The following is a 144,179-nucleotide window of genomic DNA, read 5'->3' as shown; positions in this document are numbered from 1 at the left end:
TGGGGTTGGGCAAAACCTTGGTTATAACCTCTCCAACCTCTTCTGTTTCCTCCTCTACCTCTTTGTTTGAATGATGAGTTGCTAGTGCTAGAACCGTCTGAATCACTGGAAACTCCATCTGAACTGGAGCTTCCATAATTAGATCCTCCTTTCTGTCCATTTCTGGTATTCACAGAAGGTGAAAAGTCATCACTTGTGTAAGGGTAGACTTTGTCCATTGCAAATTTAGCCAGGTCTTTTTTAAACTTTTCCAGTTTGGTGAACAATATTGTGTCCCTGAACTCTTTACTGGATTTGTTGCCATCCTCTTGATGTTTAGAGAATACTTTGCTAGATGAAATAGTGGTCTTGATTTGGCCTTCTAAGACTTGAATCTCCACTAATATTTTGTCTGCTGTCTTTTTTGCCGTTTTTATAATGAGCACCAGCCAATCGCGTGTGCACTTCCACGCTATAAGCAACCAATCATGTAGGAAGTCCTTGTCGTCTAAGAAAAGACGGGGGACATTCCCTACAATGAGGCCACTTGGGGCACAATTGCCTCTCAGGTATTCTGCCATCACAATTCCGTGTACGCAGACCCTTGCTTGTTTTTTTTTAAGAATTAATATTTTGGCCCAACCTTCCTCTGAATTTGTTGGGTTAGTAGATATCATGTCCAGCATGCTAGGATTTTCAGAGAGTAATGCTTGAATCTCATTCTCATCGAATGCAAGGCCAAGATTGGTGGCCATATTGTTATATCTAGTTCTTAACAGCGAATAAAGTCCCTCAACTTTAATAGATCTCCCACTTCGTTAACAGATCAGCTAGAGATGACAGTCCTCGTTATACCCATCTGATTATTCTATATACAAGCGCATATATTCAATGCAATGCCATTTACAATTCTAATAATGCCTGACATTAACCACCATCGGGCTCGCGTTTGTAAACGCTCGGCGATCAGTATAGGCAGTTTTGTTACACATACATACAACTAGTACTTATACTCGATCAGCTAAAAAGCTAGCCTACATATGATTAAGTAGCATGCACTGTGTCTAATACAATAACATTGGGCACATATCTCTTCCTCCAAAATAAAGTTACTAAAAACAGCTCACTAGTTCTTCCTTTATTATTTTTCTTCTGCTGCTCCCCTTATAGAGCGGTGCTCCATTTATACCTGAGCTGCAGCCAGGTGAGGTGGAGAGTATATTCCCCAGAAATTGGGTGAGTGGATTTAATTACATCCGTTGTCCTTGATTTAAATACAATGACAAACACAGGATTGTCTATTGACTAAAAATCTTTTGACCTAAAAACCATTGGCAAATGTAAAATTCTTTCTACACAATTGTTGTTCTTGTGGGCTATGGCCATTAACTGTGTGTCTTTCCTGTTTGTTTGTCTACTGTAAATACTTGACCACCTGCATTATCTACATGGACGCACATCAGGTGATATGATTTTATTTCTCTCACTTTTTGTATACTAAGCAGTAGCATTATGTCAAGGTCCTGATGAAGCAGGAAGAGATCATTAGACTCTATATTAACTGCAGAAATATGTCGACCTACAATCCATCTGAGTAGTTATTTGTTCAACACTACCTTGCTCTGTTTTTAGCCTTGGGTGTGGATAGGATTCTATTAAAATTGCTCCCTTCCATTTCCACAACCCAATCTTACTCACTTACTTTGCACTTTGCACCATTATCATTTAAGTTTTGCACTGCTAATCAGATCACTTCCTGATGCCATACAATCAGCCACTAAATCTTAGTCTCCTTTCACCAGATTAGGCTACAGTCTACCTAATCTACAGTGGATGTTTTCCACTTCCTTCGGGTGAAGGTTCCCAAATGATGTAGGGCGGTACAGGATGGGTATCTGATGGGAAAAACTATTTTTCACCACAAATTACTCCTTGTGGATTTCGTGATTGTACCCTTGATTTGATCACACAGGTTTGAGATAGTTCTATTCTACCTGACCCATTGCTATTCCATTTATCAGGTTAACATTTGCTATTACCAGTCGGATTTTGGTTCATTTGCGCTTTCCAAATGGAAGTCAGTATGGAAGAAAGAAAACATTTTGAAAATTACAGTAAATCATATGCTAGTATGGGTACCTACAAATTCTGAGACGTCAAATGGCCACGGCTTCAAAACTCAATTTTCTGTGCCTATTTCATAAATGCATAGGTTGCCTTGATATTTTTTTTCAATCTTCACCTTTTACCATGTGAATTAGTTTATACTGTGTACACAAGGAAAACGATTGTAGCATGCAACTTAGTTGGCTCCAGGTACCTTGGGTTTTTAGATAACCCACAAACCATATATAAACCTGCAACCAGATGGCCTATTGGGCAAAATGGTATATTGCTTTTGTAAATTAGTCATTGTGACAAAATGTCATAAATGGCTGTTTTTTCCTATTCCTGTTCAATATTTCATTATTTTTACGGTTAATTTCTTTGGGAAACCATTGAGGGATCTACATATATTCCATCTTTCAGAGTTAGGAATCTTTTCTACTTTTCAGAAATCTATAGCTTTTCTTGGATCACCCACGGGTTTCACACTGGTTTCCACAACAAACTGGAAGTAAGTTGAGAACACAAAAATAGGAATAATGGGCAACCTCTTTAAAAAATGACAAAACTGTGGTAAAAAAATAAGTTTTTTTTATTCAGCTCTCCATGTTCCTCGTTGATTCAGAGCACTATTTTTTTCGTATTTTCCCCAAAAACTCAAAATGTAGCTATATTTTACCTATTTTTTCATTCCCCTTTGCAAGAATCCACAAATCCTGGGTGCCTTTAAAATTCACAGGAAGTTGGTAAAAAGGTTTCAAATTTGGCATGAAAAACCTATGTAGAAAGAATGTTATCACACCCTAAGTGCAAACTAACCCAAATAGCCAAAATAAGACTCAGCACTGGGTGGGGCAGCAGTGAAGGCGTTAAGCATATCCTACAAGAAACTAAATTGTCTGACCATGCTGATGACATTTTTATACACTGAGGGCTTCATTGTGATGCTGATTGGAAGAGCATTCTACCCGCATTGTGTTGGAATCGGGACTGCCAGTCAAGAAGTCAGTGGTCCCACTTCCCCAATTAAGATGTGACCGCCTTCGTAGCGTTCAGAATGTGCATAGTTCCTATTGTATCTAGTGTTGCAGGCTGCAGCACAAGCCACAATAGGAAAATGACACTTTTAAACATCCATGCACCGTGTAGCAGGCACCACAGGAGCCCACCAGGCCTTTTAGAAGAGGCCGCTGGAGGATGGGAGCCCTGCTAAGGGCCCCAGAATTCTGTTTCCAACAGCATTTCTATGGCATTTGGACTGCCATAGAAAAGCTGCCAAAAACATGCAACGTAATCCCCACAGCCTTGCCTGAGCAGGCACCACCTCCATTTTGGGATTACGAACCACCCTCTGCCCCCCATGGTCTCATTGAGCCAGTCGGAGCCAGAGCGGATTCCGCCCACAGGTATCAGTCCTAAAACAGCAGTTGAACTGATGCGTCAGATGTTGGGCAGACTGACACTGATGAGCTGTTGGATGGCCTTCGCCCTACATCGTAATAGGTCCCGAAGACTGAGATAGTCTTTGAACTCTTTATCGTATCAGTTTATGTTTGTCAACTCTAACATTGCCTTGTAGCCCCCAAATATCAAATATCTTCCTACTTCGTTTTCTTCAAATAATAAAGAACCGATTAGTCATATTTTGTTTAACTGACATCTGAGGTACAAAAGTAACTTTGATCTCGGTCTGCCTTGTATTTATTCTAGCAGTGTGGTAGACTAGTTACTCTTAAAACTATGATTGTACCATATGTTTCATATTCTATTGCAATGCTACCTTTCAACATTCCTAATTACTTTGCTAAAAAACCTGACTCTATTTGTCTGGAATATTTATAGGCTAACAAGACTTGCTCTTTCCAAGTAAAAAAACTGGAGGTGGTGTTAGCATCCCAGATTTCAAATGGTCTCATTCCTGTTTTCTAGCTAGACAGTTTTGTGCCATGATACATGATGTTCATGATAGTCCTATACCAACATAGATTATGTTTGAAAAATATTGAATTTTAATCATTGTAATAATTGTAATAATTAATTTAATTAATGACATCTCATTTAGAGATGATGTTTTATGCCTAATAGTACTTTTTTGTAATTATCCTATTTTAAACTTCACCGTTTTAAAAATGTTTAAATGGAGTGTTAAGTCCTCAAAAATATTTTATGAATTCTTTGATATGATACAATAAGTTTATACATCTTTGCAATACATTGTTTTTTTAAACATTGGAAAAATAAAGTTATTAATTATATTTAAAAATTTCAGAAAGAAAATAGCATTGCTACTTTTGATTTCTTGTAGTAGAAATATCAATTACCATATTCATTTATAGTTGAATATATTGATACCATGCTCAATGGTGCATAATGATAGTATTTGGAATGGGGCTCTTCCTAAAGCTTTTTATAAATATAAGACTTTATTATCCTCTGTCTTCCTAAAGCTTTTTTTTAAATATAAGACTTTATTATCCTCTGCTTTAACTAAAACTAAAAGCACTAATGCACTCTTGGGGGGAAGAAGATTTGCCTGTCTCAAATTCTGTTCAATTAAGGGACAAGATATGGTTTACATTATGAAAAACCTACACAACAGCACATATCACTCCATTTTATTTCTACTAGGGTTGTTGTTACTCCAGTACACATTGGTAAGTTTTATAATTTTGCCTCATCTCTTTGATGGTCTTCTGCTGAGTGAACTGGTTCATTAATTCACATGTTAAATAATTGTCACAATTTTAAAGCTTTTTGAATTTCAATCTGTTCTAAGTGTTTGAAAATTCGTAACTTGTGGCAGTCCTTTTTCTCCAACATTTTTTTAGGCTAACTGTCAACTGATGTTGATTGTCCCATCAATATTCCCCTTTTGTAAGATCTTTTAATTGCAATTAATTCTAAAGTGATATTATCTTGTTGGAATGATTTCTTCAAATGATCTGTTTCTACTTGGTGAATTTTTTTGCATAATGAGGACTTAGTACATAGTGTTACTTCTCTTAGCATTCATCAACATATTAAATCTGCTATATATTTTGGTTACCTCTTAATAAGTTTTGTTCTTTGAACTCATCTTTCTCTCTTCCTATTAACGTTTTTTAGTATTTTCTCTTCTTTTGAGTTCTTCGTTCCTCCTTTTTCTATCTTAATTCTCTTAGGTTAGGATTTCTATTATTTATTCTTGTCTTTTAAGATTTAAAACTCTTTCAAGGCTTTATTTTGTTTGGAAATGTTCTAGTTCCTATCACTATATTTGAATGTAAACCTTTTTGAAATTTCCTATCTTGGTTTACTAATAAACATTTCCACACTAAAAAGAAATCGTGAGGTATGGTAAAAAAAAGAAAAGAACTTGGAAATGAACTGGAAAAAACCATAGGTTAAAGTAATGGTAAAGTTAGGTGGAAATGTCGGTTGGAACTAAAAAACAGCTCCAGAAATAGTTAACTGAGCTAACTATAACATATCAAACAACATCATTGATGACATTCAAAGGTATCTGGAAAAAGTATTTATTATGTCTATAATTTCTGGAGGGCTGCTTCTCTATGTGCAGCCCTCACAACACTCAGGAATTAAGTTGATCATGCCACTGGCTGACTGGGACAGCAGAGAGCTTAAAAAGGGCACCAGATATTCGTTTATTATTAATTTTTGGGCCATTGCTGTACATTGTTTATAGTTTGGGAGTATCCCTTCTGATCAAGGACACCCGCAGCGTCTTTTTACTATTGTAGGCTGGGGTGAACCCCAAGGCCCTTGCAACCCTCTCAATCCTTTGCACGCAGCCCCTATTATCTAGGGCTGCACAGGAGCCAGATACACTTTTGTTTTTGCTTGTGTGCCCAGTTACCACTCTAGTCAACTCCCCTGTCAGTACCCATCCCGGTCCTACCCAAGGCACCCACACTTTTGCCATTTGTTGAGAGCCATGGAGGGGTCTCTCTGTGGAGGAACAACTACATTCTCCTGAGCAAACTTTTTTTGTTTTTGGTATTCACAAAGGGGAAAGGACAACAAGGGGATGACTTCCATTTTGTAAACAGGTGTCTGCCCAAAACATTCAATGTGTTTTATATGTGGCCCTAACCCCCAATCTCAAATGAATGCCAATACTAGGAGGGCACATTATCACCTTAAGCTGCTCTGTTGTATCGCACAGTTCACAATTGAAAGAAATCTTTAGAATATAGTAAAAATCCATGAGCTTTTTAGTTAGATTTTTGTATTTCACTCCTCAATGGTTTACTAAAAGTTTATTTGTCCTTACTTAGAGCAGTGCTACGTGTAAAGCATGCGCTGAACCAGAAAGAAAAAAATGGCTTTCCCCCCTACCCTTGAATTATGTGATATTGCTGCCCACTGAGCCCAGCCTGTTCTACTTATTCATACCCTCTCACTTATGATTCTGTAAATGTGACATGGCAGATTTGGCTTTGTTGCATGTCTTTACTTCACCTGTTTGTGATTCTCCCCTGCTCTTCAAATTACCACGACGCCCCTCTGTAAATCATCCTCTTATTAGCTACTAATTTAAGCTTTCAATCCCAATAATGCCACACCTCATTCTTCTACCTTATTCTCCTCTACAATTAAATAAGTCCACTTCATCAATTATTACAGTTATTCATGATTATCCTAGTGATTTTAATGTTTTCATTGGTGGATTGTTGGTTGTCCAGCAGATGTTTTATCTGCTCTGTAATGTCTGTTTATGTGTGTTTGTAACATATAATCTTGTAACTTAACTGTTTCAGCATAAGGTGCCTATAATACCCCAACTCAAAACATTATATAACCACAAATAAATAAATAAACAATATTGCTCTAATGGCGTAGAATACATAACAGACAGACTGGTTAATAATGCATATAGAATTTGACATCTGATATTTGATGTACCCACTGTTTATAGTCCTGGGAAAAATTGTGAAATAAGCAAAAATGTTGCATATTTAAACAACACTTCACAAAACGAAAACCACTTGTGTGAACATTGGATTATAGCCTCCTCCATATTGTTCACCGATATATACCATCCCATAACTCATCATAAACCTAAAGGGGGATTCTTAGGAAGGTGAGTTCATCCCAGTTTCTTGCTACACCTACTAATAAGATGTATTTGTATGTTTGTAGAGATCTCCACACACATGGAAGAGATCTCTAGACAGAAAAGATAGGAGGGATGAAGGTGGACGTGCCAACCTATAGGTTTCTGAATGGCATTTTGCATACATGAGTAGGACTTTGTAGTTCTAATAAATAAGCAAACATTTTGCATATTTAAACAAAACTTCACAAAACGAAAACCACTTGTGTGAACATTGGATTATAGCCTCCTCTATATTGTTCACCGATATATACCATCCCATAACTCATCATAAACCTAAAGGGGGATTCTTAGGAAGGTGATTTCATCCCAGTTTCTTGCTACACCTACTAATAAGATGTATTTGTATGTTTGTAGAGATCTCCACACACATGGAAGAGATCTCTAGACAGAAAAGATAGGAGGGATGAAGGTGGACGTGCCAACCTATAGGTTTCTGAATGGCATTTTGCATACATGAGTAGGACTTTGTAGTTCTAATAAATGTCCTAAAAAGTGCAGTTTGTGAATAATGGAAAAACACTCAATCTCTTGGTGATTAGATCAGTGATGTGAACTGTACAACAGAATACAGAATGAAGGCAAAATAATGATGTAAAACGTTATTCTCAATGTTCACCATATTGATAACAAAAAATGTATACTTTTACACCATCAACTGACTCTACATCTCTGACAAGACTGTCCTGACTCATCTCCTCATCTGTGAGAAATAACATTACTTCCCCTACTTCCGAAACCCCGAAAAAGTACCTCCCTTTTAAATGACTAAAACCCATTGAAATCTAACCTATATGCACCCAATGTCTTCCCATTGTGCAAACATCCTTTGACCCCCTGAGTCTGTGCCTGACTCCGGAAATTATATAAGACAAACATTATGATTATGCATGCATAAAGATTCTATAAAATCATGCACCAAAAACCGGAGGAACCGAGTTCCAATAACTGAGCTGTGTCTTGCAAAGGATGCCAGTCGCAGACCCTTGGTCCACCCACACAAGTGTGGTATAATTTTACTAGGGAGACAGAGGGGAACACTGTGTAGTAGGACATTTTCAAAGTGTGATGCTCCCACGCAGAAATGTAAGGAAAATGTGATTCTTTTTAGCTAAATTTGAGATTTGTAGTGGATTCTGGGTAGGAAAACGTTGGGGGATCCATGCAAGCCACATATACCTTTACTTCCCCAAGTGTCTAGTTTTCAGAAATGTCCATGTTTGGTAGGTTTTCCAAGGTGGCCGCCAAACCCGGCACCAAAAACGCATGTGTCCCCCTTGCAAAACCAGATCGTTTTGTAATAGATAATTTTGCTGTCTCTACAATATGTTTTAGGCCCTTGACTGTTACAGGTACCTGCCCCCACCCCACACAATTGAGGTACCATGTTTATTAGGACACCCAGGTGAACGTGCAGTGGTAGGAAGTTTGTGTTAGCCTGGTGATCCCACAACTTTCTCACCTAGAAATGTGTTTAGCTACATTTGAGGTTTGCTGGGGATTCTGAGAAGGAAAATGTTGGGTATTCCACACAGTCACACCTCCCTGGACTAACCCGGGTGTCTAATTTTCAGAAATGTCTGAGATTGGTAGGTTTCCTTAGATGCCCTCAGAGCCCAAGATCAAGAACGCAGTTGATTCCCTCTCAAAACAGGACCTTTTTGTAATCAATATTTTTGAAGTCTCCACAATACATTTTGGGACATTTCCTGTCACAGGCACTAAGCCTACCCACACAAGTGAGGTACCTTTTTTATTGGAAGGCTTGTGGAAATGCTGGGATAGTGAATATGTGTTGCTCCCTTTAAATTCCGGAGCTTTCCATCACGGAAATGTAGGGAAAATGTGTTTTTTAACACCAAAGTTTGAGGTTTTCAAGCGATTATGGGTAGCTGAACCTGGTGAGAGCCACACAAGTCACCCCATCCTGGATCCCCCAGTGTGTCTAGTTTTTAAAAATATACAGTTTTGCTAGGTTTTCCTCGGTGCTGGCTGAGCTAGAGCCCAAAATCCACATCTAGACACATTGCAAAAAAAGGGTCAGTTTGCTGCGGAAAAATGTGATGTGTCCATGTTGCGTTTTGGACCATTTCCTGTCACATGCACTAAGCCAACCCACGCAAATTTTTATCAGGAGGCTTGGGGGAATACTAAATATGGGTAGAAATGTATGGATCTGTGCTGATTCCAGAACTTTCCATCACAGAAATGTGAGGAAAATTATGTTTTTTTTAACAAAGTTTGAGGTTTGTAAAGGATTCTGGCAAACAGGACCTGGTGAGAGCCACAGAAGGCGCCCCATCCTGTATTTCCCTGGATGTCTAGATTTCAAATAAGTATATGGTTGCTAGGTTTGCTTAGGTGCAGGGAAAGCTAAGGTTTGAAATCCACAGCTAGGTATATTGCAGAAAATGGGTCCGTTTTCACTGGAAAAATTTGATGTGCCCACATTGAGTTTTAAGCTGTTACTTGCCGCGGGCACTAGGCCTACCCACACAAGTGAGGTACTTTTTATATGGGGAGAGATTGGGGAATGCTAAATGGATGGAAGTTTGTGCATTCATCAGATTTCAGAACTTCCCATCACAGACAGTTGAGGAAAATTTGTTTTTGTTGGGGGCAATTCCCAAGCGGGGATCCACTAGAGAAGGGTACCGTTGGAAAGGGGAGAATCTCCCGTCTCCATCAATACCCCTGCCATGTGTTTCAGTACTCTGGAGCTGGGATAGCCCCACGAGCACCCAAACACTGAAACTGAAACTAAGTTTCAGTTTCATTGTCAATGTAATGACGTCATTGTGCCATGCACAGGATCGTCATTACATTGAAGAAAAAAGCCGCGGGAGGTTGGTGAAGCTCTTCCCCACCTCCCAAGGCCAAAAAATAGGAAATCCCTCTGCTGTTTGAAGCAGAGGGATTTAGTGTGCCTGTGTACATGACGGAATGGTTCAATTATGAGTGCAGGAGCACCAGTGCTCATGACTGAACCATTCTGTCATGAGCACCAAAGGAGTTAGTAGCATTTCTTGTCAAACAATCTTAAGGATTATAAAGTAAGACGTATTAATCTCATGCACCTTTGTAGTCATACAGTCTCTGTTGAATGGAAACCGTCATAAAAAATGATCAGTTCTGAATCCCTTCTGCACTTTAAATTTTCAGATCACTGTAATTGAATCCGGGTTCCATTTTGATCCAAACAGCTTCATTTTCCTTCTTAATTAAAATTCCTCTTTAGAGCACACAGATTCTTCTCATGCATCCTGGGACAAGCATCCCAAAATGCAAATATGTTTAATATTCACTTATACATCATAAACAAATGATTTCTTTTTGGCCACTTATGTTCGTTAAAGAAGTTAAGTACTCACCATTCAATTAATGTCTGTGAACATTATCCTTTAAGTACTTCTTGCTGCTGATTTCCTCAACAAAACAAAAAAAACTAAGGGTCTGATTTGGATCTGGCAGTATTACTGCCATCCCGCCATGTTGGTGGTCCCAAGTACTCTGTCAAGCTGATTGCGGTCTGCCCTACATTTAGATGTCTGCTGGCATACTCTCTGTCTGCGTCAACGGAGTGTTTACAGCCACATACTACACTCGATGCTGTCAAATCGGCAGTATCCTCAGCTAACAAATTGTACACCATCGGGGCAACTGGATTGCGCTGAGCTGTCTATAGATTCCATATTTGTGCTGGTAGTCTTCTAGCAGCAGCGTGGAGACAGAGTAATGTTGTCGCTGGTCACAGTTAACATTGGACTGTTCCTGTGGTTGTAGGCTGGATGCCAGCATCACACACCTGATGTGTAACCAAACCAGACCTTATCCTTTGCCATTCCATAGCACCACAACATTTGAAATGCGAAATTTGGTGACAAAAGCCAGGTTATTTTTTTTTTCTGTTTCTTGTTGCTTTTTCTTCTTTCATTTACTTCTTTGTGGCTAATGGTAATCACATTTATACGGATAATGCCAAGGTACAAAAATCCTGAGGGATAATTGACTGTCATGGTAGATGAAATCATAAGAATAGAGCCACAATTGTTTGAAGCCCAAATCCAAAATATACCGCTATCTCAGAAAAGGGATATGTGGTCCATTATAGTCGAGAGAGTGAATGCTGTAGCAAACAGTTGTGTACACAGGGAGAAATTAGGAGGAGGTGGAATGACCTGCTGGGAAGCATGTGTTTCCTGGCCTCCAAGCGTCACCTGGAGGCCCAGAGTACTGGTGGTGCTTCTTCCAGGCCTCCCCTACAATTCATAACCTGGGAGGAGAAGATCTTGCAGATCCTACATGTGGAATGCTCGACAGGAATCCCATGTGGAGTGGAGGCTGGTAACTTATACTTTGCGACGTGACACTGAACCTAAGTCTCCTGTTTGCTTTGATGTTAGCTGTTTTGTTTGAATTTATTTAGTTGTATTTATGATAACATGTTTCAATAGACATAACATTTTGCATGATGTTTTGGTGCTTGTAAGTGTTTGTACTTCAAATACCATCTATGTGTTTCAAATAGTAAATGTCTGTTCTCTTTCTACTGCAGATTTACATAAACTATGTTCAAGTCACAATTGTTGGGACTGGTACTTCAACTACCATGATGCCTTATTTCAGTTTTGTGATAATAATATTGCCATTTAATTCTCCCTTTCAACAACTAGCATTTGTTTAATTTGTAGCAGTGTTCTGTCAATTGTTTATTAAATATAACAAACCATACATAAGACAAATACTCTGTGCCATTTTTACATGTCCTGTTTCACATCTTGACACAATGGAAGAAGGGGATATAAAAAAAAGAATACGATTCAATGGGAAAATATTATTAGATTACATCATCAGCTGGAGTCAGATCTTCTGCCTCACAATAGGAATTGCGCAACAAAAACACCAATATTTTTAAATCCAGACAGTACTCAATTGTGTGACCACAGGTTCAGGCTAATATACTGTTCTGGTATCTGGGGGAATGTTAACCAACTTTAGGTGGTCAGTTCTTTCTACATTGGTGAAACAGCAACATGTTCATACACTTAACAAAATATGCATTTGGCCACTGTGAAGCAGGATGACTATGCTTTTGGTTAACTACCACATGTGGTTAGAGAAAATCACGCAGCACATTTTGGTATGGTGGTGTCATTCTACAGAAAGCAAGTCTAGTGCAATCTTAGAAACTTCCATTCAATAACTGTTCAAGTTGTCTCAGTTTCAAATATGTACACTGTGTCTTCTATAGCAACAACCCATGGTCCTGTGGTACTTTTGAACTGCACAATTTAACTACAAATGTCACAAATCTGAAAAATCCAAATAGAATTGACAAGGTGAATATACCTAAAAATATAATAATATAGACACATTACAAAGTCATCTTTGTGAGGGCACATTTTCAAAGACACAATCAGTAATAAGCAATGAAAATGAACACAAAAGTCAATATTTCAAAACTGTGCTCAACAAATACATGTGCTCTGAATTTCTCTGAACTTGCCCTGACATAAGTCAACTCCTTCCTCCTCGCCACTATCATCTTTATTTGGCATTACATGATCCTCTCCTAATAGCTCTTCATGATCTCCATCCTCTACTACATAAGGGATGATCTGTCGCAGGGCTATATTGTGTAGCATGGTGATTTTTTGGGTGAGTGGAGGAGGGCTCCACCATCCTTGTACAGATAGCACAATCTGGCCTTCAGAAACCCAAAAGCCTGCTCCACTGGCATCTGTGTTCTTCTATGAGACCCAGTGAAGTGGACTTTCCCTGTTGTTAGATTCCTTAGCGGTGCCAACAACCATGGTTGGTTAGGATAAGAAGAGTCAACTAAATGGGATAAAAGAAAAGAGTCAAGATATGTACCACCATTCCAGATGATTCACCTTGAAATGATACAAACAATATTTTGTTAGATTCTACTTCCCAGCAATCCAGGCCCTCTCACATCCAAGATGTGACGTTTTCAGCAGTATGCTGCTGTTCCATAGTACAAAGGGATCATGGGCTTATCCAAGGAAATGTGCACAGACACTTGTGATGCACATATTAGCTGAGCAGATAACTTGCACATCAATTAAATAGAAGTGCTACCGATTCAGTTAGACTTTTCCCTGGTGTGTGGTGGCACAAAGGCAATATGTGTATGCCATCAATTGTTCCAACCACACGTGGTAGGCAACACAGACCATAGAAATCGCCCTTCACATTTGCAAAATCCTCATGTCATGGAAGCTGAATGAAGCTGTTGATGAAGCTGTTGATGTGTCATCAATGATGAAAGAACTTCTTGTAGCACAGCACTGAAAGTTGGTTGTGACATTCCACCAGATACTTCCACAGTAAATTGGAATGATCTTGCGGCAACAAAACGAAGTACAAATATTTTACACATACACTTTTTCAATTATTAGCACAAATGTAATGATGTGAAAAAAATATATATGGTTTAACAACATATTTGAAACAAACTTTTGTTTGGTTATTTTTACTTTACAAATGTCAGTTTGTAGCTGTCAATATTTTACATATGTAAGAATGTGTAAATAATACATTTCTAATGAATTATTTACACATTATGTTTTATTTTTCTAGCCTAAATTCCATCAATGGAGGTGTACACAACACAGAGAAAATATTGCATTTAATCCTTGTAAAGCACTAAAATGTTATTTATTAAACATGAGTATGTAAAAAAAAGTAGGCACCATTTTGAGCTGTGTTGATGCACTTAACTGTTACAAATGGCAGGCGTCTGACTTGGTTGCCAGGACATTTGTAATCAGATGTTTGTGGAGGAAGTTGACTGACTAGTGGGTGTTCAACTCCATAACAGAAACAGCCATGGGCTAACGTGTGTGAAAGCTACATATGAATCCCAATGACTTTATCCATCTTCGCTGAAGATTGAGAATGGTATGTACATATATGAAGCAGATCTAAAAAAAGCTCACTTGCCTCCTAACTCAGTAGCCATCATGACTTCCTCCTCTTTTACTGCTGTTTGTGACCTCTGGGAGCAACAATGCCAAGTCGATCAGGTGGGAAGGCCACTGCCTTCTCGCAAGAGGAGCTGGAGTTGCTGGCACAGAAGGTGCTCTCCTATTATGGCCAACTCTATGGCTCACCAGAGAAACAGGTAGATGTATGCAATGTGTGTGTGGTATATGAAACTGTCTAACTGGTTTTGTCCATTAACACAGGCTACAATGCTCCTTTCAGTTTCTCAGTGAGGAGTAGTGATTGATTTGAAGTGCCATATATTTTGTTCCTTACATAAGTCAATGATGTTCGGAATTCGTAAGCACTTCACAATGTTAAAAAAATATGAGTATGTGCTGTGTGTTAAAAGTCCTAGATTTTATTTTGTGTGTATGCACACATATATCTAGATATATGTTTGATGTATATGTGAAATGTAGACATCTCACATCATGTAAATTAGAAAACATATTAAATAGACTTAATACTGTACATAGATATGTTTTCTGTACAAACTGAATAAAATTGATGTTAGCTATTCGTATCATTCCACTAATTACTCAGCCTAGATCAGGGGTTCCAAACAGTTGATATGGTGCTACAAGTAGCTACCAGACCCCTTGAGGGTAGCACACAGCCTAAGGGCCAGTTGTTAGATGGGCACTGGGTCCTTTGTTTCATGCAACGGTTAAGGGAAGCTTGTGTTCATTTTACATCATGACCATTTGGCTGAAAATAACAAGCCCTGACAATGAGCAGTGTTCAGTTAGAATCATGGGTCAGAGTGGGCCTGAATCACAGGGACAAACAACTGAAGCACTGAGGTATATATGAAATAAAACAAATCCTTGTCATCATCCAAATTGGAAGTGTACACTAAAATATGCCCCTGAATGAATTTAAATGGATGAAAATTGAAATGGAGAGTTACCTAACTTTAGGAGCTTACACGTCATTTAATTTTACTCCCATATCAAAGTGTTTCATGTTCAAACTGCAGGCCCTTACTTCCAGTGTCCAGTATTCACTGCAACATAAGTATTAACCCCTTCCATGCTAATGACGGCCCCCGTCCATCATGCATCACGGTGGGCGTGTGCTGATGACGGCTGGGGTCCGTCATGATCCCGCCCATTCTTTAAAACGGCCGCACAGTGCGAAAATTCGCCACGCATGCAAAGGGTTAATACAAGATACAGTCCTTTTTTACATCTGAAAATTTTGAAGTGCAGAAAAATATTCCTTGAAGTGTTTGGTAGAATATTTCTTTTCATTTTTAAATTAAATGTAATGAAAGCAACATGGTTGCTTCCAAGTGGGTAACATTTGGTTAATGATTTTTCTGCCCCTCCTGGGGACAGATCTACCCCTTTATTGGGCCTTTCTGCACTAGGCAGGAGTGGGGGCAGAAAACCCTACTAGGCACCAGGGATTTATTACTTTTGCAAGGGGGCACATTTCTGTCTGCTGTTTTCTGCCCCAGCTGGGGGACAGATTGGCCTGGCAGACAACCTCACCCGATCCCTTCGGCAAGATCACCCCCCATTTTTCACAGCCCTGTTTGAAGGCCCATCTGGCCGATTGACCATTTGAGTAGTGACATAGCATATTATAATGTTAATTGTTTTATTTCTTGTCAATTGCAATTGTAATGCTTTATTTCTCCCTTTTTGTTCTAGTTCAAGGATTTTGCTCTTTAGACTGTTCCAGGTTGCTGTTTCGTTACTGGTGGTTCTGTTGTTTGTGTAGTTGCATGTGTTTGGTAAGACACTTTTTCTTGTACAATGTAAATGAGTTTTATTTCTCTGCATGAATGTGTTTTTTGCAAATGGTGTAATAATAGCAGTATGTTTGGCTTCTGTGTTTTGAGTGTCAAAAACTTTTTGCATTTGTGCTTGATGTGTAGTTTGTTGTTTTGTGAGTAATTGGCTTTGTTTTTTTCTTTCCTGTGGTATATCGTTGGTTTTTGCTGTGTCTCTGCAGAGTAGGTGCTGGTGAGTGTAGCTGTCTCTTGCAAGTTAATCGTATAGTTTTTGAATATATAGATCTTTGTGATAAAGACACATATTTGTTTTACTTACTTATTTTGCACAGTGTTGTTGACTTGTTTGTGCGGTCGCCTTTCTTAGCAAGGATAATAGCTAGCCGCAGGATTACTGCTCAGCAGGTTGTGGGTATGCTTTTTGAGTCTTCCTCTGACCATGGTTCAGAGACTGACTCTGCATCTGAGGCAGAGGAGGGAGGGAAAGATTCAGGAAGTGAGTTTTCTCACCACATGGGATCATCGGATGATGAAGCTACTCTCAGTGTGGATGAAGCTACTCTTAGTGCAAATGAAGTGCCTGGGTTAAAGGAGGACATTAATGTGCCGATAGTGCAGTGAGAGGCATCTGGGCTGCAGCCTGGGGCTGGAAGGCTTCCTGTTGAAAGTACTGACCTCTGGGTTGCCCGAGGCATTGTGCAGCCGGCATTGCCAGACATTACTGGTATTCCAGGGTGTAGAGTGAATACAGAAAACTTTTTGCTGAGAATTTTTCTTCAGTTGTTTATGGACGATGTATTTTTGGCATAGATTGTTGGGCAGAGTAATCTGTATGGCAAACAGTTTTTGAGGGACAACAGTGCCAGCTTTAAGCCCCATTCTAGAGCTATCTGTTGGACTCCCACAAATCTGGAAGAGATGTAGAAGTTCTTGGGTTTAACTTTTTTGATGGGCTTGCTAAGGAAGGCTTCAATGTCTTCATATTGGTCTACTAGTCCCTTGATGGCAACGGCTATTTGCTTCTGCTTCGGAAGCTACATTTTGTCAATAATGGTTTAGCGTTGCCACAAGATTATCCTGAGTGTGACTGTCTTTTTAAGATTCGGTCTACCATTGATCACTTTGTGGATCGAGTTTTTGAGATCTGTGCTCCAGGGAAAGAAATCGCAGTGGATGAGTCTTTGGTCTTGTTTGAGGTCCGCTTGGTTTTAGGCAATACATTCCTACTTAGAGAGCATGCTATGGAATGAAGCTGTATATTCTGTGTGACAGTAGGACTGGATATGTCTCTAATTTCAGGGTGTACACAGGTAAGGAATCCAGGATTAACCTCCCTTGTTGTTGGAATGACTGAGAAAATCGTGTGGCAACTTGGTTGAGGACTTTTTAACAAAGGTCACTATTATAAATGGGATTTCTGGTTAAAACCACCACTCTAGTCAGGGCAAGGGAGTTACACACTGATGATAACCCCTGCTCACCCCCTTGGTAGCTTGGCACGAGCAGTCAGGCTTATCCCAGAAGCAATGTGTAAAGCATTTGTGCAGCACACACACACAGCATCAACACACTAGGCACACTACAAAAGAAACTCCACACAAGGTTATATAAAAAATAGCCTTTGTATTGTCATAAACACATTAGAAGCATAATCACACATTTATACTTCTCCAAATGGCACGGGAAATATTCACAGGCGATTATATACAGGACCAGGCCAATCGGGCCACGGTCAGAAAAATCAGATCAAGTAAGTAAATGCAAAACTCAACCAGTAACTACTGGTACCATAATGACCTAAGCATTATCATATTAGCATAACTTAGTAAAAGTAGGACATCACATGAACGTACAACCAGTAATCACTGGTAACCACTGTACTCAGAATCATCCTGTAACATAAGGCACATTATGCACAGTATCACATTAGGCATGAATTACATTCTGAGTTGACCTCACCAGCATAAACACATTATGCAATCATCTCATACGTCTAAACGCATTAGACCCTAAACTCCTAAGCATAAGGGGAAAAACCTCACAGTAGGAAATAACCTCACCAGCATAATCACATTAGGCACATAATCTCATCAGCAAACGCATTTAGAGGCATGAATCACAATAGAGAATCACCTTTCCTAACATCGATAAATTACAACCCCCTGGCCAACTGGACTACTCTAGGGCTCAAATGGCCTATATCCAAAGTGTCAGGGCATGCTGCCAATGCAGCAGGATCCAAAGTGCACCATCGTGCTGGGGCAAAGGTGAGCATCTCACTCCTATCTCTAAAATCATGCCCCCCAAGAACTGTGGCTTAAACTTGGCAGCTGGCAAAAATGTGGCCATATGGGCATGGGCCACTCAGGGCCCTCTGGACCCCTCTCTGGGGCCTATGAACCAATTCACCAACGTGGCAACTGCCCGCTACAGCAGCGCAGCTGTGACATCACTTGTGAAGGGGGCCCGGCCCCTCAGGACCCCCACAGGCTCTAAAACCAAAGATGTCCCCTTGTTGGAGTTGCCTTCCCTCTTGCCGGATCTCTCAGCACATGAGCAGCACCAACATGGTGCCCCTGGAGCCCCCACTCACCGGACTGGTCTGGGGACCCTCCCCTGCGGCTCACCTCTGCAGGTTCTCCTCATGCTGTGGGACCGACACCACAAGGTGCCACGTCGGACCCACCCTTTGTTCTTCCCCCCTTGCTGGGAAGGCTTAGGCGGAGCTTTCACTTGTGCGGAGGGGCAGGCACCAACAATGTGCCTCGGGCCCCCTTCGCCTCCATCACCACAGCCGTCAGGCTCTTCACTGTGGAGTAGGCTCTGGCCTGCAGCACTTCTCAGGTATCCTTCTCCTTGGGTTGCCAGGGCTCTCCCTCTTTCACAGGAGCCTGTCCAGACTTCCGGTGGCCCACAGGAGGCCCTGCCGACGCCCCAGACAAGATTGCCTGACTTCCGGTTTGGCGATCGGACCTCGGTGGTGATTCTCCTTCTCTTGGTGGCAATGAGGGGTGGGCTCCCTTGCAATTTAAGTTATAGAGTGGGTGGGCACCCACATTAATAATGCACGCATAAGCAGGTTGGACACCCGCATATAAGATTCCAATACACGGGGTGGCCAGCCTCTCCTCCGCAATTCGGGGGAATCCCTGCGCCGGGGATTCCCTCTCCCTCCTCATGCAGCGTTGCGCTGCAAAAACCCACATGCTCCTCCTAATTAGGAATAAAGCACTCATGAGGCGCTAGGGCAACAGACAGTCCTTGAGACAGGTCCTCCTGGGCCACAGCAGCAGCACGCCCCCCACAGGTGTAGGGACAGGTACAGACTGAACACCTATCATGGGGTCACAGCCCCTACATTTATATCCCAAAATCTCTTTGTCTGCACCAATAGAGAGCTTGGGGAACCAGCAGACACTGGTTCAGGGGGGAATTGGAGCACTCTGTTGACAGGGCTCCTCTTCCCCATTGTTAGGTGGGGCTCGTTATTAGACACACCACAGGGGGGCAGAGCCAGCATTCACTAGGGCAGGCAGCATTATATTCAGGGCCCAGTGACTTCTCCGTCCACGACTTAAAATGTAGATGTCCCATTCAGCCTAGTGCTGACTCACCCTGCCCCTCCTGGAGCCACACACACCTCCTAGCCCCTGTCACTCACAAGCCAGACATGCAATTCACATCAGGCAGGTAGGCACAAAGCACACAGAAATTCCAACTTCTAAAAGTGGTATTTCTAAAATAGTTCTAATAAATTTGCGCACACCATTGCGTAGCATTTATTATCACTATTTCAAACATACCAAACTTGACTACGCAGCACCTCTCATATCACGGTTTACCACTGAATCACACTGATTAGGGAATCCCCAATGCAATCCTGTGGGAGGACAGGCCAATATCACCACACGGACACAGAAAGCGCATGCACTTTACACTGGACCACAGTGCTAAAGTGCCCAGAGGCTTAACACCACCAACACCAGGTCACAGACAAGGCAAAAAGTTTAGGGGTGAACCTTCCAAAAAGGGCCACGTCCAACAGTCACCATTTATATGTAGATAACTTCTACACTGGTGTGCGGTTGTTCAGGGAATTGGTCAAAGTGGACACTGTTGCTTGTGGCACAATCCTCTCTAACCGTAAAGGTTTCCCTAAAGAACTAGTTTGTCAAAAACTTGTGCAGGGATAGTACATTGCGTTGCGGTGCGAGGAACTTCTAGCTGTGAAGTTTTCAGACAAGAGAGCTGTCTAAATGCTGAACATCATGATGAAAGCACTTCACCTGTGACTGTTTGGGGTCAGATAGCTGAAGCGCGCAAACCTGTGTGCATTTTAGACTACAATAGGCACATGGATGTTGTTGATAGAGTAGATCAGAGGTTGGAACCTTGCGCTGCTCTACGTGAGGCTTACATTTGGTATAAGAAGTTGGCTACCAACTTTTCCACTTGGCAACCTTCAATGCTTTTAATGTATTCAAGGATTCTTATAGGCAGCCTTGTTTTAGTGGAACAGGCAGGTGTTCCTAGAGTTGGAGTGGGCCAGGATGTGGCTAGATTGTAAGATCGCCACTTTACTGATCACATTCATCCCACACCCTCAAAAGACTTTCCCAGTAGGAGATGTAGAGTATGTTGGCGAAGAGGTACGCAGAAGGAGACTCATGTGTACTGACCCAAGTGTCCTTATGACCCTGGGCTGTGTGTGTAGATGCTTGTTTTAGAATTTACCACACGCATTTTTGGGAGCATCCAGGAGTGGTAAAGTGAACTGCCTGGTCTCTATTATTTTATATTTTTTTGTTCAGTTTCAAAGTTGGCATTTGTGCAATGTATTTAGTTTCAGATTTTGTGTTAGTAGATTTGTGTCTATTTACAATGTGTTTGTGTTTTATTTTTTGTATCAAAAAACCTAAATGTGATGGCGGTGTGTGTAGTCTGGCACTTGGCTGGTGGTGTGTGTGGACTGGTGCTTGCCTGGCAGTGTGATTGGACTGGTGCGTGGCTGGTGGTGTGTGTGGACTGGCACATGGCTGGTGGTGTGTGTGGACTGGTGCTTTGCTGGCAGTGTGTTTGGATGGCGCTTGGCCGGCAGTGTGCGTGGACTGGCGCTTGGCTGGTGCTGTGCGTGGACTGGCACTTGGCTGGTGGTGTGTATGGACTGGTGCTTGGCTGCTGGTGTGATTGGACTGGTGCTTGTCTGGTGGTGTGCGTGGACTGGCGATTGGCTGGTGTGTGCGTGGAATGGTGCTTGGATGTTGGTGTGTGTGGACTTGCGTTTGGCTGGCAGGTGTGCGTGGACTGGTGCTTGGCTGGCGTTGTACATGGACTGGCACTTGGCTGGCGGTGTACGTTGACTGGCGCTTGGCTGGTGGTGTGTGTGGACTGGCGCTTGGCTGGCAGTGTGTGTAGGCTGACAAATGGCAGGTGGTGTGCGTGGACTGGTGCTTTGCTGGCAGTGTGTTTGGATGGCGCTTGGCCGGCAGTGTGCGTGGACTGGCGCTTGGCTGGTGCTGTGCGTGGACTGGCACTTGGCTGGTGGTGTGTATGGACTGGTGCTTGGCTGCTGGTGTGATTGGACTGGTGCTTGTCTGGTGGTGTGCGTGGACTGGCGATTGGCTGGTGTGTGCGTGGACTGGCACTCGGCTGGCAGTGTGGGGAACTGGCGCTTGGCTGGTGGTGCGGATTGACTTGCGCTTGGCTGGCGGTGTGAGTGAACTGGTGCTTGGCTGGCATTGTGCATGGATTGGCGCTTGGTCTGGCGGTGTGGGTGGACTTTCCTTGGCTGGCGGTGTGCGTGGACTGGTGCTTATCTGGCAGTGTGGGTGGACTTGCACTTGGCTGGCAATGTGGGTGGAGTGGCGTTTGCCTGGCGGTGTGTGAGTAGTGACTTGCTGCTGGTCACTCCATACACTGCTAGACAAACGCCACTCCACGTAAACCGTGAGCTGGTGTGGTTGCTGTGTCAGGAATGTGGGCGTGTGAAAGTGATAGGCGCTTGAATGGTGCTGTCTGCTGGTGTGAGGGTTGTAATGTGATGGGCCCACGGCTGACGGTGTGAAGGGTTTTGTATGTGTAACACATATTAAAGGTGTATGAATGGCCTGTGAAGAAGTTGGTGCCTTGTCGTGGCTTTACAGCTCATGAGCTGTGAGTCAATGATTCAGTTTCTCGTCCTTTCTATTATTAACAGTGCATTTAATTTTTGTGAAATTTCTGGTTAATACAACTGTATATACTGAACCAGCACTCACCCTCGTGCCAAATCCAACCAGTATGTATGTGTGCTTGAGGAATAGGTGGTTGTGCAGAACATTTTTTCATTTCTGTTTTTGTCAAGCAGGATGTACCTTGTACCTTTTTGTGAATGTTGTAATGTGTTAGTTTTGTGCCTGGTGGTGTGAATGGTTTTGTGTTTATCATGTATGAAAGGTATGTGAATAGCCTGTAAAGCAGTTGGTGCCTTGACGTGGCTTTACAGCTCACGAGCTGCGAGTCACTGGTTCAGTTTTTTGTTTGTCCTTTCAATGACTGACAGTGCATTTAATGTTTGTGAAATCTCTTGTTAATAACATTTTATATACTGAACCATCACTCACCCTCGTGCCAAATCCAACGAGTATGTGTGTATGCTTGAGGAATAGATGGCTGCGCAGTAAAGTGTATTTTTTGTCTCTCTGTCAAGGTGTAAATTTCATCTAAGAATAACCTACCATAAACTAAACACCCAGGAGAGTACATGGTGATATCTCTCTTGTGGATCCCAACAAGTTATCTTACCCACAATATCCTGCAAACCTCAAAATGTGACTGTGACATTTTCCTTCTATTATTGTGCTCAAATGTTCACGCTGCAGACAGTAACAACACATTTCCAACCCCCCAGCATTTCTCCAAGTATCCCAATAGAAATGGTACCTCACTTGTATGGGTGTACCAAGTACCCGCGTCAGGAAAGGGCCCAAAACCTATTGATGCCACATCAAAATTACCTATCACAAAACAACCTGGTTTTGCAAGGGGGGGTCCCATGAGTTTTTGGCCGGGGCTAGGCGCCCATCCAGGGAAACCTACCAAACCCACACATTTCTAGAAACTAGACACCTGGGGGAATCCAAAGAGGTATGGCTTGTGTGGGTCCCCCAACATTCTCCTACCCAGAATTCCCTGCAAACCTAAAATTTTGCTGAACAAATCAATTTGTTCTCAAATTTCGTGTTGTGGGACAGTTCTGGAATCTGCGTTGATCCACAAATTTCCTCCCACCCAGCATTCCCCCAGATCTCCCAACATAAATGGTACCTCACTTGTGTGGGTAGGCATAGTGGTTGCAACAGAAAAAGGCCCAAATCGTACTGGGCCAAGAGTGTTGGGAGACCCAGGCAAGCCATACCTCGCGGGACTTCCCTGGTAGGTAATTTTGATGTAGCCTCAATAGGTTTTGGACCCTTGCCTGTCGCGGGTCCTTGACCCACCCAAGTGAAGTGAGGTACCATTTTTATTGGAAGACTTTGAGGAATGCGGGGTGGGTGGGCATTTGTGGATCCACGCAGATTTCAGAGCTTTCAACCACAGAAATGTGAGGAAAGTGTGTTTTTTTTGGGTTTGCAAAGGATTCTGGGTAACAGAACCTGGTGAGAGCCAGTCAAGTCACCCCATCTTGGACTTCCCTGGGTGTCTAGTTTTCAGAAATGTACAGGTTTGCTAGGTTTTTCTAGGTGCCAGCAGAGCTAAGGTTAAAAAACTACAGCTAGGCACTTTGCCAAAAAAGGGACATTTTTTACTGTGGAATTGTGGTGTGTACACGTTGCGTTTTGCACCGTTTCGTGTTGCGAGCACCAGGCCTACCCACACAAGTGAGGAACCATTTTTCTTGGAAGACTTTTGGGGACATGGGGCGGGTGGAAATTTGAGGATCCACGCAGATTCCAGAACTTTCCACCACAGAAATGTTAGGAAAATGTGGGATTTTGGACACTTTTTTAGGTTTGCAGGGATTCTGGGTAACACAACCCTGTGAGAGCCAGTCAAGTCACCCCTTCCTGGATCCCCTGGGTGTCTAGTTTTAAAAATGTATAGGTTTTCTAGGTTTCCCTAGGTGCTGGCAGAGCTAGGGTTCAAAAACTACAGCTAGTCACTTTGCAAAAAAAGGGTAATTTTTCATTGTGAAAATGTGGTGTGCTCACGTTGCGTTTTAAGCCATTTCCTGTTGTGGGCACTATGCCTACCCACACAAGTGAGGTACCATTTTTATCGAGAGACAAAGGGTAATTTACATTTGTTATGCAATTGTTGTTATCTATTGACTTTTGATGCATTGCTGCCTTCCAAATGAAAGACAATGTGTAAAAAAGAAGTCATTTTGAAAAATGACCATTCATTCTCATGCTAGTATGAGTATTCCCAATTTCAGAAATGTGCAATTATCTACTGTTTCTATATTTTGCTCCCATTTCAGAAATACATAGGTGTCTTTCATACCAATTTTTCCATGTATATATTTTCCCAGAAAATTTGCTATATACCCGGGGTACATAATAAAAAAAGATTGCAAGTTGCTGCTCTGGGTTCATCAGGTTCTTACTGAACCTACAGTCCTATATATATCCCCACAACCCGTGAGGTCGAGCAGATGTAATGGTAGTTTGCTTTTAAAGAACTGTCATAATTAGAAGAAGTTACGTGTGAAAACGCTGACACAAAAGGCTGTTTTTTCCAACTAATTTTCAATGTTTCCCATATTTAACTGTTAGTTTCTATAAAGAAACCTTGATGGATCTACACAAATGACCCCTTGCTTAATTCAAAATGTTGTCAACTTTTCTAAAATGTATATCTTTTCAGGATCCATTATTTCTTTGCATAATGTCTTACACCTTCACAAATGTGTGTATAGGCCAGTCAGTTTTGGACAAATATTTGTGATAGGCATATAATTTAAGTAGAAACATAGACAGGAATGTGTACACATTGATGACAGAGCCAAACATACCCAAAACCATCTATTAATGTCCTTTGTTATGACCTTATGATATATGAATGATGGAGAATAATGGGATGCTGAAAGGGATTTTGGGAAATGGAATGTTCCATCACATATATTTGGGAGTATCCCATCAGGAAAACTACAATTCAGGCCCAACTCATGACTCATTAGGCAAATGAAGAAATGCATCAGGGTGTAATATTTTGCATATTCTGACATACATTTGAAACTTTGAAGTAAACATTATCTATGAATGTGATGTTGTACCAATGTTTGCCTCAAGGCACAGCCAGCATATTTTATGAAACAATTTCACAATGGTAAAACAAACTTCAAATAACTACAGATGTTTAGGAGTCAAATGTGAAAATGTTTTTGGTCTATACTGAAGTGGAGTAGAAAGGTTTCAGGGCCTATGTATTTACTTATGCAGTAGAAGGACATTTTGTTCTTAATTTCTTCAACTGCATAGGTACCAACATAATACATGATACATTAAAAAGCTACGTCCGTACAGAATCTATTGAATAAAATACATATACTTTAGTTACTTGAAGTAAGTGTTACCATTGTGAAATGTCCAAACAAAGGAAACAGGCTTTAGGTTTATACAAATATTGGTAGATCATTGTAGTATTTGTTGACACACATTGATTCATATTTTACTTTTTGAGAATGAAAATAATGCAGATTTTTTGGGCCTTGTGAACACTGTACAAAGGTATTTTTAGTTTATACCGTTTTTGGTGACAAACAATTACTTTTCACCAGAGGTGTGAAATAATCCTGGAAAGACATACAAATTGATAATGGACAAGATCATAGATGATATCGGAGCTATCATGGGGAATGAGAAAACTGTGACCAAATGGAATCTGAGAATGTTGCTTACATGCTTGAACTTATGTTATTGTAGAACCAAAGTTTGAGAGCCTTGAAGCATGTGAAATATGAAAACTTGGAAATTGTTTTGTGATCTAAGTTCATGATCAGTTCTGTTTATTAACAGACAGATTAAATACAACTATTGTAGGTATCATTTTAGCATCAGCAGGAGCAGAAAGAGGAGACTTTGGCAATGAAGGCAGATAAGCAGCTTGTCACTGTTGTTCTGGTGCTGATACCACAGACACTGAGAGACCCCGTGTCACAGAGGGTGAAAGAAATGCATTGGAGGTCACAGCTCACACAACATTCTTTTTGGATGCCTCCATGAGTGATCACTCTCTAGTGGTGGTGGAAAATTCCAATTGCATCCTTTTCTGCCACCCAGAGTACAATATACACCCTCCCCCTTGCTCCCTCCCAGTTTGCCAAACATGCCGCCCTGAAAGGGGTGGCATCTCCTTCGCTACAAGCACCTTACCTCCTGCCCTCCTGCATTCACTAAGGAGGCTACTGCCCTCCTCTCGAACATCTCTGTATGATAGACTGCACTACTGAATGCATCTCGGGGCTTAGCTGTCATATGCAACAAATGGTAGCATACCTGGAAGGTGGTGACAGTGCTATGTCTGTACTACAGAGGTGTTTTCAAGGTCTAACCTCACACTGACTGCAATCTCCCAACCATTCTAACATTGTGCCCCACCTCACCCAATTCCAATTCCCTATTACCAGACCTGTTCTAAGCACATTCACACCTTTGCATGTACCCAGTCACACAGACACAAACAGCACACCCACATAGACCCACAAGCAGCACACCCACACAGAAACCAAAACACAACAAAAAACACAGGTAGACAGCCAAACATACAGACACCACATCCACCTCCACACCTACATGCACCACCACCAGCACACCCACAGAAATCTCACCCACTACCACACACGCATGTACTACTGCTACTACAGCACACCCACAAGCACTGCAACTACTGCCACACCCTAATGCACCACCACACACCAAGCAACTCATAGCACACCCATCCACACACACACAGACACACACATTATCATCCTCACCCAAATAAATGACATCTAGTAAGCAAGACAGACCCAAATGTGCATTACTAAACCACAGCAACCTGAACCCTCAACAGATACATGCATAACAGTCACAGCCACTGCATCTACCTCTGAAACCCAACTTCCTTCCGAACATCCTACCCATTTGCCTCATGACAGTTTCTTGTTAGCCTTTGCCTTGACGCCTTTCAAAGACCAAGCCACCTCTCCCAAATTCAAACCTACTCCTTTCATACCCTAACCTACCCCTTCTACATCCTAACCAACACCAATGCAAAACCCATCCTAAACCCAAGACCACCTCACCAAAACCCAACCCCCCAAACCCAAGAGCACCCCTCCCAAACCCAAGCCCCCTCCCTTCTAAGATCTATGAGGTGCCTGCTCTGCCCACTTGAAGCCTCTTCCTGAGAAGGTTCCCCTGTGGCTGTGAATTAGGAGACACGTTTGGTGCCATCACACATCAGAGCAGAGGACTCTTTCTGCAATTTATGGACTGCCATTTAACTTTTGCAGTATTTGAGATAGTTCACAAATTTTATAAAGAAATCCATCATTTTAATTTTATCAAGTTAGTTCTGACTTAATATTACCTTTGCTTTTTGTTCTTCACCATACTGGCAGGTAACACAACAGGTTTTATCATGTCCACTTTAGGTGTATACAATGTGTGCGATGGTCATTTGAATGTAGGTGCAGATTTAGAAAATAGCAATGGCCACTAGCACCAACTAATGAATGTTGAATTTGTTTTGGTGATGTGTTACTACAAGTGTGTTTGTTTCACCTTGATTACTGATCAGTATGACACCTATCCATTACACCTTATACAGAATTGTGGCTATTCAAATTGGATACAGTACAGGACTTGCACTAGACAAGGGGAACTATTACATGGATCTATATGTTGATTACTTCAAATTTGGGACTGACATTGATTTGACTGGTTATTTATGAGGTATTGTTAACACCTTTTCTAGTGCTATTTCTACATGTTACATTTCACTTATCCCAATGATGTGTAAATGCATATGTTTGTTACAATTGAAGGCAGCTTGCACCAAATTTATACATACAACGTGATCATGAAGGTGTGTTTCTTTAAAAATATTAAACGTCATCATACAGACATAGTCGTTGCACATTGGTATGCTATTGCATGTAAGAGAGATTTCAAAATGCTTCACTTCAGTGGAAGTTTTTACAGAGAAGTCAAAATGTGACAGGTAAAAGTGGAGCTTACTGTTGATTCAATCTACAATGGTATTGATTTTGTTCGCAATCAAGCTGCAGCGGCATGACTTGGAAGATCAATTCCATGGCAGAAAAGGAAGTTTGAAAGTGGGAAAAGGTGAGTTTCTGCCTTATATGCCTTCCAGGCAACCAACTCAGGTGTGGAAGTTTTTCCATCACAGTCACGTCAGAGGAAAGGCACCTTGTGATTTGCCCGGTGGACAGACTGGGGGTCCTCCCTCTGACACCTGCTTTTGCCTATTGCGACATTGATGCAGGTGAACAGACCTGGTAGAGTCAGCAGCACTCCAATGGTCGAACTGCCAACATCTAAATAAAGTGGGTTGACTGCCTGATAGGCAGGTGGCAAGACTGTTGAAAAAGCGGTGGCATGACCAGGTTCACCAAAATCTAAAACAGGCCCTTAGTCATTCAGTTTAGAGTTAATCCATACTACAACTCTTGCTGGGTTAGCTTCCCACCCTGCAAACCTGTGCAAGAATCCTGAACTCTCTAGGCATCTCAATGGCTCAGCAAAGTTCAACATACTGCAGGTGTCCATGTTCTCTATTGTACCAGAAAGCTGTAGTGTTGACTAGTGGTTAGTATCTGCATGTGGCTTCTATTTATGCAGAGCCTCCACATGAGTTGAGCAATGTATTGTGAGATGTTCTGCTCTTGCGAGTTCCAAAATGGTTACTTTCATATAGGGCAGTAGAGGAACAAATCTCCCTTTCAAAATTGAAAATATGGGAGTCCACAATACGATCTGTCAAAAGGCCTACAGGTACCATCACCTGCCCACGACCGTTGACTGATGCAGCCCCGCCCACCCTTCAGAAGGCCCGCACCGGGGTGGAATGTTCACCACGGTAAACGGGTTAAACTAAGAAACCAATATAATAAGAAGTGGTCCATGGGCAAAATATTGTTATTGGTACAAACATCGTCTGACACAGATATTGTGTACTAAATATTTTTCAAAACTATCATTCCATTGGGTGTGATATTTCTATTACTAACTCCACTACAGAGACATTCAATAAGGACGGAACGCTATTTCTGTTGCACAATATTGTTTGCTCCGTGCATACCAGGTTCCGCTTTTGTCTTAATGAAGTCACTTGCCTAAAATGCACCAACTGAAATGCATCAATCAGGGCAACTAAACTCAGTAGAAGGAAGGAAAGGAGAGCTATCTTTCCAATTGTGTTAAAATGAAATAAACAATTCAATCAACCAAAAAACACATACATGAAGGAGTGTTGGTATAGTTCATAAAAAGAAAAGTAATAGCAGCTGGCCATTTGGACCTATTCTTTAACGCAACAATTAATTTAAGGAAATCATTGCACTTATCTATCTCAGGTGATGGCATTCTAATTCTACATCCACACAAATGACTGTGATTGAACTAAGCTTTCGCTTTTAAATTATTAATCTGCTCTAATTCGCTCTTGGAATCTTTACATTTTTAAGTTGGTCGATTGCTCTGCCAAACTCTCCCTGACCAAACCCCCTGCCAAAAAAGATTGAGAACTTCATCATGAGTGACCCAGGATGGCAAACATCGTTTACAACGATGTTTTCACAACGCGGTACCTTTACACCGCGGCTGTGACAACGCAAGTCGTTACCACGACTTGCGCTGGAGGGCGCTCAAGGTCTAAAAATAGTTAATTTACTATCCTAACACCTTCCCTAGGGTCCACGGGGATTGGTGTTAGAATAGTAAATTAAACTATTCGAAATCCGCGCCCCCCCAACGCAAGTCGTGGTAAAGACTTGCGTTGTCACGGCCGCGTTGTAAAGGTATGCGTTGTGACGGTACGCGTTGTACCGTCATATATCCCCCAGGATATTGGCTAGTATTTCTGCACCTCAGAGTTACCAATGCAAAGACAACCAGTAATCTGAAGGTGGTGAAAACCCAGTTGACAATGAGTTGAAACCAGATGGTCTACTAATAAATGAATAATTACTGAGGGAATTGGAAACTCTTGGTCCACCTCCCATGGCAATTCCTCATTCTGCCCTGAACCATCACCCAGAGACTACAATTACTAAAATGTCCAGGTGAAAGAAAACAGATCTTCAGTGTTCCAATGGACCTCTTCATTCCGATTGGGCTGATATCTAATGTTACTGGGTCCATAGGTATTCAGTGGCTACTTAGGCTTAGTAAATGTGTACATGAATTGTTAAAAGGTATATGTTGCAAATAGAACAATTCTTGAAGATGTTCTCAACATTTGGTTGAAAATAATCTAGATGGGAGAACCAGAAACCAAAGCAGAGGAACACTGTCGAAACCAGAGCCCAAGCAGGGACTTTTCCTCATCCACAGCAATGATACTGTGGATTATTGACAGTCCCTGCTTGGGCTCTGGCTTTACTAAGCACCTGGCTGCACCCTAGGTGTGATTATTATACTGTGCAAGATACTCAAATTCTGCGGAAGATAATCAAATTGTAGGATCCCTGAATTCTTCAGTAGAGCCTTGCCTCCTGCCCTAATCTATGACTCAGTTGGGGCATATTGTCATGACTTTTGGAGTACCCGCATCGGAGCAGGATTTACTGTACTGGTGATGGAGGGGTAAAGACTGGGCAGCACCCATCTGACAGCCACAGTGTTGTGAGGTATGACTCCTGTCATGTGTGCGTTTGTGACATCCTGAGTGGCAATGTCCTGACCAAGGAGTGGAGGAAGTGCTCAGGACTCCCGATGGATGGACTGGGGCAAGCATCTCTGACAAGCCTTGACAATGGTTAGATACTTCTGCTCAGATTGCATAGTACATATTTCTTAGATGTAAATAAAGTATTTTCTAACCCCAATATGTGTCCCTCGAATTTTGTTGGCCTTACCTAAAAGCCTGAAAGGATGAAGTGTTGCTCTAGCACAGAGTTTGAGTCCAGATATTTATGGCCAGCTCAGTGTGCCACATTATGGGTTGGAGCAGCTCCCTGAGAACTGATCTTGGTGTAGAATGTAGAAGGCCATGATACAAGGCAATGAAAGCTTGGGAGGGAGTACCTCAGTTTAGCATCCACATCCAGTACAGTGAGTGATTATACAATGGTTTTGGCTTTTCTCATTCAAACCTTCTAGGCCAGCAGCTCGATACCCTGGACATCACTCTAGCACACGCGTGGCAGGGGTGACTCTGCAAACATGGTAGCACCTGAGTCAGTATGGGTTGTACCTTATGCCAAGGTCACATCATTAAACGCATCTCCATTTTTTCCATCAACGCTATGCAAGGGGCAAGTGAATATCAGGCAGAGTGATCAAGCATAAATGAAATGACTGTGGGCTTTTTGGAGCTTCATGTTACAGTAGCCATATTGCCTTTGTCTACCTTTTTATTTTTTTTCCAATGGGGAAAAAAGCTTTTGCTGTTAAGAGCCCCTTTCTCTGCCAACCCTAGAAATAGTTTGGAAGTTTTCCTCTTCCTTTCATATCCTGGAGCGAATTTACTCCTGCACATATGTTTAAGCAAATCTCTGACTGTTTCTTACTTCAGCCATATATTGAAGCAAATCTCTGACCATTTTTGTGCTGGAAAAATTCACAAGTATGCAGGTTTTCACAAACTCAAAAGGAAAACAATGTATTACTCCACCCAGTCCCTCCTCTTGCACAGGGTTTACTACTTCATAATTATATACAATTGTGACTACAATTACACAATAGTAAATGTATCTTTGTCTGCTAGGAATTCCTTTGTGAATTTTGCAGTAGACCCTTACTGTGATTAATGTCCAGTTATAGTTGATTCTATCCTGTGGTTTGTCTTCTCTTTGGAAGTTTCTCCTTCTCAATCTTTTTTATGAGCTTGATAAACAACACCCTTTTTTATTTTGCTCTCTCTTTTTCAAGGTTCATATTTACTAAGACTAAAGGCGCACTGTTGCATTGTGTAAACTGGAGAGAGATAAACAGTGATGCTCTTCAGCTCTCTATCTGGACCGGCAATCTTGAGTTTGCCTAGCTCAAAGCAGTCACCCATGCTCCATGGTGCGAGGATGCCTGTGTTATGGACAGGATTGTTTTTGTGCACAAAGGTATACCTTACTGCACACAAACCTAAGAGTCAATTTCCTCCATCTATGTGTGAGGCTCAATTCATCAAGCATAGGAAGTGGCAGTAAAGTGGAGAAATAAACCTATTTCACCTTGTTACACCATGGTTGCAGCGGCATACCAATTTTGCACAATCTCAGGTTTAATGATTACAGTAAATCTGGGATTGCCTCAGATTACATTGGTGGATGCCCACGCTCAACCAAAAAAAGCCTACCATTATGAAATGTAATGGAGAGCAGAACAAGCAGCTACATTGCATTACTTTTCTTTACGAAGCCATGCAAGGTGTTGCAAATCACCCTTGCATGGCTTTGTAACTCTCCTTGTGCTTCACAAGGACAATGCAAAGGCTTCATAAATCTGGGCCCCAGTTTCTCCATTTACGCAGGACAGGTTGAATTCCTCAACCGATGGCACTTGTTCATGTAGCATTTTAGGGTTAGCGTTCAGTTTTAGATTCAGACTTGGCTCTTTTTGCACGACTTTTGCCTGACACAATGTTGAGGTGTCACTTATCAGTTTTATACAATTCTGACAGTGAAACAGGCTCACATATATGAAGAATAATAAAGTAATGGTATTGTATATTTTAAATAATTAAAATGTGTCATGACAAATTACTTTTTGATAAACCTGGCAGAAAATCACTACATATAACATTAAACCGATTCAGCCTCACCTACTTAATTTACTGCAGGATCAATTCAATTTTGTAATGTTACCACTTGCCTAAAAGTCCTTCAGTACAATATATCCTTGTCGATGGTTCAGCATGCATACTAATCACTTGGTGAATGATGAGCGTGGAATTTCATTAAGTGTTGATCAATACCAGTTTCAGCCCAGTGCTGCAAACATTAGCATGTTAATATGGGAAAGCCTATGTAACTACAGAGCAAATAAAGTGTTCTGAATCACAGTGTTTAGTATATTATTTACCTGTAAATTAAAGAAAGTTAAGTATCTTTATGAAATATAGGTTTTACAGTATACTGCTTACAATAAAAGCTTGGCAGTAGAGTTGGACAACTGCTGATACATCAAAAATATGCAAGAGAAAAAAAGTCAAAATTATCAAGACAATATTTTGAGTGTTACTTTGAACATTGTTGAAAATGTTTACCCTGTAAGCGTGGAGAGAGCTAATGTATGCATTGAAAATGTGTTTAGTTAACACGTGTCAAAGATTCATTGAATGTTTACTAGTTTGCATTGAATTTAGAGGAGTTTCACATTTTGTCACAACATTGGGGAAAACACTTTCTGGCCCCATTATGAGTTGTTCTTATTCTCTGATAGGTCAATGTGAGAAATTGGGGTGCTTTTTGAGGAGGGTGGAAACCACACTCAGTCACCAACCACAATCAGGGTGAACTACAACAGTCACTAAATTACCATGGAGAAGTGGAGAAGTGTGGCTCAATGGTTGGAGCGGCAGACCCTGATGCAGAGGTCTAGCCCGGGACCAGGGTTCAATTCCCCGCCTCGGTGGGTCTTGGGCTCAAAATTCCACGGACCTGATAATTCTCGCCTCGGTGCCTATTCTAATCATGGGTCCCACTCTGCAACTCTTGACAATAGCATGCTTAATCTCCACAACGGCCCCCACAACGCTAAAGATGCCTGGCCTCCACCTTGGGGGTGCCCAGGAGTGGACGCCTCACAGGGAAAGCCAGGATGGGTTCCACAGCGGTATTCGTACAAGCGCCTTGAGACCCTTGCGGGTGAGTAGTGCGCTATGCAAGTATCAATGTACATTTTACATTTTACCATGTGCCTAACGCTCTGGTAACTTGGCAGAAAGGAGTCAGGCTTAATCTAGAAGCAATGTGTAAAGTATTTATGCAGCACACAAAAAAATAATGAAGTAAAAACACAATACAAGAAAAATGTGAGCCAATTTAGTAAAAAAAATAGTAAATGTTGATAAATAAAACGTTACCAGAATGACAAAAAAACAATCAGTAGGACCGAAGATATTGACACTTTATGTCTGTGATGTGAGGCTTCATATCGCTCTGTCTGTTCCCACAGGAGCTGCTCAGTTCGGCAATGTGAATTTCTGCTCTAGTTGCATCACAATGAATTGATTGTGATTAGGAGCTGCAAGAGCTAAGATGAAAGGTCCTGGATCAAATTAGGAGCTGCAAGAGCTAAGATGAAAGGTCCTGGATTAAATTGTGCTGTGCCATTTCCATTCAGGAGTGCTAGGGCTGCAATATGTGGCCCTGCATTGCACTGCAGAAGATTTAATGGAACCCACAGTTAGGCAGGGCAGTATATACTCTAATATCAGCCAAGGGTCCAGGAACTGCCTGGCACCTTTTGGGGATGAGGACTCACTCCAGTGCAAGGCCAGCAGTGGGGCTCAGACAGGCCCAGTTTCAAGGTCCAGGCAGGTCCAGTGCAGCATATTAGCTGGGGAGTTGCAGGATGGCATCAAAATCTCTTACTGTCCCTGTAACTCACACATGAGCTATGCCAACAGAACCTTGGTGTCACTCTGGTTTGACGAGAATGAAGGCAAGCCAGTCCAATCTTCCTTCCCAGACAGCAAGGCAGTCTTTGAAACAGCAGGACAGTACTCTGGCAGCAGGGCAATCCTTCTGTAACTTGATTAGGTCCAGGAGTGTTCTGAATCGTTGCTCTGGAGGTCCATTGGTTCAATATTGTTCCGGACTTTGTGTGTGGGGGATTACCTGTCATACTCTCAAATCTGGTTCTGAAAAGTTATTTCCCTTTCTTGGTCATGGCTTGGAACTGTCCGGGTGGCAAAAGACAAGGAAGGCCTGGAGTCAGATTCCTTTGTGTGTGCAGAAGGCAATGCCCTTTGAAATGTAAGTTGAGCTGGGTATAACCCCTTCCAGTCATCTTGCTAGAATGGCCAATACTATCCTCACCTAAGCCCCCTTTGTGTTATGTGTGGATGCAATACACAAATCCCACCAGAAGAGCTGTTCACAGTTATGTGGCCCAGGACACTGGTGAACGGCACAAATGGTTAGGGAAAGAAAGTATTAACTTTCTAAATGTTCCTTCTTAAACAAGATTGTACATTGTCTTAAATTATTTGAGGTTATATAATCAAGAAATGTAATTAATGTGACCACAGTAGCTAGTCATAATATATTTTGTACCTTTTTTTTCTTTGCATATGACAATCATAAACATTGGAAAACATCCAGTGAGCTAAATTGAACTACAACTTATTCCTAAATTTTGAAAACATAAATATCAATTATAAATTAATTAAAAAAAGACATAAAGTACAATTCATGGCACATATGTAGTGGTCCATGCCCCAATCTTCTTAACAACAGGAGTTACAGATTTAGCTCAATTGTCCAGATTCCTAAAAACTTATTGACAGGTTGTGACAACTTATTGGTTCGACAAAACAAGGCACCTATTATTTGACAGAAAGTTTGCCTATATATTTAGTGAAATCCCAATAACCCCATAATGTCTTTATTGGTGGTTAGAAATCAGCATTAAAGACATGTGTCCCATAAAGAAATACAATAAAATAGCTAAGGGACCTATTGTAAGTAAGAACCAATGAAGAGATCCATTGGAAAAGGGTGGACAAAGAAGAATGAACTTCTCATAAAGAATAGTTAGGAAAACTCAGCCGAGTGTCCTACAGTTGCAGTACCAACTATATTTACAATAGCGATCTGTGCAGTAGCATCAATCACATTTTAATAAAGGCAAATCACCTCAAGAATATCTAAAAGGAATCAACTCATGAATATAGTTTTCTCACACAAGTATCGACTTTCTGAAGGCGTCTTTACTTGATGTCCAGTCAGAACAGTTTACAAGGTGGTGGCATCAGTCATAAAATGCATTTTCTTCCAATTCCCAGTCTGCACACTTGTCATCAGATTAATACAGTTTGCTAGCGAAATTGTTACATAAAGGAAGATTCCTATGAGAACCTTCATGCCTAAGCTAAAAGATGCACTGTCAGCTCATCGCATGGACAAAGACTACTCAGCAATGTGAAAGCATATATCAAATCAATCAGAAGTAACATTTATAAAGTCTATGTCACCATTTATTCTTTACAGTTTCAAACAGTTTCTTTATTTTTAGTGAAATGATCTAACATGAGGTGAGGAACTAAATGAACATGATATTAGAGTCAGCACATTTGGAAAGATGTAATCAATGTTAGGCAGTTGCACAGAATGCTTTACTATGAGCAAAGGTCGAACAAAAAGAGCTTTGGGCATAGTCACTGCACAGACCAATATATATTTACTTGATCCAAAATTTTGAAAAAACCCACATTTATAAATGAAGCATTTCTAATGACATCTTTCACTTCTGAATTAGTTATAATGTGATATGTTTTCAGTCTACCTATTTATATTCTAGCAAAGTGCATTCACATTTTTATTTGTAAGTTATTAAATGCATTCCAAAATTCAATCCTAACATAGACAAAACAGTGATTTTCTTAATATATGGTCATTGATCCCAAACTCCCTCCATTTCAATGATATACATCATCATAATCATTTTTGGTTTCTCTTTCATACTGAATCTAAAATGCAGTTTTGTCTTCCAATGTATCCAGTCTCTTCCTTTTTATCCCCCCAGAGTGCTGTAGTGTCCTCATGTAGTTGTCATTCATTATTCCCACTAAACCTATGTCTTTTTCCGAACGTTTTTATTTTTTATAAGCATCATGTCCTTTGAATTAAATATATTTACAAGTCAAACATAAGACATATAGGAGTATTAGGCAAGATCTGGTCATTAGTTTGGGCAATAATAAAGTTATTATTATTCCTTTCCCAGCTGTCGAGAAGCAATAGCCAATTGTATTCAAACCCTTCCTGAAATTTTCATACATACTTGCCGTTTCCAATCCTTGTAATTGAGCTTTCAAATTTGATATGTTTCCTGCAAATTCCTTTATTTTTCCTTTTGTTGTCTGGTATGTACGAGCTGCAGTGAGTTAGCTTTAGCATGTGACAGACTTCCCCTTTCTCAGCCATAAAGATATTTAGTTCAAGACGGTCTTATAAAACCATAGAGCGAATAGCAATTAGTTCAGGGTTAATTAATAATAAAGCCCCAGATGTACTAGTTGCCATTTTATCTACTATGGTGTCTAGTTTCCTGATCTATTCATCATTTAATATCATTCTCACTGGTGGTATCACTGCTCCAATTATATCTGCTGCTAATGAGGCTCCCCTTCCTGTATTTCGCTTATGTCTGCAGGGTGGGGTAAGGGTTATTGATTCTATGCTGTTGACATGATACATTTTTGGAATTAATATTCCTAAATAACACATTCCTTCCCAGTCTGCAGAAAATAAAACATAAGCATTTTGACCACAAATGTAGTATACCCCAGGAATGACTTGCTCAGCTCCCGGTAAAATATGCAAGTTTCCCCTAATAATTCAAAGGTGTGGTCACAACTACTAATTCCTACATGCTTGGTTTGTTTTTGAGAAACCTCCCATTTAAGTCAGCTGTCCAATCTAAGTTTTGGATATACCCTTTTCTTCCTAAATTCATTCTCCTCCTTTTTCCATGCATTCCCTCACGCAGCTCCCTTTTGATCAGCAATCTTTGTCATGTTCATGTATTTTTCCTCTAAGGTCATAATGTGAGCCTTCTTTTCTGGATACATTAGACACATCAAATTTCTTTTGTAAGCTACTACAGGTTAGATAGGCAAATGTGGGAAGAAATAATACCAAGTGGTGTCCATTGTTTTTCTTTTTAGGTGTAAATTCTTACTTTCCCTCAGAGGCACTTATGATAGCACTAAATCATAATTGGAGTGAAAATATTCAAAATGTTCTTGACGACTCCAGAACATTTAACAGAAGTTTTGGTTGTAAGCAGAATTTGGTTGGGGCATTTTCATCTGGGTTCAAGACAAGTCTACAGAACTTGCTACTTGAGGACGGCCCAATCTCCAGCACTGAGGTTGTGGCACTGTTTATTATGGTGATCTGGTGTGGCAGCTGACACCTGATGAGAAATAGAATGGACCACATCAGCAAATGCTTTTTAGTAGTGAATAATCATATCATCAGTGATGTTCACCAAGGAATTAGTTGGAACAGCAGGTAACCTCATGGCCCTTCCAGTGAGTATCTTGTGTAGAAATAACCTAGTCTTTCTATCTGGAATAAATCGGACTCTCATCAGAACCAATGGAAATTCATCTGGCCAGTTCAATGATGCCAAAAGCACACAATTTGGCCAATCTTGACTTTATTGTTCCTTTCATTTGCCCAACTATGCCTGACACGTCTGGTCTGTAGGAGCAGTGTAATTTTTGTTCAATCTATAATGCAGCACATAGCATGTTCATTACTTCGTTGTTGAAGTGTGTTCCTCTATCTATCTAACTTAAGAAGGACTGGCATTTCAAACCTAGGGGTGGTTTTCTCGTAATAACTGTTTAGCTACAGGGAGATTGTCATTTCTCCTTGCTGGGTAGGCTTACACCCACCAGGTCAATACACAGATAATCACAAGAATATATCTCAGCCAGTTTTCCACAAGCATCTCAATAAAATCCATCTGTAATCTGTTCAAGGGACCACCAGCTCTCACTAGGTGTGTACTTCTGACTGGTGTCTTTTTCCCTACATTCAGTTGTTGAAATGTGACATATTTTCTTCAATTTGTGTCAGCAAATATTTGAAACCTTGTATTGAACCAACTGTTACAGTTTCGTCAATTCCTCCCAAGTGTCAGTTACTTCCATCATCATTGCAAAAGCACATTCTCCATCATTTTATGTGGAGCCTCCATTGATTTTGCATGCTAGCATGGCACAATACCTAGTACTGAGCCAGTCTATCTATTGACAATGACAATGTATCTACTGCCTTTTTGAGGCCCTAGGCATTTCACAACTGCAATTTCAGGAGAGTCCAACTGACCGAGTATGATGCTTCTGGATGCTTTCAGATACGATTGGGTCAGACTCCCATTGAATTCAATGGGAGCTTATATTCTGACCGAATGCATAGGCTCCCATTGAAGAAAGGGGTGACTGCAGAAAATCAAGCAACCTGTGGTGGGCACCTTTGGTGCCTGCCACACTGTGCATGGCTGGTAAGGGGGGACCCATGGGCCCGAATGAGAAGGCTCTGGTGCAGGGGGATCCGCTACTGGCCCCCAAAGTCTGATTTCGACTGCTGATTTGAGTGGGATGGCATTATTCAGAAAGGCTGTCTGAATTTAGCATCGTAATCGGTCGTATGGAAATGTAGTCCATAGAGAAGTACGATTCTGCTCTGTATGGCTCGGACACTCCAAATGCTGTCGGGTTTGCATTGGAATATTGCTAACACCTAACTCGCATCATAATCGGTTGGTCAGAAACCTTTCTGATTTGGTCGAAAAGACACGTTCCCAGTCCGATTCGGATGGAGCAAATGCCATTCGGGGGCTTTCCTAATCACATCCTAATTGGGTCCTCGGTCAGAAAGACACGTTCCCGGTCCGATTTTGACGACTGCTGTTAGGGGGCCTTCCAAACCGCATCGTACTCTGGCCCTTATTGTCTGTTTTATACCAGGTGATTCAATAAAGTAGTAGTATAATTTTTTCAAGCTTCTCATGTTTCTCAAGCTATCAAAAAATTATCAAAATATTGTACAGGCGCAGAGTCACAGCGGATTTGCAAGGACTCAATATTTTTCTTTAGGCTCTGATTAATAAAAGGGCTCTCAGTATACCCTTGTCTGACACAACACTACATGACTGTAATCTGTTGGAAAACAAATGAAAACAAGAACTGGCTACCTCCGTGCAAGGGCACTGAGAAGAAAGTCTGACACAAATTAATGATTGCAAACCAATCTGCAGTACATGGAATTTGAAAAAGCACAGTAGCAGGATTCAGCACAACGGGAAAAGAAGGTACCACTATCTCATTTATTTTTTGCAAAGCCTGTACAATTCTTTAATTTCTGTTCAGTTTTTTAATTCCATTATAGAAGAATTACATGGACTGCCAATGAATTCTCATGGTTTGCTTTTCTCAAGCATATCTTCAATTACAGGTTGTATCCCAGCGATCATTTCAGTGGACAATGGATAAAGTGTTCTTCTTGGAAAAATTCCATTTGGCTTATTTGGACATGAACTGGTTCAGCACCTTTTATGAGTCCAATGTCTTTTCCTGTAAAATCCCAGACGTCAGCATTTACTGTAGTTGTAAGATCTTCTGGCAATTCGTCAACCGTCAACAGTTAAAAATTCTGCCTCAGTATTTTGTTTAATTAATTTAAAATCGACATCCTCCTCATGTCTGAAATGCAACACCATCCTTCTGCAATAAATTGAACAGTTTAATTAACACAACAAATCCCTTCATAATAAATTATCTGGACTGCAATCACAGGCCTCAAATTGGTCTTTTTCTTTAAAAGTCCATTATCTGACTGAAACTTCTTCTGAAATTGGATTTGACATTTGTTTATTTGTAACTCCAACTACCTGAATTTTACTTCCCGGGAGAGGTAAGTCTGGAACTTCCACTGTTCAAACTGTGGATTAGGTAGCTCTGATATCAATTAAAAATGATAGATACAGACATTAGCACCTACATATGGGTTACTTTGGTCTACCTCTAGAACTGTGCTCAGTACACAATACTCTTCCTCTCTTAGGCACCATCATTGTGAATTTTCAGAACCAAAATCATCCAATTCAAACAAAAGAAATTGTCGCAACATATTCTGATTCAGATTTTGGACATGTGGCATGACATTTTGATTTGGATTAGGGTTTACATTCATTCAGGGATTCCCCATTTGACCTGGTACAGTTCTGACCATGCACTTAATTTTGAAACTGGTGTATCTGCATTCTTTGACCTGCCATTTCTTGTGAATTTTGGGCTTCCCGCGCACATTTTGTAGGATTAAATAGAAATTCTCAATTCCAACTCAACACCCTATTGCAAATGTACCAGGCAGTAACTTTCTTTAAAGCAGCAATGCTGGGCCCAGATCCCACACCTGCAGGAATACCTCTACCTCTTTCCTGAGACACTTGCATTCCATTTGTATTTGCCACTAATCCTGCTTGTGGGACAGCGACTACCTGCATCGTACCCTGATCTCCCGCAAATGATAGAACGAGAAACCATTTCTGAGCCAACTTCGACTGAGCCAAAAGGGATTTCCCGTAATCTTTCTTTGCTTCACGTCCAAATCATCACTGCAATATTTTGCATATCCCAGGATTTCAGCTAGCAATACTGGCTACCAGCAGATGATATTTTGTGTGATTTGTGAACTAAGCTCAGGCTTCAATTCCAACACAAACCGTGACACAAAAATACCTATATCCTTCCCTTCATTGTATATTCCCTTCCACTATGCTGTTCTAAAACCTGCAACATCCTTTCATAGTATTCATGAAAAATTAAGTTCAGTTTTTTTCTACCAGTCAATGTCTTTAGGAGTAATTTTCCTTTTCAGGAAAGTTATTACTGCCTTGCATTTCTCCATCACTGCACAGAATGTTTACACAACACCATACACATTTTAATAAACCTTTCAACCTGATCATACTACTGTACTGACTTATCTCTCATCCTTGTAAAATGGTTTGTAAATGTAGTCAAAATCCTATAATTCCATGGGACATGTATATAGGTATACCCCAAACTTCTTCTCTCAATGGATATTCTGCCTCTTCTTCCACTGCATCCTTTCTTACTTTCACTTCCCACTTTCTCTTTTCATGTTAACTTGCCCACCGAAGTTCTAGCTTCTCCACATTCTTCATTCTGCTGAAGCATTTTATCAATTCCATGATATGAACTCACATCCCTGGAATCCTCAAATTCTCAAAAAGCTTGGTCATCCAATTTAACTCGATGATATCAAGGCAAATTAACATTATCAGTGAGATCCCACCTAAAATTTCTTTGCTATTTCTGCTAAATAACTGTGTGTAGTAGCTGCTCTTTGGGTTATTTCTTTACATAAAAAGGTAAGTATGGGTCTTTTGTATGTATCTAAATGTTTACAATCCAAACATCCCCTAATTAATTCTTCTAAATTCGTTTATAATTTTAGGATTTCTTGAGTTTTATCCTTTTAACTTTCTGCACCCTTCAGAGGCTCTGTAGCTTCTGCCGTTCTTTCCCTAGTCAGTTCTGCAAGTCATCTCCACTTCAGGTAACGCACTAAGTAAAGACCAAAGTTCCTCCTCGGTCTTGCAAGGCTTGTGGATTTTGTTGAGGTCTCCATAACACTAGCTGTGTATTCAGTAAGCTGGAGTACCCTCAGGTGGCTTCTCCTCTCCTTTCCGAACAGGAATAGCAACATCTGCCTTCACATATTTCTTAGGAACCTTTAAACATTTCATTTTAGCAATTCAATAGACCAAATCATTTTTGAGAAACCGAAGGTTTTAATTTTGTTCCATATACATTAAATATTGAATAACCAATCAAATAACAGTTTTACATTTTACTACTCCTTTATTTAATCTGTGATCCAAACTCATTATGCCAATGTCCAATGTCCAAGAGGTAGTGTGCAACAAAGTGACAACTGACCAATACCAGCGCAAAACACACCAACCAGCCAATCTCTGCGTGAACACAATGAGGTCAACTTCTCACTCCTCGGAGCATCCATCCTCCTTGCCAATTTTCTTTCTAAGTTCAGACTAACCCTGGGCGTAGTTTGTGTAGTCCCGCTATGCAAAGCTACGCGAAGATGTTATTGCACTACGCGAGCTACACGGAGATTCGCGAGCGTGCGTAGTTGCTTGTCGCGCAAGTTCGTGATGCATTTTTCTTGTTCAGGAGCATGTTTTGCGTGTTCGGGGCACCGTTTGCGTGCTCGGGGATAGTATCTTGGGAACTTACCCATGCTGTCACCTATGAGCGCGGCCATCTTGTTTTTTAATTGTCCCGCTCGCTCGTGATGCCTTATTTCCTGTTCCAGGTCACGTATAGCATGTTCGCGATGTGCATGTCATGTTTGGGAACGCGATTTACTTGTTTTCGATGATTAGTGCATGCTCGGGGCAAATATCGCACAAACTTACCCACGCAGTCGCGACGGGCGCGACCATCTTGTTTTTCACTGTATGCTATGGATCTAGGCCTAGTTTTCTATCCTCCCTCAATCCTTGCAATCCTTAGTTTTTTACACTGTTTTTCTGGCTTTTTTTTATTTATCATTTATCTCTCTTTGTCCTTAAGTTTGTATTTTGCATTTTATTTCTACTTTTACTGTGTTTTTTTAACTTTTCTACTGTTTTATATTACTTCTTCCCCCAACTATATTTTTTTCTTCTAACTTTTCTTTTCTGCCTCCTACACACTTCAGAACCATGGCGAAGGGTAGCAGCAGCACTAGCGGCGGCTCCAAGGGCAAGGCGCCTGCGCCCAAGAGCCACCTGCCATGTGGAAGAATGCGCCCTGCAAGGGTGCAAGCCCGGCAACTTTTTGGCAAGGCGGAGGTGGCCGCCCTTGTTTTTTTTATCCAGCCCCACTTCTCCTTGACCTTGGCAGCAGGCAGCAGGCCAGGCTCCGGGTACTCTACCCAGGAGGATCACCGTTGGTGGGTGAAGGTGCGCCGGGCAGTGTTTCTGGCGCACCCATAACCAGCTGGCCCACCGGTGGTCTTACATCCTGGACAGGGAGCAGGACCTGTTGGACCTGCTAGGTGTTGAGGTTGTGGGGCTTGGTGAGTAGTTAATACATATTAGTATAAGTATTGTGTATACTTTTTTGACGAATAACAATATTACTGCTGCTTACATTTACATTGCAGGTAAATTACATTTCAAAATCTTCTGTGATTGAGGGACACAGGTGCTCTGGGCGCTACTCTTACTTGTTTGCAACTTTGCACTAGCTTGGGCTGATTAATGTAAAAATTTACTTTAGAGAACTGAAGTTAGGTAATGCTATTGCTAGAGAGACTCTAGTCCTTCCATTGTCCTCCTGTGAAATAGTGGTGGATGGATACTAGGTTTAGCTATTATTAGTTCATACTTTTTTTACGGTCTGCGTGAAGCCTCCTCTGTCACTGAGTGCTGCTTACCCCAGTCCTCCATTGAACCTTTTGTACTTTAGAGTAGAGTGGTGTGGCTCACTGGTAGAGTAGTGTGGCTCACTGGTTAGAGGCGGCAGGCCCGAGAGCAGAAGTCGGCCCGGGACCAGGGTTCAATTCCCGAAGCGGCAGGGTTGTGGACCTTGGTCAGCAGACTCGATAATTCTCGCTTCGGTGCTTACTCTAATCAGGGGTTCCACTCGGCAACTCTGGGCATTAGCTTGCCTAATCTCCACAACGGCCCCACCAATTCCGGGGATGCCTGGCTCCACCTTGGGGACTCCCAGCAAGGGACCATCCCACAGGGAAAGCCAGGACGGGTTCCCCAGAGTTATACAGCGCCAGGAGACCTATGGACGGGTAGCAGTGCGCTTTACAAGCTCAAAAACATTTACAACATTCACATTTACTTTGTAAAGTGAGTGGTAGGCTTAGCAGTGTCAGTCAGTTGCAGAACAACATCAGACACAACCAACCAACAATTTGGTGTATGCACACATTTATGCATGTGTCTTCCATCTCATCTATGCATTCTTGAAGGCAAAAAAAATAGAAATGCAGACTTACTGAACAATTGGCCCGTCTGGAATAGGTGGTCTAGGTCAGGTGGTACTTAGGCTTTGTTAGTATTCTGGAATCAGAATGATTATGGAACATTGGATTAGTATTCATAAATAAGTAGATGGTCATGAATCCTGCAAGCCAGTATTCGATCGGATTAGATAGGTCAATTTTATTGCAATTGTTGTTTCCTAAAATGTTTTTTGAGCGTTTCTTTAAATGATTTATTTGTTTCACAGCACTCATTAATGTTTGTCTCTTTCTTTATTATATCTTACATGATCAGCACCACCCAGTGGTAAGACGGGGTCCGAGTCGGCGGGACAAACATCAGAGGTCCGCTCCTCTACCGAGGGCCCTGCTATTGGCCCCAGTAAGTCCTCCAGTGGTTAATATTAACAATTATATTTCCCTAATTTTTACTGCACCTTATTCTTTCCGAACTATTAATTATGGTCCCACTTCCAAATCCTAATTCTAATTTTTACAAAAGCTTCTTTGACCTTCTGGTTATCCCTGCCTCTAAGTTCCTTCTAACTGCCTCTGCTATGACTCTCTGTACTACTATTATTAGTCTGTCTGTAGCTAAGCTTGCCCAGTTGGCCACTCTTTATTTAAGGTTTTCATTTGAATAAAACTCAGATTGAACAATAGCTCTAGCCACTGAGTCCTGTCCTTTGGGTTGTCCTCTTTAATCTTGAGGTTTTGACAGTTCCCACCAACAAAATGCCCAACCAGATATTTGACTAGTATTTTTGTTAGGATAGTACATACTACTACTGTTGTGGGGATTGTGCACAGCCACATACAGAACTATGCACAAGAAAATAGGATGTTGGTGATGGCAGGTTGGACCTTACCGACTAGCTATAGTGTTTCATTAGGTACCGAACCCCCACACGAAGATACCCAATGATTACACAACCCAGAACATAACACCCATTCGCTCACTCACTCACTCACTCGTGTAAGTCCACCACACCACACCAAATACCACAGAGTCTATTTGTAAGTTAAAAAGGTTTATTTATTTGCAAATAATAAGCTCTGTACATTGTTATATGAAAATTACTACAGCCAGCTCCAACAGCAAAATGCATAAGATTAAAACAGTAAACATGTGTTACAAGTGCATGATAGAAGACAAAAGATGTGCGGTAATTCTGCGAAACTCCTCACTGTAGAACGTAGAAATACTGGTTACATGCATCATAAGCTCTGCCAATCTCTGTAGAAGGGATTCTTCTGCCTCTTATGAGAAAAATGGTGTGCATTAGACAGTATCATGCATTTATGCAAGCATTTCGCAGTCATGCCAAAAAGTGTAACATGTTATGGTTAAGCAATAAGGACTAAGTGAACTCCATTAAAAAAGTGGCTTGTTTTTCAACCTCTTCACTTTTACGCAACACTCATGTGGCCTCAAAGGCGTCTTACTACACAACAAGCTGTGAGGTAACATGTGCAAAAGAGGAGACAAGAATCTAAAATAGTCACATGGCTCAGGCTAACTTTCCAAAGAGTAGAGTAGGACTAGAGATGACCCTAGGGACCATAACGCTACTTATGTCTGTCTACTGACTCTATTTTAGTACCCGATTTGGACTAGTGATGATGTATGTTGTACATGTTGATGTTGTACTATTAAGTGTTTTTTCAATCTTCCTAGTGAAAACAAATAAAATAGGGGGAGGTGTAGAGGCATCTAAAAATGTGTATTTTTTTTCTAGACGCACTACCAGTATCAACCACCAGTGCTGGCGGAGCCCGCGGCGATGGCGTTGCTGCCATTCCGGAGGGGGGCAGGAGATGCGCCACCTGCAGGAGCTACATTGGGGGAGCCAGCATCAGTGGCAGGCGGTGGTAAGTTATATTCATTACTTATTGGCATTACTACTAGCTGGAAGGGTGTTCACTTCCCTCACTGTACTTCGAGACCTATTAAGTATGACGTTGTAGTGAACATTATACAACGGTTGAAGAAGACACCCTTTACTTAGCATTAGCAATGCATTGGCATTACCAGTGTGAGTTGAGTAACCAATGGCATCTTCTATCTGACTCCAACTCAGCTGTGTAAGTTTTATTGAGAAGACTAAAAGTCAGATCAGATTAACTTGATGGATGTGTTTAACAAAAAGGGAAAGCAAGGTTGAAGGAGGAAGGACGGGCGAGAAGTGATATGACAGGCAGAGAAGAATATGTTGGAAGCATGCATAGGTGGCTGATAGGAATCAGATGTAAATTGTAAATGTAAATTGATACTTGTATAGCGTACTACTCACCCGCAAGGGTCTTAAGGCACTTGTACGAATACCGCTGTGGAACCCATCCTGGCTTTCCCTGTGAGGTGTCCACTCCTGGGCACCCCCAAGGTGGAGGCCAGGCATCCTTAGCGTTGTGGGGGCCGTTGTGGAGATTAAGCAAGCTATTGCCCAGAGTTGCAGAGTTGGACTCCATGATTGGAATAGGCACCTAGGCGAGAAATATCAGTTCCGTGGAATTTTTTGAGCCCAAGACCCGCCGAGGCGGGGAATTGAATCCTTGTCCCGGGCTAGACCTCTGCATCAGGGACTGCTGCTCTAACCATTGAGTCACACTTCTCCAGATCAGATGCATGGGCTGTTGAATGATGGGTGGAAGGTGAAAGAAGATGCCTGCCTGGGTGGGCGACACAGTGTGGGTGAATAATAGATAGCAAGAAGAATCATCAGCTGGATTTATGGGTCAAACTCAAAGCCAAGGCAAGCAAGGAAGGAGCGGACACATGGGTGGTTGTTGGTGAAACTAAGGTTTGTTACGAGATATATAAAAAAGAATGATATACATTTACTTTTAATGGATGGATGCTTGGATGTATTCATCATAGACAGCGTAGGTGGAGACTGTCAAAGGGTGCAGAGTCTTCCTTTGAAGAGAATGTAAAAGAAACTGCGCCAGAGTAGCAAAGCGGAGGGGAATATATAAGTGGTATTTTCAGAATACAATTGACTCAGTAGTTTGCTAGCACATTATATATATATCTTATCAACCGCCTTCCTCTGACTCCGAGGACCACTCCCTACCTATGTTGATTTATTTACGATTGTGTCAGCCAGTCTGGAAAGGGTGGCCTATCTATTGGTTACAAAATCAATGAAAAAAGTACCTTATGCAGTAGTGGTCAGTGGTGGGAGTGCTGGCGGGCGGTGATGTGGGGAGGGGAAGGGGCAGGGTTGAAGGTAGTAAACTATGTATTATGATGTAGTGCCCGCAGCACAATTTATTTTATTTATTTATATGTTTACTTACCAGTAATTGTCCATAATCCATAGTTTACTACCCCCACCCTGCCCCTTCCCTACCCCACGTCACCTCCCGCGAGCTCTTCCACCACTGACCACTACTGTACTGACCTTATGTCGTTGTTCCATGTATAAGCAATGATCATTGGATCAGATATATATTATTAATCAGCCTTTTTGTAGTAGCCAGGACAGAGTGAACGTGAAATTGAGCAATTGCCCTACATGTAACAGAGGAGTATGGCCTGTGCCACCCATAATAGAAAAATACGAGCTTCTCCACCTGCAGACAGTGGTAAATAAAAGTAACAGGAGTCTGCATCATGACTCGTATGTCTGCCTTGGGTGCAAGCTTAGCTGACTGAGCTGGCATGCCGGCTACAACAAGGATATGTAATTTAGCTAAACTAGAGCTAAGAAAAAGACTGGTGTTCTATGTACTGGATTCCATATAAGTGGTAGTATAATGCCTGAAAAACTCCAACAAATGTAAGAGGCAGAGGAAGTGGGAGAATAGATATTTACCACAAAAATTATGGACTGCGCTTGCTAGTGCTACTGTGCCACTATGTGTTGAATTAATTTTGTGTTACTGTTTTGCTAGGAGTATTGGTTACAATTTTTTACTTTTTTGATATAGATCCTCCCTCCAATGAACAACCATTGCGCAAGGAGTTGGCAGCCAGGGCCCGGTGCCGGAAACTGGAGACCATCTGCCAAGAGTACCGTCGGCTGGTGGTTCAGGCGGATGAGGAGGAGGAGGTGGCAGAAGCTGCAGCTTCCTCTAATGGCCTGAGCCCCAGCGAGCCCCGCCTCCAGTGGTACAGCGCCACAGTCAGGCAGCCGCCCACCACCGCACATTTTCAGGCACTGCTGCCCCCCACCCTGGATGTAAGTGAAACTGCAGGGCATTTCATTGCAAAATTCTCCTCCGGTTGGCACAGCTAAAGAACCAGCTAGAGGAGCGAGTTAAGATCATGGTGGACAAACACCTGAAAGCCCGCCGAATATAGAAGGACCCCGTTGCATTGCCCCTTTTTTATTACTTTTGTTGATGGGTGGGAATTGGGTGTTGGAGTTTCTGGACATTGTTTGGACTTTTTCGTTTTGGACATTGGTTGAGGTTAGGGAGAGGGGTGGGTCAGGTGTGGGATAGTTTATTTTTGTTAGGGAAATAAATTATATTTATTTATACTTACACATACGATGTTAATGTTTTGTGGGGGGTTACTGTTTTACAAATGTATTTACGTCACATGGTTTCCTTGCTGCTGCAGGGCAGCAGCCAGTGTTGGATTTAAATAATCTGCCAATTTTGTAACACACAAATAGATAGATGCAGTACCCCTCACTGAGTTATATTTGTCCTACTAGTACTGTCTGTCTCTCCTCCTAGTCCATTATACCTTCCACCAAACTTATCTTACCTGTGATTGATGATGATTAAGTTCGGAACAACAATGGCTGCATGGTTTCCCAAGACAATGGAGAAGATGCCATGGTTGGGGTGGTAGGTAGTAGTAGACACTGGCACTACCGTTTTCAAACAGAAAAAAAGAGACAGTCACTTGCCTGAGAGAGACCGTGGAAGGAGTAGTAGAACGAAGGAAAGTACAGTACAGAAAAAGACTGCCAAACAAACAATATTGCAACTGCTAAAGTAAAATAAAACAATGGTGGCGAGGACAGCCTTGTACAAGAAGTTAAGAAGTTATAATAAACTGTAGTTGTGTCGAGTGAGTAACTTAACACAATCGTAATTCGTAAACTTTACTGCTGTGTGGTAGGATGTTGAATTTGATAATGAATCTAATCAAGGCCGGCAATTAATAATTATGATGTATTAGGTGAGTCCCTTTGGAAAAAAAATTGGATTGTACATAGACTGAGCATGGGTGGGCAAGCAGGAGTAGATCCTTGCCCTGCCTTGGAATTGAATTAGTGTTGCTTTCACCACATCTGCCACAGCAAGCGTGTGATCAATTGTTGTTTTACATTTAATGTAGTCACATTACACCTTAATATAAATCACACAGCCCGGGGAAGAGGGTTAGGGTTTGATGAATGGATGGGAAGGGGGGTTTGGGGAAAGATTTGACAAAGAAAAACAGTACGCATGGACACAACAAAAGAAAAATATAATCTTGGAAGACGACCATGATCCACTATCCAGTAAATCTATAAAGGGAGAAAAAGGAAATGCATTCATGATGAAGATAACATGATGGTTAATGAGTAGTACCTACTAACTACTAACATATAATTAGACAGTACAGGGCAGTAGTATTTTATGAAATTTGCCTTGCTGCATGCCCTCAGAGAGACCCAAAACAAATTACATGCTGTACCAGGCTTACTTTTAAAGCTAGCAAATAAAATTAAGAAATAGTTGTAGGGGTCAATTAGCAAACAAACAACAACACAACAACACAGTCATAATGATTGAAGAGAAAAAAGGAATCAAAATATTTAAAAGACGAATGATGAATGATACTAAAGTAACTTTATCATCCAGGTCCAATTGTGGAGTTGCATCTCGTCATTCACCTTGGTCCTCCCTTCCACGGACACTCTGCACATCATTCTTGGGTGCCACTGCCTGCCTGAGGCAGATTGGTAAGGTACGTGTGAGTTGTTGCTCCCAGTATAATGTCACTGGGTAAAGGCCGGCCTGTAAGTGTGGATGGAAAAACAAAAGGGGTATTGAAAAATAAATTAATGAAAATAAAACATCAATTACGGTGGAGTGCAAGAAGACAAGATTCTTGAGCGAGAACACTTTCAGACTGAGGCGGCTTGGATACATTGTGTCCACTCTATTTAAACAGCATTAAGCTACAACAACAACAGGACAGGAGCCAGAACAGAACAGGCCCACGGCACCGGGCCGTGACCCAACCTTCATTTACCTTAAATTTTAACAGTGTCAAACAAAATGCATATATAGCAACCTAGCATTTTCCAAATCAAGTGACTAAATCAATTCACCACTGTCAGTCATACCACTACACTTGACTCCACCATTACACGGACATGTAGCCTAGGTCTGCTGTCGTTCTTGTTGAATTGTTATGTACTGTTTACCTTTTATGCCAGTTAATGTAACGCAGTTATTCCATCAATCATCTCCGATGCAACTGACTGACTACGTGCAAAGACAGTATGGTCAATCATCATCATGGTGTGGTACTGTACGTGTTGTCCAACACCAACTTTTTCTATAGTGAGTGACTCCGATTAAGTCCATCCATTTCCCATATTGAAACATTGCAACGGATATTGGCCTGCACCTGCAGTAGTAGGAGTACAATGTAGTTAACTTATTAAACAACAAGGAAACATTGACTGTGACTTGAGTTACTCTTACCTTGCAGATTAACTAGTATAGTTCGACTTCATGCACTTTCGCTCAGAGTCAGCAAGTATCCAATGCAATGAATGGTTTCAGCCATTAATCATTACATGTCTTGCTCTTCTCATTGGCTGTCAGATCAGATGCCTAGCCTTCTGACAATGATGAGTTTACTTTTGGATGCCTGCTCAAGTTCTGACAGTGAAGAGTTGTCGATGCCTGCAGACAGAGGCGGTAGCTTTAGGACAGTGATGAGTTTCGGCTTGGAAACAAAACAGAAGATAGCTATACTCATATGCGTTTCACTTCTTATGGAGGGAGTGTTAGAGGTAACATTTATTGTACTATTCTCCATCCAATATCTGGCTTCATGGAAATGTATTTAGGGCGAGCCAGGAAGATGGAGCAGGACTCTGAGGAGTGGAGTGGACAGTTAAATACACAGACGTGCAACTCCAATAGGAAAATAAAAATAGGAGACGGTGGTGATGAATTTGCTGTGATTTGAGTTGAACCAGAAAGACAGATACACACACAAATAAAGGAAGGAAGAAAGTAACAATTTGAAAGCCTAGTTGTCAGGGAAGAGGAGCTTGTCCTCAAACGCTGGTGGTTCAGACAAAAGTAGGTCATGTGACACACCACTTATGTCTTCAAAGTGGCTCTCCTTTTCCTGCTGTGATTCACGTATTTTGTACTCCGGTGGTATGAAGTGCTGATTCATTTTGATCATGGTTAACCTCTCCAAGCTAATCCCCTAAACTTCTTTTCATGACATAAGCATTAAGTGGTATGTACTGCTCAAACAGACGATCAAGCATGGAATAAGTTGAGTTCCAACGTGTTGGCACCACCTGGATGAGTGCTTTGACTGACATTTTAGGCTCAAGTTGAATTACCCTCAGCTGCTTCCGGACTTTAAAAGAATGGTTGAAATGTGTGCATATTCTTCTGCAGGTGGTCAGTAACTTGCTGACTTTGCTTTCATTTTTCAGGAAGTCTTGAACAACAATGTTAATGCAGTTTGCCAAACACGGGACCCTGAAATAGCCATCATCTTCCATGGCCTTAACTACATTACTGCCATTGTCCGTGGCAACAAAACCAATGTTAAGCCCTCTTGGTCACAGCCACTCAAAGACCTTGCTGTTAAACTAATCTAAAATATTTGCAGCAGTATGAGATTTCTCCATAGCAAACATGGCTATAGTTGCATGTTTGCGAGTGTCATTAAAAATCTCAGCAGTGTCAACACCTGCAGATATCTTTTCTCTAACACCTGAAAAAGAGATCCAGTGTGCAGTGATGCACATGTAATCAGTGGCTTGGCAACTGGTCCACATGTCTGTTGTTAGGTGGATACTCTGAAAAGCACTCTGTTTTAAGGCTTTTCCAAGCAATTCCAGCACATCGTGATGTAGTACTGGAACAGCAACTCTGGCGAAATAGTAGCGGCTGGGAACCTTCCATTTTGGGCAGATGGTTGTCACAAATTCCAGAAAAATCACCCCTTCAACAAAAGAAAAAGGGAGAAGGTCCAGCGCTAACATTTTAGCCAGCTTCGCATTGAACAAATGTGCTATTGGGTGGTTGCGCTCGTACTGCCCCTCCGGCCTAGTAAACATGCTCAGAATGGTAGGCTGCGTGGTATTCCTTTCTGTTAGGCTCAACACCGCACTTTTTTTCATTGCAGTACTCCTTGGTGTCTCAGGCTGACTCTTACTCTAATGTCACTGAGATGTTGTTGAGGATGTGGGCGGTACCACTACAGTGCTGGGGACAGGACTACTTTGTGTACCACTACCAGAGAGAATGTCTCCCTCTTCTTCTTCTTCTTCCTGTTCCACTGTGAGCAGACCTTCTACTCGTTTATCCCCACCAACAGCAATGGTTCCAGTTTTTATGCGACAAAGGTGGTCCTCCCAGTTGATTGCATGGTGTTTTTTCAGGTGGGTCATTTGGCCTCCAGTACCATAGTTTGTACCAAGCTTACCACGACTAACAGAGGTATGACAAATGAAGTACATAGCATTGTTCTCCTCCTTTTCGCTAACCGTAAAGAAGTCCCACACTGGGGAGCTTATCTTTTGTCTACTGCTGGAGGTGCCACTTTTAATGCCAGATAACCTGGAGCGTGTGTGTTGAATTTGACTCTGTGGCTGTACAGTACCACTACCTACTTCTGCTGAGGTAGTGCTTGTGCTGGATGTAGGACGCTGCCGGCCCTTTGCTAATGTAAATATGGAATTCTAGAAATAATGGTAAAGGTGAAAAAAAAAGCACAGAGAAAAAATAAATGCATGTAGTTACAGACAAATACAAAGAGTCCCTGCGCTCAACTCCCAGGGGTCTACCGTTGGGGTCCCAAATAATCCAGCCAATCAAATATTCAACAGAAGGAGCGCCTTTTTTCTCACATATTTTTCAGGTTCAAATGTTGATTTCCAAAGTTTTTTATTGTAGCAAAGTTCATTCAATATTAGTGACAGTAATTCCGTTTCATCAATGCAAATAGTTCAGAATCAATCCAAAGTAATGAAATGTACCGATCTCAATACAGCCAATGCAGCCAACGCGTTTCGTCCGGAATGGACATCATCAGGGCTGCAACAATAAATATACAAAAAAACGATATCAGTCGGATGTTATAACATAAGATTCTGATAGTACATAATGATAACTTTATAAATCAAAAATGATGATATTACATTCATTCACACCTGCCTATTTGCCATTTTAATCGATGCATTGGATTTATAACCATTGCCATAGAAACACATCTAAACCAAAGGTTAAAACAATATTTATATAACAGCAGAGCTTACATACCGCTTCCAAGTATATATTAAGAAATCATTGCAGTGGCCTACCTCAAGAAAGAACTGTATAAAAGCAAAGAAACTGCTGATCTGTATGTCTGTGTTGCGATCCATCAACCTACGGCCTCCCAGTTAGTATATACAAATCTGAGTCAAGAATACAAAAACAAAAAATATAATGTATGAGATGTCGAATTCCTTTCCATGATTGCGTATCACAATATTCCTACACGTTGGCAGTTTGCCTGCATTGAGCTCTGTACATTTCATTACTTTGGATTGATTCTGAACTATTTGCATTGATTAAACGGAATTACTGTCGCTAATATTGGATGAACTTTGCTACAATAAAAAACTTTGGAAATCAACATTTGAACCTGAAACATTTGTGAGAAAAACGACGCTCCATCCGTTGAATATTTAAAGTAAATATGGAAACTGGAGGTCATGTTGGTGTTACCTGTGTTGGAGGTATGCGTGCCACATCCCTATTAGTCGCAGCCAGTCTGGATAGGGTAATAATGTTGGTCTCCATGTCCTCGGGGCCGGGAGTGATGCTTGTGATGACTGGCTCATCATCATTATCCTGCTGTTCGACATCAATCTCCATAAGTCTAAGGCTTTCTTGAACCTTCCTTTTCTTTAGCCTGGTCTTGGGATGTGTCTCCCTCTCATTCTCAGATTGTTGTGGCTCCCAAGTGAGATCTAGATCATCAGAAGGGATGCTTGGCGAAGAACTCGATGGACTAACCCTCCTTTTCCTTGCTGGGGATTTGGAAGACAATGGATCTGCTGAATGAGTGGCTTCCTCTTCTTCTTCCTATGCATGAGGCTCAAGTTCCTGAACTGCTCCTACTTTGGGAGGAACTACAACTACTATTGCGGGCGGTGGTTGCGGCTGTTGTTGTTCACCACTTATCTGCTATGTTCCCTCCTGTGTTAATTGTGTACTACTTTGAGATAGGTCAGGCTCAGCATCACAGCTTTCCACCATTAGGTTGGCTACCTCTTCCACACTCATCTGCTTGGGCCTGGGATGGTGGGTTGGTCGACCACTCATGCGGAGGTGCTGACCCCAGCTTGCCCAGGGACACCACTGCTGCAGGCATAATTTATTTTGGTTGCCCAAAAAAGGTGTCTGGGGGAAAACCAGACTAAAGTGTCACTTCCTTCTTCTGTTCCTTCTTCTCAGCAACTTTCTTGGTCTTGGAGGACCTGGTACCTGCTTTCTTTGGGCCCATCTTCTTCAGATGTCAGCAGCAATCAGTTGAAAAAGTTGCAGAGATGTCTGTTCAGGTCACACCACACATCACGTAGTGTACAACAGCAGGACGTCTGTCTGGCAGTACAACGGGTGATGATGATAGACACCTCCTCCTCATTCTTTTGTGTACCTAAAAGCAAAAAAGCCAGAAGAACATCAGTCAAACGTGGAATTTGTTGTGCTTTAATTGTAATTACTACTAGTGTACTGTGTACACTCAGGAAGAGTAAGAATAGCAAAGAACAAAAATACAAATGTAGTAGAACCTGTTTGGCCTTAATATGTGCATCATGTGGGATGGATGCAGCATCAGGGACCTGCAGCTGGCAATGGGGATGGAAGCAGTAAGTCAAGAGGAAAAATGGAAAGACACGCAGGCCTATGTGGCAAAAACAGCACACTACTAAAACTCCCACCACAAAAAGGCCCCCTGCCACATGGTCACTCATCACAGGCACAAGGGCAAGGCCCGGAAAACAATGAACTCAAGCAGGCCTATATCACTATATGGCCAGGCAAAGGATGCCTGTTACACAACACACCTTTATTGCAAAAAAGATAATCTACATCGCTAAAAATTTTGGAAAGTTACACAACAACTCATACACATGCAACAAAGGCATTTATTTAACATACACCCAAAAAGTTAACTATACCCCAAAAAACATATTTCGGAATTCAATCCAATGCCATCCATGCCCTAAATGATGTTTAAATTCAACAGACAACATAGAAACAGTTGCTTCAAGCACCCCTGATGAGTACCTCTGGGAGTCTGGGCCTACTGGCCGACTAGGCCACGAGTTTGGAGGCCTATGGCAAAAGCACAGTGACTGGTCCCACAAAATGGCCGCCAACACATGGCCTGGCCACCCACAACAACATGAAAAGAAAGAGAAGACAGACAATGCAGGCCCATGGCAAAATCACAATGCTTGGCTTCACAAAATGGCCGCCTCTAACATGGTCAGACCACCCACAATAACAAGAAAGTACATACAAAGGACAGGAACAGGAAGTCGGAGTCTCTGGGGTACTTCCTTCCTCTTTTACAAAATTTTTAAAAAAAGAAAAATTACTTCATGCTCCAAAAACTACAGCCAAATGACAACCTGAGGAGTTTTTTTAGCAAAATGAACAAAATAATCATTTTCGAGAGGGTTGTATTGTTCGCTAGATTGCAAATTTGGCGTGTTCGGCATCGCGATCTGTACAAAAAGTCGTTTTCGCATGCACAAATGCTCAGATTGAGCACGTGAAGAAGACAAAAACTGTAAGTCTGCGGTGTCTGCGGTGTCCGCGCTGTGCAGAGTTGCCAAAACTACGGGCGCTGAACTCGTAGGGTTACCTACTGGCTGAAAAGCCATATCTAATTAACAGACACCCAAAAACTGAAATTTCACTCCAAAAAGCACATTTTGCAATTCAATCCAATGCCATCCATGATGTTAAACTTGAAATTCAACAGACACCAGAGAAACTTGGTTGGACCCTGGGCCGTAGGTACCTTTGGGCCTACTGGCTGAAATTTAAAAGAAGTATAACTAGGCCCCTACTGAAAGCACAGGCCACCCACAACAATCATTTTTAAACACAATGAAAAGCCCAGAAAAGTGTAGGTAAAAAAAAAATAAAAATAAAACAAACATGTACACCAATTCTCCAACTTACTTGTAAAATAAAATCTCAAATCCAAAAGGACTCAATTAATCTAATCCAATGATATGATGCAGCAAACATACACAAAAAGTGATCCTTATAACTCCAAATCCAAATGAAAGTGAAAAGCACATGGACAAAGCACTGAGAGGAGCCTGCTGGACAGGAACAGGAAGTTGGAGACTCAAGGGCACTTCCTTCCTCTTGAAAAAATGAGTAGCAAAAAGGCCTCCTTGCACAAAAGACTACAGCCAAATCACAATCTGATGAGTTTTTCTGAGCAAAATGATCATTTTCGAGAAGGTTTTATCGTGCTCGAGAGATATTCTTTGCCAGATTGTAGTTTCTGTGTGTTCGTGAACGCAATCTTACTAACACTGCTGCTGTAAGGAAGATAGCGCGTCCGAATGACGTGTTCATGTTCACACAGTCTCGCGGGACCATGCGGCCGGATTCCAAACCTCGTGGCGCACGCGAATGGATAGAAAATCGAGTCGGTGAACGCAGAATCACGGTAAGTCATTACCGCACCTGCGAGAACACATATTGAGCACGTGAGGAAGAAAAACAACTACACTACGCTGTGGATTGCGTAGTATTCAGCAACTTCACGCTCTACGCGAACCGCAAACTTGCCGAAACATCGCGAACTCTGCTAGCGGAGCGTAGTTCACCGACCAGGGTTAGTTCAAACACAATTCTTTTTGACCAATCTTGTTTGCTTACGTCCTTTCTAACAGAAAATATTCAGATCTACATTCAATCAAAAGGATTTCACACTCACAAGTGACTTCTCAACCAACGAAAATTCTCACCAATTAAAGCAGCTTCACCATAGTGCGCACAAAGGTTTCACCAGCATTAACAAAGTTTATGGATTGCCAACACTTGTTCCTACTATTACTGATGGAAGTTATGGTACCTCACACTTTACGTATACTGATTTCTTTGCAAACAAGGTTAATATAGCCAGATCTTTCTACTTCTTGGAGCCTGAAATAAACTTCTTCACAGCCACAACCTTTCAATACTGTTCCATAAATATTGATTCATCCCACTACAACACGTTCACTCTACTCTCACAACCATAACATTATTCTCTCAATTGATACTTACACCTCAAAACTACATCACAAGGCCATAGCTGTTTGTCACTCCACCAAGATTAGGGCACTGGAAACTGGAATTGGTAACTATTAAAAAATACTTTGAGTAATACTTTTGAAGCTATATTTTTGGTGTATGACCATCAATCTACTTCTACTACTAGAAACTGCTGGAGCCCAAAAAAGGACTAATCAAGATGGTTCAAACCTTTTTACGTACACACACTTACAAATGTCACCATGGAGAATCCTTGGGGTTCCGGAGAGGTCAATGGACCTTTTTCCACTGTTTGGAGAATTAGACATTCTCTAAAGAAAGTCATTAAAACATCATGAACATTTAGAATTGGCAATGAGCCAATATTTAGAGATTGGGATAGTTTATTCCGTTTAGCAATTTGCAGAAGTAAAAGAAGAGGTCAGAAATCAGCATTAAACACATGTGTTCGATAAAGCAACCCAATGAACTAGCTAAGGGACCTATTCTAAGTAAGAACCCATGAAGAGTTCCATTGGAAAACAGCTGACAAATAGAAATGAACTTCTCATAAAGAGAAGTTTTATAATTTCAGTACCATCTGTATTTAAAATAGTCATCTGTGCAGTAGCATTGATCGCAAGTTAATAAATTAATCAACTCTCCATGAAGAAGAGTCAAAGGAAAATCCAACAGCAATGCACGACAAAGGGAATAGAGAGATGGGTCTAACTAGGTAGGAATACACATTATTATAGTTTCCTCACACAAGTATTGACTTCAGAAGGCATCTTTACTTGATTTCCAAACAGAACAGTTCACAAGTTAGTGTTGTCAGTCATACGATGCATTTTCTTCCAAATCCCACAGTCTGCACTCTTGTCATCAGGTTGATACAGTTTTCAAGTCTTGTTGTTTCATCGAGGTCATCACATAGATAAAGACTAGTCAGTAATGTGAAAGCATATATCCAGTTATTTGGAAGCACATTTATAAAAGTTTATGTCACCATTTATTCTTTACAGTTTCAATAAGTCTATATTATAGTGAGATATTTTAACATGGGATGAGGAACTAAATGAACATGATATTAGAATCAGCACACTTCTAAAGATGACATCAATGTTAGACAGTTGCACAGAATGGTTACTATAAACAAAGGTCGAAAAAAAGAGTTTTGGGCCTAATCTTTTGAAAAACAAACATTTATAAATGAAGCTTTTCTAATGACATCTTTAATTTCTACATTATTTATAATGCAATATGTTTTCAGTTTACTGATTATTTTCGAGCAAAGTATATTTAAGTTTTTATTTGTAAGCTATTTTCCAAAATGAGTATTTAATAGCATTTAAACATGTTACAAAATGCAATTCTAACACAGTAAATACTTTGATTATCTAAATATATGGTAATATTTCCCACTATGCTGAGACTCTTAATTGTTCCAATCGTTCTGCGTAGATTGTTGTATCCAATGTGTTCTGAATATCGATCACGTTGCAGTTTCATCTGTACGTGTTTAAATGCAACTGATATTTTGTTGGTTTTTTCTACTCTCACATTTCTGTTTGGTGGTTAATTAGACAGAGCCCAAACCAATGGTTGATTCTCATGCCTTTGCCATATAGGATCCTGGTTCTTGTGACCCTTTCGATGCAATTTATTTTTTGGGTGTTACCCTCAACTGTGGATTATCTTTATATTATTTAGGTGTCCCAAATAGTGGTTTGTTGAGTTGTACTCAGTAGATATTTAGATAAATGAGACTTAGGGGGTCATTATGATGTCGGGCGGATTGCCTCCGCCAGGGTGGCGGTGGCCACCGCCACCCTGGCGGAGGCAATCCGCCCGACATCCATGCCTGCATTCCCCCCGCCAGGTTAGGATGACGGTGGGGACAGCGGCGGACGGAAAGACCGTCCGCCGCTTTACCGCCACAGTCACCTTGCGACCGTGGCGGTAATGGAATAATATGGTGGCGGTGTCCTATGGACACCGCCAGCCATATTACAATGTCCACATACAGGGGCCTTTCCGCGGCGGCAATGCCGCCACGGAAAGCCATGCGGTGTTTGCTGCGGAGGCCCCCTGCGGGGCCCCCAGGTGACGCCAGCTTAGGGGGAGGATATGGGGGGTACCTATGGTACCCCCCCACATTTGCATATGCAAAGCGGCAGGCACCGCGCGGTGCCTTCCACTTTGCATATGCAAATGTGTACTCTTATGTTTTGCATTGTGGCAGGCGGTGCAAAGAGCACCGCCCGTCACAATGCAAAAGATGTAGGCGGGCACATCCTAATTCCCCCTACGGGACCCCCTCCCTTATGGCGGGCGGTCCCGATCTCCGTTAGGGTCCGCCCGCCATCCTAATGACCCCCCTAGTGTCTAGATGAAATACACGAGCTCTCCATTGAGATTTACACCTATTAGTAGAGGAGTGTCTTCAATCCTTTGATTGGATTGAGAGAGACACTTACAACTCAAAATACAACCAAAAAATTAGTAATAGTGGCTTTCTGGACATACTTTAGATGCACATCATAGTTCTTCATACTTGAAAATGACAAGAAATCATTCATTACCAGAGGAAAATCAAACACACTTGACAAATGTTACTACTGAACGGTCATAAATTAAGGACACTCCTTTCCTTTGTGTGCAAGACGTTGCAGAGCCAGATATAACCTACACTTATGTTATGTGTCAAAATGTGTCTTTGAATGCATGTTTTGGACCGCAATGTCTTAGGATTAACTTTAAGGGTCTGAATAGCAGACTTAGATGCGAGATGGTGCATGTGCTTTAATAATTTTTTTAACAATTTACATATTTATAAATAGCGTGATCTGTACAAGAAATTGCAATGCTTATGGTTACATACGCATTTGTATAATGCCATGTCTATAGCTGTTGCCAACATTGCTAAAGATCTTTGGTATTACATATATTATTTTTTTCACTGAAAACAGCAACGGTTCAAGGTGCGATATTGTAAGTCCACCAATGCATGAAATATCTATATTTTTTTTACTTTAATTTGTGTGACAATACTGAACATAATTACATCCATTCACAAAAGGCACAATTTCAGGACCAAGATCTTGCTTTGTGCTAAATTTTCTGGAGTTCTGTTCAGTTGATTTGTCTGTGAGTGTGTATAATATTCCCATGGTGGAATGAATGGAGCAAAATCTGTTATTTTACCTCCTTTTCTTGGGACCTATTTGACAGATCACCCAAAGCTTTCCAGGAAGGAACTGAGGTGGATGAACTTTTTATACCTGTAAATACCCAGTGGCAGCCACACTGCGCAGTCGTAATCTTACTATAAAGTCGAAGCTTTTGAATACAAAAAAGTAGATAAATAAACGTACAGAAAAGTGCAAGCTTGCTTTGGTGAGTCCGGTCCCATGAGTCTCTATGAGTCCTGAATTCCTTGGGGCCTTCAAAGTGTACTCTTGTGGTTGTTTATGCACAAAAGAAAAGTGTAGAAACTTTAGAAAACATTTGCTCCAGATCTTCCGAGACATCCACAAGAAAATATAGCCAACAGGCAGTTCCACAGCACCACACACAATTTCAGCTTTTTGCTGCTCGGTGATATCTCCAATTAAAAAAAAATAACAAAGCCCCATTCTGTGTTGGGATTTAGACATTTTTCAGTGAGAAACCTTCGAATCTCCAGTGCACCAGTGGGGTCAAACTACATCAGTTATCTGGCCTTCAGTTGTTTTAGGTTTTTAGTTTAGATAAGAGCTTTAGTGACATATGATGAATCTGCACAAACCTTTCCAAAAAAAGGTGTTTCATCTCAGTTCCTTCCTTGAAAGGTTCAGAGGTATTCATCAAGTGGTGCTGGAGAAAAATGGGGGTCCAAAACATTGATTTCCCTTTTTTATTACCACAAGAAAATCTTGTCACAACTGCAGAAAATATGGCAGAACAGAACCACACCAAATTTGGCAAAAAGTTAGAAACGTTCAGCTGTTTTCGAGAAATTTGTATTTAAACAGGTTCTTGGGTTGGTCATAAAAGAGGTAGCAAAATAAGTGTATCTGGATTGTTGATGTCCAGAATTGTACTAATTGGGAACGCAAAAAAGACTAGTCAATCCTGTTTATTGGCTGCAACCTAAATAATAAGTTGTGGCAGCTATTACATGACTGAGGGACATGACTGCTACATCCTGAAAAATGATAATAAATATATAAGGGAGCACAGTGAGCATCTCTGGATCTCATGGCGCATGTGTGTGCCCAAAAGGGACACCGATTTGATTGACTGGCCACACTATGGACAACATGTTGTGGCAGGACAAGAGGACATAGTCCCCATTGAAATGCATATATTGAAGGTCTGTTTCTTAGGGTAACTAAAAGGAACACAAGATTTTGGCCACAATAGAAGTAATTTGTTGGTTAAATCATAATAATTGTAGGAATTGTGTTGTATTCTAATTTACCTAGTGAAAAATGCTAATCCACTGCTGGGAATTGATGCACAATGTTTGTGATTAAATTGTTTGCTCTCGTGATTATCTCAAAGAGCTTATGGAAGGTGCACCAGAAGCTAAAATTAGAGCACATTTCCTATAGGTTCACACTATCTACCTCAGCCATTTTAGAATAAAGTCTGATGCTCTGAGTAATCCTTGTACTTCAAACAGCAGTCGCAGCCTGTCATTTAATTTCCTAGTGTTCTACTGTTGATTCTCACAGTGGTCTAATGAACAGCTAGAGCGCTCACATTTAGTATTTTTGAAAATATTCCCGAAGCCATCTTGAGAAATTCAAAGCTGCAAACCTCAAAGCAATTGCTTTACAAATGAACAAAATAAGAAGGTTTATTTTGTCATAAAAATTAACAATCATGCTCTAGGCATCTAAGTTGAAGACACATTTTCTATGAGTTCTCAAAGATCTTCCTGATCTATTTCACTAAATCATTCTGACATGGGGAGTCAAACATGTACCTCCAACACTAGCAGAATTCTGTCAGTTAACTCCCTAGAAATCGGCTGAAGCATCCCAACAGAGTGCTAATGAACAACCAGAGCTCTACTAGTTTTCCAAAGAGTTGGTGATCTGCTAGTAACTTTTCTATGTATTACCCTACTGTTTGACTTTAAATTTTCGAATGTAATGGACTTACCTATTGATCCGACCAAAACCAGGGACCAAATAAAATCCAGGAAATGCTTGTAGCAAGCTACCGTGTGGAGGCAGAGGTTAAGCAAAATAGATACCCTGTTGTAGAAATTTACGGAGAAATCCTATACCCAGATCAACCCTCAACTGCAGTTTCATCTCCAAAAGACCAAGCAACAGGAACTGGAATGCCAGTAAAAAAAAAGGAACTGACCCATGAGAGTCTTCTTTCATCTTCTTTTCTGCTCGGGGGCTGAATGTTTACAGGTAGATCCAGCATCTCACCTATTCAACCCACTTTTCCCCACCATATTTATAATATGTGGTCCAGCTTTTTCTTTACAACTCCTTATCGTACTGAAAAGGCACTCATTTAGAGGCCCACCTCCCCATGTATAAGAATATATTGAACAAAGTTCAAAGAGAAGATGTTTGCAACCTTAAGGAAGAATTATGCATTTTGCCCCACATGACAAAATCTTGAACATGTTATTTAGTAGAGGGGAAGACAATATACAACCTGCAGTACTCATACTGATCTCAAAGTGGCTGCTTCATTAAAGAAAGCCTTGGTTCCTGCCCATTTATTGAGGTTTAATGATTCTTCAAATTCTCCACATTGTTAGTGTTTCTTCAAGCCAGATAACTGTTAAGGCCTCAAAGGTTTGTTTTAATGAGACAGCAAACATCCTGGAAAGGTTGGTGAGAGCAAAGGGTGTAATTCCTCAAAAACAGTCAGGTGTGTAGTGGAGACAGTAGGGGAAAAGAGGAGTTCCATTGTGAAAAAAACATCCTAGTATAATAAGACATAAATCCTTAGAGGATCTGATATATGAAACACTGACCAGGCCTAGGCAAACTGAAGACAATATTCATGCCTAATTGGGAAGTAGAAAATTAATAATCTATTATGATTGGTGGTGGAGAACAACATCCTCCCTGAATTCCTTTTTTGGGACACACCTTTTTATCAAAGTGTCAAGCACAACATAACATCAAAAACGGGAGCATCACCACAATCCCCAGGAGAAGCACCAATATGCATAGACTATACATAGTGGCACTAATAAGTATTATAAACACAAAATCTAGCATCAAATGTACTGAAGCCCTACAACCAACCTATGGTCTGAGGCCAATTCTTTGAAGAGGAGAAAGAAGGAACCAGGGCAGGAGAATACCACAAAACACATGCAAGGTAAAAAAACACATATATCATTCTTGCACCGCCCCGTCTTATGGTGTAGTACTATAAGAGCATGTTTGCAACAGAATAATTCACTAGGAACTTATGAGCCAAAGCACATTCCCTGGGACTAAATACTTCTCATAAGACTGAAACGCATTCTTGCAGTATCAGCTTCTGAGAATAAATGAGTCAGACCCACCTGTTTGACTTTTAGCTTCACTGGATAGCAGACTGATTGCCAAACTAGGAACTAACCATCTTTTGCATAATTAGCACCCATATTATTTCCCTATCTGCATTACTGGATTTAGAACTCTGTGCACTTTAACCTTGCTAACCAGTAGAAACGTGTTTGTGCTTCTCTTTTGTTTTTGTGAAGGGAATTTTTATTAGCATTTTTTACAGAGAAACAGTACATACGTCATAAAAAATAAGCTGAACTACAGTGGTACCAGAAGCATAAGACAAATGTAATACAAGAAGAGTAAATATAGAAAAGGAAAAGGAAAAGAGAGAAGGGGAGATACAGAGGGAAGCAGAAAGATAAAAGAAACAAGGGAAGGAAGAAAAGTAAAGGAGAAGGATCTAAGCGCGCGGGAATAAGAGGAAAAGCTAGCAACTAGGAGAGTGGGAGGAAAGATATGTGGTGAAGGGAAGCCAAAGGAGATCAGATTTGATTTTCAGGGGAATAGATGAAGATGAGGCGACAGCAATCCTATGTTCATCACAAATGAAGTTCCACCAAGTATGTACTGAAAGTTTAGAATTATCCTTCCAACACGACAAAATTACTTTAAATGCAAGAGCAATAAACAGGTCCAACGATCTAGCAGAGGAAGAAACAATATCAATATCATCAGATAAAGAACCCAGAAAAACATTCAGTAGCGACAAGGTGGTGGTACAGGAAAACATTGGCATGCAAATATTCCAAACAGATAAAACAGAGGGACATTCGTAAAATTGATGCTTAAGTGTGCCTGGTTTTTTAGAGCATGACCAACATAATGGAGAGGAAGTCTGAGAAAACTTGTGAATACTAACAGGAGTAATAATAACTATGATATATAAAAAACAAAGATTGAGTAATACGTGCAGCAATAGACACTTTAAACAGTTTAGACCACAAACGATCCCACAACGTAATAGGGAAAGAGACAGCGAGATCAGTTTCCCAAGCAGTCTCAGCGTTTGACTTAGGACGATACATAACATTTGATAACAAAATTGTATAAACAACAGCAGCCTTAGGTTGGTGCATTAAGAATAAGGGGTATAGTGGGGTGCACGGGATACAGGACGGTAAAATATCAGGGAAGGGAAGAGAAGATAAGTATGATTGAATGGCAGCTGTTATAATGGTGTACTCAGGAAGAAAAGATGAAGGCAAATGATAAATATCTTGCAATACATGAAATGGAATGATAGAGTAAGCATCAAAACACTGATGGACAAATACAATGTCCTTCTCCTTCTAATATTTGAAATAAAACGATTTGCCTTTGTATTTAAGGAATTTGTTATACCACACAACAGATGATAAAAAATCTTGAAGAGGAGAGAAATTGGAAGTGAAAACACCGCGAAGAAGTGTTTGGGAGTACCTTGAAATAGGGAATTTGGTCAAAAAAGAGCAATTTGACATAAATACAGTATGTTGGAATGAAAAATCTTTCAAAAGGGAGCGTTCCAAAACAACCCATCTAGGTACTGGATTATCTAAAAAGTCATAGGCTAATGAAAAGGATTGTTTAATCTGGAATGCAGAATGATACAATTTGAAGTTGGGGAAACGAACGCCAACTTCATTTTTAGGGCGTATCAGTTTCTTTAAGGCAATACGGGGGTGCTTTTCATTGCATAAGAACTTAGTACAAATAGAATTTATGCGAGAAAAGTAGGAATTAGGGATTTTAAAAGGGAGCATGGAAACAGTATAAAGAACATGAGGAGTAATCATCATTTTAATCGTGTCCAATCTACCCTACCAGGAGAGAAATAAGGGAAAGCAAAGCTGGAGGAGGGATTGAATTTTCTTCATAAGGGAGTCAAAAGTAAAGTTAAGCGTATCCACCAAGGAGGGCAAAAACCAAATACCAAATACCAAGATACTTAATTTTGGAAGGGCACCAGGCAAACTCTGTATTACTGAACACATATTGGTAACATATCGAATTTAAGGGCAAAACTTCCATTTTGGATAAATTGAGCTTATATCCTGAGACGGAGGAGTACAACCGCACTTCATCCAGGAAATGCGGAAGAGCAGTAGTAGGGTTAGCCATGTAAACCAGTACATTATCCGCATAGGCAGAAAGTTTAATTTCAGTGGATGATAGTTTAAAACCACTAATCTTGGGGCTGGAGCGAATCCTTTCTAAAAAAGGTTCAAGGCATAGAATAAAAAATAAAGGGGAAAGGGGACAACCCTGGCGTGTACCTCTAGATAAAGAAAAGAACCTGGAAAACTGAATATTAACAAAAATACTGGTCCGGGGAGAAGAATAAAGGAGTTTAACCAAGGAAATAAAGGAAGGACCAAAACCAAAACAGTGGAGAGTTCGAAACATAAACTGCCAATCAATGCGATCAAAGGCTTTTTCAGCGTCCAAGGACAGAGCAGCCATAGGGACTTTGAGGTGTTTACTACGTGCAATAACATTAGATAACATACGAGCATTGTCAGCAGCGAGTCTACCTTTCACAAATCCCACTGTTTCTGTCTTGATGAGAAGGGGAATAATAGAATCAAGACGTGAAGCTAGAATTTTAGCAAAAATGTTGCAATCATAATTAATTAATGATATAGGGCGATAATTTTTACATTGTGAATGATCTTTATCTGGTTTTGGGATTATGATGATTAACGCCTCCAGGAAGGACCCAGAAGCCTTGGCATCTGCAATAAAGGAGTTAAACAATTAGAGGAGTTTTGGTACAAAAAAAGTATGAAAAGAAGAATAAAATTCAACAGGGAGTCCGTCTGGGCCGGGTGCTTTTGATTTTTTAAGGAATTAATGGCCCGAGTAACTTCCTGAAGAGTAATATCCGCTTCCAACTGAGCTAATTCATCTGGGAGATACGGAGGAGGGGGGAGGCCACCAAGGTTGTGTGTCATCAGTGTATAAGGATTGATAGTAATTATGAAACACCTCTGCAATGCCTTCATCAGACGAGGCTAGTTTATTAGTAAAATCGTTAAGGATAGGGCCCACATTCTTACGTTCAGATTTGATTTTTAAATAGTTTGCTAGCATTTTCCCCGCTTTGTTTTGGCCACCATGGAATTTGGATTTAACTGTAAGAAGGGTGTTACATGCTTCATTAGAAATCATTTTATTAAGGTCCGTTTTTGCTAGGATTAAATCTTGAAGGGCAGTGGTGGATTTAGAGGTAAAATAAGAATGTTCAAGCCTTTTAATTCTTTGAAGTTGGTCTTCATAGTTCCTTCTATTGTTTTTCTTTTTCTTAGATACATAAGCTATAGTAAAGGTCCGCAGGGCATCCTTAAAGGCATCCCAAGTGTTAGGGATAGATGTGTCTAATGGGTTATTAAAGGAAAAAAATTCAGTAAAAAAACCCTCGATTTCTTTCATTAAAACATTATCGGATAAGAGAAAAGTATTACATTTCCAACGACTAAATTTAGAAGAAATAAGGGAGAGATCAAGGGTAGTATAACAGGAGCATAGTCGGAAATAAAAATGGAACCAATTGCAGACTTCTGAATAGATGGAAGTAGGGATTTGCTAACCATAATATAATCAATCCTAGAGCGAGTATGATGTACATTAGAAAAGAAGGTATATTCTAGCAAATCAGGATTACACAGTTTCCTTGAATCATAGAGTGGACGAGAGGAAATGGCAGATTCAAAACTTTTATGGGTTTTGTCAGGTTGAAATTTACTTGAAGAGAGTCTATCAGAGAAAGGGTCTATCCATTGATTAAAATCACCGGCAATCACAATATCTGGACAATCAATGGAGGAAATAAAGATTTTCATATCATTCCAAAACTTGGGGTCAGGTCTTAAAGGGCCATAAATGTTCAGCAAGACAAAAGTCTTATTTTGGATTACAACTTGAGCCATTACCCAACCTCCTTCATCATCATACTGAGTGGAAACAACTTGAACATGTAAAGCTTTATGAAACAAAATAGCAACCCCCCCTTTTTTATTGACAGCAGGAGAAAATACTACTTGGCCTACCCAATGTCTTTTCAACTTAATAGATTCAACATCCGAACAATGCGTTTCTTGGAGAAAAACAACTTGTGCATTAAGTTTAGATAAATGGGACAATACCTTTTGACGCTTGACAGGGTGACCCAGACCTCGAACGTTCCATGAGACAAGATTACACATGACGATGGGAAGGAAGGATGGGCAACACATGGAGTAGACACACTTCAAGGAGATAACTACAAAAAGGGATACAACCAATGAGTAGATTACGCGAGGAAAGGACTCCCAACAAGCTTCTGTCACTTAAAAATACTACAAGTAGAGACATACAAGGAAGCAACATGAAGAGCAACTGAAAAGGAAGAGACCGTTCAGGAAAAGAATAACATAAGGGGAAACAAAATGAGCATTGGAAGTAGATGATGAAAGAGCAAAGGATAAAAGAGAGAAAAGAATAAAGAGAAAGGGAAAAAGAAGTGTAGACAGAACAAGGCATAAGAGCTGGTCCAAAGAAAGAGCAGCAACCAAGACAGCAGGAGCGAAATTACGCCAGAGAGGGGACAATCCCCCATGAGCAACCAAAAAGAAAAAGGACATATAGAGAAAAGGATGAAAGAATAGAGCCTCAATAAATGGAAAAGGACGAGAAGAAAAATTCAAAAGAAGCCAGAGTTAAAATAGGAAGGGCTACAGTAAACCCCAAGTTGAGTGGAGACATCAAATATTAGTATCCATGGTGGAAGATGAGACATTTTGCAAATATGCATGAAGTTTTTGCGGATCATCAAATGAACAAGTACGACCATTATGTGTAATTTTGCAAAAACAAGGAGGTAGTATACCATACTGAATATTCAACTGTCTCATAAAGGGACGAAGGGTAAAAAATTCCTTGCGCCGGGCATTAGTGGTTGTCGAAAGATCCTGTGAGATAAAGATATTGTGGCCAGACCATTGGAGTCGATGTTTAATCCTCGCAGCCTTCAAGACAGTCATCAGCTCTGTGAACTCAAGGAACAGCAGAATAATGCCTCGAGGCTTGGCAGCGTTGGAGTTAATACGACCTAAACGGTGGGCTCTTTGAATATTAAGAGGATGAGACGAAGGTTGAAGGTCCAAACGTTCATGGAGGAATTTCCGTATAAAAGACACCAGGTCCGGGCCCTCCACATTTTCTGAAATTCCATAAACGCATTGATTGTTGCGGCGATTGCAATTTTCAAGGTCCTCTGTGTGCAATTTCAGTTTGTGAATCTCTTGTTCCAACATAGGAATTTTAGCTGAGACATCCTGTATATCGCTGACGCGTTGCTCCAGATTCAGAACTTTGGTCTCCATAACTACCCAACGCTCCTCAATTAGTTTAAACTTTTAGTGGCGGTCATGAACGGTTGGAGACCGCAAATCTCTTCCAAAATAGAGTCCAGAACAGGATTTGATGAAGAAAGAATAGGAGATGGCGGGTCATTTTTAGTTCTCTTGGGTTTAGCTCCTGAATGGAATGTTTTGGGATTACCTGAGTCATGAGCCATGTTGGTATCGTGGGAACGTGCAAATACGTAGTCAGAGAGATGGTGAGCACGAACCCAAAACGCAGAGCAGCATCAAACTTGACAAGTGCTCACTGATTTACTTAGGTAAATGACACCACACAGTAATTTTAATTTTAGCAGGAGCATACATCACAGAAGAGAGCACTTTTATGAGCCAGCACAGCCAATAGTGAAAGAAAATTGAGAATTTCACTCTAGGTATCCTAGTAGTATGAATAACAGGAGAAGAGTACACCATGTCGTCATCTTCCTCACACCTAAAATGACAGCCGTTATTTCCTCATAGGCAAAGGGACGGAGGCAAAATTTTCAAATAACAGCATGCAGCAAGTATGAACATCACGAGTTAAGCCAAGGGATGAGCAAAGTTGGAATGTGATTTAAAAAATAGTGAGGAAAACGCATTAATAGTAAGCAGAACGGTGCCCAATAGAAAGGGCAGATAACGCGTGCTCAGCGGCATAAAATGGCGGCTGCCCGCGTTTGCAGATGAGAGAAGTTACCGCTATTGAAAAACAACTGTTGCGCGGCATGCCAGTCTCACTGAGCGGTCTCTTCTTAATCCCTGCACCTTCCGCTTTCACTACATCTCTGAGTTTCTTCAGGAAACGTGTCAGGAGAGGCTCTCAGGGCATCCGTTGGTCCGGTCCTTCACGGAGCTCACAGGAAAGCCGTCCTCGCGTCTCGGCGTGCAAGCCACGCCCCCTTTGTGCTTCTCTTTAAACATGGTCAATGTGGCTTATTCCAAATTGGCACATTCAACTTGAATATCCTTTCCCAGCATATGGAATAAAGGGTGCACCCAGGGCCTTAATGTTAAATCTGACTTGTGGACTGCAGCATCTATTGTGTTACTCACAACAATGACAGGGTAAACTTGGTTTCAGTCCTACCCTGTGTGTAGTCCTACTATACAGTGTGAAACCAATACTGTGACATGTCGAAATAACCCTTTTTCACAAGAGTAAATCTCCTTTTTATATTACAACTAGCTTACACGTCGCGCGCTGCTGCGATCTCCGGAGAAAGGAAATTCAAGGTAACTCATATGATAACATTCAATTTACATTGCGTCATTTTTTTTTCGTATTCATTTTAATATGGAAAACATATCAAAGTGTCGTTTTAATTCTATTTATTTATTCGAGTGCTTGTGGATACACGATTTTTTGTTTTTCCGTCTGGTGCGTACATCAGTTTTCAAAAGATTAAGAGGGCCCTGGGGGGCCGATATTTATAAAAAATTTATGCCAGAAACCTTTGCGGGAGTCTACTCAACAACTTCCCATATTTTCCTGGCGATCGGATGAATGCTGTTTTAATTCTATTTATTTATTTGAGTGCTTGTGGATATACGATTTTTTGTTTTTCTCTCTTGTGCATACATCAGTATTCGAAAGATTATGAGGGCCCTGGGGGCCCAATATTTAAAAATAATGTTTGCCAGAAACCTTCGCAGGAGTGTACTCAACCACTTCCTAAAGTGTCCTGGCGATCGGATGAATGCTGTTTTAATTCTATTTATTTATTCGAGTGCTTGTGGATTCATGATTTTTTGTTTTTCCGTCTTGTGCGTACATCAGTATTCAAAAGATTATAAGGGCCCTGAGGGGCTGATATTTAAAAAAGAATTATGCCAGAAATCTTTGTGGGAGTGTACTCAACAACTTCCCAAAGTTTCATGGCAATCGGATGAATGGTGTTTTAATTCTATTTATTTATTCGAATGCTTGTGGATACACGATTTGTTGTTTTTCCGTCTGGTGCGTACATCAGTATTGGAATGATTATGAGGGCCCTGGGTACATCAGTATTCAAATGATTATGAGAGCCCTGGGGGGGGGCGATATTTAAAACAAATTTATGCCAGAAACCTTCACGGGAGTGTACTCAACAACTTTCCAAAGTTTAATGGCGATCAGATGAATGGTGTAGTAATGCATAAAGGACAAACAGACAGACAGACAGACATACATTCGTTTTTATATATATCGATAAGCCACTCCTAAGTAGGCGTGGCATTAAACATATGTAAAACATGTAGAAATTTAAAGTTAATGTGTCTTTACAGTGACTGGAAGCCACAAGCAATTTTCAATGGAAGAAGGCTCTGGCTGTCCATCTCCAGGAAATTGCATTTTGTAGGAACCCCATCATAAAAAATACAACCTGAAGCCATAGTAGATCTAGTGGGTGTCACCCTTTTCAGTATTTATCCATAACACCCTGGTGATAAAGCATTGCCACTGCGTCTATTTTCCCTAAGGTCAAAGCCATCATGCTGTTAGAAAGAGTCTCAATAAACAACCACATACCCTCCTGTCTATTTGGAGTCATATCAATAGCCATCTGGACCCAGAAGCTTGAGGGTTCACAGTATTATTTGGCATGTCAATCCTCTATTGGCTTTTAAGTACTTAAGGACTTGGTTCCAGAGCTTTGAAAAATTAACCTCTTCATCGTTTAGGTCATCGTTTGGGCTGTTTTCACATTGGCTAGCAGCCATATCCTCTGTAACCAGAGTTATTTTGTGGGACTGACATCCTAATCCCATGACCCCAAGAGTTTGTGTTTTCGCTGCCAGCAATAGGTGAAAAATGCTCTTGCCTCCTAGGGAAGTGCAAGGAGTAGAAAGGTTTAGCATGGATTTCCCAAAAAACAGAGTATGGTGCCCCATTGAAATACACCTCTTTTATTTCCCCTATGGCTGAGAATATTGATGACCAAAAGCTTGCAATCTGACAGTATCATCTTTGAATAACAGACAGGGAGTGGGTGTTGGGAGAATTTCCTTACATTGGGAACAAGGAACTGTGATGAGCACCATAGGCAAAGGCAATGCTGCTTGCCCTGTTTTAATTTATGGCATATGTCCTAAGTGAACATCCTATTGCTAGCATAGAAGGGGGAATTTGTCAAACCGCTGATATCAGGGACCCATGTCAAAGTTAAGCCATCTCCACTCCTAGTGATTCTTATGGCACATCATAGTAAGTGAAACAAAATGTATCTTTGTAGGTAATCTTTATCACTGTTGGATGTAGAAGGGCACTGTGGCCTTATCCACATGATGATTAATGTATTTCTTTTCATGTTGACTGTATCTATAAGCTACGTGGGATATCATTAATTCAAATACCTCTAAATATTTTGAAAGCTAAAATGTACAAAGTTTGATTGGAGATATTATGCATTGCAAATCAATAAAGCACAGTGTACTAGACAACTGACACAATATTGGAACCCAAAATAGCATGTGGACAGAATATCATGTGAAAAATATTGAGGACCAAATTATCGAGAAGATAAGTGCAAATAGGTAAGTATAGAATACAGTAAGCCTTTGCTTATCTATAGAAACTTACCTTCACAATATTTTTGTACTCCATATTATTGACACAATATTTTGTCTCACCATAACTTTGTTTCTGATATTCTGTCTAAGTACCCAATGTACATGTAGGAAATTAAATAATTGGATCAGTTAATGGAGAAGTCAAACGTAATAATTGTATCTGTAAATAATTTGGTTAACAAAGCAAAACTCGCCTAAATGTACCGTACAAGAAAGAAAAATGGGTCTCATGTAAAAAGATATTTTAAGATAATAAAACACATTTTTATAGTGTAAAAATTTGATGATTTTGATTGATGGTTGTGCAATCCATTACAATCTAGAAAGAATAGTGGGTGTTTTCAAGGATTCCCCTTTCCTATTTGAGAGTCATAGTGCAATGTATCAATGATAGTGACCTCACAAACAATTAATCAGCACCAGGCCTTTGAGTTGAAGTGAGAACTGATTTCAAAAAGGGGAAGTTGTCCCAGTTGAGAATCATGTTGATGGCTACGGGGGATGAGGCTATGGTCCAGAGGTCCGTTGCCTGATGCTCCAGATCTGTTCCCAGATAGAATTTTTTTTAAATATTTGCACCTCTCAATTTAAGGATCACTGGTGTATTTAACAGAGTAAAGTTTTTCTCACTGTGGAATACAAAGGAAGGATGGTTGTCTGCTGTCACTTGCAGGCTTCTATCTCTTTATTTCTGGACAATCAAAGGAAGCTAAAATTAGGCATTTTTTAGACCACCTGTGAATTAATAATTTGCATTGTGAATGATTAGTACATAGGTTGCATTGCAAAATGTATTTATTTTTTGTAAATCTATGCATGCCCAACTTGCACATCGTTGGTTTGCAAGTGGGAATTTTATACCCATCACCATGACAATAAATTGTTTAAGATAATTCACTTATTTAATACCCAAGAGACTAAATGCTCAAGCAACAATGAGCTGGAATCCAAGGAATGCACACTCTGGCTTTTATCTTTCAAAAGTTAGCAGTAAGACCATCTTTCAGTGGACTAATGGTAATAAGTGTGTGTGTGACAAAGGTCCTGCTTTTGTGTAGTCACACACATTGTATGTTCTGATTGGGGTTTGAACTCCGCACACTAGCGCGCAGATGACCAGGCCCTGTTGAATATGATCTGACTGCTAAGACATGGTTAAACAGGCTAATCCCCAAATGTCTTATTCAATTTTCCAGTAAAGTAAAAACATATTGTGCAGAAAATAAACCAATGTCATGGATGGTTAAATATCCCCTGTGGACTGAAGCACATATTGTGCCATTAACTAGGCTGACAAGGAAAGCAAAACTTCAGTCTAAACTATGCAGCCTGCCTCTCCAGTTTTTTTAACCTGCAGTCAGACCTAGCATAATAACTTTTTTAGACAGGAAGGATCTCTACTTTCACATATTAAGTATGTCATGCCTATATAGGCCTTGTAGCCCACAAAGTAGGGTGCTTGATGTGTAAAAATGGAACATCTAAGATGTCAAGGTTTGCATGCTTCCACAGTGACTAGCCCATACACGTTATTTTTACTGTATGGCGCAGTTACTATTTTAATGAGGAAAAACTAAAATTGTATTTTTGTAACATTTGTTTAGGATGAGCTATAAGGTTCTTTCACTACATTTTTAAATATTCATTAACAATCTAATTCAATTATTAAGCTTGAATTTTGTTAAAAGTACAGGATAAGCAACTTTCAGATGGTTAGACATTTCCTTCCTGAAGCTCTGATAAACTAATCAGTATTATCCTATGTGCAGATGCCCTCCCTCACAGTGCTTTCCTCTGGTAGAGGTTCCAAAACTACTCTTAGAGCAAATACAATGGTGTGTGATATTTGTGAAGAAGACCAGGATGTGAATGTGACTCATCCTCTCCCAGGAAGGGAAGTTTGGAAGGGTTTAGATGCTTCATTAACTTGAAGGGGAGCAAGGTGAGGTCTGCCAATTTATAGTTAAGTATTCATTGAGACCTAGGTAAGAGATTTCCTTCGATCCCAGGGCCAATTTTAGCCAGCCTCATTCCATTTCAGTGAGAGGGGGAGCTAGTCCCAAAACAAGTTTAATATGGTTGAGGAGTTGGAGACTTTTTATTCCCATACACACTCCTGATTGCACCACCAGGGGCAGTAACATTCCCCATGTTGGATCTCACTAAGAACAACACACTGTGGGATAGTTTGCAGTAAAGGAAATTGAAAGGATGCAAAATGTAAGGGTTGTCATTAGAAACCTTTCGCCAATTGCTTAGAGAGAGTCCCACGAGTCCCCCCCGCCCACTGGCATATGAACAAAGTAAAACTTGCCCATGGACCAGCAGAAGAAAAGAAGAGGGCTGGACCTTCTGTCTGTGACTTGTATGGAGACATGAAGTCTGGACTTGCTCCAACCCATATTCAGGGCTAAGAAGTGAACTTCAATAGTCAGTTGGCCAACCTCCTAATTGCCTGGCTGGATAACAAAAGCTGCAAGCAGCCTTTTTCTTGGAGTGAACAGCTTTACAGTTGCAACTGGACCTGGACTAGACTCTGCAAACTCATTTCTAGCCCCTAAGGGTTATTTCTGAAGTTCAGAGATACCTAGAATTAATCAAGAGGAACTACTTCAGAAAAGTTGAAAAGTTAAGACTTTTTCAACCTACGAAGGAACAAAAGTAAATACCCAAGGCTATCTCCCCAAGGTGCGACCTCAGTGAGCAAGCACATTAAGTTGGTATAACTTAGAGCTTTTTGATGCCTGAAAGAAGGATTCAACAGACCATCACAGCTGAAGTATTCACCTTCAGAATCACCTGTTTGGCTATAGAGTCCAGGCTTGTCCAGTGTAGTATTTTGTGCTCTCAAAAGAGACTAAAAGGCTGATTTAGAGCTTGGCAGACAGGGTACACTGATTCAAATGCAACAGAGTTCCACATCCTCCAAACTGACTATCCTTCAACCCTAGTTAGGGTCAGGAGTACTGACAGCATTCATCACAGAACCCTTGTTGCTCTCTGATCTTCTAACAGCATAAGAGTCTTTGTTGGAAGAGCAATACAGCACCTGCATTAATTAGAATGGTGGCATGATGTACTTTTTTCTGTCTCCCATTGCCAGCAAAAACCTAGGGGGTGAGCAACAGAAACAAATAATAACCCTCACCCCTAGGGAAAACTCCCAGAGTGTGGGGGTTATTCTTTTCTTTCTTCTTCAGTAATAAACTCACATGTTAAGAGTTTGTTACAATTTGGTGGATGGCCATCCACCAAACCCTTTGTACCTTGTCAGGAATCATCATGACAACCGTTCCTATTAAGCTACGGATATCACTGCTGGACCAGTGGTGGTCTTTAAATGTGGTGTACAGTAGTCTATCAGGGTTAGGGGCATAATGTCTTCCTCCATTGTGATGGATGGAGTACTGTAGGCCAAACTTTAGGTCAGGCCGTTATTCAAAGTACAAATCTTGATCTGGTGAAGGTGCAAAAAGTATACAACTAATGAGGCGAGCTCATCAAACATGTCATTTTAATGTTCTCTCTCATAGCATTTCCAATCAAAAACAATGGTGTGAGTGGCACCAAGTGTAGTGTATTTCCTATATTCCCAATAGGCTCTGCGCATTGGAATAATATATACCATAGATGTGATATAGGACTGACGCTAGTATGTCTCTATCGAGTATACTAAACTTAATTGATGAGTGACAGCTAGCTCAGAGGTCACTAGAAACGTTTTTGAATACACACAAAGGTATTCGTTTCTGACAACCGCATAAACATGACAACTTTGTTTCCCCAAGAATCAAAACATATCTTCAGAGTCGTGGAAACAATAGATAACTAGTTCACTCAGTGAATCGTGCATGCTTCGTTTCTACAGAGTTGCATAGAAAGAGAGAGACAGGAGTTTCAATAAAAGGGGTTTATTGAACAGTCTTCTTTCTCATGCAAGAGAGGTGAACTGCTACAATCGTTAGACAGATTGCAAAGTATAATGCGTACAGCGTAAACAGTAATATAAAATAATACTGTAATAGCATTGTTTGTTGCTATGACATGTAAAAATACATACATAAATAACACAGACTAAAATACTCAACTGGTGCTTCTAAAATACGCCTACCCCAATGTATCTAACCTAGGTCTAGTACCAGGGAAGAAGTAGGTGTTCGTCTTTAGCATAGTTTAGTTCTGCCAAAAATTGCCAAAGGTTTCTCTAGGTTCTAATCAGCTCCATACCTTAAAATAAGAGAGGTTGGTATCTCTTTCACGGCTCGATTTCCCAACAACCCGCAAGGGGAGTCAAAAACACTGGACCTGGATTCTTGGCAGAGGATGACCGCTTCTGGTCAGTGCGTCAGCTGGAGAGTTAGCTTCCTTCAGCACTTGCTGTAGCGAGCTGCATTGTGCAAATAGGTAGTCGAACTGCACCGAACCACACTGTGCTTTGCTATAGTGAAGGTATAGTTATACCTTGAAGGTGTTTAGGAATGCCAGCTTGGAGGTAAGTCAAAAAGTAAAAACAAGGGAACCCTACTCACAAGGGAGCCTGGGTGATTAAGTATTTTAAGAAAAAATAATGGCTCCAGTTGGAAAAATACTTCAATGCTGATTCAAGAATTGGCGAAAGGTTCATATACATATGCAGGGATTGGGGTGAGATGTCAGATAGAGAGAGAGACACAGACACACTGATTCAGTTCTTCAATGTTTGTATTGAAAATAAATATTTCAGTGGAAACAATTTTTAACGATTTACAAAAAATATTTACAGTTTTGTAGTGTGTCCCGCACTAGTTCATGCTGCTGAGTGCTGTTGCAGCCTCTGTGGAGTTCGGTCTTTGAGTTGGAGTGCCCAGTGCATCTACACCCTAGCTGCGTTCTGTTAGGGCTCCGCCCTCCGATTTGCAGGTGATCGTTCTGGTGCGGCTAGGATCTAACGATTCATTCTTTTCAATGCATCTGGATATGGAACCACCGCCTAAAGATGGCCCTCTTATCGGCTACTTACAAAGAGGTCTAATCCGTAATTGTCTTTGAAAAAGGTGTCTGACTTCCTTCTCCACCTAGAATTCACCTCTTCAAGATGGTGCCCGTCTCTATGCTCACAAACCATTGCCAAGCCCTACAGTGATCCTTCAATGCAATTGGGGCTTTTGTCAAAAGGGAGGTAGGACTAGCCTCTCTTCAACTCAATTTTTATCTGAGCTCTATAGTTTCAAATTATAGTAGGACAACTCCCCTGATTCAATCAGAGGAGTTAAGACAAAGGTAGGACTTCCTTTTTGGTTCATTCAAATAATGTCGGCCGCCTTTTCTGGTCCTACACCTCATTCATCCTGAATAATGGTTCTACACAGTCCCCTGTTAGACCACATTAGGTCGCTCTCTTCTCAGGCCCAATTCCAACTCATCTGCCCTTAATTTATTACTTCTTTACTTACAGTTTACCTGCTGCCTTGCTCATTTTCTTTTTCTTTCTTGTCCTGTTTCCTCACCCCCAGTCCCCTTAGATTCCTTATGCAGTCTCTCCAGTGTCAGGCTTTCCACCTTTCAACCTACCCCGAAGCCTAAAGTAATTTCATCAGTAAAACCCCTTCCCCACTTATTCTGCCTGCCCATTATGACTACTACCTGCTTATATACGCTATATGTGATAGATAAACTTTCCTTCACCTCCTTATACTCTTAACTGGGCGCCCTTCCTCACTAGAACACACTCTCAGAATGGAGATAAGTCCCAGGATCTAATGCCTTCATTATCAATTACCTGTCTAACATCTCCAAAAATGCAGGCAAAAAACACAAGCATCCAATACTCAAAGCCAGACCCGAAACATTAATCTCAGACCCCTACCTCTGTGCAAACAAGAGTATTCTAGTTAAGACCGCATCTTCTATCCCAGAAAACGGGCATGTTGGTGGAATGTGCTCTATTCCATGAGTCGAATATCAGGCACTAGGAAAACCCCATATGGTCGGAAATTAACAAAGTCGCCATCCTCAAAGTAACACAACTATCACCCTCTACAACAATGGTAATATCCTAATCCAGGCCTCTAATGTCAACCTAGCTAAGATGGCCAATATTTTCCCCACGCTCAAAAAAGTGGTGTACGCTAAATCCATTGACCCCTACCCATACCCTACATATACTATGGATTTAACCAGTACTCCCCCCACCACAGCTGAGACTACCTCACTCTCTCAAAACTATACTCCCCCTTTAGATGATCTCAGAGCCTCTCAGCCCCCGGTCAGATTGTATCAATCCACTCGACCACTGAATCAGAAGGTTGGCGGGCATACAGGTTCACTCTACTCATTGATCATAAGTCCGATACAGTGTACTCCTGAGCTGAGAGGGTCCCTCATGCCCTACTGTCTTTGTTCCGAACAGATTATCCCCCTTCCTTCATCCCTCTATCTACGCCACCCGCTACGCTGGGGACCAGGCAACTGCCCTCCATGGACCATGATCAGCCAAACCCACTCAACCCCCACTTGACCACCCCTGACACACAGGCCAATCGTCCAACTGCCCTCTCACATTCCCCAGCCTCTCTTTCCAAGCTTTTAGGAACATTGAAAGTCCTCACAAACCAACTCCCCCCGGACCTTTGCCGTACCGCCTTTGACCTCTCTTGCTTCCATCATGGACCCTCCTCTCTGCCAGATCTCCCCACACATCCTGTACCCCTCATTCAGCACTGAGACCTGCAGGCAGGCCTGGATGATATAGCCCTCCAGTTGCACCTTCATACCGCCAAACTTCATGATCAGAAAGCCCTCTCAATCAAGCATCTCCCCTTGATTAGCTCCCTCCTCACCCTTGGAAATGTATCCTGAGTCCCCTCTAGCGATATATCTCGCCCTCTCCAGCATTCCCTCCTCTCTATCTCTAAAACTGTACCCCTCCCTAACGCCCACTCACGACCCAGAAGGACGAAGACCGATCATGCGTCAAATGATATCAATGATCTACTCATCTCTTATTTGCTTTTCCTGGACATCAAAAAGACTCCTCTCTGTCAAATTCAAGCCATTCATGCTCACCCGAACAGAGAACCCCCACACAACTTCAGAGTCATAAATAACTACAACCTCAAGCGAGTGAACATCACAGAGACGCCACCCCCCCACACACCGGAACGACTAAAATGCGTACTGCTCAACTGCAGATCAGCCAGTAAACACGCCTCTGATATTTGCGACCTCATCCAACACAATGATATAGATATCATTATCCTCACTGAAACCTGGCTGAATCCCTCTTCCTCTCCTATCTTAGACCTCCTAGTGCCTCCTTCCCATGACATAATTTGTCTCGACAGAGTTAAGAAACAGGGAGGTGGCCTAGCTTGTATATATCGGAGTCCAGTCTCGGTTTCCCACTCTGAGTCCTCTACATAATCCTCCAGTGAATATCTCTGTTTTAACCTCTCTAGTAGCCACCTTCCGGTATACAAACTACATGCATTCTATCACCCCCGGGGTAAAATCTCTCCTTCATCGAACGAATAATGAAAATCATCTCCGGCAATGTTGATTCCACATTGTCCCAAATCTTCCTTAGCGATTTCAACCTTCACTGGTCTAACCCCAGTGACCAAGCTGTCACATGCCTTAAATCATTCTTATATGATCACAAGCTTATTCAATACTGTGACCGACCAACTCATAATAAAGTAGAAATTCTGGACCTCATCATTTCCAAAGGAAACACCATCACACTGGACACCATTACCCCTTGCAATTGGTCCGACCATCACAGCATCTTCTTTTATATTAACGGGGAGGTGTCCCTGAGGAACGTTCAACGGAATAAAATGAAGATATGGAAAAGGAACCTCAGACATATTAATATAGCTGAACTAGCAACCCACTTTAAATATGCTCTTTACTCCCAAGTTGACATGTCAGAGGTTCATATACTAACTGACTTTTACAACTCTACTATCTCAAGCATCATGGATTCCATGTCACCACTCCAACAAAAAAATGCCTCAACAAAAATCTCCAAACCATCGTTCAATGACAACCTAAATTCAGAATGACGCAACCTAAGTGCAATTGAACGATCTTGGATATCCAAACCATCCTCGGATCAGCTAAAAGTCCTTAGATTGGTAAGGAGCTCCTATAACAAACAAATCAAAAATGCTAAGGTTGACTACTTCAGATCCCAACTTAAGCAAGCCTCCAATCGCCCCAAGAAACTTTTTGAAATTATTAAACGACAATAAGTGAAAGCACCCAATCGCCCTGACCAAAGGCTCAGCCCAGCCTCATGTGACGCTCTGGCTGCTTTCTTTACTGAGAAATCAAGACTCGTCAATATTGAACTGGATTCTAAGAAGGCTTTTTTGCCATCCTTTGGGTTTGCGCACCCTCCGGCCCTCTTAGAGAAGCTTGAACCAATTAGTCTGAGCAACAAGAACAAAGCCTTACGGGGCACCTTTACTCCCTTCATCAAAAGAGAAATTAACAAGATTCTTTAGAGTATCAACCCATCCAATCACTACAGCGACCCATAGCCACCTTTCATCTTCAAAGAAATCAAGGAAGTTTTCATCCCCCTCTGCTCAGGTTTCACCTACACTAAAAAAAACTAATGCTGATAGTGCTGACCTCAACAAATTATGCCCAATCTCCAACATCCCCACTCTGGCTAAACTCCTAGAAAAATGCGTCCAATCACAACTCTGCACTCACATTGAGAATTTTCAACTCTTAGACCAACACCAATCTGGTTTTCGGAGAGGGCATAGCACCGAATCGGCTCTCATTCAATTTATGGATGACATTTTAAAAATGCTTGACCAAAATTAATCTTGCCTCCTTGACCTTTCCTCGCGTTTGACACTATTAATCATGCAAATCTCTTATCTATTTTGGAGCACAGGATGAGCCTCTCTGGTCTGGTGTTGCAATGGTTCTCGTCCTTCCTCCCCCACAGATCCCACTCTCTATCCCAGCCCTCCCCAGTATCCATGGTGGTCCCACAAGGGTCCGCTGTATCTCCCATACTCTTCAACTTATTCTTGGAACCATTAGCCAATTCACAAAATTCAACAAACATTCTCTTCCATAAGTACACAGATGACACGCAACTGTACCTGAAAATCTTCTCCACAGAAAACTCATATCACTCAACACTACCTTTACGAATACTCAAAACTGGTTAACTGAGAATCACCTCCTGCTCAACACTTCCAAAACAGAATTCCTTCTAATTTCTCCTCCGAATCATACCCCCAAGTTAGACCTATGTATGTTATGTTATGTTATGTTATGTTATGTTATGTTACTGAAGTTTCTAACGCACACAGATACTCCAGGGAGTGTCCCGGCATGAACCTTGAGGTACTAAGAAGAAGAAAAAGAAAAATAATACAAGAATGTTTTGAGCTGTTTTTAAATTGACCTAGATCCTGAATGCTACACAAAGAGTAAGGAAGGGCATTCCAAGCTGTGGCAGCCCCAAAAACTAGAGCCCTACCCCCTGTTTTTTGTAGGCGAACACAAGGTATCTGGGTAAGTAGCTGGGATGCTGACCTCAAAGGTCTTCCAGGAGTGTAAAACATGACGCACTTCCTTAGATAGGCAGGCCCAGATGCATACAGGGCTCGGTGAGCAACCACCAGGGCTTTGAACTGCAATGCAGTATCCCAGATGTTGTCTAATGCTGCTTTTGATTGGAATATTAAACAGAAGCCTAGCCGTTGCGTTCTGAACCACCTGCAGTTTGTTGAGAGTATAGACCGGTAGGCCAATGTACAAAGCATTGGCATAATCAATATGTGACAGTATCAATGCCCTGGTCACCCTTTTCCTTCACTGCCCTAGGTAGCAGCAGAAGAAATTTCTTAAGTGTCTTTAATATCCCAAAACAGCCCCCAGCCAGCTTCTTAATTTGGGTCAAGAAGGATAGGTTCTCATCGAACAAAACACCCAGGATCTTAACTGGTTGACCAGAAGAAGATGGAAATGGATAGTCGGACAGCCAAAGTGACCCTCTGAACTGTGGAGGAAAATTCCCATAAAGGAGAATTTCTAACTTATCTTCATTGCATTTAAGCTGAGCGGCTGAAAGCCACTGAAAAACAGCTGTCAGGCAATTGTTTACCTCCAGAGTAGAAAACTCCAATTTGCCCCACATAAAGAGGAGTTGTGTGTCATCGGCGTACGCCACAATCCAGCGGAGTGATGTTAATGTTAAAAACAAGGGGACCCAAAAAAAAGACCCTTGCGGCACTCCCGGTGTGTCCCATTGAGGCGGGGATGAAAATGGCATGAGCCAGACTTGTTGCGTGAGCCCCTCCAAGAAGGATTTCAGCCAGCTCCAAGCCAAGCCTGTGATACCAATATCCGCCAGACGAGCCAGAAGCAGCAAATGGGGAACAATATCAACTGCTGCTGAGAGTCCAGCAGTATAAGGGCAGGGTTTCCACTAGCATCCAGGCAATCTCGAATAGCTTCGGAGACTTCAATTAGAGCGGACTCAGTGCTGTCCGTAGCGCTAAACCCCATTTGAACTGGAGGGAGCAAGCCTAAACTTTCAATGAAATCCATCAGCTTTTTATTTATCACCTTCTCACAGATTTTAGCCACGCTGGGGAGAAGGGAAATGGAGCGATAGCTTCCAGGATTCCAAGGGTCCAATGAAGGTTTTTGTAGAAGTGGCAAAATCTTTGCCTGTTTCCACTCTGCTGGAACAAGCACTTCCTGCAAGGAGAGATTAATAAGCTTGTTGACTTCCGGAATGACTGTCTCTGCTACAGAGGCCAAGAGCCTAGCCGCGCAGGGATCAGCCAGTGAGCCTGATTTCATGGCCTTGAGAATTTTAAATGGAGTCTGGTAAGTCAATAGATGTAAAAGCCGTCAGCAAAAAAAGACGAGCTGGTGAGGCATCAAGGGGCACAACTCCCACCGTAGGCTGGCTCTGATCTGTAAACGGGGATTGGTGTCACTATATCGCGGATTATTACAACGCATTCCGTTACATCGGAATTTTTACAACGCAGGATCTATTACATCGGATGCCATTACAACGCATGGCATTACATCGCAGATGCTATTACAACGCATGGCATTACATCGTAAGTATAGGTAAGTATACTTTTAAAAAAAAATGTAATTAATTTAATTTAATTAATTTAATTTATTTAATTTAATTAAAATACATTTTAAAATAGTAGTTAATTTAATTTAATAAATTTAAATCTATTTATTTAATTTAATTTTAATAAAAATTGTAATTAATTTTAATTAATTAATATAATGAAATTATTTTAATTTAAATATGTTTAAAATTGTAATGAAATTAAATTAATTAAAATAATTTTTTTAATTTAATTAATTTAATTAAAAATGTAATTAATATAATATAATTAATTTAATTTAATAAATATATTTTAATTAATTTATAAATGGTAACTATAATTTATTTAGCCCTAATCACAAACCCAACCCTTAACCCTAAAAACACCCCTGTACCCCAAAACCCAAACCCTACCCTGAAACCTAAAAACACCCCTGTACCCCAAAACCCAAACCCTACCCTGAAACCTAAAAACACCCCTGTACCCCAAAACCCAAACCCTACCCTGAAACCTAACAACACCCCTGTACCCCAAACCCAAACCCTACCCTGACACCTAAAAACACCCCTGTACCCCAAAACCCAAACCCTACCCTGAAACCTAAAAACACCCCTGTACCTCAAAACCCAAACCCTACCCTGAAACCTAAAAACACCCCTGTACCCCAAAACCCAAACCCTACCCTGAAACCTAAAAACACCCCTGTATCCCAAAACCCAAACCCTACCCTGAAACCCAAAAACACCCCTGTACCTCAAAACCCAAACCCTACCCTGAAACCTAAAAACACCCCTGTACCCCAAAACCCAAACCTAGCCCTGAAACCTAAAAACACCCCTGTACCCCAAAACCCAAACCCTGCCCTAAAACCAAAAAATACCCAAACACCCCAAAACATATACCTCAGTACACCAAAACATATATTCCTATACTCATACTTATTTAAAAAAATACTTAAATTAATAAATTTAATTTATAATATTTAAAAACATAAATAAATATTTTTATTTATTTTTATTTATAATTAATAATAATTAAATCAATTATATAATATTAAATAAAATAAAAAAAATGTATATACTTACCAATACTTACGATGTAATGGTATGCGTTGTAATAGCATATGCGATGTAATGCCATGCGTTGTAATGGCATCCGATGTAATGGATCCTGCGTTGTAATAGCTGCGTTGTAACAGCATTACGACATAAAAGTTGCGTTGTAAGTGTGCATCACCGTAAACGTTGCCTGTATAGAGCGTATCTTATTGAACCACCTCACTGCCTTCAACTGCTCCCCCCACATTATTGACTCAGCCAGATCTCTCGGAATCACCCTGGACAAGCATCTAAACATGAAGAATCATATTAGCAAGGTGTGCAAGGGAGAAAATCACCTGATGAGGCCGTTCTTTCCACAAGCTGACTTCAAGCAGGTGGTCCTTGCGCTTGTTTTGCAAAGGCTAGACTATGGCAGTGCTACGCTCTTTGGCCTCCCTAAATATACCTTGGCCCCACTAAGGGCTTCATTGAATGCTGCGGCTAGACTGATTACAGGCACAAAAAGAAACGTGCACATTTCCCCAGTCCTAAAATCCCTAAATTGGCTGTCCTATGAAGCAAGAATACAGCTAAAGATTGCCTGCCTGTCTCACAAAGCCCTCCATTTCAAACCCCCCACGTATCTAGTTTAAAAGCTAGAATTATCTGGAGGTGGTAGACCCTTAAGAAGTGCTAACTTTATGCAAAAAGAGAACATGTCACAGAGCGTTCTCCGGCTCTGCCCCTAAGATCTGGAATGCTATCCCACCTGAAGTACGCAGAAACTCCCCAACGATTGCTCTCAAATTGAAAGTAAAAAGATTCCTTATGAATATGTCCTTACCTTAAATGGGTTTGATTAGTCTGCTTTAAGATATTGGACCTACACCTTCAAGTCCTGAGCTGGTTGCTATATTTCATGAATTAATCGTTTCTTCCCCTCCCAGTTCGCTATTTATGAACTGTTGCGATGTTCTTTGATGCACCTTTTCGTAACTGTTTAGTTTGATATGTTTTTGATGCCTGTCCTTACCTCCCGCCAATTGTGAAGCGCTCTGTTATCCATCATGTTCACGTTCGCGCTATATGAAACTTTATAAATAAATAAATTGAGCCTTTTTTGCTGGAGAATCCTGTACCGAACAGATGAAGGCACAGGCTTTTTTGTTCATTGAGGAAAAATAACACTGGGAAGGATTTAATATAATGTTTAGAGGGAAGATTATTGCTTTTCAAAACCATCAACAAGTTAGCAAAAATTGCAGTTCACGGAGTTGTGTAGGGATCTTCCTTTGACTGAGTTAAAATGATTTAGCGAAGCGTAAGTTACAGTAATTTGCAATGGCGAAGCAACTTATTAAAAGTAGAAGATATGGGCACAACTATATGTGGAAGGAAAAGTAAGTGGGAAGCTGTTAGTATGGCAGGTCAGAACTCAACAAGCTCATAATGGCATAGATACATTTTGGGATCCATCAACTGGCACTATGTTGGGAGAGGCCCTTTTAATTGATGAAGTATACCTATGTGTTTTGGAACCATTTATAAAGCTGGTCAATCTCTAAATAAGAATGATATTTTGTGTTTTCTGTATAGAATCTGCTTTCCAAAAGTGTCAAGTGAAGAGGCACAGAATCTAGTTGCCCTATAAAATTATTAGACCTGTTGCGGTCAGGGCTTTGCCCAGAGGTAAGGCTGCAGGAGAAAATGGGTTTTCATCAGAGTAGTACTAGATTCTTATTACAGAAGTAAAAGGTCTTGTGATGGCCCTGTTTAATAATTTCTTGATGGGTGACCCTAACCCTTTTTCTCTTTCTAAAAAAATCCTCAATTTTTATCCCAATAAGGACTAAGATCCAACTTTACTATAATACACATTGCCTAGCCGAAACAATTGATACTTCAATCTTAGCAAGACTCCTTCTGTAGTCCCGTTCACAGATGCTGAAGAAACGTTTGTCTTTGTTAGCTGAGATGAGTTGATTCAAGGAATGGAGTTAATGGTATTTCCAACACAGCTCACAAGGTCAATAGCAGCAATATTTGAGGGGTAATCTGCCACAACATCTTTAGATGGTAAGGCTTTGAACTCCTCTCAGATTTCCGGGGACACAAGGCAGGGTTTCCCTATGATACCAAATGTTTAGGCCTTTTTAATTGAACACCTGGACTGTTTTCTATGCCAGAGTAGTGATGGGAAAGCAGCAATTCCTGGCATATCAAAACTTAAACTAATGACTTAGTACTATTTTGACCCCTGAGAATAGAGTGTGTCGAGAATTGATTGGTATTTATCTCCATTCTCAAGGGTTCTGGCAACCAGTTTAATATTTTCAAAACTGAGAATCTTCTTTTTAATACAGATTACACAGCTTCCGATATGTATCAGCAAAAGCCAGTTCGGTACCTGGGTATAAGAGTCTCTGAGAGATTCAAAGATTTAAATGAATTCAATTCTATAATCCGGAGAGTGGTGTTATTTAAAAAGCATATTCTGCCTCTGCTGATTTTTTCTGAACTTGAAATTCCTTATGTATGATATATTAATATGTTTTCAGTGGCTGAATGCACTGATCAGCACTTTTATTTGGAAAAGAAGCAACCGAAGAATCAGCACAAAAAGGATGATGATGCCCACTCAGCAGGATGGGGTTCTCCCACCTAGATTGCAGAGTGTAGTCCTTTGTTGCCCATTTAATAAATAATGTTAGGCACATCACTTTGGCTAAAAGTAAGACATTTGAAAAATCTTTTCTTTTAGCTATTTGCAACAAAGTTTTATTTTGTCTATATCCCATTCTTTCCCAGGAAAAGAATCCAAAACAAAAGATACCGTACGCTTCTGGCTTTTAAAACTAAACAGAAACAATCATTTCATGGCTCTGCATCTCATGTATCCATGCCAAAACTCCTGTAAAATGTTTTTGTCCTGATGAATAGCTTGATGCGAGTGCTATATTAGAGAAGTGCAATCTAAGAGATTGGATAGTTAATGAAGCTTTGATTTCTTAGGAAGCTGTCCAGCCCCATTTCTCGATACCTTGGGTGCATTATAGGTTGGTATATCTTTAAATTGCTTCAATCTTGAGGAAATACCAACCTTTGCAAATTGTATATATGAGGGTGACAGTTTGAGTACTTTTTTCATCTATTGGCAGGTATACAATACTGTAACAATGGGTCAAGTGGCTGAGTTCAGGAGGGTTTAATTTTGAGGACCAGTTTCATGCTATACAAAGTAAATGAGTACAAGACAATAAGGTGAATTTTACCTCTGTTTTGCTGCATAAGTGGAACGTAAATATCCCAGAGCAGTGCCCTGGGTGTTCAGAGCCTGGCAGCTGGATTCATATTATTAGGGAGAATAATAAGGTGAAAACATTTTGAGAGGGGGTTTTGAAGTGTATGTGGGTCTTTCTGTGGAAAATATATTCAATAGACTAAGATGTTGTTTTATGAGGCTGTACTAAGCATTTAGACTTCTGTCTAACCCTGGGTGGTGAAATCCGCTCCGCTCGAGGAGTTTGCGGAGTTTTCTGTACTTCGCGTTACATGGAGCTCGCGGAGTTCCGAATAACTCCGATTCGCACAGCGGAGCGGAGTTTTTTCTCACTCGCATTCACCAACGTCAAGATGGCAAGCGCGAGCGAGGAAAATCCACCTCCCGGCGAGATTTTTCCTTGTTCGCGATCGCCAACATTATGTTGGTGAGCGCGAGCATGGAAATAAACATGCCGGCGAGATTTCTCAACGCGAGGGGGGTCAGGTTTCTCATTGTGAGTGGTCATGTATGCTCGCGATCGCTCATGTTGAGAAACTGCTGGTTCGCATTGAGAAAGCTGCACCTCGAGTAAAAATCTACTCGAGCAGCAGAAAAGGTAAGCTTGCACTGTGCATGGTGATGTTCGCAATGATTACACAGTGCAGACAAGCATCCGGCACTGTACACTATCTGCAAACTGCATTTTTCTACCATACTTAGTGCGACAGAGTTTATATGCACTTCGCGTAGCTTCACATAGTGTAACTCCGAAAACTCCGACCAGGGTTACTTCTGTCCAGCTCCGGCATGCTTTTGGTGGGTCTTCCCAATGTCAGTGACAAAATGAATAATTAGTGCACTGTAGAAATCAGCCAAACACCCAAGCTGCAAGCAAGGTGTTGATACAATTAATGATGTATACTCTAAGGAGTTGGTGTATGCAAAATGTTTAGGGAAAGGAAAACTTTTTTTCTAACTTTGAAAATATTCCCCTCTATTTGTTATGAAATGAAGTGTTAGGGAAATGATACTCTGAAGATTGAGATCGGAGTGTTTGAAGTAGGGCTCTGTTACACTTTATCAAAATAACGCACTTTAGTACTCTTTCTTTGCATTACACGCACTAATGAGGATGGCATTATGAAATATTGGCTGCAATTGTTTTATCACAGTAGAATGAAAGGTGCTAATTGTAGGCTGCTTGAGTAAGTTTGGATTTTGATTTTTGTTCACAAATAAATTGTGAAATGTATTTGCACTTTGCACTTTGGAATTGTACAAGTGGCACTTTAGATATTATGATTCAGGAACTGAATGCATCAAAACATTTTCTTGATTCCTTAATTTCTAAGGTCATAGCTGCTGAAGTGTATTTTATGCTGTAAGAAACCAAAATAAAATAAAACATAAAGAAGAGTAATTGCAAGGTATAGAAGTTGTCTATATTCTGTCCCTTTAGAGCTCAATTTATGACTACCATTTGGTAAGCTGTATGGACCTGTTTTTGAACATTGAAAGCAATAATAACGTCAATTTCTGATCTTTAATCATCCTAATTGTGAATGTTGTAGAGCCTAATGCATATCTGTCAGATTAATCAGTCGGTGGTATTTGTCATTAAGTTATTGCTGCAATTGCTTTTGTGCAGCAGCTTGAGTGTGGTCAGGAGTATCAATCAACTGTTAAGTAAATGATTTTCAGCAGTGTCTTTCTGCATTTTTGTAACTATTCTGAACCTAGTGTAAATATGTGGCTGCTCTCTTTTCTTGTTGAAGCATTTTTTTTTGTATTTTGTGAAACCTTTTTTTTATTGTTGTGGGATTAAGTGTGCCTCAAAACTCTCTTGTGTAATGAAACCTGATGCTTGTGTAAAACAATCTAATACCCAGGGGCCAGGTTTGTGCAATATAACACTGCAAAAAAATCTATAATTTTCTTTGTTCGCTATTCATAACAGTGTTGCATTATAAGAGTAGTGTAAATAGCAAGTCAACATTGATTTAATCAATTATTTAATTTCAGATTTGCCTGTTGGTTTCTGAAAGTTCTCATTCCATGAACTACGTATTTCTCAGACAGATTATTATACTGAAAAGAATAACAACATTTACTTTGAATTTATCGTTGAGGGTTCTTCCTATATAGCTGATGTGTACCTGCTATTAAATGCAAGAGAGAGTTCACAAAATTAACATGAATTCTGATTGGTTTCAGTATCTGTGAGTACTAGCTTGGACTATAACACACTTCTTTATAGTTTGCCAGGTGAACGGTTGGCCACCAGGTCTGCAGAGACTATGGCCTCTACTCACCCAGATTCTAAATTGCCTGTCTACCTAGTGAGCATCAATGTGCTTTCAGTGGAGAAGCAGCTGCACAGGCTCCATTGAAAACACTGATCCCTACCGAGCGAGTGCCTTGCATAATGTGTCTGCTTAGCCAACTTTTGGTTTTCTTAAAAGTTTACTTTAACTAAACAAAAGAAAAACCAGAGACCTAGCAAAGAGTGTTCTCCCTGTGCAAGTCTTTTCTCCACTCATAAACACCATGCCCTACAGGACGGTCCAGGGAGTGATGGTTTACCTGCCCTTTGCCAACTGATGGACATACTACAAGGCGAGAAATATATGCCAGTGTTCCCACTCTGACAACTATTAAGTGATGCACTATGGTCCTGATATAGAGCATCATTACGATGCGAGTCAAACGAGCATCGGAATGGCATCTTTTCGGGAGCGGGGCCACTGACAAGAAGTCGTGGTCCCTCTGCGATTATTACAATGTGATCACCTTCAAGGCAGTTGCAAAGTGTATATTTTCTGCTGTGGCTTGTGCTGGTGCTGATGCACAAGCTGCAATAGAGAGTATACACTTGTAAAACATCCCTGTACCGGGTGGGAGGCACCATGCGGTGCCTGCCACATGGTGCAGGGATGTTTAATGGGGCACCTTAGGTGCCCCAGGCCCCATTGTGGAGGGCCAGGGGGAAGGGGACCCTACATATATGCCTATTCCATGCTGACGAGAGGCAACAACCTCGAAACACGTGTCCAGGGATGGCCAACGGGACAGTGATTTTTTGCTCCAGACCCTGGCAGAGGCGCACCCGCTGATGCTTACTTCATGGACCATAATGCTTTGGGGCAACACGCTGGTAGGACAAGCAGTGTGCGACCAATTGGACTTTCATTTTTATTCAGACTCCCTGGAGCTGGTGGGGCTGACGAGCCCGGGTTACGCACCTGCGTGCCATGAGCGGTACTGGACCTGAGAACATTTTTTGGCAGCCTACGCAGCACCCCTACATATATTGCTATTCCCTGCTGACGAGAGGCAACAACCTCGAAAAACGTGTCCAGGGATGGCCAACGCGACAGTGATTTTTTGCTCAAGACCCTGGCAGAGGCGCACCCGCTGATGCTTACTTCATGGACCATAATGCTTTGGGGCAACACGCTGGTAGGACAAGCAGTGTACGACCAATTGGACTTTCATTTTTATTCAGACTCCCTGGAGCTGGTGGGGCTGACGAGCCCGGGTTACGCACCTGCGTGCCATGAGCGGTACTGGACCTGAGAACATTTTTTGGCAGCCTACGCAGCACCCCTACATATATTGCTATTCCCTGCTGATGAGATGCAACAACCTCGAAACACATGTAAAGGGATGGCCAACGCGACAGTGATTTTTTGCTCAAGACCCTGGCAGAGGCGCACCCGCTGATGCTTACTTTATGGACCATAATGCTTTGGGGCAACATGCTGGTAGGACAAGCAGTGTGCGACCAATTGGACTTTCTTTTATATTCAGGCTCCCTGGAGCTGGTGGGGCTGACGAGCCTGAGTTACGCACCTGCGTGCCATGAGCGATACTGGACCTGAGAACAATTTTTGGCAGCCTACGCAGCACCCCTACATATATGCCTATTCCCTGCTGACGAGAGGCAACAACCTCGAAACACGTGTCCAGGGATGGCCAACGCGACAGTGATTTTTTGCTCAAGACCTTGGCAGAGGCGCACCCACTGGTGCTTACTTCATGGACCATAATGCTTTGGGGCAACACGCTGGTAGGACAAGCAGTGTGCGACCAATTGGACTTTCTTTTACATTCAGGCTCCCTGGAGCTGGTGGGGCTGACGAGCCCGGGTTACGCACCTGCGTGCCATGAGCGGTACTGGACCTGAGAACATTTTTTGGCAGCCTACGCCTCACCCCTACATATATGCCTATTCCCTGCTGACGAGAGGCAACAACCTCGAAACACATGTCCAGGGATGGCCAACGCGACAGTGATTTTTTGCTCAAGACCCTGGCAGAGGCGCACCCGCTGACGCTTACTTCATGGACCATAATGCTTTGGGGCAACACGCTGGTAGGACAAGCAGTGTGCGACCAATTGGACTTTCTTTTATATTCAGGCTCCCTGGAGCTGGTGGGGCTGACGAGCCCGGGTTATGCACCTGCGTGCCTTGAGCGGTACTGGACCTGAGAACATTTTTTGGCAGCCTACGCAGCACCCCTACATATATGCCTATTCCCTGCTGACGAGAGGCAACAAACTCGAAACACGTGTCCAGGGATGGCAAACGCGACAGTGATTTTTTGCTCAAGACCCTGGCAGAGGCGCACCCGCTGATGCTTACTTCATGGACCATAATGCTTTGGGGCAACACGCTGGTAGGACAAGCAGTGTGCGACCAATTGGACTTTCATTTTTATTCAGACTCCCTGGAGCTGGTGGGGCTGACGAGCCCGGGTTACGCACCTGCGTGCCATGAGCGGTACTGGACCTGAGAACATTTTTTGGCAACCTACGCAGCACCCCTACATATATTGCTATTCCCTGCTGACGAGAGGCAACAACCTCGAAACACGTGTCCAGGGATGGCCAATGCGACAGTGATTTTTTGCTCAAGACCCTGGCAGAGGCACACCCGCTGATGCTTACTTCATGGACCATAATGCTTTGGGGCAACACGCTGGTAGGACAAGCAGTGTGCGACCAATTGGACTTTCATTTTTATTCAGACTCCCTGGAGCTGGTGGGGCTGACGAGCCCGGGTTACGCACCTGCTTGCCATGAGCGGTACTGGACCTGAGAACATTTTTTGGCAGCCTACACAGCACCCCTACATATATTGCTATTCCCTGCTGACGAGAGGCAACAACCTCGAAACACATGTCCAGGGATGGCCAACATGACAGTGATTTTTTGCTCAAGACCCTGGCAGAGGCGCACCCGCTGATGCTTACTTTATGGACCATAATGCTTTGGGGCAACATGCTGGTAGGACAAGCAGTGTGCGACCAATTGGACTTTCTTTTATATTCAGGCTCCCTGCAGCTGGTGGGGCTGACGAGCCCGAGTTACGCACCTGCGTGCCATGAGCGGTACTGGACCTGAGAACATTTTTTGGCAGCCTACGCAGCACCCCTACATATATGCCTATTCCCTGCTGACGAGAGGCAACAACCTCGAAACATGTGTCCAGGGATGGCCAACGCGACAGTGATTTTTTGCTCAAGACCTTGGCAGAGGCGCACCCACTGATGCTTACTTCATGGACCATAATGCTTTGGGGCAACACGCTGGTAGGACAAGCAGTGTGCAACCAATTGGACTTTCTTTTATATTCAGGCTCCCTGGAGCTGGTGGGGCTGACGAGTCCGGGTTACGCACCTGCGTGCCATGAGCGGTACTGGACCTGAGAACATTTTTTGGCAGCCTACGCAGCACCCCTACATATATGCCTATTCCCTGCTGACGAGAGGCAACAACCTCGAAACACATGTCCAGGGATGGCCAACGCGACAGTGATTTTTTGCTCAAGACCCTGGCAGAGGCGCACCCGCTGATGCTTACTTCATGGACCATAATGCTTTGGGGCAGCACGCTGGTAGGACAAGCAGTGTGCGACCAATTTGACTTTCTTTTATATTCAGGCTCCCTGGAGCTGGTGGGGCTGACAAGCCCGGGTTACGCACCTGCGTGCCATGAGCGGTACTGGACCTGAGAACATTGTTTGGCAGCCTACACAGCACCGCTACATATATGCCTATTCCCTGCTGACGAGAGGCAACAACCTCGAAACACGTGTCAAGGGATGACCAACGCGATAGTGATTTTTTGCTCAAGACCCTGGCAGAGGCGCACCCTCTGATGCTTACTTCATGGACCATAATGCTTTGGGGCAACACGCTGGTAGGACAAGCAGTGTGTGACCAATTGGACTTTCATTGTTCCAAATGTGTTTTGATCACCGTTAAAGTAACATCCTGAGGGATATTCGAATATAACGATTCCACATCAAAAGAACCCAGAAAATGTGATCCCAAATCAAAGGGGTTGTCAGTCAGAACATTCAGCATGTGTTTTGGGTCCTGTAAGTAGGAAAGCATTGTGGCTACAAAGAGGCATAGGAACCAATCCACAAACTGTAATAGAGGTTCCAACACCGACCCTATTCCTGACTATTGGACTCCCTTATGGTGGTCTCGTGAGATTATACATTTTAGGGAGAACATGGAAGTAGGGTGGGATTGGAGAGTTGTAAAAATGTGCACTCTTGGTGATCCACCCTTCCTCCTTCCCCTGCTCAGCAACGTTTTGAATAGACCTCTGCAATCTAGATGTAGGATCACTGTGCAATTTTGTATAATGATTGGTGTCTTATAGCTGTCAGAAACACTCCTTGTGATATCCCTTTTGATCCATAATCACTATTGCACCACCCTTGTCTGTAGGTTTAATGATAATCTCTTGATCAGTACCTAGGCTTCAAAGGCATGTTATCTTTTCCTTGGAGATGTTGAAAAAGTGAATTTTGGCAAGACATTATAAGTATTCAAAGTCTTTAAGAACTGCATTTTCAAAGGTAGAGAAAGCAGCAGGAACCAGATGCAGATGTAGATTGAAAGTAGATTTTTTTCATAAACCTGTGTTGGCAATATTTTCTGTTATGTCATTGGTAGATTGATCAAAAAAAATTCTATCTACTCTTCTGGAGGAAGTGTGAGAATTCCATGTGAGGATAAAATCATCCCCTAGAGTGGTGGGTAAAAATCCCAATCCTTTATTAAGAACTTGGATTTCCAGGGTAGTCAAATGTCTCTAACTCTGGTTCACGATCAAGTCGACCTGTTGCTCGTTGATGCTGGTGGGTCCTTGGTCATACTCCTTGTCACTCGTACGATCAATGGATCCCATTGTACTTGGGGTCTCTGAAGACCTTGTTGGGTGTCTTGGTAAGATCTGTTTCCCTCTTCTTCTGGTTCGTCCACCTTGGTCTTGCCCAAAAAAGATAGTTGAAAAGGTTACCCTCCAAACAATTGCAGTTAGAATGGTTGCAGAGGATACCCCCATGGTTGCGGTGGCCACCATAGCCGAGGTGGTTGAGGGAAAGGTGGTAGATAATTTCCTGGTGTATAACCTCTGCTCCTTGTTTGTCTCTGTCTTTGTGGAAGGGTATCAGAGGATCTGCTGGAATCAAAATCATCGGTCTTGCTCCATTCATGCAAGTCAGAAGGCGATTCATCTGTTCCCTTCAGCCATCCTCTTGTTCCTCTCTTCATGTTTTTTTTTTGTAGTTTGCCTGTGATAATATTCAGCCAAGTAGGGGTACATCTTTTCATGACTGAGTCTTTCCATATCTTTCTTAAGTTTGTTGTTTTTGTATTTCAAAATCCCTTCCTTAGGTTCACTGAGAGTTCTGTTCACGCGTAGTTTCTTTTTAAATGCACTGAGCTGGATTGTGCATTTTATCTGGCACTCTAGTTGCTGAATTTCAATAACAAAATAACTCAGCTGTCTCTTTGGCTGTGTTTACAAGCAGATCCAACCAATCTCGTGTGCACTTCCATGAGATTAGTGACCAGTTTTTTTTAAACACTCTATTCTCCAGGAACAATCTAGGTGCATTAGTAACTATGAACCCTTCTTATCTAATGTCAATCTTCTGGTTGATATTAGACAAGCCCAATTATGCAGCCACTATGGGTCCACTGGAAACTGTTCTATTCCTTAGAGAACAACGCTGGGTATTCAGGCTAAAGAGTAGTGGTGGGCGGAATTTGCGGAATTGTGTTACGCATATCTCTGTGAAACGGTAAAAAATTCCCGCAAACACGCTGAAATTCCGCGAACACGTGGAATTGCTTGTTCGCAAAGCTTTTTTACTGTTCGCAATCGCTGTTTGCGTGCTCGGGGGAAATATCTCACAAACACACATTTTGTGAACGTGAACAAGCAAAACATTTTGCGAAGTCACCGAATGCAAAATTTCGGGCAATTTCACGTTCTCCGCGGAACGCAAAATTACCCAAATTCTACGAACGGAGCTGAATTTAACGCCCAGGCCTACTAAAGAGTGACAAGCTCGGACTTAAAGATCAGTTTCCTATGGTCAGCCTAGCTAGATACCATGATTGGTTTGAGTTCTTGACACCAAGATGCTCTCATAATAATAGGGTATAGGTACCCCATACTTAGTTCTACAGTACATTCATCTTTTGGCTCATTTCAGAGTGAATTTGAAAAGCATGATAGAAGACATTTTACCACATAACGATTTCAACCCCCCTTTTAGATCTACAAATAATCTACTGTGTATACATAGGGCAGAAGTTATGAGCACACTGTGTTTAAGGGACTTGAGTATTTCTCTTGATTTGCCCTTTTAAACTGAACACAATTGCCTTGAGACATGCCTTTTACTTTGAGATATGTCACCTATGGCCTCACACGGAGATAATAGTCGGGTCTATATGTCCTGGACATCTGTAGTTGCAGACCCATTTATTTCCAGCTATGACTTTAATTTGAAGTGACTAAGTAGTTAGACAGCTATTTCTTATGTACTTGGGCCCTCCCCCTTTTGTTTAAGGGCTGAATGCTTACTTTTGTTGTAAATGCCCATCACTATTAAAGAGAGAATGTTGCATCCTTTAAATATAAATTCTATATAGAGTTGAAGACTGCGCATAAGATTAAGATTGCTAGAAAGGGCATTTAGGATACACTGCACTCTCTCTATGTTGGGGACTACATTTCCCAGATATCTATGCGAGCTTAGCGGCTCACGTGATACAGGTCGCGCTCCATTGGCGCTGACGACATGAGGTTTTAACATCTTAAGTAACGGTCCAGCGGCTTGAGTTTTACTCTCGTAGGGACGTCCGTGTAGATGTGCACCATACTGATGTAGGTAAGTGGTTTATAAGCAGGACCGCGTTCTGTTTTGATCCCAAATTTAAGGTATACAGCGTATGACTTTAGGTTTTCAAGAGATAGAATATGGGTCTCTGCGTCTTTACCTCTGATTTTGTGAGACATAGCTATGCTGGGTTTTTCAATAGTCCGATCGGCCTATAGTTAATCATTAAAGTTTAAATTTTCAACTTTTTGATACATAAGTATATGGACACTGTTAAATAATGAGTCTACATGTATTGACCATTTTTGAGTTTCCGGTTTAGAGATGATTTATTCTGATTTTTATAATTAAAGGCTCTTTCTGATGTACATGTGCAGATTGTGTGTGAGTATATACACACTTGTAATAGACATATTGTTGTACGTTTTTAACTTTTAGTTGGGCGCAAGGCGACATACCGAGAGCTTGGAGAGTTGGTCTTTCACATCCAGTAATAGGTAACAAAGACTAAGGACAGACACATACATTATATTTTGTCTTGGTAATGGCAGATCATGACAAATCGAAAATTATGATTGTACTTTTGATTTTCAGGAAGACATAGGAGTTACATTGGTCGTTGACAACCTAACCACTCTGATCCTGCATTGGCCAGTATGTTCACGTTTCTTCAAACACATGCAGAGTGACTATCTACACTAAGATCCTGACGAATGCCGCTGGATCCTTGTATATGAACAGTTTATGGCAGTAACATGTTGATCATTGTTAGGGATAAATTTGGTTAATCCCCAGTCCTCTTTTTTACTCTTGTCCCTGAGACCACCCAATAAAGATTTAGTGGATCCACTGAGATAATTTTAGTCCCCACATTTACTATACTTTTTTGCACTGTGTCTCTCATTCACCTTTTTTTATCAGTCATCTTGAGAAAACACCTCAGCTCCTCCCCTTGGGGAGTTCTAGCCCATTCCCAAGTGGAAGGAGGGAACCCATATGATGAAGCATGTCACCTAACGATGAGGGAGGGTTCTCGTCCTGAAAGGATTTCTCCTTCTATGTATTCTTTTGTTCTGACATTACACTACTTCTATCTATTCCTATATTTAGCCAGTTGTACTTTGTGTGTTTTTCATCTACAATACATAGCACCATGTTGTAATGTTTTCTGCTTGGTCAGCAACAGCTCTGAATCTCTTTAAAATAACACGGTTGTCCAATTGCAGCTTTCCAACACAATAGTTTGATCATATAAACTGTGTTTTGTACATTTGGGGGCAGAGAGGAGAAGTCTGAAAGAGAGGCCTGCCCTGGAAATAACGCATGCCCAGTATGGTGTCTGTTGCTAATCCCAGAGATCACTAATATATCTTTTTACTTACACAATAATAATAGGCCTAGACAGATAGAAAATTTGGCATGGTTGGGTTGTTAATTGTATACAGCCTGCTAGTAATGCTAATTATGTTTCTTAGTTGTATTTTCCTACTTATCGCAGCACATTTGCATCATAATAAACCATGATAGTTTGAATCAATATATTGTAAACTTTCATTGTGTCTTTCCTTTGGTTACTAAGGGAATGCACGAGTGAGAGACAAAAGGTGATGATCTGTTTCCACTGTTCCCTTAGGGACTACAGGATCATGTTCTGGGTTTGCCAGAATCACCTGCTACATGTTAGGTGTTCAGGTGTGGCAAAACCAATTGCTTACAATTGCAGACCTGCAGTTCATGCACATTTAACTTATCATTGTCTTGGCAATGTAGGCAGTGATATAATCTTCGTAGTGGAAGCCCACAATACCTATCATTTAGAAGTCTTTTGTTCTTGGATTAGCTTTCTAGCTGTGGATGCAAATATAGGAACATTTATGATACACTAACATTGCAGCACCACAAATATACAGGTCGTACCTGCTCTTAGAAATTCCACTTTCACATTGGGAATCTCAAAATTATTTTCAAGGTACTCTAAGCTCAAGGCGTACTTGCTCCTGTATGCTTGGGTTTCCTTAGTAATGAAGGGGTCACATTGCCAGTGTTGGCTGGTTATAGTTATACACCATGCCATAATTTAGAGGGTATCAATATTAATAAGCTATGGCAATTATACATTGGTCTAGTTCGACTATATACATGCTAAATTTAGAATTTTTCACACACTTTGATGACTGTTCCATTAAGAGCAGCTTTGGCAAGACCACCGCAATTACAATAAGACCTATAATTATTCATTCAATTATGGGTAAAATTCCTACATACCATGAGGAAATTCCCTTTGGGATAGCACAAAACATTTATCAAATCAAAGCTGTGTTTGCCCTTAAAGGACCACAAGTCAAGCATAGAATAATGATTCTGCGCTCATGGGACGGTTCCCCAAATAGGTGGGTAACACTTTGGGCACAGTCTTTGCTGCAGTCTCTACCATCCCACATCATACTCAGTCCATATCAGTCTTGCTGGAGCTGTTAAAACAAGCACATAATAAACACAGGTCAGCTACTGCCCTGGATTTGGGGATGAAATTAAATCATGTGGTCTCCTCAATGACTCTGTGCAAAATTCAAGGTAAAGCTGCTTCTCTGGCTATATGCCAGCTGCTCTGCAGGTTGCACCTCTCAACCAGGAATGTGAGCTACCTAAATTTATAGCTGATGTGTATACTTCTATAGGTTGAAATAATTTGGGAACCAGACCCAGTAAACCACAACTTGGCAAACCTAGTTTCCACAAGGACATTGCCAAGCAGAACCCGGAGTTTGTTAAAAAACACAATAGGACAATTCCAAACTTAAAGAAAAGTCTAGGTCTGGAGGAGATTCTCCACCACTGAAGCCCTTTGACATATGCTATAATTTGCGTGATCGCACACATTTGAAAGCACCTAATAGGTATCAGATTTCTGATACACGTCCTTCTCATTCTTTTAAGGACCCATCTGAAAAGCAATACGAGAGAAGAGGGTCTTCCTAATGCAGACAAGAAGAGTACGTGAAACCAAAAAAGGACTCACCACCCTTGTCTGAAGGGACGATAAACAAGGAGGAGAAATCGACACAATTTAAGCCCCTATTTCAGAAAAAGAAGTTTGCAACTTTAACCGCAAAGTATGCCATGAACAATGAGAACCCTTCTCCTAAACAGGAGGTGGGTGGTGACTTCACTCGACAGCGTGGTAGAAGTCACTGTAGTGTGCCAGAATCTTCAGAAGTTTCTGCCAGTGAAAACAACTTTTCAATGCGTAACAGTTGAAACACCGGATAGGCGAGGAGCCTATCCACACAGATTATAAAATTTGAATAAACAAATTGAGGTTGATATACTGCCCACTATTAGGGTAATATTCTGGGAAACTGTTACATTATCACATGACGTTCTCTTAGTGGAGGTCGATTGGACCTCCGAGTTTGTACGAACATCCCCACAAGGTGAAGACTGCTACCCATATTTTATGTTCTTTTATCTGATGCGGTCAGACAAGCTTATGTAGCAGAATGGGGTCTAGCTCTAGACCAAGCTTTATATCACAATCATGTCGGCTGGTATAAGAACTCTCCTTTTCATATACTACCCTTAATGTCCACCCTACAAGTGTAACAGCAATGCCCAAGAAAACGGGATGCTAAAGCAGAAAAAGAGAAATAATCTTTCAATTAGAGCATCTGGGAGTAATTAAACCCGGTGTCTCCCAAATGAATAATCCCCTTTTTCCTGTCTTAAAGCTGGACATTTCATATCCTATGGTCTTAGACTACAGACATTTAAATAGTCATACACGCAAATATGCAATACACAGTATGGCACTTATGAATAATATAGTCGATAAAAAATACAAAAAACCTTGTATATTATCAATGTTTTTTTTTGCCAAGATATAGTACCTTAAAGCGGAGAGTGGACTGCCTTCACGGTGCTGGGCTTCTATGTCATTTTCCCAACTCCCCATGGGGTTTAAAAAAGCCCATGACTGTTTACTGGCTGCATTGTACTACTTCTACACAATATTGACCCAGACGTATTGTCCTATGCCGTGGATATCTACCTGATGTATGGTGAGTTAAACACACATTTATCCAGAATGGATTGCATAATATTGGGATTTACTGAATCTGGCACCAAGTTCAACTTTAAGAAATCTATCATAGCATTTCTAAAAGTCCAATTTCTAGGATACAAAATTACCCATGAGGGAAAAAGCCTTTTACCACACTTCCAAGAGAAGTGTGCTCTGCTACAACCACCAAATACTTTAAGGAAACTACAATGCTTGTTAGGATTTCTTAATTTTGGCAGACTATACATACCTGATTATGCACAACACATTAAGTTGTTATATGACTGAATTCATCCTGATTTGTCCAGCACACATCGGACATCAGAACACACAGACATACTCGAATCCCTAAAATCAGACATGCTTGCAACACGTCACTTACATACATGTGTAAATAATACAAACCCAGTCAACCGTATTGTCACTGGTGCCATTGGCTTTACATCCGACACCTTTAATTAAGGTGGAACAGGGCCGATTGCATATAAATCACATTTATATTCCAATGCAGAAATGTGTTTTGCATCCACTGAAAAAATGCTGACAGCAGTGCAGATGACTATATTAAATGAAAGGCCACTTGCGCAAGGGAAACGCATCATTGTTGGTCCTCCCTTTTCAGCCTTGGCGTTTGTCTCAAAAACGAGCATTCCAAATGCTAAAGTCCTCTATCCGAGATGGATACAATGGGCAACATTCTTAACCGCTGTGGATGTAGACTTTGTCTTTGGCCCGTCTTTACAGACACAAACATTTCTTCAATATTAGCATGTTTATCCATTTATGAGCAACCTCTTGACTCTTTGAGTAGCATAAATATGTTAATTATACTGAGGGTTCAGCCCAACCTGCTGTAGGGACCAAGCACCAATATTCAGTGATGTGCGCCACCATTCTTTGTGTGATGTTGGATGGAAGATTCCAACCACAACAAACTGGCACACAGTCCTTACGGGACCTTACTGCACAGTTGGCTGAACTAAAAGCCTTCCTTCTAGCCCTAGAACATACAGATCCTGAATTGTCCACACTTATAGTGTGCAATTCGTATTATTGTGTCCAGTTTTTCAATTACAATTTGCATTATTGGTGCTACGTTGGATACAAAGATTCTAAAGGGCAACACTATAAAGCATAAATGAAAGTGGCAGACTAAAAAGATGGTTTGCCACACTCATGATGGTTATACATTTAGTCATCAGCATGCGTGACTACACATTGTAGGGAATTCTTTTGCTGATGAAGTGGCGACTACTCATTTGAATATGAGGATAGATTATGCTATATTAGCTGGCATCAATGCTAGTTGCTTTCCATCTAAATATGCATACCATTTAAGTGAAAAAAAAATTCCCTTTGTTATAATACTCGGGGTGGGCAGGAAACTCCTGCGTGGCCTGGAAAAAGAGGAAAACAGGACAAGGCCCAATATCAAGATGCCAAGACTCCAAGATGCCGTGCTCGTGCCCTCCAACACACAAACTGGTGCTTCCAAGCAAGAAGGAGAGGGAATTGCTAGCCAAAGATGCTTTGTCACCTTTGGTATATTGAATGGGTAGTACTGAATTTAGAGGCTTGCCGGTGTGTTTTGGGGAGGTCTGCTCCGATCCAGATGACTTGATCGAATTCATTCGAATCCATATGGAGGAGTCACACTATTGCCAGTTTGATTCACTCTGAACCCCCTGTACGCTCTTCTGCTCAACACCACTGTGCCAGGCTCACTCACGGCTTGCTCACAGAGGCAGGCGGGCAGGCACAGGTGTGCAGCAGGTGGGCAGAGTAGGGGGAGGGTGCGCTGACATTGGGGCAACTGGTACCCCACAGAGTCATGGCTCTCTGAACAATTTGCACACTTACACTCTTTGCACATCTGAAGGTGTCACCCTGGTGCTGCACCTATGTCTGTGTCACTGAGACAGACTGTCATACCATTCCATCATCAGAGCACCGTGATATTGAGAAAGTGAGCTAGCACACAGCAATCTTTTCTATGTGGGGGTTGGCCAAGACCAGGGGTAGGAGGTAAGTGGCAAAGACTAAGCTGAGTAGATGTGATAGAGTTGAGTTGGGCAGACCCGCCTTGCTTTTCTACTTGTTACCTGATGATTTACATGCTATTGCTTTTGCTATTGCCTGCTTCTGAGCGGTTGTTCTGCTACATGCTGCTTGCTGTCTCCTGCAGCTGTAGTGGCACCACTGCTGGATTTTCGCTTGCCCACCTCCTGGGAAACTACTGATCTAAGGGAAGCAATTGACCGTCTGACCATCTAATCAGTCCTCCATAATTGGGCTGCGATGGAGCACCACTTCAGCACCTCCTCAGTCTAATGCTGGTTAGTAGGTTGGGGCATACTGCTAGCGCTAATGTCTTAGGTGCCAGCTAACTCCTGAAGAGGGCTGCACATTGTTTGCCCTTCCCAGTCCACTCGGTCTTCTAGATAAACTCTCTAGACTTCAATTTGGCTGTTGGCTTGCCCCAGCTTAGCTGCTTCTGCCACTGAAATTGATTTTAAGAGCCACTGACATTGATTTGATATTGACAGCATCATTGTTAAACCATTGGGAACCCAAAAGATTGTTCATTGCCCATTGTTTTAGCTCCCAACCCTTTAAGAAACGGGCAAGAAAAAGTAGGTCAGTGGCTCAAATAGCGTAACCATCTTGGATTCTTTCCTGGCATGGGCAGTGAGCATGGTCACTAAGGAGATAGACCTGGCAGAGAGACAATTATCCCTTGAACTGGTAGAGGCACTCAGCTTTCCCTCACAGAGAGGGGGATCTGACGCAATTACAGAATGTGCCACCGCTAAGGGATTGTGCTGGCTATCCATCACTTCCCCCACCCATATCCGAAGCTGTAGACTATCCACCCTCCTTGCCCAGGGAGAGGGAAAGGGTTCAGCTCATGAAGGGGCCCAAGACAATTAACCTAGACAAATCAGTAATGTTAGAATCCTTGAGGATATTATGACCAAACTACCAGGTGATACGGTGGTCCGGAGAAAGAGGAAAGCAGGACAAGGCCCAACAACAAGCAAACGCAAAAGGCCAAGGACCACTGCGTGTCTTTCCCCCCTTGCCAGCAAAACAACAGGCCCAAGCACTACAGAAGCTGAGTCAATGCTTGCTCCATGGAAAGTGGGGAGAAAATGGAGACAATACTAGGATGGGACAATGTCCGGGATCAAGTCGGTACCATGTTGAGAGCCATCATATCCCCGTACAGGATAGTGTGCATGCCTTAGAATGGGCAGTAAGGGACTTGTCCATTAAATTAGAGCCCCTGCTGGCACTCCCAGCTATTAAGCAGTTCGTTGATCAAACACTGGACAATGGGGGGAGTAGTGCAAGCATCTCTACCAAGTGGATCAGACACCACAGTTGCCAGAAAACCAAGCACTACCATCAGGTACGCATGCAGTGGCCCAATCTGACCTCCAAGTTGGGCAGGTTGGGCCACTCTGTATCCTGCAGGATATCTGTAAGAATGGGAAAAAATGTCCAATAAGATGCTAATAGAAGAGGCTGGTAGCTATCACAGGACCGGTTGACACATTCCCAACTTTGTTGGCCCCTGCCCAAACTCGACCTACCCACGGATTGCTGCTCTTATGTTGCAGTCCTGGTTGGAGTACCTTCACTTTCCAGTGAGAGACAGGAGAGCCATTGGGAACTGAAGAACAGAGTGTGTCACTGGCTATCCCAGAAAAACCAAATTCTCCATCTCTGAGTAAGATAGCATCCTAGTAGTAAGGAGAACTGGTTGGATTTGGTCTACCCCCAAAACTATTGAAGGGGACTGCATGATTATAAACTGCAGGTACCCAGCCCTGGCATATTGGTTAAACAGACCTGGGTGTGCTGAGCGAGACAGCTGCTGTAATCAGCATCGTTCCACTTAGATTCTTTTACAGTCCCACCCAGCCAGCAGAGTAGAGTAAGGTCTGAGAGTCAACAACCTAAGGCAACAGGAGATTATAATGTATCAACTAGCAATAGATTTACTCCACTATCTAGGCTGGACAATAATGATTTATTCTCCCCTAGCACTGCCCAGTTTACAACAAGGGAAACTGCTGCATGCCATGATGAATGTAAAGGGTTGGTTAGTTCTTCTTTTACAGGGATGACCCTTAGTAACCTTAGTATCCAAACTACCCAAGCTACCTATTTTCCAACACAAGCAATAATAGCCCCTCCCCTGATCGCTACTTCAAATGAAATAGTATGTTGATTTAGACAGGGCTCCCACAGGCCCTATGTCAACAAGATTCTTATCCTGTAATGTAGCAGGTCTGGCATCTAAATTAGTAATAACAGAATGGTGTGATTGTATTGATCAATATGACGTCTGCCTCTTTCAAGAGATATGGTCCTTGCAGCACCTCTACCAAACAGGTTATGTGAATTTTTTTAAGGCAGTCACATCCATAGAGGCAGGATGGCCCTCAGGGGGTCTTGCGATATGGGTAAAAACCACCATCACAGGCCTGATGAAGGAGGTTACAGTGCATTCCTTGACATTACATGCTTTAGCCTGGCCATACACCTGGATGTGGCATATTATATATTCAGTGTTTACAGAAGACTTATCGGGATTTGCATAGATGCAATTGTTGTAGGCCAACTGAATGAGCACTAGGCTTCACTTTCAGCTTCAACAACGAAAATATTAGAGGGAAAATGTTATTGTCAATTTGAACCATTGAGTAGAGACTACAATAGGTTGACAGCAGACAAGGATGCTAGCTGGTCTTTACCAGAGTTGAAAATACCCCCAATAAGGAAATGGTCACCCTTAGCAGTCCAAATTAATGCCCTTACTTTAAACCGAGGGCTTCAAGCTTGAAATGGCAGGCCCGTCTCTGACAAATCAGATAATCACATGTTTATCCAGGTGAATCACACCAGCTTAATTGACTACATAATGCTGGACATTAAGCTATGGCCATTTTTGTTGTGGATATGGCAGTCATACGACGACTGGACAGAGATCACAATGCCCTGACCCAACAGCTAAGGCTGTTGTTTAGTCCACAACATAATTGATCTGGGTAGCCGTTCGACAAAAGACTGAGAGTAACTAGCAACAGACGTAGAGTCAAATGGAGTACAATAGAACACTCCCTGGAGACAATCAGGGAGATCTACAGGATGGTTGTGGTAGGTATGGAGGATATGGTACCATTGATGAGCACAGGGAGTAGTCCTGCGTGATTTAGGGAGCTAATATAAACACACACACACAGATGTATAAGATTCTGAGGAGCTTATTTCTAGCTCAAACTGGGCATACAGTGGGTAGGAAGCACCTGAAATCTTGGTTCAACAAAACATGTTGGAAATCTAAGTCTGCTCTGAACATTGCGATCAAACAGAGTGATGGACTACAGATCCAGGCCGCTAGCGGAGCATTAGGTTTGTGCTAACAAGGGCCAAAAAGGAATGGGAGTAGGGAATTTGGGAGGCTCTCCTAGATGCTGCCAAAATGAAAAACCAACGTCCCTTTTGGTACGTTGTAGCAACAGGAATCAGGGATGGTTAGAGCAGTATAGAAAACAACATTGCAGCTAAAGACGGGGTGGTACACTTCTCCAGTCTGCACATAAGGGAGATCAGCAAGCCAATATGGGGGGCAGTTGATGATAGGGGAAAACCACCAGCTGCTCAGTGTACAAGGGATGTTAAATCCCAAGATTGTCACCCCAAGACCCACCACCTATGCACAAAAAGAGGAGTCCACTGATATTACAGTGGAGGAAATAAACCTGGCAATAAGGGTAACAAAGCTCCAAGGATAGAGAAAATCCTAGGTGATCTATTCCTGAGCAAGACCAAACACTGGAGTGCCTATTTTGTAGTACTGTACTCGGTACTCCTGAAGGGGGCACCGATCCCACATACTTGGGCTGTGGCTGAAATAATTCCCATTTTCAAAAAGGGTTCATGCAGGCGAATTATCGCTCAATAAGTCTTATAGACAGTACACACAAGCTTTTTAGTAAAGTTATTCTAGGTAGACCACAGGACTGTTTAGTTGACAATTAGAATCTGACACCCATCTAGGTGGGCTTCAGAAAGTCCACAAGTACAATTGATCAGGTGTTTCATCTACAAATGTTGTATTGGAAAACAGTTACACTGGGAGGGGGACGACTTTATGTTGTGTTTGTAGATGTGCGCTCGCTCTGCCTGTCCTCTCTGAAATGGGTGTGCCATGCTATTTACTGCATATCATAGTCAGGCGGCATATCAACAACTTTGCGCAGGTAAGACTCTTCAGATCAGGAGAGCTAACTGAACACTTCCCTGTAACTAGAGCAGTCAGGCAAAAACAGGTCAGGAAAATATAGGAGGAAGAAGCAAAACGTTTGGGGATTACCCTGCAAAAAGGGCCAAGTGCAACACAAACATTAAGCAGAAATTCACAGAGAATTGAGTTGAGACCTAACCAGGAGATGATTATTAAATTTTTAAGGCTCACCATTTCCACATTGCTAATGTACTACAAAATAGGAAGCATCACATTGTTTAATTAGTTTAAAAAAGAGGAAGGCCAGTTACACGATAACAGCTTCTAGGTTTGTGTACCTTTGGGTTATGATCAGATTATGCATTGAGGAAGAAAGATGGAGGTTGTTATGGGAAAATCATATCTTGACGAGGATGTCTAGGACTGATATAATGAGATGGGATGGAATTCCAATATCAGAGTAGGATGTGAGCTTCATGTTAGCGCGGGAAGTTTTAAAGAGAGTAGAAGAGATCTCTGTAAAGGGTAACTTCTTCTTCAAGAGCAGTGGGAGAGAGGGCCATAACATGAGTATGTGAGACAATGCTGTTTTTTTTTTAATTTTCACATATTTTTATTTAAAAAAAATGTGCATGAACATCTTTGGCGTTTCTGTTACAGGGTTTGCAGAGTTGTTACACATTTTCTACTTCGAAATAGGTTTAGCACACTCAAATCATTCTGGGAGAAAATATTTGGGTACATAGAAAGTTTGTTTGATCGTACACTAACAAAAGAATTTTCCACACTTACTGGCTTTTATGAGCACAGACTTAAGTACCGCACCCGACAGCGACAATGCGGTTTTGATAGCAGCATATGTGGGTTGGTGGTAATTTGTATGCTCAGGATGTGCTTAAAATGTCAGGGAACATGTCATGAATAATAACCGAAGGCATTCACGACACAAATAATTAGCAATTTGACCGTGACAAATAGTCCTCCACCAGTTCTTTTATTTATCAAGGTAAATAATGTTACATTTCAATGAAATGCGTGACCACACTCTCACACAATAAAAGGTTGGTTGTGTCACTTTAGCATACATTCCTGGATGGAGAAGCAATTGAAACCGGCTGACTGAGTTGGAGAATTTAGACCATTTCTAATGCTGTGTGTCTGAGTTTTAAACGTATCTATTAACAAATACTAGAATTCAGTTCAAACCTTCTACAAACACAGCTATAATCTGGTTTCAAAAGTTGGCCTTCACTAATTTGGGTTTAACGAAAAGCAACCAGTTGTGTATTGTCATTGAAAACTGTAAGCCAATTTGTTACACAACAATTATAAATCGTGCACATCTCGTCTCCGTTACAAAGCCATTCACGGAGCTAGCTGTGCATTATTTATGTTGTGCACATGAAAGAAGTCAGCTTTTCCGCTAACAAGGATATCGCATTGCAGTTGCATCGGTTATCGGGAGCTGCTAAAGACATTGGTTAAATAGATGAAAGAATTATGCGCAGTTTGTTTTGGACAACTGGCGAACCGGCCGGAGAGTTGCAATTGTGTGTAATATGAAGTAAGATTTTCGTGCCGCAGGCATGGAATCTATGGGTTCTTGGAATCCCTGTAGCGCTCACATATACCAGCCTTGCCCGGCTTCTTTTGACTGCCTCTTGAGACTGCTTGTCTCTTTGTACCTCAGAAAAAGAAGTCCAGCTGACATACTCAAAGGAAGCATAGTATGCAAACTGTTTTTTTTTACTTTCATCTTGCAAAGAGATTTCGCAAGCAGTGAGCATCAACAGAATCCACTTCAACCCTGGGGCTCTCACTCCAGGCTTTGTGCTTGAATAGTCTTATTTGCAAAGAACATGAAATATACAATTGTTTCCCAGGTGAAATTAAAGAGCACCTTTTAAGTCAGTTTAGAGCAATGTTTTTAATACCATACGAGATAATATAAGTTGTATATATTGTGTAAGATTTGGTCTATAATGTGTCAGGAGTGCTGTAGTGTCATTCTTCACTACCACATGTATCACTCACATTTTCTGTTGCGTTATCTTCGGAATGGTTTTGTTAATTGTAGAGGGGTACCGATGAAAGGTGATCCTTAAACTAAATAAACCAGAAGCGTACCAAATGGTAGCAAACAACAACATCTCTCATCAGACTCAAAATGATAAGTGGTCTTTTTCCAATGCATTCTAAGACGAACCCTTAATCCTGCCCTTATATAGATTTGGTTGTAGGACAGACTATCAAGAACAACAATATTGTGATTACAGAACATTGTGAAAAACTGTAGGCTGAAAAAATATCGAGTCTATAAACTGTGTATTTAAGGTATCATAATATCCAGACAAAAATATTGTGGAGCAAAATGTTATCAATTATAATGCAGGAACATTGAAAAATGTACATGTGCATGTCACGTACATTTATGCCATTATGCATTAACATTTTGAACTAAAATAACAGAAATTCACCAGTTACAGTTAGTAACTTGCCCCCTCGCAATGCACTGCTTATAACCTCATATTTTACATCACTCCTGACACGGTCTATGACATCATGTACGACATCACAGATGGCATCTCAAATGATATCATTGATGATGTCACTGATGACATCACTGACCAGTTACACTGCCTGGCAGAAACCAAAGGGGCCTGGATCCAAAAACAAAAGAAAATTGGCAAAAAATGCCACAGTCCCGCGGGACTCCCAAGAGCCCTCCCCGAGTCCAATAAAGGCCCCAGGCACCCCACACCTGGAGCAGAAATGTGCAGAAAAGGGGAGAGAGGCTCTACGGCCCTAATACCGACCCCCTAAAGACCTCAGGGAGCCCACCCCGGGGCTAACATCATGAAAAAAGCAGAGGAGGCCATGTGGGCCCCTCCTCATGCCTCCAGGGACCCCAGGGACCCCTCCACTGCAAGATTACCCACATACTTTTTTTAAAAAGCTACAAGTGTATGGGTGGCTACTCCTGACTTTCAGTGTTGAAACGCGCATCAAAGATTTTACCTTTGCCACTTATTATTATTATTAGATTTGTTTTTAGAAGATTATTTCTCATACAATGAAATAATAATGTCATTATGAAATGGGTTTTTATCAAAATGCTAATGTATTTGGTTTCTTTGATTAAAGATTGATATATTTTATCTTTTTGAACTCATTCATTTTTTGTATTACAGTTATAACTTTGTGAATTTTAAGTTGCTTAGGAACGATACCTTCCACTGTGCTCTCGCCAAGCAAAAGCAAACACTATGTTCTGGGTGTGGGCACTCTGGGATGTAATTGGAGCTGGCCCTGGGGGTGGTGGTCCCCAGGTTCTTTTTTGACTCCAGGGGGGGCCACGCAGTCCCTCTCCTTTGTTGTGCACAAGCTGACTCTGGGGAGGTGGTGGTCCCCCGGGCCATATATGGCCTAGAAGGATAGCTGCATGGCCACCCGCCCTCTTTTTTAAAACCAATTACCCAGGAGAGGTGGTGGTCCACTGGTCTGGCGGAGGGTCCACGCACCCCCCAATTTTATGTTAAATAACAGCCCTGAGGAGATGGTGTCCGAGGGAGTCTGCACACCTGCAAAATTCAAACAATAGCCTCAGGATGGTGGTGGTCCCTTGGGCTAAATGTAATAGGCCCTTGGAGGGGGCCCTTTGAGCCCGCTCCATATTTTTTCATTAAAGACACATGCCCCCAGGACTTGGTCCACCCCGTGGACTCATATACAAAGAAGCACAGGAAACCGCACATTTTCTTTTTTTTCACTTCATGGCGATATTCACAAATATTTGATAATTGTTCTGTGAACTTAAAACAAATGTTTTATTACCAGGACCAAGGCTATGGGATTGGGTATTTCTACTCTGTCCCCTTTTATTTTTTTGCAAGATGACTAGCAACACTTCCTGGTTGAAGTATTGACAGCCAATCTGAGCTCTGCAGATCTCTGCATGAGCTTATAATTATTCAAGAAAGTAGTCACAGCCGTAGATATATAGATTTGACTTTCCTTAAACTTCTCACAGACTACTGAATGGATTTAGACTAAAAAAAACAGAATGTGTAATCTGCAAACCAAAAGCTACCTTTCTGCCAAATTTGATGGAATTCCCTCCATCAATTCAGGCTGTATTTAATTGATTTAAAACAGGAGAAAAGTCCACTCCAAGTGAACAGGAGTAGTTTTCCTGCACCAGCCCACTGCGAGCATACTTACATTTTGCTCTCTCTTAGCAGGAACTGTAAAAGTGAATGTGGACAACACAGGAGAGAGCGAGCTGCTACTGGGATGAGGGGGCGACCCCTGGGGCCAAAATGGAATGAGAGGGGGTCTGCATGGTCCCCCTCCCATGCATACTTGTTTTGTACCCTTGGGAGGTAGCAGTCCCCAGGGTAATTTTCGATGTTAGAGGGGGTCTGCACTGCCCTCCGTCTTTGAAAGGACAAAGGAGGAGGGCTGGATGGTCCCCCTATAATTTGTTTAAATATACTCTCGGGAGGTGGTGGCCCCCGGGGCTTAAACTGCCCTTTGGTATGGGGCAGGAAATACCACCCTCTTCTTTTCTGTAATTCATCCATGCCCTGGGACCTGCCCAATTTGGGGGCTGAAAGAGAAGCAGACAGGGAAGACCACGCTCGCTGTTCTGGTTTTCACCTTTGAACGTTTCAGAAAAAATGCCTTTTGGCTGGGTGGGTACCTAGGAGACTCCAACACCAAGCCTAGAGGGTCAGGGTATTCCTTCCCTGCCCCTTCTCTTTTTAATATTTTTCCTAGGGGCTTAGCTGATCCAGAATCCCATGATGGCGACCAACACTTCTGGGTTGAAGTGTTGGCGGCCAGTCAGATCTCTGCATGATTTCGTTATTATTTGCGGATGGTCCATGCCTCTAGATCTACAAATTAGTTTTTCTTTGAATATCTCAAAAGCTACAGAACAGATTTATACCAAATCACAAAAACTCTCTTACTGGACCAAGAGCTACCATTTTGCCAAATTTGGTGTAATTCCCTCCTGCTGCTCGGGTCATGTTCAAAATCCTTATGGGAAATTGAATTAGGAAATGGTTAGGGGATCCCCTTTTTTTCTCAGCCCGCCCTTTGACGGATCACCCTGAAGCTTTTAAGACAGCTGCTGAAGTGAGTGGCAAACAAGGTTTGAGAATTTCATGAAGGTTTGTGAAACAGTGCCAATGATACTGGCAAAACTAAAAATGTTTTTCCTTTGGAAACTAGGTCCTAACAATGTATTTATATACATAGAACAAAACATATATGATACTTAATTTAGAAAATTAATATTCACATACAGATAGTTAATATAAATAATAGTTTAAAGGTGAATAAAGTTTCATTACAAAATATAACATAGAACATAATTTAAATAATTTTATAAAATAAAAAAGACTAACTGGAGCAAAATTGTCGGACTTTGGAAGCGTTAGATTTACTATTCACAATCCAACTTAAGCAAGAGCAGGAACAGTATTGTACTTTGAAGGGGTTACTTTTACTATTCCTACTCCAAACTAAGCAATACAATGGAACTGTTAGAAATGAGATTTCTGGTTGGCTAGGGCATGCACCTAAGCCAGGCAGAAACCACCACTCTAGTTAAGGCAAAGGAGTTACACGCTGAAGAAAGCCCCTGCTCACCCCCTTGGTAGCTTGGCAGAGCAGTCAGGCTTATCATAGAGGCAATGTGTAAACCGTTTGTGCAACACACTCACAAAGCAGCGACTTACCTGGCACACTACAAAAGAAACTCCACACAAGGTTATATCGAAAATAGCCTTTGTTTTACTCATAAAACACATTAGAGCATAATCACATATATACCTTGTGCCACCTGGCACCTGGTACTACTTTACAGGGGACTATATACATTACAGGGCCAATCAGGCCAATGTCCTCACCAACATATCACCATTAGTGAGAGCAACCAGTAACTACGGGTAAAGGTGCTCTTAGCACCACACATTAGGCATAAACATCCTATCATCACCTATGACTCGGTAAGGAGCACTAGGCATGCATCAGCATTAGTAGCATTGCACCACAGTCATCAGGGTGTACATTGGTGCTCAGCATAGCACCTTACGCCTTAGCAGCCAAAGCAGTGCACCAAAGTAAACATCTGAGAAGTGCACACCTTTCTAAAACCCCATCACGTTGCAAGCTGTTACATAGGCGTGCGAACAGGGCCCCGTCCCGGGCTTGCCGCCAAAGATGCTCCTCCAAACTGACCACCCCAGCTGCCGATGTAGCAGAAACAACACTTGCAATACAAGGGGGGCGGGGTGCAACTCACCCTCGTCTCCTTCCCTGGAGATTGCCCCCGGTGCTGCGCTACCTATGCAGCTGACTGTGTTTGTGTGGTGAAGTTGCGGCTGGACTGGAAATATGGAGCATTCATCCTGAGATGCCCACAATTCTGCAATGAGAAACAAATGATGGCGGCATCCGCACTGCTTCAGCACGGCGGGAGCCTTCCTCATCCTTAACGGCTGCTCACCTTCTCTCTGTCAGGCTCATCTCCCTGCAGACCATGGGAAAGCTCCGGTCGGGTCTCACCGGCCAACACATCAAAGTCTCTCCCCTCCGGCCGCTCGCTTCCTGGGACGCGGTCCCCTCTAGCTCCACTCACAACCAGGCAACCTTTGCGGCTCTGCCCTGCCTTGCTTCTGGAAGCTTGCCTCACCCCAGATGGAAGACTTGAAGAGGCAGAGGGGGTGGAAGAAACTTCAAGGCTTTGGCTGCCCACAGACAGCTTTGGCTGCATGCTGGGCGCTTTCCAGCCACACAGGAGCCCCACCCACAACCAGGTACAAGCTTGCCTGACTTCCTGATTTTTGGCTTTCACGGAGCTCAGTCTCAGTCGGGCCCCTGTCTTCTCCCCAATGCGGACACACACTCCAAACCTGCCGCTGGATTGAGCCCCCTCTCTGGCACTATGAACAACTGTGTCAACAACGCTAACCACACACTTCCAATGCGGCACCAGTTCATAGGAAATCGAAGCGCTCAGCATGCGCTGAAGCCAAATGAGCCCACATCCAGGGCAATGAACGCAGCACCCAGTACTCAGCCGGTCTCACCCCGGCAGATACAACCAGGAAACAGGCATCACTTCTTTCCCAGAAGTGCACAGTCAGGCCAGCACACCGGATCTCCTGGGCAGACAGCAGATCCTTCCGCTGCCAAGCAGGTCAGTCCCCCCGGTGGTGGTTCCTCCTGGCAGTCGGGCAGCCTGCCAGCCCCACATAAGCAGCACACGGTTCACATGGGGTCACAGCCCCAATATTTATACCGTGCCTAGTCTTTGTTCTGCCCTTACAGAAGTTACTGGACTTAGTCCAAACCAGTTCTGGGACGCACTTCACAAGTGCACGAAACTCCCCATTGTCAGTGTAGGCTCTGGCCCCAGACACACCACAGGGGGCGGAGCCAGCATTACACAAGGCAGGCACAGACCTATTGAGGGTCAGGGGCCATTCCTCCCGCTACTCCACATGCAGAACAGGCCCATTCAGCCTAGCACTGTCTCACCCATCCCCAGTCTCTGTCACTCCAGAGCGAGACATGCAATACACAACAGGCAGGCAAAAAGATACATAGCACACAGAAATGCCAACTTCTAAAAGTGGCATTTCTAAAATAGTGATAATAAATCTGCGCACACCACCAGGAAGCATTTATCACCACTGTTCCAAACTTACCAAACTTGATCATGCTACGCCTTTCATTCCAGGAATTACCACTTAAAGACATATCAGGGAAGCCCCAATGAATTCCTATGAGAGGGCAGCCTCAGAGTAGTGAGAAACCAAAATGGCTGTTTGTCACCACCAGGACATGCCACACAGTTAGGACACATGTCCTCCCTTTTACCCACAGTGCACCCTGCCCATAGGCTAGCTGGGCCTAACTTAGGGGTAACTGATATGTAGTAAAAGGGGAGTCACAGACTTTGCAACCACTTTATGTGCCACGTCAGAGTGGCAGTAAACTCAAGCGCAGGCCCTGCAGTGGCAGATGCCTGAGACAGGGTTGAAAGCTACTTTGGTGGGTGGCACAAGCAGCACTGCAAGCCAACCAGTAGCATTTAGTTTACTGGCCCTGGGTATCTGAGATAGCACTTTGCAAGGGACTGATAAGTAATTTAAATACGCCAAACAGGTGTAGACCAATCTATAGAGAGCACGTGCACTTTACACTGGGTAGCAGTGATAAAGTGCCCAGAGTCTTAAAACCACCAACACCAGGTCAGAAGAATTACCAGGAGGAAGGCAAACAGTTCAGGGATGAGCCTGCAATTACGTCCAAGTCCAACAGGAACATTCTGGACATTGGAGGGTTTCAATTTACTATTCTCACTCCAATAGAAGCAGAATCATAGACATTGTTGGAGTTAGCAAGGGTTTGATAGACCATCCCAATCCCTAATTATTGAAAAATCATTTTAATACCAGCAAACATGAAAATATCAAACATATTAAAAATAAAAAAAAATGTATGATAAATAAATATAATGAAACGTAATTGAAAAATATTAGATGATGACAAAGCAATAAAGTAAACACATTTAAAAGAAATATACTCTACCCATATTACACAAAAAACACTAAACAAAAAAATGTAAAAACATTTTACATACAAAATACTAACAATACAATACTATTTAAATGCATCACATAAAAAGTAAAGTAAACATGAGTCTAAAATTAATGTCAAAATGTTGGTTATTAAATACACTAATCAATAAAAGAAAAATTTATTAAATCCCCCCAAAAAATTGACATAACGTATAGGGTCTGAATACGATGTCGGGCAGACTTGTGTCTGCCTGACATCGACTCATAAACAGGACAGACGGACCTCCAGTCGGCAGACCTGACCACCTGATTTGGATGCACTCATTCTGTCTTTTCCCTAATGAAGCATGGTTTACAACCGTAAACCGGCCAAAGGTAAATAGGAGGTGGTGTTAATCCCTGTACCCCATGGCAGGCACCTCCTGGCCTGCCACGGGGTGTAAGGATTATCAGGGGGTAGCATAGGTGCCTCTACCACCCCCAAAAGGAGGCCGCGCACATAAGGTGGCCCTGCTAGGGAACCCCAAACACGCTTTCTGACAGATTTTCCATGTCAGAAAGGTCGGCATAGAATCCCTGCCGGAAACCGTGCATCATAATCCCAAGGGCGGAGAGACCGTCCTTTGGGTGTACAGGCCAGCATCCGACTGGCTGACAGGATCCCTGAGCCTGTCGGAAGCCAGCTGCAATAACCTGCTAATTCATAATCAGAATTAAAACTGTTGATGGCGGTTAAATTGAACATTTAACATAATCAATTACCAATTATTTATGTATTTAACATAAAAAAGTAATTGAAAGAACGTCATTTATAATCCAACCATCTTCTCACCCTATTCCCCTACAAAGTCAACAACCCAATATTAAATTATAGCTTACTAGTCATATGTTGAAACATTGTAATTACACCTTAAATCTTGCAAACTATACTTAAATAATATAAAACAATTACTATAATCATAATGTTATTATCCACATCTATTATAATACCTAATACATACTAAATAAAAATAAAAATGCTTACAAAAATTCAATACAGCTATATTAAATTAAATGATATAATATACAGCAGTATTTTAAAAATGATATCATACACACAAACCTCACATTCCTACTAACTATATTCTGTTCCTCAATATTTTTGGCTTGACAATATTCTTGACATGCTATTCTATCAACTTGATACTTTCGAAAAAATATTGTTGCCACTGACCTTTACCAACAACATTATTGTTGTTATCAATCCACGCTACAAATCTGTATACTGATGCCTCCCACCACTATATGGAAGAATGTAGGGAATCGTTTTAGGTGGGGTGACAATCCTTTTCTTCGTAAGCCCATATAGCTTAACAAAAAAATGCATTAGTAAGTGGTTTTAGAGTTTTCCTCACAATCTTTAACTTTGTAGGTTTCACAAAGGAGATGATCAGGAATTTATTGTTGCTTTAAGAATGAGAGAACTGAAAACGCTTGTATTAAATAATCAGATAAAGATCTCTCAGATAAAGATCTCTCCACCGACAGATTTCACATTAATTAATTCTAAGCCTGGTATTGGGCACATCAACAGATACCTTCCAATAAGACATCACCCTTCTCCATGTTACCTGCTTGCTCTCATTAAAAAACATAAGGAGTGAATATGGAGTCTTCAATACTTCTCAAACAACTTTTCTATGTTCTATCAGGGAAGAAGAGTAGACTAAACTCTCATCCAAGTATGCCACTACAATCACATCAAGGAAATCTTGTAGAATATCATTAATTAGATGCTTACATGATGCTGGTGTGTTGGCTAAGCAAATCGACATTACAGGACATTTATAGTGCTATATTTGCTGTTAAATCATTTTGAATTAATCACTTTTATTCTATCAAATTGCAAGCACCCCAAAGAGTCAGCTTTGTTAACCATTTTTCATGCTGTAGTGGTAAAAGATGTGAGAATTGTAATGGCATTACGTTTGTAAAAATATACTCAAGTATACTCAAGTTCTTAATCCTCCATTAGATTTTGAGATGAAGGAGATAGGTGCCTTAGGGGTGGGGGTAGAGAGCCAAATAAATCCCTTAGCTCCTTGAAATAAATCAATGGAACAATCATACGGCCTGTGAGATATGTGATCCTTTTTCAATAACACAGCAAAGGTAGCGGTGGTTTTGAAAATCGCACCTACAATTCAACAAAAGATTTCTAGAGTGAATTTGCAAACATATTTGTTTTTTTAGGATAGTTGTGGTGCCTCTCGAGGTAGCATAAACATCCCACTTCCACGGATGTTAGATTGGCGAGATTTCCAAGGAAACCCGTCGTCAAGAACTTCTAGTACTAGTTCTACCTTGGCACTCTAATATTTGATATATAAAGCATATGCTTTTTTTGGAAGTGATTCTCAGTCCTGACCCGGTTAGGGTGCCCTGACTTGTAGCTTACAGTTTGCACAATGTTTCTATATTTGTACAGAAATAGAACGTCAGAACATTACATTTGTTTTGTGATTTTAATATCTTTTCTAGGTAGGTTTTAGTCTCAATACAATTTTTAACTCGATCATTTTTAACCTGCATGTAACAGATTATATGTACAACTAGTACTAGATTCTAGATATGATCCTTTTTCTTCAAACGCATCTAGTTAATTCTGATATTGAGGGGGTACTGTGCAAGAGATGTTGCTTGATAGTGTAAAACTATCCAGTGTATTAGTGTTCTTTATGGAACTGATAGGGAAGTGTTCATCCATGTAATCTGAGGATTATGCGCCAGAGTCATGTGGTGCCCAAAATAAATGAAAAGACAGGAGCATTGATAATGTTGCAAACTGATGATTCTGCATGACCAAAATTATATGCATGGAGATACCAGGGACTGTAAAATACTGTAGATATGTGCACATGTCCTGTTGGCAGAAAATCCTAATTGGTATGAAAAAATGTCTGCAATTAATGTACACTGTTTTATCGTTGGCTTCGGACCACTGCTAAGGGCGGAGCATGGGAGGATATCTGAAAATGACATAATTGCTTGAGAAAATGACACCCAACCGATCAATAAGAACATAAGTTTCATTTGCGATAATATTGCCATTGAGCAGAAGTCAGTCTCTCTCTGGTACTACCTATATGCATAGTTTCTTCACTAGGAGTGTCACTAAGAATTCTGGGAGGATTTTTGATTCTCTGTACTCTTTTTCATTGTTCACCTTGACCACTGGCAAGCTGCGGATTAGTTTTTTGTACCAAATCAATAATTGGCTTAGCGGTTGATGGTCTATTTATTACAAAGATATTGGGTATTTCAGATGTCCATTTAATACTTGATAATAGGCAACAAAACCCCCTTATCAGTCCATGCATCTTCATTGCCTCCTGTAACATTAACAAACCTACACGTACTTCCTGGGAGGCATGTTAACTCTCAGAATGCAATGAAACTGACCACAGCAATCATCCTGTAGGATCACTGTAATTACCCATAGAATAGAACCTATAGTGAGATGAGATTGTGGTATTAGCACTTTTACCAGCGCAAATAACTGGTAAATTTGGAAGGGGCTTGTACTTAATTTCAGTGCACATTTATTGTTGGTTTTTGCTGCAGATAGGAACCTGGTTGCTGGTGTTATTCTGGAACTCAGGTGCGTATTGAAATTGCAGAAAGAGCTGCTGTTAGTGCAGTCATTTATCCTTCCTGTGGTCATCTATGGGTACCATCTTTGCAGTGTGTGGACTAATGGGCCAAGGATGCTTAATGAGCACTTTCTTTAAAAGAAAGGTTGTAGCAAAGATGCACTCTATCGATCAAGGTAATATGACTTTTACCAGCACATTGCACATTATTTCAAGAAATGGAAGAGGCTTCTAAATAAATTTCAATGTGTGTCTGCTGTTGGTTGCTGCACAAATTAGAGGACTAGTTCTTGGTTGTATTCTGGATGTCCGAGCCACGTTATAATAACAGATAGAGTTGTTGTTTTTTCCTTCTTCCATCTGTTTCCATCTAGAGGCACCAATTTGCATTAACCTGTCTAGTGGGCGAGGGAAGCTTAACAAGCACTTTCTTTAAAAGGAAGTCTGAGTGCAGTAGATAACCGTATGCCACTGGTGCCTCAGAGACAAGCCAGTCTGCATCTGCCCACATCGGGCTGTGGTCAGTACCAGCCATGCTGTCCAGTTTCTCCAGAAAAGCACAAGAGAATATCATACTTGCTGTAAGATATTATACATCTCTTTTTTTTAAGTTTGAGTTTATTAAGAACAGCAAAAAAATAGCAATTCAATAATTTGCATGTCATATTAACAAAAAATAGAGCGAGTAATGAGCATAACATACAATACATCAAAGAAATATTGCTAAAAGATATATAAGAAGATATAAATCCTACTCTGTAAAAACCTGTATAGATATATAAGGAATATGAGGGGAACAAAGGGGAAAAGAAAACAACATGCAACTGCATCGTATAAATTAGAAAAATTATAACGGCATTATGCAAAGAAAGAAAAAGTAAACATCATATATATACAAGTTTATGAAATCGTATATCTCCTCTATTAGCATACAAAAGCAGTTAGATGAAGTTCATGGTGGCTTCCTTACCTCAAAATCACAAAAAAGCAAACGTGCCTTAACTCAGGGTCTCAAATTAAGAAAACCAGACATCCACCATTTTATTCATTTTCAGGATGATTTGTGTCTCAGTAGTTAAATTAAGTACCTTGGAGGAGGATTTCTCAAAAAGAACAATATGGCCTTGTTAGAAACGGGGGTCTCTAGTTGGCAGGGGTAGCTACCACTGTCCAAATAGGACCCTTGCTTCTAGTCAAAGTAAGGAGGAAACCCTCTGAGATAACCCCTTCTCACCCTCTAGGTAGCTTGGCACGAGCAGTCTAGGCTAACCAGAGGCAATGTGTAAAGTATTTTTAGCAACACTCTCAGCAACACAGTGAAAACACCACAAACTGACTCCACAACAGTTTAGAAAAATAAAGGTATTTAATCTAAACTACACAAGACCAAAACGACAAAAATCCAACATACACAGTTCAAGAATATGGTTTCAAAAGAGTTCTTAAGGTTGCGATAAAGTTCTTTACGTTGCGATAAAAATAATCCACACTGCACCCTGCCCAAGGGGGTACCTTGTTGGCAGGGGTAGCTACCACTGTCCAAATAGGACCCTTGCTTCTAGTCAAAGTAAGGAGGAAACCCTCTGAGATAACCCCTTCTCACCCTCTAGGTAGCTTGGCACGAGCAGTCTAGGCTAACCAGAGGCAATGTGTAAAGTATTTTTAGCAACACTCTCAGCAACACAGTGAAAACACCACAAACTGACTCCACAACAGTTTAGAAAAATAAAGGTATTTAATCTAAACTACACAAGACCAAAACGACAAAAATCCAACATACACAGTTCAAGAATATGGTTTCAAAAGAGTTCTTAAGGTTGCGATAAAGTTCTTTACGTTGCGATAAAAATAATCCACACTGCACCCTGCCCAAGGGGGTACCTTGGGCCTTCCATAGGGGTGACCAATGTGCACAGAAAGGGAAGGGTTAGGCCGGGTCAGTGGGGACACTGACCAGGAGGACATGGCAGTTCACAGACTGCACACAGGCACTGCAGTGGCAGGCCTGAGACACCATTTTGGGGCTACTCATGTCGGTGGCACAATCAGTGCTGCAGGTCCACTAGTAGCATTTGTCATCACTAGCCGTGGCGCACCCAGTGCACTTTACTGGGGACTTCTTGGTGATACAAATGTGCCAATCAAGTATGTCCAATCACAATAACAATTTACACAGAGAGCATATGCACTTTGGCACTGATCAGCAGTGGTAAAGTGCGCAGAGTCCTATTGCTAACAGCCACGGGTTAGGAAAAATAAGGGAGGAAGAAGCAAAAAGTTTGGGGATAACCCTGCAAAAAGGGCCAGTTCCAACAGGCCTCATACCCCCTATGAGTACTGCTTCATCATTAGTATGCAGTGAGGGATAAAAGTTAGATTTCCTCTACACAAGAAGTATTGGACATATATATTGTGTTAGCATGATGTATCTATATATCCTCTATCTCAATATTCACACTGCATAACCTCGATTTGCTTTAGTTAGTAGGAAAAGGTTTATTCTGTCCGTTTGTTCTATACTAATAAAGTAGGCCGAGAAACCGTACAGGCGCCATCTTTTCTTTGCTTGTGTCAGACCCGAGCTGTGATCACGTGTGCTCTGCATTAGTTGTCAGTTCCCAGTCCATTTGAATTACTGAGAGTAGCTGAAGGTAAACTATTCTCCCTCTGTCCTGGGACGCAAGGTCGCATCTGGCTTTGGGTGTGATAATCGCATTCCTGGAGGCGCCGTGCCTACACTCCCAGGCACCAGGACGAAAGGGAGTCACCCCTCCTGACCTTCCCAGTAATAACTTAGTAAAGGTTTGAACCAATCATGTGTGCCATATATGGTCCTTCCTAGGGGCCCAAGAGCCAAGTGCTGTTTTTCCATTTATGGTGACTTCATGTGATGAACTGAAAGTATATTTGTGCGGTTTTGAATGTAAGCCAGCTGTCTTCTCCGCGCACCTGATGGGTGAGGGTTGGAGGCTCCTCTATAGAGTATTTTGCATAATAAACAATTGAACTTTCTTCACTGCCAACTGACTGGTTGTTTGGTAATTGGTATTGGGGCTTTTGGTAGGTATAGCTCCTTATGTTATATTTTTTAAGGTACGTCATGCAGCGCTCATCAAATAATGCTCTAGTGGCAGGTGGTCATTGTTGTAATCAGAGGGACTATGCAAGGATGTTTCTGAGGGATTCTAAAGATCAAAACCCTGTGCACCTGCTCATTTGTATTTGGTTGTTTATCAATGGGGGGGTGTATGGATGATTAAAAGTAAACATTGGACACTTGAAACACCTTTATGTGGCCTGTGCCCTATTCAGATTGACACGTTTCAGCACAACAGGGGCCCACACAAGGTTTGGGGGCTTCCTTCAGGACTAGGATGCTGTATGTCCCTTTTTAAATTCCCTATGGAAAGCTCACTCAGTGTGCACTCAACCATACTATATCAGTTCCTAATCGCTTGTCAAAGTCATTGATAAAGTCCGTACTTTTAGGACAGATTTTCTTCATGGAGGAATGGAACGAGGGGAGCTATGTCATAAAACACTTTGGAACAAGACAAACGCAAAAACAAAAATGCTACAATACTCCTGCCAATCAATATCTACACGTGTACCGGTTCAAGTACTGCGCATACACCATTTTGTGCTTTCATTCTGTCTAACTTCGTCAAAGGTCCCACCCTACTGCAAGCACTTATTCATGCATCTCCTTCCTCCCGCCTGTGTCTTGCATTTGCAACTGGCTGTTTTTAAATCAAAGAAACGGGCATGGGAAGAACAAGAAGGCGGCTGCGTGTGATTATATGACCGAGTCTGTGGGCATAATGGGAATGGCAGTCCCGTCTCTCTACCTGATACAGTGAATCCAGGTATGTTATCACTGCTCAGTTAATTGCACGTTGCCCCCAGGAATGACAGGAAATGTAGTATCCTTGGACGCTTTGGGAATGCATCCCAGGGATAACTCATGATTTGGTGCTAGGTTTTATGTTCATTATAATTTTCATTCGGAGTGACCTAGGGAATGTCATGGTCACAGGGTATGTAGCTTCCTTACCTCATCTGACAGGGTAATTGTTTTATTAACAGGTGAGGTGGAATGGGATAAATATGGTTTAGAGACAGAGGAGCTTATTATGATGTTGGTCAGAAAGCCTCCGCTAGCTTGCAGTCCGACTGCTGAATTACAATGTTGGCGTTAAGAGTGTGAACCGGTCAGTCATTCTAATGTGGTTCTGACCGGCTCTTGGAGCCTTCCCACTAGTCAGATCTGCACTGTAATCCCCTATTGACAGCGTTTTCACCATCAGGATTACGATGTTCGATGTTCGATGTCGGTTTCCAACAGCCTTTCCATGCCGGCCTTTCGGACACAGAAAGGCTGTTCGAGAGCGACATTGAGGGTCTTGCCTCCAGGACCTACGATTGGTGGCTGAGGGGGTGCCAATGGTGCTCCCTGTAAATCCATGCATGGTGTGGCAGCCACCATGGGGTGCTTGTCACAGGGTGAAAAGCTTTACACACACACTCATTTCTGTATGGTAGCCTGTATTACGGCAGGTTTATGGCCATAGTACAAGCTCCCATAAAGAGATGTGAGTATCCGATTGAACAGTGTTCGGTCGCATCATAATCAGGCGGTCGAACTGCAGACCGGAGGTCGGTTGGTTTCTAGACTGAGACCGTGTCAGTCGGAGGCAATTTCAACCAACATCCTAATAAGCCCCAGAATAGCTAGTTGCAAATATTGAGTGAAATAAATATTGAGTCAAGAATATCTCGACAACATTATAACGAGGCAGGTGATATAGATGTCAAAAATATCGAAAATTAGTTTAGTTTTAAATATAGATGTGTAAAATATCAATGTTAAAAATATAGTTATTAATTTTTTTAGTTTATGTGAATTACAATGTTTTTGCTTACTTTTATTTTTTAATTTAATTTTACAAATGTATATATTTTTTAATATTCTAATATATTTTTTAGTAGCGGGATGTTGGGTTTATAGGAGAAAAGGGTGGTGAGTAATTTAAAATGTATATGTTATAATTTCATACATTTATGTTAATTTTCTTATATATTATGTTTATAAATGTGTATATTTTAGTAGCTCAACATTGGGTTTATAGTGGATAAGGGTGGGGAGTAATTTATAAAATATGTTATTGTTATAATTTGGATTTCTGGTTTGCCAGGGCATGTGACTAAGCCAGGAAGAAACCAGCACTCTAGACAGGGCAAGGAAGATACACACTGAAGCTAACCCCTGCTCATCCCCTTAGTATCTTGGCAGAGCAGTCAGGCTTATCCCAGAGACAATGTATAAATTTGCAACACACTCACACAGCAGCAACGCAATAGGCACGCCCCAAAAGGAACTCCACACAAGGTTATATGAAAATAGCCTTTGTATTATCCATAAAATGCATTAGAACATAATCACCTATATATATTTAGATACATTGCAACCAGGCACTTGTCATGACTTCAAAGGTATTACATAAATCGCCCTGCCAATCGGGCCAGTGTAATGACTGTTACAGTTAGTTTGGACAACCAGTGACTATTGGTAGGAGTGCCCTTAGCACAACCACATTAGGCAAAAGCACTCATAAAGAAACCCTAACCAAAGTACCCACCCCCAGCGCAACACCTATGCTCTCCTTTAGGGTATCTGGTGTCCTTCGTATAGGTTTCTGGGCCACGTGCCAGCCTATACCATAAAATGTAGCAAATTTCATCCCTGGGGCATCCGTTGAGGTCTCACCCTGCTCTGGGGCACAAACCCACAAGTAAGAGGGCGGGGTACAACTCACCCTTGTCTCTTGATGAACAATGAATGCCGGGTGCTCCAGCTGCCTGTGACCATGCAGTGCAGAAGTGACAATGTCAGTAATGCAGAGAAGTCCTGATCAGGGGCCTCCATTTAGATCTCTCTCTGAGACAGTTCTATACTGTACAAGGAGCCCACAAGGCTCTGGTTCGAGCTCGCTACTAGCCCCTCACACAACCAGGCTGAGAAAACCAGCGAGGCTCTCCACCTCCTCACGGGAGCCCCACCCACGGTCAGGCATTCTCTGCCTGACTTCCTACCCTCCAAATGACGTAGTGCTGCTGCCTGCAGGGGTTCCTCATTCCTGCTCATGGCGCCACAGTGCCTTGGGCACAACGACCTGGGAGAGTTTCAGAGTTTCCCACTGTGCAGCGCGACACCAATGCTGCAAAACCGGGAGTGCCAGCTGTTCTCCCAAGCGCTCCCCTTTTCCTAAATGGTCAGCGAGGCCAAGTCTCCAAGCTGCTGGACACAGGAAGGCAGAGTGACCACCATGCTAGCCAGAAGGTGCACTGACCTGCGCACCAGACACTTCCCTTTTCTTCAAGAAACTCAGCACTTCTGGTGTGTAGACACAGCACTCCATACGCTGGACTGCAGTATGAGCCCACACCTGGGGCTCAGTCAAATAAACTCCAGTGCACCCAGCTCAGGTTAAGGGTCATGAGCCCCACAAGAACCAAGCACCCAGGTCTGCCCAGACCAAGGGCACAGCAGCACACCTGGAAGAGTGCTAGGCGACACGCAGGCAAGGCAGAAGCCAGGCAGGCCAGCAGAAGGGGCCTCAGGACAGAGGGGCAGTCCTTCTCTCAGCCTTCAGAATAGTCCAGTCCCTAGGCAGTTCCTCCTGGCAGTCCCACACAGTGTCTTCTTCAGTTCCAAGCAAGCTCCAGTTTCACAGGCATGGGGTCCCAGCCCAAATACTTATAGTTCCAGTGTCTTTGTTCTCCCAGGGCCAGGGCTTTGACCCCAGTTTAAACCAGTTTATGGGGAATTGTCCCATATCATTACAGTGCACAACACTACCCATTGTAAGTGTATGCCCTGGCCCCAGACACAAAACAGGGGGGCGTAGCCATCACTGTGGAAGGCAGGCACAGCCCTATTCAGGTAAAGATGCTACTCCTTCCACCACTCCAAATGCGGACCAGGCCTATTCAGCCTAGCACTGACTCATCCAGACTCTCTGGAGCCACTGCACCTCCCCAGCCCTGTCACTCCAAGGGCAGACAGTCAATACACAACAGGCAGGCACAAAGACACATAGCACACAGAAATGTCCACTTCTGAAAGTGGCATTTCTAAAATAGTATTATTAAATACGCAAACACCAATACGCAGCATTTATCACCACAGTTCCAAACATACCAAACTTGATCACGCTACCCCTCCCATGTCACGAATGACCACTGAAGCACATATCATGGAATCCCTAATGCATCCCTATCAGAGAGCAGCCTCACAGCAGTGAGAAACCAAATAGGCACTACCGTGGCAGGCCACACTGTTAAGTCATATGTCCTACCTTTTACCTACACCGTACCCCGCAGATAGGGCTAGCTAGGGCCTACCTTAGGGGTGACTGATATGTAGTCAAAAGAGTCACAAACATGGCAACCACTTTTTTTGTCGCGTCACAGCGGCAGTAAACTGTGTGTGCAGGCCCTGCAGTGGCAGAGGCCTGAGACAGGTTTGAAAGGCTACTTAGGTGGGTAGCGCAAGCAGCGCTGTAAACCCACCAGTAGCACTGAATTTACTGGCCATGGATATATTGGATACCCCTGTACAAGGGACTGAGAGGTAAATTAAATATGCCAAACAGGTGTAGAGCAATATTACCAAGTGTTCAATAGAGAGCGCATACACTGATCAGCAGTGAGAAAGTACCTGGAGGCCTAAAACCACCAACAACAGGCCAGAGATACAGGAGGAAAGCAAAACGTTCTAAAGTGACCCTGCAAAAAGGGCCAAGTCCTACACAACCCTCTTCCAGCCTGAATCCAGGGTAGAACAATCAATACCTTGATGGGCTTCCCTGCTTGGGGCAATAGAACATGGACACAGGCCCGCAACTGTAGGGGCACACTCCAGTTCTACGCCAATCTGAACCCATGTGGATCCCTTGGTCTAAGCTCCAAGGACCAACTAAGCTATCCCACGGGGACTCCTAAGCTGTCCCTGACCAGGACCAGGCCCTAGGCCATCCAGATGTCTCTGGTCCTAGCCATTTCACAGAGTTGGGGGTGGTAGCCCCAGGTACATAGTATCCATTCTCCTCTCTACCTCTCATCAGTGCAGTTCTGTATTGCCACTGATCCCTCAACTCAGGGTCTGCACTCTCAGGCTGACCAGGGGTCATGGATGAGGCTCTATTTCTCGTAGTCCTCCTTCTGGGGTTCCATACTCTCCTCCTAGGAGAGGCACCCTCAGAACATAAAACTGTCAGGATGCTGGTATCAGGCCTCCCACACAATTCTACCAGCAGTTCAGGATCTTGATCCTGCAACTGGCCTCCCAACCCAGGGACTAAACCCTCAGGTTCAACCTGGGCAATAGGTGAGTACTTCCTCCCCCTCTACCCCTTCCAGAGTTCTGTACCCTCCTACCTCGAGTGTTACCCCCGAAGACAAAATGGTGGGGACACTGCTTAAAGATGTCCTTCCCTCCAGTTCAGGCATTACCTCCTGAACCTTGCCTCCAAACCCAGGGATTACACCCTGAAGCTGAGCACTTGTCCAGCAAGCCTGGACTTCCTGGGGAGCACGCATGCCACCCCAAGGGTAACACACACCTCATATGTTGCATGACAGTCGGCCTGAAACTGATCTCCTGACCCCTGCCCATCGGACTGTGAGAAGACCCACCAAAACAGAAGTGGTGTCACCATGGTCACTCCTTAAAGGCTCACACCCTAGGGCTGGCCCCTGACCCACTGGTTCTCCCACTGGGGACCACATCCCCCTCTCACCCCTCCATCTGGACTTCTGCACCCTCCACTCAGGAGTGGCACTGGCAGACACCAGAACTGGTGGAACACTGCTTACAGACGCTCCAAGTTCTTCTGACACTAGGAGATTCCCCTCAATGGATGGCCTTCCAGTACAGTCTAGGCTCCCCACCTGGTGTTCCCTTAGGGAACACTCCAAACCTTAAGACTGGGTTTTGGGTACCTTGAGATGCATCCCATTCTCACTCCTTCTCCGCAGAGACAGGACGTGAGCCGCTATACCCCTCCCACTATATTGGGACCTATCTGGGCTACTACAAACCTTTCCCACCATCCTCGGTTGGGAAATACCTGAGCCACTCCCTTTAGGGTCACTTCCAAATGCCTTTCCAGACCCTCTGGCACTCACTCAGAGGTCTGCCTCCCATGCAAGATCCCTGGGATCAGAGAACTCACACTCCAACAGATGTTGGCGTAGCCCTGGAAAACAACAATGGAACATGTCTCTCTGACAATCAGATTGAACAGCCCTTCAAAAATGTTTGCTGTGCTACCCGTCACTCAACCTTCCAGTGCATCACAACATTCAGCCACAAACTCCCACCAAGACTGGTGAGAAAGTTTCCTACTGCCCCTGAATCTCAACCTATACCCTTCAGGTGGGAGACCCTCTTCCTGGGAATTAGGTACCATGCGCTGGGATCTGGGATTACTAGCGGTAGGTCTATGCCGCACATCATATGTCTTTTTTGCTTAGTGAATTTAATTTGAATTTGACTGAATTAATGCATCACGCATCTTTGGCAAACGTCCTAGAAATCTGAATCTTTTCCAGAGTCTATTTTTTAAATCTTTTAAACTCTCTAAGCTGTTGCACTGCGACGCTAGCGCAAACTAAACTCACCTGCCTTTTCCGTGTTCTTGCCCCATTTCACCGCAGCTGGTGCCATTTGCAGTGGAGGGCAGAGTGAACCGAAATTCCCTGACTGACCTCCGGGTCATAGGAGGCAGTCACTCGTGCGTGCATCAAATCCCCTGCCACTTGCATAAATTCAGATGCAGTAGCCGAGGCGCACAGTGGGTGCGGCACGCCAAAGGCAAGCCCTTCTGCGCCCGTCCGTGCCTGGACCAGGCCCAGGGCAACAACTCCTGCCCGAAACACCTGAAACACTGGTATACGACTGACTTATTCGAATATCACTCTTATGAACTTTAATAAAAAACTCATTAAATGCCCCTGTGTTCGGCTCGACCTTTCCATGGAGGCTAAGACTTGCCCCCACTGCATTCCAAAGTTTCTCTTTATTAAAACCAAGGCATGTCTCACAGAAAACTTATTCCAATATGGACAGCCACTAGCCCCCAGGACAGTGACAGGCTTGCTCCTTAACACTGGTTCCCTCATAAAACACAACATAGAATTTGCAGAACTATTGTCCTCCCATACAATTGACATGGCCTTTGTGACAGAAGCCATGGCAAATAGAACCACAGATTGCGATCTGGCCTTGGCTATACCCCAAGGATTCTCTATCATTGAAAATGATAGACAAGATAAACGGGGAGGCGGACTAGCAATCATAGTCAATAATCCATTGGAACTTAAAGGTTCCCCAGCAGAAAGTAACCCCGACTGTGAATTACTCTCATCAGAATCAACCTGAGTGCCAATTACACCTTTAATGGCAATTTACTATACAGACCTCCCAGTTTAACAAGCAAAATCAAATTTGAGGAAATTATTAGTCATGCGATAGAATCAAGTACCATCTCAGAGGATTACTGTATATTAGGCAATTTCAACTACCACCTTGAAAATCCAAACGATAATAATTCAACATCACTAATAGAGATGATGCCCAATGCCTCCCTGGAATAGAAAGTATTGCACCCCACACATGAAGCTGGTCATACTTTAGATGGACTTTTCACTGGTCAGACTATAGAGCCATCCTGTTCACGATAACTACCACACATCATATCCCCAAAGCGCACATACCCCTCAAGATAACCAGAGGACACAACTGGAGGAACATTGGTCCCGGCAGATGCAATACACTTTGTCTTCCTCTATACCTGACCTGAAACACGATACAAATAGAGCAACGGATAATTTTTCCAATTGGATTAAATACGCACCAGAAAAAAGCATAACTAGCAAACGTGTAAAAAAATCTGAGCATTGGTTCTGTGATGCCTTGCGCAAACAGAAACAACTCTGCAGACAGGCAGAGAGGCGCTGGAGAAGCAACTAATCAACAACTGATAAAACGCTATACTCTCAGTCTTTGAGCACCTATAAAAAGTTGATACTAGAAAAGAAAAGTAACTACTTTTCAAATAAGATTCAACAAGCAGGCAACTCCAGCAAAGCACTATTCTCAACATTAAAAAAGCTAGTCAAGCTTCCTGAACCACATAAAAAAGACATTGACGCAGCCTACTGTAACCAACTAGCAGGGTTTTTTAAGAACAAGGTTGAAATCATCTACGAATCACTCCTAGATAGAGACGTTAACATGGTAGCAACGTCCGCCACAATCTCCTCATCCCCCTCCACTGTCTTAGACTCATTTGAACCACCAAACATAGAGCAAGTAGAGAAGTCAGTTAAATCTATCAAATCCGGAGCACCATCTGACCCTTGTCCTACCAACATATTCCACATGGGCACCTAACATAATAAACTAACAACTCAGCATTCTTTTTAAATAGATAATTAGGTCTGGTGTCTTCCCAAACACACGGAAACTAATATCCATTCTTCGATTGCTAAAAAAAGCAATCTAAATGACAATAACAGCTACAGACCAATAGCAAGGATCCCCTTCCCGTCCAAAATCCTGGAGAAAATCCTAAACTCCCAATTAACGACCTTTATCTCATCGGCAAACTTACTGGACACCTCTCAGTATGGTTTCTGACAAGGTCATAGCACTGAAACTGCCGTGATCATGGCAGCAGAGGAAATCCGGGCCATACTGGACACGGGTGCCAAGGCTGCCTTGATCCTGTTGGATCTTTCGGCGGCCTTTGACACCGTGAACCATGATATCTTAATTAGGAGGCTTCTAGAGATGGGAGTTAAGAACTCTGCCCAAACACTGCTCAAATCCTTTCTGAACAACAGATATCAACATGTTCAGATAGGGGACTTTCGCTCAGAAGAGTTTACCTTACCTTGCAGGGTGCCACAGGGCTCCTCCTTAAGCCCCACCCTGTTTAGCCTTTATGTGACCCCTTTGGCCAAGATCAATTCGGCTTCACATTTCTATCCTACGCTGATGACACCCAAAATGTGGTGTCTATCTCTAGCAATCCAGAGGAAACAGCCAAACATTTTAACCAGTGTATGTCCCACATCAATAACTGGATGGGAACTCACTGTCTGAAGCTTAATGGTTCAAAAACCAACTGAGGTACTCCTATTAGGTTCTGACACATCCTTTTGGGCACAAAATAGGTGGCCCCCCAGTATGGGTGCTGTCCCTACTCGTCCAGAAAGTGAGGAACCTGGGTGTTATCTTTGATAACAGACTGACCTTCCAACAACAGGTCAACAAAGTCGTCTCATCAGTGTTCTTCACTGTAAAATCAATTCGTAAGTGAGCTCCTTCATCCCCCCCCGAAGCTGTAAAGATGCTAGTGATAGTCCTAGCCTTGGCCAAATTGGACCACTGTAATGCACTATATTTAGTACTTCAGAAACAACACATGATTAAACTACAGCGAGTACAAAACGCTGCCGCCAGATTACAGCTGGACATTCTCAAATTTCAATCTATTTCCGAAGGTTTAGAAAAACTCCACTGGCTACCTATCAAGAAAAGAATAGACTTCAAGGCCCTATGCTTAGCATATAAAGCTGTACACGGAAATGGACCAACTTTCCTGAAACAACACCTCACCTGGTACCATCCATCAAGGTGACTACGTTCAGCACAGAGCAAACTCCTTCAGACACCTACATTTAAGAAAGCCAGCTGGGGAGGAAGAAGCTTTGTACTGGGCACTGTGAGGTTATGGAACTCATTCCCGCTATATATCAAAAGCAGCCCAACATTGTTCGGTTTCAGAAAACTATTAAAGACATGGCTGTTTTCAAACTAATGCACCACTTCCGTCTTCCTCCTTCGCAAAGCGCCTAGACGCTCCAGGGCAATCATACGCCATATGAATTCCAAAATCAAATCAAATCAAATCTGGGAGTGGAACTTACTTCACTGAACACAATATTGCTGCTTGCAGTGGACTACACCCTCACTGGTGAATACAGACCACTGAAACTACACTCAGGGGACAACATAGCATCTAGAGCTAGCTTCTCTCTGGTGAAGGTCCTCTCTGCCTCCGCCATCCTCTCTTGTACTGTGACTCTTTCACTCTCTAGCATTTTCTCCTCAATGGCTAACTGCACTAGCTCTGCACCCAGCTTGGCATGTTCCAATTTGAACTTCTCTAACTCCAGCTGGTGCTCCCTTTCCTTCTGCCTGTCCAACAACTCCTCTGGGAAAAAAGAAAGGGATGGGGAACTACCCCTGGACCGAGACCCAGCAAGGGACTGTCTCTTTATTTGGTCCTCACTACCTACTGGCATCCCTGCCCTGCCGTTTCCTTCCTCCTGTTCTGTCTCTTCAGGGTCACCTCCATCCAGGGGTATGGACTGGGAACCCTCACTCTCAGACTCCTCCCTAATCTCAAGATCCTCCTCAGGGTCTCCCTCAGAACCACCACCCTCCTGGATCTTTGTTGATGCATCTTCAGGGAACTGTTCAGCATAGTACACGTCCCTATGATGTCGTTTTCCCATATGTGCTTTTGCCACATGAACAGGGTTTCTATTGAAGGTTAGCAGAGTTGTTGAATTTGAATTTGAATTTAAAATACTTATAAAGCGCTACATTCCCCATGCGGTTTCTTGGCGCTATGGAGGCTAAAATAGCAGAGGAGAGGCCGTAGGAGCTGATACAAGGAAGGAAAAATATAAGGACAATTTACAGAGGGAAAGCCTGATTGAATAAGAAAGTTTTGAGGCCTTTACGGAAAATAGGATAATGCTTGGCCAACCGTAGGTGGTCGGGGAGGGAATTCCAGAAAGAGGGTGCCAAAAATGAGAAGTTGGCTCCTCCCACTTTTTGCGCTTGTAGCGGGGTACCTGCAAAAGTGATTGAGATGATGAGCGAAGCTCTCTAGCGGGGATATACTCCTTTATCAAAGAGGCAATAAAGGCGGGAGCTGAGCCCTGGTGCACCTGGAAGACCATACAACCTGTTTTGAAAAGGGATCGCTCCTTGACAGGCAGCCAATGGAGCGCCTTCAATAAAGGGATTGAGTGGTGAGAGCGGGGAAGGCCGTACACTAGTCGGGCCGCCTGGTTTTGGACCAGTTGGAGCTTCCGTAGGCTGTATGCCGGAATGCCGTTGTACAGGGCATTAGCGTAATCCAGCCGGGAGATCACCAAGGCGGACATGATCAGTTTAAGTGCCAGGGGAGAAAAAAAACGAGAAACAGCACGAATAGTGCGAAGGGTAAGAAAACAGGAAGAAACAACTGAGCTAATTTGTGAGTGAAGGGTAAGATGATTGTTAATTTGGATGCCTAAAGTCTTGACTGAGGAAGAGGGAGTGGGAGGGGGACCGAAGGAAGAAGGCCAAAATAAAGAGTTCCAGGGACTGGAAGAACCACCCGTGGGAACCAACTCAGTTTTATCCGGGTTCAACTTCAGATGATACCCAACTCCCTGCTATTTTCCTCTCCCTGCAGAACGCCTTTAACTCATCCATGTTGTCTTGTAACAGATCATGTATGTTAAAGGCAAATTTCATTTTGGCAAGGTACTAACACAAGAAACCTAGGCGTAAGAGCTGAAGCAGCACTAGACAATCAAAAATTACAATTTTGAAGAGAGAAAAAAATCAGGAGAGATTTCCAAACATGTGATTGTCTAAAATGCACAGTTTGTAGTGCAACCATGAGTCACTGTGGTATTGCCCAAATGCAAGCCCTATCCTCACAGCTAAAAACCAATGTTAGGAATGTGGTTTCTGGTTAGCTAGGGCATTATTTGGGAGGTCGTCCTTCACCTCTGTGGTCACTTTCCCCACAGCTTGATTATTTGGGAGGTAGGTATTTGCACCTCGCCACAATGTGTAGATGCATGCTATTTGGTCCTGAAGAATTGCCATTCAGTCCTCCTGACGAGCGAGACAAGAAACATGTTGACCTGTTTAATTTCGAGTAGAGCCTAATATCCTGATTCACCACAGTCACATATACGCCACTCTACCTTCATTTTAATCAGGCAGGGAACCTATCTGAATAAAGGTCTCTTATTGGATTCCCTTACCTGTTTTAATCACTGCACGCACTTATTCACTACATCTACTCACATTGGGCCCCTCACTCCCACTACACCATACTGCGTGGAACAAAAGATCTCCGCCAAACAGCCCCTCATTGGGTACCCGTCAGGTATTGCAGCACCGACCCAACGAGGAGCAGGCCCAATTGTGAAGCATGACATCTAGCTGGCTGGGTGTGTGAGGGCCCTAGTTCCAAAAGGAGGAATTCCCCTCACTCTTGTAACATCAGTTGGACCACCCCCACATTAATAGTTATCCTGGCTCTCCCACCTGCTCAAGACCCTCATAAGGAACTACGTACCCTCTTTTTTATAATTAGCTAGGGCATGCACCTAAGCCAGGCAGAAACAACCAGCATAGTCATGGAAAGGTAGTTACGCGCTGAAGATAACCCCTCATCACCCCCTTCGCAGCTTGGCAGAGAAGTCAAGCTTATCCCAGAGGCACTGTGTAAAGCATTTTCGCAACACACTCACACAGCATCGACACACTAGGTACACCACAAAAGAAACTCCACACAAGGTTATATAATAATAGCCTTTGTATTATCCATAAAACACATTAGAACACAATCACATATAATACACTGTGCCACTGGCACTTGTCAGGACTTCACTGGGATTACATAAATAATTAGGCCAATCGGGCCACTGTGATAACATATCACATTAGGCTGATCAGTAACTACTGGTAGGTTGCATACATCAGGGTTTAAACCTCAAGCAGATTAGGGAATACATAAATCATGTGCTGCAGTTGTTATGCAAATCCTAGGAATGCAAACCTTCCTACATCACAACCTCGGGGCGTAGTATGCTGTGCTTTGCCCATCATAGGGAAGGAAAACACCAGAGTTACCCAACGTCCCTATAAATGCGTAGGGTGCAGCTTTCCTGCCCTCCTACGACCCTTTATATGGTATTTCCTACCCTCAATGTGGGACATAGGAGAATCTGTGCCCCTAATAAAGGGCGTATGGTAGGTTCTTGAATTCCTTACAGATCCAGGAATCAGGGGCCTCAGTCGAGGTTTCACCCCATCCAAGAGCTGTGGTGCAGTGCCGCGACCACCACAGCTGCCAATTGGCACCAACCCGGAAGGAGGGCGGGTCATTCGGACACTCAAGATTCTGCTGATGTACCTCACTGGGACCCCACATGTAAAGTAATGGAACACGGCTGCCTGAAAACATGGGGAGACGCTGGGGCAAAATACTGCATCCCCTCCTCTGCACCAACTCCAAATGTCAAATACCCCCGCCTCACAGCGACCGGAGCCACAATCAGTGGCCGCCCGTGAACACACGGAGGGGCAGCAGTGGCCAGGTAATGCGGTCGCCTCGGCGGGGACTGAAAGTTCTGGCACGCCATGGGTTTATTCTAGTTGGACCCCGTTGGGCCTGAAAGCCCGTAGCGACATCTCCCCACTTGACTCTTCTCGGGGGTGGAATCTCCTTCCTTGGCAGGGCCCTCCCCACAGGAAACACTGGCAATAATTAGGAGAGATCCTCTGATGCTGCTCACGCAGTGGTTGCTGACCAACTGGGAGCCTAGAGCAGTCGTTTCCTGTTGTTTTCACTCCCTTAGAGAAAACCCAGGTTTTGTCCTTCTATTCTCTCCCTTTGGTTGGAAACAGGAATAAGGCAAGGCGGAGTGCCTTCCAGGCCACCCGCCACGCTCCCCACACCCTTGCCCAAGCAGTCGCTGGTGCCCCCTCAACAGTGCATTAAGAAATGATATGGGGGCCTGGCACTTGCTCACCATTCACCCTCAGGCTGGGCACACAAGGGACTACACCCTCTCAGTAGAGAAGGGACACAGGTAGCACCCACAACAGGGTGCCAGCAGGCAGGCCAGCACAAAGGGTCTGAAGTAAGAGAGACAGGCTGTCTCGTAGCCCAACAAGCAGCAGATCAGTCCTTCAGTAATCCAGTCCAATGGCGGTTCCTCCTGGGTAGGTGCAGTTCATGCCTGTTCTTCCACCAGTTCCACAAGCAGTTCCTTAGGGGTGACTGATGTGTTTTAAAAGGGGAGTTGTAGACCTGGCAACCACTTTATGTGCCACGTCACAGTGGCAGTAAACTGCGTGTGCAGGCCCTGCAGTGGCAGACGCCTGAGCCAGGTTTGAAAGGCTACTTTGATGGGTGGAGCAAGCGGCGCTTCAAGCCCACCAGTAGCATTTAATTTACTGGCCCTTGGTATATGGGATACCATGGAACAAGGGACTGACAGGTAAATTAAATATGCCAAACAGGTGTAGACCAATGTTACCAAGTTTACAATAGAGAGCACATGCACTTTAGCACTGATCAGCGGTGATAAAGTGCCCAGAGGCCTAAAATAACTAACAGCAGGTCAGAAAAATTACAGGAGGAAGGCAAAATGTTCTGGGATGACCCTGCAAAAAGGGCAAAGTCCAACACATCAGGACTTACAAACATTTCGACTTCCAGACGTTCACTAGGACCAATCCACTTGGTGCATTCATTCCAGGATTCATTGCGGCTCCATCGCAGTCAGGCTGAAATTGCATCATGACCATTGGCTATCATTTGGCACGTTGCTTTTTCCTGCAGCTTTTCCCCCCCAAAAACCACCTGAAACACTAAAAATTCATATCTATGGTTCCATTTATTGGAATTCAGATGTTTGGTGTCATTTTGTTCATTAAATGCTTCTCTATTGTTCTAGTTTATTTATATACTTTACACATTGCCCTAAGTAAATTCTATTTTGTACACTCACTATACCAGGGTGTTAAGCTCAGGTTAATTTAGTGGCTTTGAGGGTTTAACCTGTCAAGAGTTGTGATTATCTCTTGAGATGGGTACTCACCCACCCCTAATAATTATCCAATTTCTTACAAAAGCATACAGTAAAACTAAGCATAGGAGAGAAAAACATATTACAATAGCATACAGTAAAACTAAGCATAGGAAAGGAAAAGAGCTTTTATTGAGCCAGACTTTATGTAAAAAACAAAGGGGCATATTATCAAGGGGGTTTATCTCCGCTTTTTTGGCTTTAAAAGCCAAGAAAGCGGAGATAAAATTATCTCCCTATTACCAAGCTGTCGCTAACACCAGTTAGTGACAGCTAATAGGAGATAGCGACCATCTTGGGCCCCGCTTTGCATGTCAGTGATATTTATCACTAATGACATGCAAAGTGGGCGTGCCAAGATGTTAGCGACTGGAAACAGTCGCTAACATCGCTATCTCCTATTACCAACTTTTGGAGATATTCGCGCTAAGCGCGAATATCTCCAAAAGCTAACACCTGCCCTGAGCAGTTCTTCACCATGTAATTTGTAGCACCATTATTTTTCAGCTTTTCAAATGTCAAGATGCAATGACTTTGATATTAAGAATATAAATATGTGCTTGTGCATTCAGCATGATATTTTTTGTCCTGGGATTTTGAATAACAAATTAATTCACTCTGGGAATTGTAGTCTTTATTTGCTCTTATTAACAAATGCAATTGATTCCAAATAAAGTGCAATAAGAAACTATTGAACAAGAAGTATTTTGATCTTGATGGAGCCAATTGATAAATTATGTTACCATTAAAGAATGTAAGGTAGGGGATTGTGGTGCGCCATATCTTTGCTTACATCAATATAATCATAGGGCTATATTTATAACGAATGTGGCACAGGGCAGTGCAGCAATTCATCACTTTTCTGAACGAAAAGAATCCTGCTTACAATGCAGCCACCCTTAACCAATGGCACAAGAGTGCCTGTATTTGCGCTAACCAGCACATGGTGCACCAGCACTGGGAAAAGGCAGAAGTGCACCGTATATTGTTAAATATGGCCCATTCCTATCCTTTCCCTGTCATGTAGTGTAGCGAGGTGAATTGCTGCTTTGCGGGACATAATGGTAAATGTGCCCTCAAGGGACATATGTGTGACCTGGTTTGCATCGCATCTGCACAACGCAATTTGGTACCTGTGCAACACAAACCTTAAGTGAGATTTATGAATCACCACAAGGCCACATTGCATGACTCTTAGTGGCTCCATATATCTGGAGTAAAGCAACGCAACACAAATCGATGCATTGCCTTACTCTGCCCTAGGAAGGCAATTCATGGGCATTCACAGATTTTCCAGAACTGGTAAGCTTGGAAATGTGGCAAAAAGATACTCCTTCCCAGGAGAGACGTACCGAGGAGAAATATGTTTTATTTCTCATTGCTACTACTTCTTTCTATGTGTTCTGCAGTCTGCAGTACACATAGAAAGAAGAATATGCCTATCAGGATATTTTTGTGCAGGAAGGAACCCCTTCCTGCACAAAAACAATACTAAATGCAATGGATGTATGGTTGCACCATGGTGCAAGGGTGCCTGCTTTAGCGCTAGGCAGCCCATTGTGCACCCGTGCTGCGGCAAAGACAGGCATGCGCTGTATTGGCTTAAATATGGGGCATTCTTGCCCTTTCCCTGTCAGGCAGTGCAGTACAGGAAGGTGACTTGCTGCACTGTGCTGCACTATGTGACAATTTTGTAAACGTATGCTCTAGTTCGGAAGAGGAAGACTACCAAATTGGCACAAGCGAAGAAAGTAGGAAGTTGAATGAGAGATACAAATGGGCAGGAAGAGTCTGGTTGTGACGTAAAGAGGCATGAGCTGGATTTAAGACTGGATCTAAATACATCAGCACTTGCTATCCATCTCGCGGTTGGTTAATCGCGTCAGCCGCGGGCATCTGAGCATAGGTTCGGCTACGGCTCTCTTCCTTCAACAAAGCACTGCATGCCTATCTGTATTGCAGGACACCTTTTTTCCTTCCACTAACAGTCCATGATAAAGTTACTTATGCTGCTGCATGACACTCCTTTCCAACAGTACTCTCAGCTCCACAAGTGACTGTCTCTGTGGCATTAATGATGTGCTTACTTAATAGCAGAAGCAGTAGGTGTCCTTTCATCATTCTCTCACAAAGGCCTGTCAATTATCTCTCAAACATATCAGTGAATCACATAGAAATGTTAATGGTCTGTGTAGTTCATGACACGTTACTGTACAGTTAAATAGTTGTCAAGGAAAAGTGTACAGACTAGATTGTGGAATTATAATTGACACAAGACTAATGAGCTCAGTATGGAAATTCAGCTGTAACAAGACATTTGCAATTGTTTTAGCGTTGTACACAGCATGAATCAAAGTGAATTTACAGAGATGCCAGTGATATTGAGGGATCCTGCAAACACAGTATTAAAGCCAATAATGAGTGCCACAGATTGTAACCACTGAAAAGGTGGATTAGGAGCTATACGCTGTTGTCTCTGATTCTGAAGCCATCTACACCAGTCTTTCCAAATCTTATTTAGTTAATTTTCATGAATGGTTTAATTTCACACCAGCATGCTGTAAAATCAAATCTACAACACATGTATTTCACGTATGTACATATTTCTTCAACCTGTCCAAAAGTATTCTTTTCTCTTTCTCCTATTTCAAGTAGCTCATCTCCCTTTCACATTCTTTCAATTCAACCTAGCCTGCTTGCATTATTCAAATTTCTCATTACATTTCAAGATCACCACTGCTTTCTTTCTATGTCCTTGGCCTTCAGAAGACAATCTTTTCCGTGGACGCTAAAATCGAGGTAATTTCTTGGTCAGAAAGACCAAGATTCAGTAGACTCAATTTATTCATCACAGCCTTTATGTTGATACTACAAGGAGAGGTATGTTGATTGGTTGATCCCGCCGTAATTTAAGGGGCTCTCCTCTTATGATTAACATCTAGTAGATTGCTCCGGAAGCGACCTTAACTTTTGTAGGAATAGACTTGCTTGTACAATAGATATGAGACTGTATTTCTTTTTGCTTGCAGATCGGAACTCAGTAACATAAAGCATCGAATAGCTCGCATATAAACCATGTAAATGCGTTTCTAAAGACTCAAATGGCTAAACAGAGTTGCATTTCGACATTGTACCACTGTAGTTGAGCTCTAGAAAAACTTTCTTCTCTTTTTTGTCACATACAACATGCCTCTTATGTGGATCTCAATTCATTTGTTTATTTATTTATACATGTATTTATCTGTTTCTTTATTTACTTGTGTATTTGTTTCCTTTCTGCAACTTCATAGCATTATATAGAAATTGACTTTGATTTACGAAAGGCGAAGTGAGGGTGAAAAATCTCATCTGGTATTATTCGTTCTTCAACACCATCCTTGTTCTTGTCTCTCTCAGGTGGAAGTAAGTTTGAGGAGTTAGCATCCATTGAGTCAACACTCTTCAATACTTGAATCAGTCATTGCAGTAAGACAGCCAGTATTTGGCTGGAATACAGAAACATTTTTATTCCAGAAATACTGCAGCATTTGTACACCATTGGAAGGCGTTCAACGTTTTGCTATTAATGTTCAATTAATTTGATGAACCTGTGAACAGCTATAACCTCGCCGGTATTGCACTAAAATGACTCATTAGGAAACAGGTCACACATTTAAGAATAGCGCTTATGTGCAATGGCAGACTTAATAGTACTGTGCAATAAAGTAATTTTAGTAAAAAAGAAAGAGAACAAGGAACAGGAATCTACTCTCTGAATTTTCACATCAACATCGACTTTTTAGAATCAAACTCCCCTCCAGTGGACAATGGATGCTATGGTACTGTTTGTAATCATTGAATGCTTAAATAAAGTATGAACTTTGAGACCAAGACTGCGATGTGTAAAGATATGTGCTGTGTAAAGTTTTAGGCCTAGATGTATCAAGCCGTTTGCGAATCGCAAAGGCCGAAATTCGCAGAATTTTGGCCTTTGCGAATCGCAAACGGTCTATTTGCAAGTTTTGGCATGCATCAAAAATTCGCAAATTAAGGAATTGCAAAAATTTGCGATTCCTTATTTTGCCATAGCATTTAAGGAATCGCAATTTTGCGATTCCTTAAATGCTATGTATGTAGCATTTTTCAATTGCGAATTTTGGTTAAGAAATCAAAAATTACCACCAACTTGTAGTTGATGTTAATTTGCAAATTCTTTTAAAAATGCACAATTTGGCATTTTTGAGGGTGGCATATGCACACACACATGTACATTTCAGGGGTGCAGCAGGGTGTCCTTGAGACACCCATGCACCCTTGAAATTATTCTCAATTTGCGATTAGCAAATTGCGAATCGCAAATTGAGATTAATTTCACAATCATTCCTGTGGGCCTCCTGGCCCATAGGAATGAATGGGAAATTATTCCTTATTTGCGAATTCGCAAATTGCGAATTCGCAAATAAGGAAAATTAAGAAATCGCTAAAAAATTGCGATTTTTTACATACATCCCATTTTGCGATTTCTAAATAGCGATTCCATAAAAATCGCTATTTAGAAATCGCAAAGGGTTATGTTGATACATCTACCCCCTGGTGAGGTGTGATTTGTTGGCCACACCTACAAAAAAAAATATTAAAATGATGATTTGAATGAAAAATCTTTGTCTTCCGCAATCCATGCCAATCTACTATTAGAACTCAAAAACAGTTATGTTAATTCGAGTCAGGATTTTTTAAAGCTAGCCCCTAGAATTCCTGATGTTCCACTTAGACTTGCTCACAGCAACAGAAATGCACATTAACGCTGATTTGCGGCACCGACTTGTCCTTACAGAAGCAAGCACAGACTACTAGCATGTGTGTGCTTTTAAATGCCTAAGAAAGTGTTCGAGCTGTTAGACCCGGGGTTTCTGATTATCAGAGTATGCACCCTCGCCAGGCAGGGACCACCACTCTAGTCAGGGTAAGCTGGATACACAATAAGATAACCTGTGTTCTCCCTCTTGTAGTGCGGCCTGAAGCAGTCAGGGTTATCCACAAAAGCAATGTGTAAAATATTTTCGCAACACACACACACATGCAGTAACACAATGAATACACCAAAAAAAAGTCTCCACACAGGTTGATAAAAATATATTATTATATTATAAACAAAACAAGACCAAAGCAACAAAGGTATAAATTAGATATGGAATTTTAAAAGAATAAATGCTGTAAAGCACTTAGAAGTAAGTAGCACTAAGAAGGTTACTTTCGGTCGCGCTGGACTGGGGTAAAGACAAAGTTTGGGCAGACCATGATGGAGTGCCGGCTGGCTACAGCACTCACAGAGGCCCCAGTGAACAAAGTGCCGTTCCTGGTCGCAAAC

This window comes from Lissotriton helveticus, chromosome 8, assembly GCF_964261635.1.
Source record: "Lissotriton helveticus chromosome 8, aLisHel1.1, whole genome shotgun sequence".
NCBI lineage: Eukaryota > Metazoa > Chordata > Amphibia > Caudata > Salamandridae > Lissotriton > Lissotriton helveticus.
This window is presented reverse-complemented; position numbering follows the sequence as displayed.